The sequence below is a fragment of the Rattus norvegicus genome, chromosome 12, assembly GCF_036323735.1.
Source record: "Rattus norvegicus strain BN/NHsdMcwi chromosome 12, GRCr8, whole genome shotgun sequence".
Classification (NCBI taxonomy): domain Eukaryota; kingdom Metazoa; phylum Chordata; class Mammalia; order Rodentia; family Muridae; genus Rattus; species Rattus norvegicus.
In genome coordinates, this window is record NC_086030.1 from 28,853,250 (window position 1) to 28,997,428 (window position 144,179).

At 42.6% G+C, this 144,179-nt stretch overlaps 1 long non-coding RNA gene across 4 annotated transcripts; it reads left to right on the plus strand.

Annotated features, from left to right (window-relative positions):
* The first annotated feature begins 4,629 nt into the window (after positions 1-4,629).
* Positions 4,630-99,881, plus strand: LOC120095926 (uncharacterized). 4 transcript variants are annotated; one of them, XR_005491902.2, is made up of 5 exons: positions 4,630-4,821; positions 8,500-8,587; positions 22,985-23,109; positions 87,613-87,719; positions 93,567-99,881. It is a non-coding gene; the product is annotated as an uncharacterized LOC120095926 (long non-coding RNA). The 4 variants fall into 4 exon arrangements; XR_005491903.2 differs by having other exon boundaries at positions 98,376-99,881; XR_005491901.2 differs by having other exon boundaries at positions 87,613-99,881.
* Positions 99,882-144,179: the final 44,298 nt, after the last annotated feature.

A 144,179-nucleotide genomic window follows, 5' to 3' on the forward strand; every position in this document is an offset into this window, starting at 1 on the left:
CAGGACCAGTTTTGCTGCTATAACAAATAGCTCTCCAATCTCAGCCGTTTATGCAAGTATTTCTTACTCATTTATACTATATGCGCAATTACCCTCTAGCTGACAGCCCAGTCTCTCAGTTTTCTCACTCCAAAACTCAGGAGTCAGAGCAGCCATTGTTGCCAGTCACAGGGGGATAGATAGCTAAAGATAGAGATGGTATGTAGAATAGAAATAGGAAGAAGTAGAGAGATAAGAAACAGAGACAGAAGTAGATACAGATGAGAGAGACAGAGAGAGACAGAGAGAGAGAGAGAGAGAGAGAGAGAGAGAGAACAAGATAGAGAAACAGATGGAGATAGAGAGGTCAGAAGAAAGGAAAGGAGGAGGGGTCTAGCTAAGGAGAGCATGAGATAAAGATAGAGGTAGAGGGAGATAGATAGATAGATAGATAGATAGATAGATAGATAGATAGATATAGAGAAACAAGGAAGTGAAGAGAAAGAGGTAGAGTGAGAAAGAAGGAACAGAAAGAAGGAAAAAGAGACAGACACAAGAATGATAAGAAGGGAAAGAGAGAGCTGGACAGATAAAGCTATAGATGGGGTAAAAGGAAGGGAAGAAGAGAAAGCTAGAGAGAGAACTAGGAAAAGGAAAGTAGAGAGCTTGAGAAAAGAGCTGGAGCACTAGGGAGCACCAGAGATGGAGGTAAAGAGAAACAGATACACATGAAGGAAAGGGAGAGAAAGGGGGAAAGCAATAGATAGATAGATAGATAATAGATAGATAGATAGATAGATAGATAGATAGATAGATAGATAGATAGATAGATAGATAGATAGAACTGTTAGCTTCCATCTCCAAGTAACATGGGTTAAAAGCAGTTTGTATTTATTGGCCAAATATGTCAGCTGGTCATGTTTAAAGCCAAAAGGCACAAGATGAGGTATGTGTTCCTGTCTGAAGGCCGGAAGAGTAGTTGGATTTCTGTGAACAGTCCTTTCTTTCTCCCAAGAGTACTGACCCTCTCCTACCTCAGCTAGGTGTGAAGGATTATAAACTTTGTCTATGTGACTCCTTGGGCTGCCTGTTTCTACCATCTTCATGGGATCAAAATGTTTGGTTTCTGAAGGAGATCTGATTTTCTCTGTGTTTGGATAAAACCAATTGCTGGTTCTTATAAACATCAAACTCCAGCATGAGCTGAGTCGTGGGCCAGAAAGATCTCTGCGGAGCCACAGGATTTCCTGCCTGGTGAGAGTCAGAGTAACACTAAGACACTGGCTTTGCTATTGTGAAGTGGCACAGATGCTCATGCTGCCTGAATCCTGGTGCCAAGTGATGTCTGGATTCATTGCGGTCACGATGTTTCATAATCCAAGCGGGCACTCTTGTTGGTGATTCAAATCCCAGGCTGCCTTTCCAAACATGCCCCACTGACCTAGCTTCCCAAGCAACCATGGCCCCACATAAATGAAATGCAATCCAGTAATGGGGGGGTCCAATTTTAGACTCATTATAAATATTTGGCTGAAGAGGTAACTCAGTTGGTAAAGTCCTTGCCAGCCTATCCGAATTGGTGAATTCCGAGGTAGTAAGACATTTTGTCTCAAATACACAAGATGGATGGCACCTGAGGAACAATGCCCATGGGCGTTCCTCACAAGGTTGGCTTCAATATGTTTGCACACACACAGGCATATACACAAATACACACATGCATATACACACTTTCTAGACACATATGAACATGCATGTATACATTCATAAATAGCCCTTAAAATATATATGTATGCTTACCCCTAAACAGCAGTATTGTATAATCAACTCTACATTAAAGTTTTGTTTCTGATTTCATTTAATCCTCAAAGCAGGAGTTGGTTAGCAAATAATTTCTGGAAATGACCACCTAGTAACACATTTAGCCTCTGCAGACCACATGGTTTGCCACAACCACAGAAGGTTTACGTTTGTATCATTATAACCATATACAGAGCTGAAGAGATGGCTTAGTGGTTAAGAGCACTTCCTGTTCTTCCAGCGGATCCAAGTTCAATTCTCAACACCTATGTCAGGGGGTTCAAAAAGACTGGGGGGCTGGAGAGATGGCTCAGAGGTTAAGAGCTCTGGCTGCTCTTCCAGAGGTCCCGAGTTTAATTCCTAGCAACCACATGGTGGCTCACGACCATCTGTAATGGGATCTGATGCCCTCTTCTGGTGTGTCTGAAGACAGCTACAGTGTATTCATATAAAATAAATAAATAAATAAATAAATAAATAAATAAATAAACTCTTTTAAAAATCACCTATATTTCTAGCTGCATGGATACACCATCCTTTTCTGGCCTCCATGGGCATTGTGCGCGCACACACACACACACACACACACACACACACACACACACACCAATATGCTTTGTTATTCAGAGTTCTCAAGAGAAACAGACCATATGGCATGAGAGAGAACACATATATGTATATGTATATATATATATACTATTATATATATATATTATTAAATCAGTTCACCTTAAAATAGTAGCAATAGTCATCTCACACCAGAAAGATTAGAAACTTGGAAATTGGTCACCCATGAAGCTGGTGCCTCATCAGCCCCAATTCGGGACAGAAGACTTGGAAGTTTTCTGCAGAGCCACCAGTCCTCACTTCACAAGAGGGTGAACTTGCCCACAGGTTATAGTTTATTAACTCCTGCTCCATAGACCTCCGTGAAGGAAGCAGGTTGTTCTCAACTACAGATGAGAGAGCAAAGTAGAGAAAAGAGGCTTCACAACTTTGGGGCAACAGCAAATAGATGTTATAAAGGGACCTTGGGGTCCATCTGATTCCAGTGCTGTCCTGTAGCAATTTCCAAAAATGGAAACATTCTATCTGCAGGGCTGCTGTTAAGTCTAAAGAAGTAAAACAATGTATAAGTTTCAGGAAGTCCCTGAAACTGACAAGAGTCTCAAGGTTATATAAATTCCCTCTCCAAGGTTATATAATCAGTAAGGGTTGCTGGGGAGAGGAGACCCTTGTACTTTTGTACCCTTGTACAAAGTTGTGGAGCTTTGTGAAAGTCAGGCAGAGAGCTCCTGGGTTCCAGCTTTCATGAGCTGTCACCCAAGATGTGATGGGCTTTGGAACATACATTTACTGCTGCCTTTGAGATGCCTTTGCTCTTATAAGTTACCCTTCCTCATATTCCAGTAAGTAACCCCAATAAATTCATTGGGTCATGAAGTTGAACATTGGTGTTCCTGTCACTTTAGCCTGTTGTTGGTTCCCTGTTTGGGGTGAGTAGAGGTTTGTTGGTTGTTTCCACAGATAAAGTATCACACAGCAAGGCTCTATGCGTGCATTTGGGTAATGCTTGTACATGAGGACTTGGGCCTTGGTAAGTCTAAGGGAGTAGAGAAGAGATTTACCCAGAAGACCTTCTAATAGTTACAACTAAGGAGTTCTCCTAGAGAGTCAACTATCTCCATGATCATGAGGATTTACTAATATCAGGCAGAGGAGTAATTGTATTGTTTGTTTTACTATATTAGAACATGATATTGCTTGAATCCCAGCTGCTGACATTATTGGTGAAGGTCATGAAACTCTTATGAGATGTGCTTTCCTGGAAGAAGTTGGTGACTAGGTGGCATTTTACAGAGCAGAACATCTCTTCCCAAGGAGCCCAAGGAGGTCAGAAGACAGCCTCTGGAGTAGCTTCTCCCATTTTGTTGATTCAGTTCTTGCCTTCTGTCCTTTGAAACTGTGTACACAGGCTAGCTAGCCATGAAATTCCAGAGGTTCTCCTTTGTTCTCCGCTGCTCACTGTAGGAACTCTGCATCACATCCCTACACCTGACTTTACAGGACTGCTGGGTATTCAAATGCAGATTCTCATACTTCTGTGGAAAGCCCTTCAACCGCTTAGCCCTCTCCCCAGTCCCTTCCCTACCTCTGACCCATGGTTTTCAGATCTTCCCTCGAACTTGAGGTGAGCATTATTCATCCGACTGGAAAGGTGAATTCTCAGGCTGGAAGCTTTGCAGAGTTAGAGAAGGTCTCTCAGTGACAACCTCTGTGGCCTTGCTGCCCTTGTCTCACTACCCCTGCCCCCTTGGTTCCATTCATCTTCCTGCAGTACCTTGCTGATCTGTCATTCCAGAGCCATCTCCTGTGCCCTTTTCCGTCATCACCTCTAGCTAACAGCCTCTTCCCCTGAACTTTATATAAGCTGGCTCCTTCCCAAGGCCCCCTGGCAGCTTTCCCAGTTGCTATTTCCTATCTGCCCAGCATCTCCCAGGTTCTCTTCTTTAAGCTCTTATCTCTTTTTTGGCAGCCAAACACCCTCTGTTTTATTTTCTCCCTTGGGCACACTCATACGGTGGAACAAAGCCGAGAGATTGTTCACTTTCTTAACAGAAGCTGTTTTGAATTCAGCCCCAGCTGCTACACCTTTCAGAAGTGAGATGGTTCCCAGAGCAGATGGCTCAGCAGTGGCTATTTTAAGCCCCAGAGTCACAAGAACACTCCCGAAAATAACTCAGTCCAGCAGGGGTCAAACGCAGAGCAGAACTGCTAGCTTCAGAGAAAGCATGACCTCTAGCTCTCTGGAGTCATTGGTTAAGTCAGTACTTGGGGTTTCTGGTTAACGTGACTTTGCAGTTGCAGTTTGTCAGCTGAGGTTTCCACTTGACCACATGCTCAGCTTCACTTGGGGGGAAAAGGTCCTCTGGCTATGATGATCCCAGAGCTTACATTCCAGTCTCTGTAGCTGCTACCAGCCTGGCCTCGAGAGGATTCCTCTTTGCCCCTCTGTATCACTCGTCTTATTGTAGCTCTGAGGTAAGAAAATGCTTTAGCGTTGGGAAGATGGCTCAGTTAGTTGAGTGCCCGAGTCTGACCCCCGGAACACCATGTAAAGAACCAGTCTCTTATTTATATTTCCATTGCTGTGATAAAACACTCTGACATAAAGCAACTTAGGAAAGGAAAGGGTTCATTTGGTTTATACTTCCAGGTCCAGCATTGAGGGAAGTCGGAGCAGGGAGTAAACCAGGAACTTGAAGCAGAAACCATGGAGGAATGACGCTTACTAGCTTATGTTTAGGTAGTGATTTTTTTTTTGTATAGTCCAGGACCATTTGCCCAGGGAATGGTGCCACCCATAGTGGCTTAGGCCATCTTACATCACATTTAACAATCAAGTTAATCTCTGATAGACTTGTCAGATTTGGTCAGTCCCTCAGTTGACACTCCTACTTCAGAAATCTCTAAGCTGTATCCAGTTACAGCTAACTAGACCAGTCAAGTATGGTGGCATATGCTTGTAGGCTCAGCTCTTGGGGGGGAGCAAAGACAAGTGGATTCCTATGGCTCAGTCATCAGACAACTCAGCTGAGTCAATAAACTCTAGCCCAGTAGAGAACCCATCTCAAAAAGGAAGGTGGATGACTCTTACAGAAAAAAACACCCATAGTGGACTGTATATACACATTCTCTCTGTCTCTCTGTCTCTCTGTCTTTCTGTCTCTCTGTCTGTCTGTCTCTCTGTCTGTTTGTCTGTCTGTCTGTCTCTCTCTCTCTCACTCTCTCTCTCTCTCGTGTATGTGTGTGTGTGTGTGTGTGTGTGTGTGTGTGTGTGTGATATCTCCATTTCTCAGAGAAAGAAAGAAAGGGGGACAACTACCTTGAAATTCAGTGGACTGAATAATCAGTTATCTATTTCATTTCATGACCCTGAACTTGGCTAAAGAACAGATAACCTGAGCTCAGTCTGGTTGATCTTGGCTCCAAGTTTCACATTTGTTTCTCCTGCTTGAGTAGCTCTCATCTCATTGGGCCAAGGGTATCTCTTAAGATCATGGGCTATCAGCAGCCACGGGGATGCAATAGCAAACATTTGATCACATCTGCACAGGCAGACTTGATTTGTAGAATTCTACTAAACTGTCAGTAGACAGAACAGTTTATGAAGAAAGCCTGTCATCAATGGGGAGGAGAATCACACCACACAGATTATGGTAGGATTGTGCGCAGAGTTGGGATTAGCGTTACTAATCTCATCTGGGCTGCAGAGGACTGGTCATGGAAGCTAAGTGGAGGAGGAGTGGTCAAAATGACACCTTGTTTTCCCTTTTTGGAATGAACATAGATTATCCTTCATGTATTTGTAGATGGATTCCCACTTCAGTTCATGGACTGAGCTGTTTAGTGTTGTTGAATTATTCAAATGTATTTCTAAGACTTTTGTATTATTCTGTTCTGTTCTATTCTGTTCTACTCTGTTCTATTCTGTTCTATTCTGTTCTATTCTATTCTATTCTATTCTATTCTATTCTATTCTATTCTATTCTATTCTATTCTATTCTATTCTATTCTATTCTATCCATGATTTTATATTTGGGAATCTGCAAGTGAAAACAGGACAAATGGAGCCCATTTAAATAAAATGAAACTTTTTATTTGCCCGTCTCCATCCCTGCATGTAGGGGTATCTCTGGTTTCAACAAGACCAAACAAATATGTTTCTTTCATTTTCAAGAAGACAACAGCAAGTAAGATGAATGTGGTTCTATTTGAGAGCCAAACAATGGCTCTGTGTGCTTGCGATAGGGATAGGGGGTGTGTGAACTACATATGAGATTTTGTGTATAAAGACTGTGTCACAATAGCCATGTGGCTGTTATATCTCTTTAAGTCGCATACTGAGTCTTGGGGATAGGGGGCTCTTCTTCAAGTTTACAGTAAAGATACAACTGCTTCTGCCTCTCAGCACTCTCTATCCTGCCTCCATCACTGACTTCCATAATTTATTCAGTGCACTGGTCATCATATGGAATACTTTTTGTGTGTTCTTAAATCAGTTACAGACAGCATTATCTGGATAGATCTGAATGTTGAAAAAATATGTCTTTGGCTAGAGAGATGGCTCAACAGTTTAGAGTACATCCTACCATTCCAAAGGAGTGGCTTTGGTTTCCAGCATCCATACTGGTGGCTCCATGATGTCCCAATATCTTGCAACTCTAACTGCAGGGGATCTAATGCTCTCCTCTTAAACCTCTTCACCTGTTACAATTCAACAAGTCTCAGTGGTGTAAACTCTCTTCTTTGTCGAAGTACCAGAAATAGATTATTGTTTCTTTTAATTTTCATTAATTCTTTGAGAATTTTGTACATGGAGTTTTGGTCATATTTACTCTTCCCAGATCTAACTCCCTTCTCTATTTATCCTACTTTGTGTCCTATTTCTTTAAAAACATTTGAAGTCAAGTCCACTTAATGTTGTCTATATATTCTTGAATGGGAGGCCTTCCTCTGGACCCTGGTTATATTACTGGGGGAGGCTGCACTCTTAAAGAACATGGATTACTCATGTCCTAGCAGCTATTAGTTGGCAGGGGTGAGACTTAAAGATCACTTCCCCTTTCTATGACAGAATTTGGTCTAGCTTAAGTTTGAATAGATCTTCTGCATGCTGCTTTCTATGACAGAATTTGGTCTATCTTAAGCTTGCATAGATCTTTTGCATGCTGTTGGGACCCAATAGGACCACTACACATATGAACACACAGAAATAGACTTCTAAGGTTGAGCTGTCTCAACTAAGTCTACATAGTATTAAACCATTAATTTGTACACGACTGTAATCTAAGCATTTATATAGCTGAAGCAGGAGGATCTTGACTTAAGGTGAAGCTGGGTTCCATAGTGACTTGGGGGCTAGTCTGGGCTACATATAGAAATCCTGTTCCACTCAAGAACAAGCACATTAACCCCAGCCTACTTTGGATTCCACAATGTAAAATTGGCCACAATACACTATGGTATGTTATGGTATGTTATGTTATGGTATGGTATGCTATGCTATGGTATGCTATGCTATGCTATGGTATTGGTATAATATGGTGTAGTATGATATTGCATAGTATGTTGAGATTTGGTCTGTTGCTATGTATTGTAATGTGAAATACTGACTGTGGTTGCCCTCATGGATGAGAGAACCCTCTCTCTCTCTCTCACACACACACCAAGTAAAGCGATATGACCTTGCTTCTTAATTTAATACTACTGGTTGAATAAAGATGCCAATGACCTATAGTTGGGAAGATGAGAGTTAGGCAGAGTTTCAGTTCCCGAACTTGGGATCTGAGGAGGACCATGAGGAGAGGAGAAAGAGAGAAATGGGGATACTATGAGCTAGATTATGGAAACATGACCATGAGGGCTGGCCAATTGGAGTAAGAATGGTCCGGGTGGAGCATGAATAGTGACCTCTCAGGGTTATTGGCAGGGAAGTGGACATAATAGCATAGAGTATAGATTCTGCCCAGCTCTAGTGAATAAGGCTTATTATAAACATAAATGTTTGTTTCTTTTTATCTGGGTACTGAATGATCAAAGTTAAATATTTGCTACAACAAAAGTATAGTATAGAATATGTAGTATAGAATGGGGTTGAGTCCAATTCTCCCACTTTGGTCCTGAGGTAACCTGTTGGCTACGATCCTCACATTCCAGTGTTATACTCCAAGAGCTTCTTCTCCTTATGCTCCCTGGAGTCCTGTTACATCCATCCAAAGACCAGCTGATGGCAGCCTTCTGAGAGGTAAGGAGTACTTCTCAGTAGTTGTTGGCTGGCTAAGTACCAGCTCTATGAGTAGACCCATTGCTTGCCTACTGACCACATAGAAGTAGCCTCTAGCTGAACTCAAGCCCTGATTGTCCCTTCACATTCATTGTGTGTGATGTTGTGTGTGTGATCATGTGATTCTGTGATGCTGCCTGTGTGCGTGTGTACTGGCATGGATGCGTCACAGAGGCCATATGAGGTCAGAGAAGAACCTCAAATGTTGGCCTTTCTCTCCCATCTTGTTTGAGACAGGGTTCCTTATTCTCTACTGCAGATCGTTTGCTAACTGGCTTTTGAGCTTCCAAGGATTCACCTGTCTCCACCTCCCATCTCTCAGTTGAAGCACCGGGATCACATACGTGTGCTACCACACCCAGCCTTTCGGGGATTTGGGAGATCCGAGCTCAGTTACACATGCTTAGGCAGCGAGCACTTTACTTACTGAGCCTGGTCAATTAGCTATGAAGCATCAGCTGACTTACACATCCTGTCCCAGACTCAAGGACCCGGAAGACCCTGGACTGTGCTCAGTGAGATATTCTGAAAGGTGATAACTGGTTAATTTAAGTCCCACCTGGGTTTTTAGGGAGTAGTGCCATACCCAGGGCAAGGAGCATGTTGTGGAGGATGACTACAGTATAGCTCAGGTGGAAAAAGATTTGCAATTCAAATTTGCTTTATTTCACTAACAGACACTAACAACGCTGGCATTCAGGAACTTGTCTGTTTATACCAGCGTGGTAGTTGCCATGCTTGGAAAATCAACATGGCCTCAAATGTTGTCTTTCCTAATTGTTCCATGCTGGAAGGGATGTTTGACGTCTTGAAACACACGGACTGGATATCCTACTTGTAATTTTTTTTGTCAACATAAATAAATGCCACACACACCTTCCTATCCTCAGCCAGCACTCTTTAAGCAAGGAGACTGATGGCTCCCCATGGTGGATATTACTGGCAAATGAACAGGGGTGAGGTGGGGAGATTTTCTGAGATAGAGACCCCGGCTCTGTTCCTCTCTGTAGCTTCTACTGTTGTGGTTTCGTTTTTTGGAAATAGAACTCCCACTGACATCAAAAAGAATCTCTCTCAAAGTGCCTGGGAACCGCAGGGCGGGCAGTGTTGTCTCCCAGCAGCAGACAATCAGTCCCAGATGCATTCATTGGCGATCAAATTGGGTTAAATGCCCCCCTTCCAAGCTGGCCTGAAAAAAAAATGCCCAAACACAAGGTCTTTCATGCATTAGACCTCGAACGAAGGGCAAGCCTCAAAGCCTGGCCTAGTTCTAAATTTAGATAAGTAATTTTATCCGAGAGTGGAGCAGCGGACTGAGGGTTGCTGCTGTTCCCTCTCTGAGCCCCTGTGGAGGAGTATTAGGTCTACATTTCTGTCTTGACAAGGTTTTTTTTTCCTCACTCTTCTGAGGTGTCATGTGGATATTTCACTTCGAAAAGAGCAAAGGAATAGGAGGCCCGCTTAAAATGTCAAGTCACATGACTGGCAGGCGCCTGAAGTGATCTTTGTAACTCCCTTAGCTCCTAATTCCAGCAATAGTATATATGCTGTGACAACAGATTGGAGCAGACTGCTTGATGGCTAGGAGCTGGCTGAATGGCCCCATGGGCATGTCCTCATCTCAAAGGGGACTTGTTCTCTGGTGTCAGTTTTTATATGCTTAGGAACTATCAAAACAGATAGGGTGAAGTACTGTTGGTGTGCTCTCTCTCTCCCTCTCCCTCTCCCTCTCCCTCTCCCTCCCTCTCTCTGTCTCTCTCTCTCTGTCTCTCTGTCTCTCTCTGTCTCTCTGTCTCTCTCTCTCTCGTGTGTGTGTGTGTGTGTGTGTGTGTGTGTGTGTGTTTGTGTAAGCTGGGGGTGCCTCTAGTGTCATTCCTCAGGGGACTGCTACCATGTGCTTTGAGACAGGGGTTCTCACTGGGTTTCTCCAAGTAGACTAGGTTGATTGGCCAACAAGTCCCAGGCATCCCCCTGTGTCAATCACCACAGCACTTGGTTACTTCTTTTTTAGCATGGCAACTGGTGATCCTAGCTTGTGTTGAGTCAACAGGAAAACTAGCCAGCACACCGACCAATAGCACCGTGGTCTGGCAAGAACTGAACACTTGGACATCGAACTCCAATCCTGATGCTTATGAAGTGATTGCTTTACTTTATATCTTAGTTTCTATCAAACACTTGGACAAGTTGCATGAATGGATGAATATCTCATAGGTGCTTTAATTTGAATCATCAACCCATGTGTTCATGAGTTGTTGCCAGATCACGGTGCTATTGTGTGCTTGGCTAGTTGTATGCCAACTTGATACAAACCAGGGTCATCAAAGAGGAGAAAACATCAGCGACATCAATTGAGAATGCCTCCATCAGATTGGGCTGTATGTCGGCAAGCCTGCAGGGCATTGTGTTAACTAGGGATTGAGGGGGGAGGGCCCAGCCCATTGTGGGTGGGGCTAGTAGGCTGGTAGTCATGTGTTCTATAAGAATGCAGGCTGAGCAAGTCACAAGGAGAAAGCCATGTAGCACCTCTCCATGGCCTTGAATCAGCACCTGTTTCCAGTTTCCTGCTCTGTTTAGTTCCTGCCATGACTTCCTTTGACAGTGAACTAGTATATGGAATTGTGAGTAAAATAAACCTTTTCCTCCCCAAGTTGCATTTTGTCCTAGTGTTTCATCACATCAATAGTAACTCTAAGACTGTAGGTGACAGAACCTTATTTAAGATCTGGGGGCACAGTGATGGGAAGTCAGATTATTAGGAGGGTCTCCATGACGCTCATGGTGGAACTCTAGTACCTGTCCTCTTTCTTAACATCTTCTGTCCTCCCCACCTCTTTTTTTCCTTTGTTCCCAGCCACCAAGTGGCAAGCAGCTTTCTTTATCTCATACTATCCCCTACATGGTATACTGTTCTATCACAGGCCAAAATCAAGTGGACATTCATTGAGACCCTAAATTCATGAACTGAGACATAATATTCCCCCCCCCCCATTTTAAAATCACAGACTCAGGCATTTTTCTTAGTGATGTAAAGCTGATGTAAACACACACACACACACACACACACACACACACACAAATGCATGCATGTATATATGGACACACCTAGATACACATAGCAGATCAACATATACCCAAACACATATCCCATATCCGGCACATCTACAAAAACATACACATACAATGAGGTCAAACTTCTAAGTAAATATCTAGTATCTCTTGACTTATTGCTGCTGTAAGAAAGAAATGATTGGCATGTGTCCATGTATTTGCCTAAGTTAAAAAATACAACAAAGGTAATATCAGGGATACAAACTCAGTGTAATTTAGTACTCATTTCCTCCTGCCTTTCCCATGTTCCCCCGACTCCTTCAAATTTATGGCCCCTTTCTTTGAATATTTCAGTACAATCTGATGAGTCCGTTTAGTGTTGTTTGTGTGTATATGGTTTCAGTGCTGGTCACTTGGTGTGGATGACTATTTAGGATATCTATGTATATAGGTATATATATCCTAATTCTCCCTCTCCAGTTGTCTGTAGTTTTTTTGTCTAGGTGTTGGAGCCTGTAAGATCCTCCCTTCACACTAGCATATCTATCATTTTTGCCTTGTTTAGGTCTTCTTTAGGCAGCCACGTTGTTGAGGTATCATGGGTGTAGTTTCTTTCTCTTTTTCTAGGAGACACAATCTTTAAGCAGGCTCCCTGGTCCTCTAGATCTTACAATCTTTGCCCTCCCCCCTTCCACCCATGTTCCTGGAGCCTTGGATGCAGGAGTCGTGTTATATGTGTGTCTGTCGGAGCCGTGCACACCGTGATGAGTTGATCTCTGCGTTTTGACCAGTTGCGGTTTTCTATAATGGCCTCTGTCATAGCAAGCACTTTTGACCACTGATTCATCATCTCTCCAGCACCCTGAGTCACAGTTTTAGAGACTACAAGCTATCACTGTTGGAAAAGGACTGGCAGCTGTAAAAGCTTAGTCTCTAGCAGCAGGAGCAGGTAGCAAGGCTCACTCAGATCTCGATGGATCAAGAGGCAGAGCAAACCTACTCCCTTGTATTCTGTCTCCCAAGTCCTGAAACCTCCCAGAATCATGATGCCAGCTGGAGAAGACGTGGTGGTCAAATGTTGGAGCCCACAGTGATATTTCAGTTTCAAACCATCACACCCGGCTTGTCTGAGAAATAGTGAGTTAGTTATCTGTATCTTTCCCCACCCGTTTCTTTAGCCCTGCAATCTGGGTATCTCAGTTCACCGTAACCATGGAAGATGTATGTGCATGTTTACATGACGACGTTTTAGAGCCAGTCCTGTGTTCTTGAGGCAGATCTCAGACTCATCTGTCTTTCCTCTGACCCAAAGAGCAAGGCACAGAGTTTTGATTGAACCGCCTAGTAATTCTGCTGTAAGTGGCGCGGCTTTTTTCCCCTCCCTTGCACGCATTACAGATGGTAACAAGGGAGTTATTTTCAATCAAGGCATGCTACGACGGCAAAAATTTCTCCTAACACTGTGATCCCTTCCTCTGAAATCCATTTCAGATTGGCGGATAAAATGTGATTATATTTACACCTTCCTGACACAATTCAGGCAGCAAAATAACAGCCTGCCGGAGACATTTTTCTCTTCATATTTAGATATGTCAATGTTGCCGTGAGAGGGAACGGGGAGGAGGGGAGCGAGGCAGCTGGGATTGGTGATATGTTACAGGCTCACAAATAGAGATGTTCTGTGTGCCTGGTGTCTGTCTCTCTCTCTGTCTCTGAGTTCCTTGAATGGTGTGCGGAATGGCTTTTAGAACAGTGACGCAGCACAGTAATCGATAGTGCTGTGTGCAAATCGAATTTCTCATTTTTGCAGTGACACAGCCCATACATTATTTCAATATGAACCTTTAATTGGTCTGTGCTCATTATGGGATAGACAAGATTTGACTCATCATTACCTGCCTGAGACACGGTGGCTGTTTTGTATTAAAAATGGAAGTGTCAGAATGACAAGGCAAATGTTTGACAATGACAAACCGTGGGGCCGGGATGGTCATGGGTCTGATGTTGAAAGGAGAGAGAACTGGTTTTTCTCTGGTTCTGTATTTTATTAGCACAGAGTGTATTAATAGTTCTAACTATTCTCCAGCTCTACCTTCTTTGGGGAGATATGACAAAAACATCTATTCTGCCCAGGTAGGACAACGAGGACAGATTAAATAAATGAATCTACCCAAGTCTAGCTTAGTGAATCAAGGAAGGTTTGGGATTACTTACAGGAGTATGGGGGGGGGCACTTTTCTTGAGAAACATGGCTGACCAAAAAAGTAGTTGTATCACTGATAATACTCCTCCCCTGAGCATGGGTAATGACTCAGAAAAGATACATCGTTGGAGTCCCACCCCCACTCCTACATCCCATGTGCAGGCCCCTCCACTGAGGACAGTATCTTCCCCCCAGCAACTGCTCACTACTTTTACAAGCTGGGGCTGGGGGCTGTAAATCTTGGAACGCTCTCAGTTTCCTGAGCCCTGATCATTAACTTCTTGAGTCTCATAAGCCTCCTTCCTCGCGTCGGGGGAAATGGTTTCAGCTTGAAATAATCAACCACAGCACAGCCTACTTAGAATCATCTGTGTGCTAGTAGATAGTTCATCTCGCTTTGAGTTCATGTCGTCATTTATAAAATGAGTGGGTTAGTTGAGGCATAATCCGGGTTCTGTGTAGGGGACAACTCTGCCTGTTCTCCCAAGAGTGACAGGATCAAACTCTCATGTAGTCTGTGCACAGTTGTAGCCAACACCCAGGAAAGGATAGATGTGCTACCCTAGTAACACTAGAAAGATCCAGAACCATAAGCAAATGCAAAACTGTATTGTAAAAGTCACTTTTATTTGCCCGATATAATTGTGATCTCAGAGGCTTACTGCATCTGTCTGCTAACTTAGGACTAGTCTTGGAAGCTTCTAGACTCTGTGCAATCTAATTTAGGCATAGCTGCCCTTTCTAGTCCCTTCTGAACTCTTGACAGCTGGTTCAAATCACCTATTCTGGCTTAAATTCCTCTTCAAGCTGACTGATTCTATCTGGCTTCTCTCAGTTTCTCCAGAATTGCTTGGCCTCAAAGTAACTCTGGCAATCTGTTCCAACCTTCTGCATCCTTCTCATTCTCAGGCTTATTCTGTCTTCACCTGTGTCTAGCTTGTTCGTTCTTTACCCTGTCTCTGTAAAACTCTCCCAGTAAAACTGGCTCTTCTGTCTGTCTGCACTGTTCCTCAAGTAGCTTCCCTTTCTTCTCTCTTCTCTTGAGAGTTGGACATAGCTTATTTCATCAAATCTTTCTCTAATTCATCACTTTGTCTGCCACTCAATTAGATATCACTTTCAAACATGGCTGCTTCCTTGTACTTTACCTTCATTGTCTGGGATTGAAGGTGTGTACTAAGGATATGTCTGTATTCCATTCAGGGGGATGAAAGGTGTTTACTAAGGGCTGAGAAACACAATAACTAGAAACAGTTTTTTTGTTTGTTTTTAGAAATGACACAACCTCAGGCTTCTGAGTGTAGTCAAACATCTGCCAACACTTTGACTCCAAAGGAGAAAGGATCTCCTACTTTTCAAGTCTCTCCTCGAGCTCTTGATACATAGAGAATGTTGTGAGTAAGCCAGAAGCAAATGACTTACCGTCCCAGCTGCTGGGAGCAGTGCCAGCAGGCAGTCAGTGTCATCTTTCTATACTTGTAACAAAATAACTGAGGGAGCTAACATAAAAGATAAAAGGTTGGCTTTGGCTCAGAGTTCCAGGCATTCTTTTTAGGCTACTTGTTGCTGACGGCTAAGACAGGGAGCTTTTGGTGTAACAAATTGCTTACCTCATGGTGAAAAAGAAAAGGATAGAGAGAGGGGGGGAGAAAGAGAGAGAGAGAGAGAGAGAGAGAGAGAGAGAGAGAGAGAGAGTAAATGACTTGAGTTGTATAATCAGCTTCAAGGACATGACCCAAAATGATTCTTTTATTATGCCCCACTTTCTGAAATTCCTACCATGGCCTAATAGCAACAGACTGAAAAGCAAGTCTTTGAGCTATGAGGACTTTGAGGGACATTCGAGAACCAAACATTCTGGGAATGGTGGCACAGGCCTGGATTTAAGTCTGTCTGGCTTGGGGCTGGGGATTTAGCTCAGTGGTAGAGCGCTTACCTAGGAAGCGCAAGGCCCTGGGTTCGGTCCCCAGCTCCGAAAAAAAGAACCAAAAAAAAAAAAAAGTCTGTCTGGCTTTATTGTAAGACTGTATCAAAAGTAAAACATGTAAACTACAATATAGTCAGTTGAGGGACAACAGAGAACCACCTTACTCCAGAATGTATAAGCCACAGTTGTTGAATGGGGAGGTGTGAAAGTTTTGGTCTTCTTGCTCTGACTTAGGATGTCTCAAGTTTCATCCTGTAATGAGAGCGCTCTATTGGTTGTGCTGAGACATACATCAAATCTATATCATGGTTCCATTGGCAGGTTTGATGAGGACCTTCACAGCTAATCTTAGAGCCTGCTTCCTAGGCATGTCAATTAGCATCGTGACAAAAACCTCTCTCTTCTAGGAGGGGGGTTTAGTGTCTCTACTTCAGTCATGTGCTAGAGACGTCTGATGTGCGTTCAATAGTCAGCCCGAGAAAAGCAGTCCATATTGCAGTAGGTCTCCTTCTAGATGGATTAAATCTAATGTATAAATTTGAAAGAATATAGCTTTAGCACGTTAGCTTAAAATATTACCTAAATCCCTCAGACCTCCATTAAAACGTTAAAACTTAAATTAAGAAAAGAAAAATGGAGATGGAAATTATTACAGACATTCAACCTAGAAGCTTGTGGGGCTTTCTGAACAAAATAATGTGTTCCAATACTGAGACAAATATAATTAGCCGGTTCTCAATAGCTCTATGCCCTTGAGGCAGGACCCATTGGTCCTCTTGTGATTACCATGCTTTCCTTAATTACTTTTTTTAAACACTTTATTTCAGACAGGGTATTGTACAATTCAGGCTGGCCTTGAACTTCCTGTACAGCTAAGGATGACCTTAGAATTCTGACCCTTCAGATTTCTGAGTCCTGCCTACTAGGATTCTTACACTCTCATGTAAACCCAGTTCCGAAGAAATGTCACTGTATTTATAGAATTTGACTTATTTTGTACACTTGAGAGTTTGTTCATGGTTGGATTGGAGAAAAGTGGGCTTTTTAGAGAGGAGGACTAGGCAAGTGTCTGACTTCATTCTGCCTGTGTGGTCCTTCATGGAACCGAGTTTCAACATGTGTTCAGGAGGCTACAACCAACAGCCAACAACATTTAGCTCCTGTTCTTCATGCTACAAATACATGTCATTGCCCCAAGAGTAGGTAGAGGGAGCAGAAATAAAGGAGAGGAAAAAGAACGTGAGAAGATAAAAGAAAGCTAGGAGTTGGAAGAAGCACACATTCATAACATTATGACGCTTAAAATATACTGCTCTTTTCATTTTGATTGATGTTAAGATGGAACCCAGAACTTTTCATGTTAGATAAATGGACAGCACCTCGGTGGAAGATTCTAAGAAAGCATTTTACCACTAGGGGATTCTAGGCAGGGGCTCTACCACTGAGCCACGCCCCCAGCCTCTCATTGGGGATTTTAGGCAGGGGCTCTACCACTGAGCCACGCCCCCAGCCCCTCACTGGGGGATTCTAGGCAGGTGCTCTACCACTGAGCCACACCCCCAGCCCCTCATTGGGGATTTTAGGCAGGATCCTTTGCCAAGGATGCTGTGCTCTTGAGTATCTAGGACTGTGAGCTGCTGACCTCTTTTATTTATGAAGTGTCAGCCTCAGGTTTTGTCCTAGTTTTCTCTCTTTTGCTCTGATAAAGGTAACGGCCAAAAGGAACTCACGTAGGTAAAAGAGGGTTTATTTGGATTACGGGTCAGAGTCCATCTGTTGTGTGACACTATTATTGGGGAGACAAGAACACACATCTAATCACTCCTGGTATGCAACTGATGAGAGGGTGAAGTGCAGATTGAATCAAAGTCCAGCTTAGTGGATCAATGTGTTTTATTGGGGTTGCTTATGGAAATATGGGTGAGCAATTACAGAGGCAGAAATGACTCAGAGTCAGCTGCATCATCTAAGCCCACCCCAACATTTGGGGCAGCTCACAAAATCTACAAACCTGGAGCACCATTGCACAGCCCGCAGACAGCTCAACAGGTTGAAGCTACTTTTATAGTAGCTCAGTGTAGCGGAATTTTCCCCCAGTCAATTGATTGGATAATAAAGATGACAAGAAGCCAATCCCTGGGTGAGGAGGAGGTGGACCTTTTAGGTCTAAGAGAGGAAGAGGGAACGCATGTATGGGGATGCGGGAGCAAAAACAGCAAAATATAGACCGGGTACTGTTCGATCTGGTAGATTCCGCCACCAGAAGATTTCTAACATAGAATAGTTGATGATTTGGGATGATAGATTCTGTGCCCAGTGGTTGTGTGGGCTGAAGGGAAAGAATTTAGCCGGGGTGGAATTCGGCTAGGCTTTGGAACTGGAAGAGAGTGGTTTGGGAGCAGTTGGCCGCAGAGACAGATGAAGAGATCGTGGAGCTCTGGAGGGCAGAGCCAGTGTTTGTGGTAGAGGCATTGGTGAGGAGAAACATGCGGTCTCAGTCTCTCACCATATACCGGGAACAGACCAAGACTGTTGGTGTCTAGCTGGCATTAGCATGGTGGATTGCTTTTAAACCTCTTGCAATCTTTCTTATGTTTGTTTTTTATTTAATATGTGTGTGCTCTGCTGCATGTGCACCTGCATGCCAGAAGTGGGCATCAGATCCCTTTAGAGATGGTCATGAGTCACCCATGTGGGTGCTGGGATTTGAACTCAGGACCTCTGGAAGAATAACCAGTGCTCTTAACCACTGAGCCATCTCCCCAACGCCCTGGATTGCTTTTTTATAGTTACCTGCTACTTCTCAGTTGGCCTGAGCCTCTTCCAGGAAGCCAGTCTAGCCTTTGTTCATTCTAGGTAGTTTAGCCAGTCCCTGCTTCTTTCAGGGAGCTGGTCTATTCTGAGCCTCTTTTAAACATCTCAGTTTAACTAAAAGTAGCACTTCACTGCTTATATACTCTTGGGCAGGAGGGGTTCTAGTGAATCTGATCAGTTTCAGGGACTTCCTAAAGCTAATTTGAGTTGTACTGTCTTAATAATGAGCTTCCATAGGGCGGATTGTTTCACCTTCCCTTAAAATATTCTGTTGATTCATCTCTTTATAAACTTCCTAAAATATATTATTGATGTCTTATTTTCCTTTTATATACTGTTTCTGAAGAGGTTTCTCTCAAGATGGAAGGTTTTAATCTCAGACGAAACTGCTACTCAACACCATTATTGCATGAATTGAAGGCCATAGCATGAAGGCAGGAACTAAAGCTGAGATCACAGAGAAATGCTACTTACTGGCTTGTTCCCCATGGCTCGCACAGCCTGCTTTCTTATAAAATGTGAATCATCTTCCCACTCAAGTGTGGCACTGCTCACAGTAGGCTGGGTCCTCCCCACCAATCATTAATGAAAAAATGCCCTACAGACTTGCCTGTAGGTAATCTGATATAGGCATTGGGATTCCACTTCCAAGAGAACTCTAGCTTGTGTCAAGTTGTTGTTGTCAGTGGTGGTAGTGGTGGTGATGATGATGATGATGATGATGATGATATAGTGGTGGTAGTGGTGGTGGTGGTGGGTGGTAGTGGATGGTGGTGGTGGTGGTGGTGATGATGATGATGATGATGATGATGATATAGTGGTGGTAGTGGTGATGGTGATGGTGATAATGATGATAATAGTGGTGATGACAGTGATAAGATAATAACTATTATAATAAATGTATCATTTATTATTATTATTAATGCAAACAGGATAAGAATTATTATAGAGCACAGCACGGACTATTATTATTTCCTTTTATAAGGCCTTAATAGTCCCATCCAGGCCCTTAAATGGTCTCTCAGATCAGAAATTCCCACCACACCCAAACTTGGCCATCCACATCAGGTTACATGACACTGCTCCTAAGATTCTGTGTTTTTATGATCTGATTTAATTCATACATAATGTTTATTTGTTTTTTATGTTCATGTCTATATAGGTGTACCTATGTGTGTGTGGTGTGCATAATGTATATGTGTGCATGTGTGCCAGAGGTCAACTTCAAGTGTCTTTTTAAATCACTTTCCACCTTATATTTTGAGATGGGACCTTATAGGACTTGGCCAGTCTGGGTAGTGAGTCCCAGGGACCCTCCTTTCTCACCCTTTGAACTGTGTTCCCCAACTCCCACCAGCAGTGGGATTGCAGGCATACACTACCACTTGTGGTTTCTGAATATGGGCTCTGGTGTTTGAATTTGAGTCTTCATGCTGTGTGGTAAGCAGTTTATCAACTCAGCTATCTTTCCAACACTCTGAGTCTCTTGCTCTATCCTCATCCTCTTCTTCCTCTTGCTCCTCCTATCTTCCTCCCCCTCTTCCTCCTGATCCTCCTCCTCTTCTTCTTCCTCATCTTCTGTGTGTCTGTACCATGGCACGCACAGGCAGAAGTCAAAGGACAACTGTGTGGAGTTGAGTGACTTCTTTCACCTTGATAACCAGGATAGAACTTGGGCTACTGGGCTTCTGTTGCAAGTACCTTTACCTGCAGAGCCAGCACACAGGCCCGTAGCCTTTTCTTTATAGGATATTTCTAGCAATCCAATATGACTCATGAAGAGAGAGAGAGAGTGAGAGTGCTTGAGTGGCAGTGGGGGTAGGAGGAAGCAAGCCAGCTGTTGGAATTCATGTGTGCTTGTCTGGAGGAAATTTAAGATTTCAGAGGTGTGAGGGGAAATCGTGTCCATGTGCGATGCTTACGATAATAGATTTACGGCACTTCTATTCAGTGCCACACGTCTTGCTTATTAGATCTGTAAATTGTTACTTAAAGGTAAATGTTTCAGATGGATTTAGTTTACACACTCCCTCTGAGAATCACACACAATCCTAGAGGCCACAAAGCAGTCAGTATGACCTGAGTAAATTAAACTTGTTTAAAGTTATAAGTAAATGCATAGGTCTCTATCCACTCATGAACAAGTCAAACCCTGAAAGAAGCCATAGAGATGCATTGCTAGCATGCATTAAGGAGTATCTTTGTAGGGACAGGGTGCAGAGCAACCAGAGTATGCCTTGGAAATGATGAATTTACTGCCTACCAAAGGTTCAGGGCATGGCTTATGTGGGAAGGGATGGAGAGTTAGAATACAATGTTCAGGCTCATTTGTGTGAATTTATGCACACAGTTGATTATGTATGTGATTGATTATTCTATATAAGTTCAAACAAAAAGGGGTTAAACCCTTTGTTGACTACATTTTTGCAATCTCTACAATAATTAGATAGATGATAGAGATGGATAGATAGATAGATAGATAGATAGATAGATAGATAGATAGGATGGACAGATGATTGACAGATAGATAGATAGATAGATAGATAGATAGATAGATAGATAGATAGATAGATAGATAGATAGATAGGATGGACAGATGATTGACAGATAGATAGATAGATAGATAGATAGATAGATAGATAGATAGATAGATAGATACATAGATAGATACATAGATACATAGATACATAGATGAAGAAAAGGGAATGGAGAAGGTTGTGTTTGTGGGCAGGCTATCTGGATAGCTATCTAGAGAAAATGATAATGCCAACTTGAGAGTATCTAGACTCTTCATAGAAATAAGCCTCTGGCCATGTATTTGATTAGGTAGATTGAGGTAGGAAGATTCACCCATCAACGTGGGTAGCCCATTCCCTGAGTTGAGACCTGAGACTGAATAAAAAGGGGAAAGAGGGCCAGTAAGACAGATCAGCAGCATTTGCCATCAAACCTGGCACCCAAATTCAGTTCCTGAACTTTACATGGTCTGAAAGAATCAACGTGCACAGGATATCCTCTGGCCTCCATAAATACGTTATGGCAAACTTCCCCACACATGCATAACATACAAATCATCATATTTGTGGCTTTGAAAATAAAGAGGAAAAATATTCCTTTTCATTGAAATACCATTTTATTGAAAATGAAGACAGGAATATAAAATGCTAGAGGGAAAGGGGGAACTAGGAATGTATCTGGTAGAACGCTTGCCTAGAATGCACAAAGCTCTAGGTTTAAATCCCCAGTATAAGGGGGGGAATGCAGTTTTTAAAGAAGATTGTGATATTATTCATCAGTTCAGAGTGTGCACTGTTCCTGCAGAGGACCCATGTTTGGTTCCCAGTCCCCACTTCAGGCGTGTCACAGCAACCTGTAACTCCATCTCCAGAGGATTCCACATCCTCTTCAGGCCTCTGCATGTATCTGTAATCACGCGTGCATATGCACAGAGGGAGAGAGACTTGTATGTTACATAATGAAAAAATGTAAGCTTCAGAGTGAAAAGAGAGGGTGAAAACATTTAATGTTCCCTCACACTAAGCCAAAAAAATCTGAAGTGTATTGCTTTCTTAATATGTGTTTAATTAATCCATCACTTATTTGACATAAAGACTAAGCTGCCTGGAGTTTAATTAGAGCAAAGGGCACATTAACACAAAGTATCTAAAATGTTTAGATGTAAGAAAGTGAAAGAAAACTAAATACTGAATAACTTAGTGAGATTTAGATTAATGGGTGGGTAGAGAATGTCCCTTGCTTTTCCTACATGAGCTTATTTAATGTACATATGGATAAAGGTATAGATACACACACATAAATAATGTACACACAAATACACTTTCAATAGTTATGTTTCTCTAGGCAACTCTAACTAGAGTATTGGGATTCTCTTCTTATGTTCAAAAGCATATGCAATTCAAAATTCTAGCAGATTATTTAAGCATTTCACTATTGCTTAAAGCTAATTTTAATATTCTGGATCATTTGGAAAAATGTGTCCATTCCAAGAGCTGCAAATGGATACTTTCAGTATTAAATTCATAATTGCCTAAAAGTGTAAGGAATCAGGTACTCTTCTATACGTAAGTAGATTACATTTTTTTTGGGGGGGGGTATACTATCCAAATAAAATACATTAAATATTAAAAGGAACACGCTTTCAATCCACAAAAAGGTACTTAGGAACCCTAAATGCATGCTGCACCCAAATGCAGTGAAATTCCATCTGGACACGTGCATGCCGTAAGACTTCACTGACAGATTTTTTCCATAAAAAAGATCAAACCTATAGTGATTGTTAGACTGGTGGTTGGTAGTTACTTGGGGGGATTCCAATGTCTTCCTTTTTATCTTTTATAAACAGGCTGTGAGGTGAACAGATATACTTCTTTCTGAACTTCGACCGTATATTCTGCCTTCAAACACCAGATGCTCCAAAAGTAACAGATCAGTTGTCTACGGACTGAAGTCTTCAAACAGTAAACCAACGTAAAGCCTTTGTGGTATTTGTTATAGTGATAGATGGTGGTGTTTCCTTTTTCTTTAGGGGGTGTGTGTGTGTGTGTGTGTGCGTGTGTGTGTGTGTGCGCGCGCGCGTGTGCGCATGTGCACGCATGCGCGTGCTTATGGAGACTTTTAAGTCAATGTCACGGGTCTTCATGAATCATACCTCCACCCGATTTTTGGTCAGCATCACTCACTGAACCTTGAGCTCAGGAGTTCACTTATTTGCCTATATAGGCTGGCTCACTCCTTTTATCTTTGCCTTTCTAACTCTGGGATTACACATGGCACCACTCCTGACTTTTTATGTAGGATCTGGCAAATCTGTACTGAGTTCCTCGTGTTTGCGCACCAAACAGCTTGCCCACGAAGCCATTTCTCTAGCCTCCACCCCTTTTTCCTATCGAAATTGAAAAAATTGGGGGCAGTAGTAAAGAGGAAGTGAGAAGGGAAAAGAAGCACTGACTTCCACAAATGTCTATCCCAAAGCCTCCTTTGTCAAAGTCTTGCTCCCTAGATGATGGCATTCTTGAGAAGTGATGGATTACAAGAATAATAATTCCAGCCACTGATGAAGTCATAGCTGAATGAGCTACGAAAACACGAGACTTGATGACCTTGTGAGAGAAATTAAGGCCCTCAGTTTCTGTGTCTCATACAGGCTTTCTGTATCTCCCCCTTCTCTTTCTCTCCCACATATATGTGTGTGTATGTATATACATATACATATACATATACATATACATATACATATACATATACATATACATATACATATACACATACACATACACATACACATACACATACACATACACATACACATACACATACACATACACATACACATATACATATACATATGTCTTCATCTTAATGTATACATGCACACACATATGTGTATATACATGTACATCATAAACATCATATAATCTCCATCTACATCATCTACACCTGTACCTACATTACACGTGCATTTGCATATACATATAATTATATACATGTATATGTACATATACACATAAATGTATACATATCCTTCTTTCTTTGGATCCATAAAGTGAGTAGCTTCCTCCATAGTGCCTAATTTTTTTTTTCATTTCATCACAAGCCCACAGCAATGGAGCTGGCTAAAACGTGTAAAATCCTGAATTTATGTAAATCTTTTCTTCTTTAAGTTATTTACCTAAGGGATTTTGTCACAGGGATGAAAGCTGACACATGGATTGGGTAAATTTTTGCTAACTGTTTTCATCTACCTAAATTGTGCCTCATCAAAAAGGTGACTTTTCTAATTAATTAAACTTTAGGGTCCTGCCAGTCTCTAGAAGGGGGTATCTGGATGCTTTTAAACATCCCTGGAATTGGGGTGGGATGGGAAGCCAATACGAATAGAAGGTAGACAGCAGCTCGACAGGCTGACTTTTAACTCTTATTCCCTCTGCTAGCTGATGAAACACACAGTTAATTTCCAGGATCGTGGCTACTGGGGTGGCAGCTGAGGGAAATCAAAGGCTCAGCAGGTCCCCATAATTCATACTCATTTTGTGTAGCCAGAGTGGATGATGGGATGGCAGGGTATAAAAAGTCCCCAGTTCTTGTGAGCACACCGCTGTGTTGAGGCCCATCCCACAGCTCTGTCTCCATCTGCATGCATGCCCAGGGCCAGCCAAAATCTGGATTCGTGCAGGGAAAGTAAATGGAAATACCCACTCTTCACTTGTTCAGGCTGCTGAGGCAGCTGGCGTAGACAAGTGACCCAGTTCTAGCATCTAATCGGTATTGTCTGCACTTCGGGGGCATCCTTCTCTGAGGGACGTTCATTGTGATCCGTTCTATTTACCCACAAATGCCAGAATTTACTTCCGAGGAGCTACACATGATAACACTCTCCCTGTGTCAAAGACTTTTATTTGAGATGAAAGACCCAACAGTGCCTGGCTTGTCTGATTAGAGCTGTAAGTTCTGTGATTATCCTCGGAATACAGACAGGGCTTCAATTGTGGCTTTGTTCTTTCCCTCCCCTCAAGGCTGGTAAGCTGAGAACTAAGCTTATTCCCAAAGACAGCCTTGTGCTGGCTAGTTGCTCAATTACTCAGTGTCACACAGGTTCACAAATATGTATTTCTTCCTGTTTGTGTGTGTGTGTGTGTGTGTGTGTGTGTGTGTGTGTGTGTGTGTTGTGTCTGCATATGTGGTGGGTGTGTATGTATACACACATGCATAGTTGGATAGATGAATAGATAAGCAGATAGATTTAGTATTGGCTATTCTTCTCACTGTAGGGTCTGATATATCAGCCATCTATGAAAACTACTATCTTCCTTAACCTTTGTGGGTAGGAGTGTAAACAATTCTTATAACTGTGACTTTGAAACTGAATAGAGAGTAGGGTACCAATTCAACTTCCCCCTTGGAGGAGGAATAGATATATATAGATCATATATATATATGTATATATATACATATATATAATAGATCATATTAGATATGATATTAGAGGAATAGGGATATTAGAAATGAGCTGGGGGGGTTGGGTATTTAGCTCAGTGGTAGAGCGCTTGCCTAGGAAGCACAAGGCCCTGGGTTCGGTCCCCAGCTCCAAAAAAAAGAACCAAAAAAAAAAAAAAAAGAAATGAGCTGGGGAGGGAGATGGGTCAGTCACTACAGTGCTTACTGTATACATGTGTGTTACAGTAAAAAAATAAAAAATTGTCAAGACTGGTTCCCGCACTTACCCTGGTAGTTGCTAGTTCTGGCTCCAACCAGCCATTGGAACTAGCACTAATTTATCTCAGATTAGTATCTCTCTCAGCAGCTCTCTGCTAGCTGCAGACTCTCTGGTTCCAGCTACCCAGTAAAATCATGGCTCTAGAAGTCCAGCAGCAGCTGGACTATCATGGCTTTCCACCATGAACTCTACCCACATTCCCAGCAACTGCCCCTGGTCGTTAAAGTATAAACTCCTAACTCTCCAGGAAAATCAAGACTCAACAAACTGTAACCCAACAATCAGATGTGTATGTTAAATTCGCAATCTACGATACATCCACACAACAAATTAACTGTCCACCTAGAAAGATAAAATTGACCCAGTCACCTCAATCTGGATCTTCCTGCTCTGTCATCTATCTCCATCTTGATTCCCTTGCTTCTCCTCCTTCTCTCTCCTTGCTAGACTTTTTCCTCTGCCTACACTTCCTTCTCATCCAATGATAGGCTTCGCCTTATCCTGGACCTGCCTTGCTGCATAATGACATCATCCTACGCATGTGAAAGCCTGAATTTGAATCCTAGAACCTATAACCTATGCTTAAAAAAAAACATAGTGGCGGTGTTGGGGATTTAGCTCAGTGGTAGAGCGCTTGCCTAGCAAGCGCAAGACCCTGGGTTCAGTCCCTTGCTCAAAAAAAAAAAAAAAAAAGAAAAGAAAAGAAAAAAGAAAAAAAAGAAAAAACATAGTGGCACATGCTTACTATTCCAGTGCTAGAGGGATAGAGAGAAACAGACCTCTGAGGCTCACTGGCTTGTGCTGGCTAGCCACAGGGCAGTTGCCAAGTACAATAAGAGGTGATATCTCAAAAAAAAATTAGATGACTTGTGAGGAATTAGTTGGCCTCTAACCTTCTTCACATACACATAGATCAGCACATATAACCACATAGAGATACATGCACACACCCCGCCCCACCCAGTATTAGTTACTTTTCAGTTGCTGTAATAAAATATTGTGACAAAATCAAGTCAAAGAAGAGAAGGTTTATTTGGCTCATGGTTCCAGGGTAGGGAGTCCATCATGGTGAAGAAAGCACAGACACCATTAGGGAGGGTATGGCAGCAGGATCTGGAAGCCAATCATAGTCTCATTCACATGTGATGGGGACGGGGAGAGAGGGGGGGAGGGAGGGAGGGGGAGAGGGAGAGAAGGGAGGGAGGGAGGGAGGGAGAAGGGGAGAGAGAGAGGAGAGAGAAGAGAGAGAGAAGGGAGGGAGGGAGGGAGGGAGAGAAGGGAGGGAGGGAGAGAGAAGGGAGGGAGAGAGAGGAGAGAGAAGAGAGAGAGGGAAGAGAGGGAGGGAGAGAGAAAGAGAGAAAGGAGGGAAGGAGGGAGGGAGAGAGAGACAGAGAGGAGAGAGAAGAGAGAGAGGGAAGGGAGGGAGGGAGGGAGAGAGAGAAAGGAGGGAGGGAGAGAGAGACAGAGAGGAGAGAGAAGAGAGAGAGGGAAGGGAGGGAGGGAGGGAGAGAGAAAGAGGAGAGAGAGGGAAGGGAGGGAGGGAGAAAGAAAGAGAGAGAGGGAAGGGAGGGAGGGAGGGAGGGAGAGAGAGAGAGAGAGAGAGAGAGAGAGAGAGAGAGAGAGAGAACGAACACAGGATATGGAGTGAGACTACAAACATTTAAACCTTACCTTCAGTGAAGTACTTTTTCCAGCAAAGTTCTACCTCCTAAAGTTTTCATAACTTTCTCAAAAAAACCAACTGAGGATTGGATATTCAAATACATGAGCCTACAAGGGACATTTCTCATATAAACAACCACACAAAGATACCAAACGGGACACTTAGATTTGAGATGAGGTTTGATTTTTTTTTTTTTTTTTTTTTTTTTTTTTTTTTTTTTTTAGCAAGGCAGAACCATGTCTAGGTGGCTGTCATATTGCTCATCTTGGAATCACTTCCTGGGGTGGTTGGCCCAAATTCCTAAAATAAATGACTGTAAGATACTGAAAAGTTCCTCGTGCTTTAAGAAACCATGTGAGGGCTGGAGAGGTGGTGCAGTGAGTCATATTACTTAGTGTATAAAACACAAAGACCTGAGTTTAAATGTCCAGCACCCATAAAAAGATGAATGTGGACACACACACACACACACACACACACACACACACACACACACACCTTCAAACCCAGTGTCTTAGGAGTTAGAGTGGGAATTAGAGACAGCAAGATCACAGGGGCTTGCTGGCTGCCAGGATAACTGGTTCAATGTTTCAGTGAGGGATACTGTCTCAAGAGAATGAGGTAGATAGTGGCAGAACAGGACATCTGGTTTCCTCCTCTGGGGTGTATCCATCTGTGCACATACACATGGTCATACACCACACATATCTACCCCCAAAACCCCTCACAGAAAGAAGCTGTGCGAGTAGAGCCACCCAACGAAGGAAATAAGCACAGTGGCTACTGAGTGGACCCTCTCTGACCCAGTGGCATCCCTCGTGGCAGGCCCAAGGTAACTATCCATTGACAGGAATGGGAGGAGAAAGGAAAGGGCATCATGGCCAGTCCCAAACTCTAGAACAGATGAAGAGGTAGGAGTGACTGTGGGCAGGCAGTGGGGTGGAGCACAGGAGAAGGGGAAGCAGCATCTGGAGATCGTCATGACCTCTGAGAGGAAGTGTGAGGTACTTCATGAAGATAGTAGCAGCTGGGAGTCAGGGGAAGTTTGGGAGATCAGAGGCTTTTCCTCTATGTGGTAACATCCTACTTAACCTTTAAAACCCAGTTCCAAGGATACTTCTCAAAAGGTTCTGTTTTTAGAAGTGGGTCATTCTCTTCCCAACTCCCCAAGCTCCCACAGCTCTTAACCTTATTGCGCGTATTATCTTCTATGTTATACTTTAGTTGCCTGTGGTCCGTTCAACTCAATTAGATTTTTTTTTAGACCACCATTACTGCAGTCCCATCTCTTCTTTATATTTGGTATCTTCTGGAATGTATAGGCATTGAAGGAAGAGTCCCTGTCTCTGAATCTTACCTATGACACAGCCAGGATGACTCTCTAATAACGAACATGGCAATCTTATAGGTATGTGAGTACATGCACATGCATGCACTAGCACATAGAGACATGTAGTTAATAACGGATGTTTCCGTCTAATATTTTGAATCTCTCACTCATCCTAGAGCTTATTGGTTCAGCTGGACCAGAGCTTCTCAACCTGTGGGTCACAAAATATGTGTTTTTTGATAGTCTCAGGAACACCTCTCTGTAGCAAAATTACAGTTATGAAGTAGCACTGAAACTAATTTTATGGTTGAGGGTCACCACAACATGAGGAACTGTATTAAGAGGTCACAGCGTTAAGAAAGTTGAGAACCACTGAGCTACAGGGCCCGCCCAAAGATCCCTGAGATTTAATTGCTTTCATCTCCAGGGCATTGGAATTATAAGCATTCATTGGCACATCCAGGATTTTTAATGTGAGCGCTGGGGGATTGAACTCTGATCCTCACACTTGTCTGTGTGAGACATGAACTTTATAAACTCTATCTCCGCAGCTCTGATTTCGTCTCTTTTTTTTTTTTTTTTCCCCCGGAGCTGAGGACCGAACCCAGGGCCTTGCACTTGCTAGGCAAGCGCTCTACCACTGAGCTAAATCCCCAACCCCTTCTGATTTCGTCTCTTAAGGAATGGCTATCTGCTTAATGATAAAGGCGAGGATCAGACAGAGTGGAGGGGGAGGTAATGTTCCTTGAGGGGGAAAAAAATCATGGCTTTGGAGTTCAACACACTGATTCTGCCGTGAGAGGTCAAGCCTTGCTCATAATGTGTGAGCTAATGCTGGAGGGAGGAAGATGGTCAGTGGATGTGAATCACTTCAGGCAATACCCTTGTCAGGATCAGCTGTGTCCTCTGTCTGCTTTGCCTTACCTGCCTTCCTGGGAGCCAGAAGCCAGCAGATAAGACAAGAGGCAAGAGGCCCCGCTGAGAGGCTAGTAGGTGAAGGGGAGGGGATGAGGCCTCTAGGGGAGGAAACAGCACCTCCCCAGACTAATTAAACACTTTGGTCGATGGACCCCGCCAGCCCCAGAGTATTAGCATTGCTGAATCAGCTCCCCGCCAAGGCCAAGCTGCTGCTCTCTTTTTCCTGCTTGATTTGCCTAATGGAAGCTGACAGTGAAGTTCAACCCTGATTGTCAGATTTCAGTAGGAACCATAACGGGGGAGGGGGCCGGGGGGGGGGGAGACAGACATTTGATGAATAAAAATAGCTCACATAATGAGATCCTGTATTTAGCTGAACCATTTCTTTAATGACTCCACCCCCCCACACACATGTTGGGCAGACAAACATCTGATTTTCTAGAGTCCTTGACAATGTCCTGTGAAAAAGGTAGGAAGTCATTTACTCCTGGGGGCGGGAAATTCTCCCAACATTCCTCTATCTAGTCCTCCACGTTCCCTATGCCTTTCAATATGTCCAAGCACAATGATTGAGATCAGGAAGAGTTACATAACTTGCTTCATGTTATCATAGCCATTCATAATAAGATATTTATATTTTTATTTTTCAAGAATTTTATCAATATACCTATTTATATGTATGTAAGGGCCTGAGTGCGACATTACATATAGGAACATGTCCACTTTACCAAGCAACGTGCCACTGAAGAGAAGAGTTCTTCCTCCTTCGTCAGCCATTAACTAACTATAGATTCCTGGGGAACTGGGGAAGCTCTCCCGAGCCCTTTCCTAGTAGTTGTTACCAATTGCCCAGAATTCTTCCTGGAACCTTCTGATCTCCCCACTGTTTCCCTCTGAAATAGAATGTCGATGAGGTCAGTCTTGTTCAGGTCCCATAAAGGCAATCCCAGCTGCTGTGAGTTCAAGAGAGCAAGCCCTGCACATTAAATTAGACATCTAATTAAGAAGAACTTGGCAGTGTGCATGTGTATGTGCATGTGCATGTGCGTGCGTGCGTGCGTGCGTGCGTGCGTGCGTGTGCCTGGTGTATGTGTGTGTGAAGAACTTAGCAGAAGCTCCAAGAAGTATTCCATTTAGCCTTTCCATAAATTTTGGACCTTATAGAGTAGAAATCCAAGAACTTTCAGGATAGAACCTAGGTGACAACTGACTGGAGACTAAAATAAGAATTTTGGGGAGTTCCAAGAAGTTTGTTTTCACTAAATAAATGAATAAATAGATAAAAAGTAAAATGTAGGTAAGTAGAGGAAATCTTTAACAGATCGGGAACTTCTGAGACTATCACCAATATATGTAAGCATTAATTAAAGAGGGAGAGAGATGAAGGGAGGGATTGAGGAGGAGAGGAGAAAGGAGAAATGAAGAGAGAAAGGAAGGAGGGAGAGAGGAAAGGGAGTAATGAAGAAGAGAAGGATGAGAAGGGGGAATGAAGGGAGAGAAGAGAAATGGGGTAAAGACGGAATAGTGGAGTGAAGAAAGGAAGGATAAAAGAAAGAGGGAAGGAGGAATAGATGGGTAGAAGAGATAGGAAGGAAAGAGGAACAGAGTCCAGAAGAGTAGAAGAAAAGAAAGAGAAGGAATGGAAGGGAGAACAGAGGTATAGAGGGAGAGAGAAAACAGGGCGGGAGCAAGAAAGAGAAGGAAGATAGGAGGCATAAAGAGAGAGGAATATCCGGGAAAGGAGGATGAGACATAACAGCCAAGGTCCAGCTATGAAGCAACACCACACGGGAGTGTTTCTGAGCCAGGAGTTATGTTCCCTGTAACGCAGAGAGAAATCTCTTTGGTCTCCATGCTAAAGAATTATTCTCTTGATAGGCATTACTTCCAAGGATGAACTGTGATCCCAGAATACCATCCCGATCTACACATTTAGAAATGTATGCAGCCGCAATGAATGAATGAATGCTTTTCATTTTTTTTTCTTTTTGCTGGTTGACTCACGTTCCAGTCTGAGAATGGGACCTATAGATAAAGCGAGGACATCCTCATTCAGGTTTTGAGAAAGAATGTTTACACTTCAATCTCGTTCATGGAAAAGCATTGCTATAGTTTACAGAAGGTGGGTAGAGAAGAGGGCATTGTGGGATAGGGAAGATGTCTCTATGGTAAGGAATCAGAATATCTGCCATAGTGTGTCCCCGCCAGCGGGGACCCAGTTATTCAGGGTCCCGAAGAGGCTTTCTACCTGTGGGCCAAAATGGGGGTGAAGAGAAGAAGGAGACCAAGCAAAAGTTCTGTTGCCAAGGTCTCGTTTATTGGGGTGAATGTTACAGCTTTTAAGGCTTTCAGGTAGGGGGAGTGTCCTTTGTGAAACACAGAGGAGGGGGAGGTGCGGATATAGGTAGTGATAGCTGGAGGCAAAGAGGTCAGGCGGTGGAGACACTGGGTGTTGAGTCAGGAGGTAACAGGTATCTGTTAAGGGAGCTGAGACATCCCTTGAATGTTATCTTCCGTGCTGTAAATTCATGGGAGAGGCTTTCATTCAACAATCTTAAGACTTAATGTAGTCATCTTAGGGGTGAGTCTCTGTGGCCAAACAGCCCAGAGTTACCTAGTCACTTTGAACCATGCAGTTCCAAAAGCGGCTAGGCCCAAATCCAATATGGCTCCGTGCAATAGTGCACAGAGGAAAAGCAGATTTAAATGTATCATTTAAAATCATATGCATACATAGGAAAGACCCTACAAAATTTAATATAAACAACACTGGTAATAATGATGTTGGGGAATACTTGTAATCATAGGCCCTGAACAGCAAAGGCAGAAAGAGGACTACAAGCTCTACAAGGTCCCAAGAAAAAAGAGTAATGATATTAGGGCTCAGGCTAGAACTCAATTGGTAGACTGCTTGACTAGCATGCAGGAGGTCATGGGCTTCATACTTGACTATACACGTAAGGTCATGCATTCCATATCCAGCAACACACGAAATGGAAAGGTGACATACACCTATAATCCCAGAACTCAGGAGGAGGAGTCAGGAGGATCAGGAGCTCAAGATCATTCTTGGATATGTAACATGTGTGAGTCAAGTCTGGGGTACGTGAGACACTCTTAAAGAGCTACCATGCTAAAATAATATGGAAGAAAAACCTAGCACATTAGTTTCTCATCACTGCTTGGAAAGTTGGTCTTATTTTATTCTGTATGGAGTAAACTTTGGGACCCTGGAAGGAGTTGATGAAGAAAAACCAAGTGACCAGCATTGCATCTTTGTTATCAACCATGCAAAAGCTTTGTAGCTGATAAGCCATGGAATATTGTTACAAGCGTGTTATGTAAAATAGAAAGTGATGCCATCTATGATTTGAGATAAAATTCAGAGGAAGTGGTGATTAGCTTCAGTTGTCAACTTGTAATTACCTGAAAAGAGTCTCTCAACGAGAGATTGTCAGTATCCGTTTGGCCTGTGGCCATGTCTATGAGGGAGTGTCTTGATTGTGTTAATTGAGGTAGGATGACCCACTCATTTAGGGCAGCCCTGTTTCCTGGGACTGAGTGCTGGGATTTTCTATAAGTATAGAGGGAAGGTTGAACATGAGTGTAGGCATTTACCCTCTGTCTTAACTGGCAATGGGATGCGATGAGTTGCTTCAGATTCACCAAATAAACCCATCCCCCCATATTGCTTTTGTTGGCATATTTTATCAGTAAGATTGAGAGGATGTCTCATCCTGGGTTGCTAAAGACTTTGTCAAGCTATTTGATTTTATTGACATGCACATCACACCCAATATTTTGATTAAAATTTAAAGGATCATTCTAGCAAATAGAAAAACAACTTGATTTGAGAGTTGCAACCTCTCTGTGGAAATTGTGGTTGAAATTAAGTGAATATATATGTATTTGCTTAGGACCAAATATGAGAATCTTACCTTGTATACTCATAACCTGAATCTTCATACATTATTAAGAATGTGGTGATGCATGCACATTATTTTTAACATATGTCTCTTACTATACAGAATCTTTACCTTAATGAAATGATCTCAGGAACCAGGTTGTTGACCTACATTATTCTTCTCAATCTTGTTCCCCTCACAAATAAGACCCAAAGTCTCATGAGTAAGAAATTTATACTTTTGCTTTTCTTTTTCTGTGTATGCTGCTGACTTTAGTAGCACATGGTCTCACCTCATACATTAACTTCCCATCCAACTTTTACTAAATTTTATTTTTTAAAATTTATCAATTTTAGTATTTGAAACCAAGTTTCATGTAGACTAGACTGGCTTCAAGCTCAGGATGTAATTGAAGATGTTTTAAAACTTAATTTTTATTTTAGTTCTACATGCTGAATTCTTAGATTACAAGCATGTATGATCATGTACTATTTAGACAATGCTGGGATTCAGTCTAGGGCTAGATTCATGCTAGACAAGCATTTGAATAACTTAGCCATATCCCAAGCACTTTCATCTGCTTTCTAACCTTTTTGCCCTTCTCCTCTATGCATTTATCCCCTGCTGCCAAATCTACCTGCTGGAGCAGATACATCTCCCATTCTCTGGTCCTGCTTTCTGTCCCAATTCATGGCTGATCATGAGCATCTTTCAAAGCTGTGCTGGTCACATCAAAAGAAAGAGAGAAAAGCTGAGAAATCAGGTGACCATTTTTCTCGGCCAGTGATTGGTACTGGGAAAGATGAGGCATCAGAGCTACTGACTTTTACTGAACATTCCAGACATCACTTCACATGCTTCACCGGAATGATTATCTCAACTCCATAGCAGCCCAAAGTGCAGGTTTTATTCTTGTTGTGTAGGACTTGCCTACAAATTAAAACATTCTCTCTTGGAGGGAAACCCATTAAAACTCAGAAGGTCTAAAAGAATGATCATTAAGGTTAAATAAATAAACAACTCATAGGTCATAGGAAGTACCTGAAACTTACCAGATAGATTCACAGGGCTTCTCCATCGTTGGCTGTTATATGAGCAGTCTTTACTTCTGACAAGAAGATACTATTTGACCTGTTGTGTGGAGAGATAAATTTTCCTGTGTTGAGGAGCTGTTATCCATAGTGGGTTGGGCTTTCGGTAATTCAGCATCCTTTGGGTTGCCTCTATTCTTGTAAGTAGCCCTTCCTCATATTCCTGTAAATAACCTTTCCCCATATTCTTGCAAGTAACCCCTACTCAAACCTATAACCAACCCCAGTAAATCCATTGAGTCAGCAAGATTTTTACTTCATCTTACATCTGTTCTTGGTCTCTTTCTTGAGTGAGTGGACCTTTGTTCATGCTACAAAGAATAGTAAAACACAATAGCCTACTTTTGTTATAGTCAAGAAACTGAAATTAATAAATTATATTCCTACCTGAACATGTCACTATGGTGGGGCTGCTAAATTAGCCGGTCCAAAATTTAAATTTGCAGTGGGTGCTATGGCATATGTGTATAGTTTTAATATATAAGATATATAGTGGTAGGAGGATGAAGAGTTCAAAGCTATCCTCAACTACATAGTGAGTTACATTGCAGCCTGATCTATATAAGTTCCTATCTCGAAAATCAAAAACTGGTCAAACAAAAATTATTTTATTTCTACTAAATTGTGTGTGTGTGTGTGTGTGTGTGTGTGTGAGAGAGAGAGAGAGAGAGAGAGAGAGAGAGAGTATAGAGAAGAGAGAGGAGAGAGAGGAGAGAGAGGAGAGAGAGAGAGGAGAGAGAGAGGAGAGAGAGAATTATGTAAGTAGGCTAGCCTCAAATTCATGTATCTGAGGATGACATTGAACTCCTGATCCCTTCTGCTTCTCCTACCCAAGTGCTGGAATTTCAGGCCCACACCACCATGCGTAGCTCTCTCTTTCAGTTCTTTAAAAGGCATCAATTACAGTGCAATTACTTAGTGGATGGCGTACATTGGATGGCAGCATACACTGCATAACAAAACAGAGATGACTAAAGCTGTATGCTAATGAGAAGGATAGAGAGGAATCAGAGAATATGCAGAAATAAACATAAAACTGGCCTTGAACAACCCATGGTAGGATGCCCATGCATCTGGACTTCAATCTTGATAGTATAATAAATTTTCTCTTGTGTTGACTCTGTAGAATAAAATGGCTTAGCAAATGATCATCACATTCTCTCCCAACCCCGAAGAATCTATATACTATAAAGAAACAAAGCACATTAAGTCTGTTTTCCAATTTTGATGTTTTTCAAATTACTGAGGTGAATGAGGCAGAAGTATAGATTTCATGCTAAATAGTACGACAATAATTGAACTAAAAATAAAGAGTTCACATATCAAAACTTAGCCTGTTACTGTCCAGCTTAGGATGTGTTTGTCTGTGCTATTGTAATGCTCTATCACAGACTGGGTGGCTTAAACAGCAAAAATTCATTTCTACTAGTTCTAAAGGTTGAAGAAATTCAAATTCAAGGTCTTTCTGGATTTTTTTCTCTTGGCTTATCCTCAGCTTTCTGTTCACAGACCTTGTCTTTTATGTCTGTATGAGAGGGAAAAGTACAATCTTTGATGTATTTTCTTATAAGGGCACTAAACCTGAAAGATCACAGCATTGCTCTTGTGAGTTCTCTTAACTGTTATGAACAGTTAAGGCCTAGTTTTCAGTCACTGACCCCACTGCCTTCTAGGGTACTTAGGGCTTGTTGTGTAACTATTTCCTCCAAACAAAACTCACAAGTCTCAGGAAGTTCCTGAAACTTACAAGACTTAGAAGGGCCCTCTACAAAGATACATATACAGCAATGATTGTTCAGAAGTGGAGACTGTAGTTAGATGAACCACTGCAAGTTGTGTTGGGGGTTTTAGGGATGGCCCTTGAGAGCTACTACCCATACAAGGTTGGGCATTTTAGTCATCCATGCTCCTGTAAACTTGTAAACAATTTCTATAAACTTGCTGCTTTATGAAACAATACTTGTGTGCAATTTTTGATTTGATATGTTGTTCCTATATTAGTTAAACATATTTTTCATGTTTCATGAGGAAAAAAATCATACAAAAAGGTTTTATCATGAATTTTGAGACACAGAAATACTTAGCCTATTTTTTCTTAGCATCCATTGGATGAGAACATGAGATCTGAACTGACAAATCTCTCCTATGAAAAGAGAAGAAAATGCCCTAGTAACATTGGAAAGTCAAAGAATAGAGCAACTTCAGTACTCCCAGGAATCACCTGGTGAGACTCATTAAACATAGAATTGAAGAATAAAATTAGCTCCCAGATCACTTGTGACCAGAGCTAAAAAAGAGAACATTCTGGTCATATACTTTCCACTGCCCATAAAGTTCTATAGAAATCCCTTAAGGGAACTATTTTTTTCATCAATTACTCTGAAATAAATTTATCATTTCAGTGACAAGGAGACACAAGTGGTTGGTGTTCTCAGCTGAATCCTGTCTGCAAGCAAGAGGCTCTTCCTCCAATCTCTCTCAAGACAAATTGATGCTATGATGTTAAAAAAAATTAGTAAAATTGTTATTTGAGGATTATGGATTATAGAGCATTTCAAAATAAAGATATGTTTGTTTCTTTTGAGATGTGCTGAGGAATTAAAACTGGGTCAACAAAACATAGCCCAACCTGGATCCTTAGGGGATCTGCTTTGATAGGGATTAGACATTTGTGATAAGTATGTCTTATCCTTCTTAAAGAAAGGGCACTTCTCCAAAGCTTGGAAATGAGATGTTTTTGTCTTAAGTAGTTTAATCATTCTCCCAGGGCTTGTGTTTAGACAATTAATGTGCTCAAAAACTCTATTAGTTTTTGTAGGCCAATAGGTTTTATCTAAAAATAGGGATATAATGAGAGCAGAAGGGCTGGATCTGATTTGAAAATTCTGAGTTGGTGAGGTATCTCAGTGGTTAGAGGTGCTCCCTGCCAACCCTGGCCATTCTCAGGACCCACATGGTAGGGGGAGGGACTCAGATATGACTTCCACATATGTGCCATGATTTGCACACACATACTCTAAATAGATGTAGAAAACATGATTTGGATAAGGGCAAAACTATACTGTATTTTGTTTCTAGATTCATGTTACATAGAGAATCTTAAAGAAGCTCTTTCTGTTAAGTCCCTAACTGCTCAGGCAATAAGCAACCATGATAGGGAATCTATACTGTGATAGTTAAAATTGACTGTCATCTTGTCAATTACTTACCTTGTCAAGGATTTAGAATTACTTGGGAAACACATTTTTGGGCATTTCCAGAGATGTCTATCTAAGGGGGAAAGCCTCATCTTGAACAAGGACAGCACCGTTCCATGGAATGGGGTCCTAGACTGGATATGAACCAGAAAGCAACTGAGTACCAGTATCCATCTCTCTTATCTTCCAACTACAGTTGCCTCAGACCCCTTCAGCCATGTCTTTCCCGATATGGTGGGCTATACCTTTAAACTCTGAGTCAAGTAAACCTTTCATTTCTTAAAGTTTTCTTTGTCAGATATTTTGTCATAGCAATGAAAAAAGTAACTAATACAGGTGGTGAGCTTAGGTATTTTTTTTGAAGGAAACTAATGGTGTTTTTGTGTGCTGTCCCGGTGTGTTAGCTTCATAGACTCTAGATTCACTCCCTCCTGTAGTAAATTCCTTCATGCTGTCATTGGAATTGAGCCTATCAGCTAAGGGCTCCATCCCATTGGGAGGTAATGGGACCTGTAAAGAGCAGACTTAGTGGAAGGGAGAGGTTAGACTACTGGGGATGAGCCCTTAATGGGTAGAATGAGACCATGGTCCCTTTGATTGTCAATACCCATTAGTCGAAGTCTTTTTTGATGCTCCAACCTGACCCCTGACTCAGTGTTACAGAGTCAACTGACGATCGCCTGAAACCTCTGAAACATCAGCCAACACAAACCTTTCCCCCCTTTAAGTTAATTATTGTGGGCATTTTGTTACGGTGATCAAAAGTGTCATTAACACATTTATGTACTAAGAGCTAAGATGGAGGGCCAGCAAAATGAATTGGAATAATGATTGTGCTTAGAAATTATGTGAGCGCATCATATTTCTTACTTTTAGTCAGTCAAGCAAGGTATATGCTGCTGCTACCTTCCCAGGAGGGACACTTGTATTCCTAAAGTTCTATTATTGGACTGAATGGAATCATTGAAACTAAAATATGTTCATTGTTTATGCTTGTCTCCCATTAATGGAGATTGGCCACCCAGACTGGTGATGTTTTACAGAAGCCTACACTGAACCCCGTTGTCTATTGTTACATCCGAACTGTCATATTAGATCACATCAATGGAAATACAGCTCGGAATCCAGAACATGTCAATCACCTCTAATGCTATCCGGCATCCCACAGACACATTCATATATTTGATTTGGGCTACAATATTTCCCATGCAAGGCATATTTTCATCCATCTATTCATTTATTCAAAGGCTCTTTGGTTCTACACTGAGTGAAATGTAAAACCAGCCATCATTTTAAGTAGGCCAGCCCTTTATCCCTCGTATTATATTAGAAGGGAAGGCAAAATATAGAAATAACTAGTGAGAAGTCAGGTGCACAGTCCCAGCAGCTTTGTTTATATTGACAAGAATTTCTGGAGGATTGAATCATGTTTCCTTTGAATTTAGGGGTTGGGGGGGGGGGACAGGTTTTGTCACATCCTATAGCAACATAGTCAACTGATCATTGTCTGAAATCCCTAAGCTCTTAGCCAACATAGACCTTTCCTCCTTGTAAACTTAATTGCCTCAGATACTTTCTTACAGTGATTGAAAACTGATTCATGCACTTAGCTCATTACGGATTGTCCATCTAATTCTGCTTTATTTCTTTTCCCTGAAAGACATGTGAACCACAGATATGCGGCTGGCAGGAAATCATTAAGGGCCAGTGTTGCTTAAAGTCTAAGAAACCTGGGATCAAAGAACCCCCAATCCTCCAATGACTTCCTTCCTCACTCTTCTATCCTTGTCTACAACCAAGCCAAAGGGTCTGCAAACATCCTCATGTATACCTATGTCTATTGTATTCACTGGGTCATTAGGATCCTGTCTCTGCTACCCCACTGGAAATACTATACAACGGCACTGCATTAGCATGCATGTTAAAGATGCAACTCCAGGTAAAGATCTTTCTTTGTGACTCTGCCACTTTCTCTGGTGTTTCCAAATTAAAAAAAAATAAAAATAAAGATAAGCAATAATATTTGACACAAATGAATGTGTTAGGTGATGGTTCTTCTAGCTGCTATTTTCTCTCTAAGAAATCAGGCCACACCTCCCCACACAGTCTCTTTCCCTCCGGGAGTTGTGTCCTTGAAGGCTTCACAGAGTCCATCCTCTTGTAGCTGTGAGCAACATCAGCTTTTCTCTAATACCTGGGCCTGAATTAGGATTTTTTTTCTCTTTTGCTCTTGTTTATGGTCTTCTACCATGTCTGGGGCCACACAGGCCAGGTCACATGACCTCCTTTGAAAAGCTGTGAAAACTAGGAACCTCCCTTTGACCTTGGAATTTGAAGATTCTCCTTTAAAGACCCCATTATACTGCCTGTGAATACAATGCTCTCACCACTTCTGGCCTCCTATCTCAGGGTCCCACCATGGTTGGCTATGAGTCTGCATGTCACCTAACCAAGCTCTCGTAAAAGTTAATTTCATGTCGGCTCCTTCCTGCAAAACCGGAGGCATTCCTTTCAGAGTGTACATGGGATTCCAATAGCAATCAAAGTATCAAGTAACAGGGGGAGTTATGGATGTGACCATATCTGTGGTTGAGCATTTGCCTGGCATATACTAGGCCCTGGGCTCTACCCTTAGTATTTTGAAAAGCATGGAAGGATTATAGGAAAAGAGGGAAGGAAGGAAGGCAAAGGAAGGGAGGGAAAAGGAAATAGTAGTTGATAACCTTTTAATCAAACAGGCATAGATCACGAATGACGAGCTAGATTACTTGAATCATGACTGAAAGAAGCCCAATCATTTGGGAACTGAGAGAAATATTGGGATGTGTCAGGAGACAGTGTGCGCTACCAAAGAACGAACAGACAAGACATGGGCTAGGAGAAAATACTGACCAATGGTATCAAATACCTCTGACCCTAACATTCTGGAGCTTCAGGGGGCTGTGAATTCAGGGCCAGCCTGGGCTACATAGTGAACCCCTCATTTCAAAACAGAAAAACCCTTAGATAAAAAAGAAACATCAAACACAATATCACTGTAAGATTGGCATGTGAAACTTCCATAGTTGATATTCTGATTGGCTTTCCTAAAGTCCAACTGCACAAGCCTAGGGTCCTTATCCACCTAGCCCTCTCCTTATAGGTGAAAGATGTGTCAGTGCATGATTAAATAATCAAATCCTATGAGTAGAATGAAGGGTCAGATCAGAGGAAATTCAACAAAAGGCCCCAATGAGTATAGTACCAGTTTCTTTTTGCGGTAATATTCTTTATACTTCAAAATTTTTACATATAATGTATATTAATCATATTCTCTCATTTTATCTCCCTCTTGACTTCATAAATACTCTCTCCTTTAAAATTGTTTTTGGTAACCTCCTGAAACCAATTAGTTCTGTCCATATGCAGATGTGTGTGGCTATCCACCCAAAGGAGAGTGATTCCACCTCTCTCATCACCCAGAAATTACCAATAGGCTCTTGGAGGGGGGAGTGACCTTGTATGCCCTCTCCTTCTCAGAAAGGGTATGACCTTGTATGTCCTCTCCTTCTCAGAGGGTGTTTGTGGCCTTGTATGTCTTCTCCGAGAAGGGGTATGGCATTATATGCCCTCCCTTCTCAGAAGTGGGTGTGACCTTGCATGCCCTCCTCTTCACAGAGGGAGCTGTGCCCTTGTATGCCCTCTCCTCAGAGGGGGTGTGGCCTTGTATGCCCTCTCCTCAGAGGGGGATGTGCCCTTGTATGCCCTCTCCTTAGAGGGGTATGTGGCCTTGTATGCCCTCTCCTGAGAGGAGGTGTGTGGCCTTGTATGTCCTCCCTTCTCAGAAGGGGGTGTGGCCTTGCATGCTCTCCTCTAGCCATGGTGAAAGATTTACTCCCTCAATCCAGTGTAGGTCTTGTACAAAGAAACCACAGGTGCTGTAAGAAATCACCACGTTATAGCTCCTCTCCCCATCCACGGGCTCTTAAACTGCTTCTGCCTCCTCTTGTACAAAGTTCCTAGTGCCTTGGATAGTGTGTGTGGAGGGGGTGCTGAAGGAGGTGACTCACCCACAAGTGAGCACTCAGGCTTGCTAACATGTCCTTGACACTACACAGTAAATTGAAGCCTCATATACAGCAAGTTGGATTCTCTGCCACTATCCCACCCTCCTCAGGACTGGCCGGCCAGGTTCCATTCTGAGTGAATCTAAGTCTTATAAAACAATCCTGTTTGTATTCATTTGGAAGGCCATTCATTCTGCTCTGGCCCTGTAAACCAATGGGACAAATCTATGTCATAGCTACTCCCTTGGGGATGCTATAAACATCTTTGTGACTGTGGTCATGTTTTTACTTTGGTGACCTTCACTCTCAAATCTTACCTGTATCCATTTCCATCTGGGTTCCAGAACTGCTTTGTCTCTCCCTCTCCCCCTCCCTCCCCCGCTCTTTCCCCTTCTCCTTCTCCTTCTCCCTCCCACTCCCTCTCCCCCCTCTCTTCCTATCCCTCTCTCCCCCTCCCCTCCCTGTCTGTCTCTCTCCCTCTCCTTCTCCCTCTCTGTCTCTCCCTCTCCTTCTCCCTCTCTGTCTTTCTCTCTCTCCCTTACCCCTCTCTCCCCCCTCCCTACCCCTCCCCCCTCTCTGTATGTGATATGCATGTGTTGGGTAAATATGCACAGACTACAGCAGCAAGCACACACACGTACATGTGCAGATAGAGGCCACAGGTCAACATCCTCCATCACTTTCCACCTTATCTTTTTAACTTTTTATTGATTGTAAGTTTTACATTATACATCCAGGTCTCACCTATCTCCCCTCCCCCTCATATCCAACATTGGCAACCCTTGTGACTTCCCCATAATAACACACAACAAACAAACAAATAACAAAGCATAGAAAACATCTCATCACAGAAGTTGTATGAAGTCACAGTGCGTCCACAGCATATCCCTCCATCCAGACATCTCCACTCTCAAATGCTCATCACAATGAGCCATTCCTCCGGTTTGAGGTTTCTGGCTTCTGTGACAGGATCAATGTCATATCCTCACTGGGACTCCTCTCGGATATCTTATTGTTTCCCTGTGTTACAAAGACCCTGAAGCTTTGGAACAGCAGTTCTAACCCTTTCACACAACCCAGTTCACAGATGATGTAGTTTCGGGTTGCACCAACTCAAAGCTACGGTCATAGCTGAGCTGGTCAGCCTACCAGTTCTCCCCAATCTGTACCACCAAGGAGAGCTCTCCAGCACTGGTCTGGCTAGACGCCCAATGCCACCATTGGTGGAAGACAGGGACAGTGCTCCTGCTCTCATGCTCTTGGGGGCTGTCTCACTTGTATCCACACCTCCAGAACCAGCTCCACTGTGCTGCCCAGTCAGTCAAGGCGTGAGGCCAATTCTCCCAAGTACTGCAGCTGGTGAGGGACTGGAACTGTGCTGAGGTTCTCAGGGCCAGCTCATTCATGCTCCCTCCACCAGGGCCAGCTCTGCTGTGCTTCCCAGATAAGGTACAGTGCTGCGCTCCCATCAGTGAGGGGCAGGGCCAGCTTCCCCAACTACTGCATGTCATGAGAGGCCAGGGAGGAGAGGGTATCACACATCCCCAAACCTCACCTCACCACAGACAAGCAGCATGGCCAGCTCTCCCCAGCCCTCACCCTGAATGCTTACTCTCCTATGCCCCCTCTACCAGAGCCAGCTGTACTGTGTTGCCTAGGCAAGATGCAGGGCCCGCTCTCATGGCCCCATGACTAGTTTTTCAGACTGCCTCAGGTGGTGAGGTTCCAGGAGACAGGAGGGCATCACCTCCATGCCCTGTATAGTCAGACAAGTGGTGGAATCAGCTCTCCCACAGTCAGACCTTCAGGTCAGGCTCACCCACATCCCTGTACCAGTGCCAACTCCACCGTGCTGGCCTCAGTGAGGGGCGTGGCCCATTCTCCTGAGTGCTGCCACTAGTGAGAGGTGGGGTCAGCTGTTCAGAGTTCCACAACTATGGAGGGCATGTTTCTAGTTCTATATAGCCCCTGGACATTCATGTGGTCCTAGGTAGCTGCTCAGAAAAGAGTCATCCCTGTGGTCTCCAGTGGTAATGGGAGCCATTGACAGCTACACTGACCCCTGCCACTGCATAGCCATGGACTTAGACATGCCTCTCAGTAGCAGCACTTCTAGGACTTCCCCGTGGCCTCAGGCAGCTGGGATGGCTACTCACAGCAGGCTATTTCTCTTCCCTCATGTTTCCAGTTCCACCTCCCTTCATGAGGCTCAAGCTATTTTGCTTCTCTTTTCCTTTCCCATCTGTCCACCACTTGCACATGAAGGGGCTCTATAGGTGGGCCAAACGGCCGGCTAGGCTCCAGGAGACCTCTTGTCATGGCAGGAAGTGTGTCTCTAGTTGCCTACAGCCTGCCTATGTGGCACAGCAGCAGGCTAATCTGTGGACTTCTTCCCCTTATTGTACCAAGTGGTGGGGGGGGAGGGGTGCGGGGGGGGGTGGCAGCAGGGGTGGGCAGGACTCTGGGCATTTGGGAGTCTTGCCCTGTCAGCACAGTGTGGCATGGGAATAGACAGGTCTCTGGATGTCTCCCTCCTCCTGCACTGCTGGGTTTTATAGCAGGCCAGGCTCTGTGTGTCTAAGGCCCGCCCAAACTGTGGGACATAGGGAATGGTATCTTTCCTGCCTGCACAGCCTGACATGGCAGTCAGCAGGTTTCTGGATGTCTCCTGCCTTCCCTTGTATCCTACACTGTCATCAACACAGCCCTGGGATACTGTGATGACTCCTTGTCACTGACCTCAGCACAGTGGCCAGAGGTCAAATCCCAAGTAAGTCCCTTTCCTTTTGAACAGGTCTCACTGAACTTGGAACTCCCCAGTTCAGCTGCACTGGCTGGCTAATGGGGTACAGTGGCTCACTTGTCTCTGCTACCCCACTGACAACGCTCAGAATACTGGTGTGTGTCACTATAGTTGGCTTTTCATGTAGATTCCGAGGACTTCACTTTTAAGTGTGTGTTTGGCCCTGGTTTGCGCCCAACTGACTCTCGGGTGATTTGCTCTCACTTTTTTTGGGGTAGGAGAAGCATTTGAGACAGGGTCTCTTGTTTTGTAGCTCAGTTCAGACACAGACAGACAGACAGACAGACACACGCATATATATATATATATATAACACATACACACACACATATATATATAACACATACACACATATGCGTGTGTGTGTGTGTGTGTGTGTGTATGTGTGTGTGTGTGTCAGAATCCTGAGAGCTAACATTACAAGTGTGTATACCAACACATTAGCTTTTTGTTTGGCTTCGAAGCAAGGTCATCCCAAACTCTCAAGAGCTGGGAGTACAGGCACGTGTCTCCCCAGCACACCTAAGTTTGTCTATCTTAACACTGGCTTCCTGGTTCTGATTCCTTGTGTAATACTTAATTCAATTTTATGTTGTGGTTAGGTATTTTTCCCTGCATGTATTGGTGTGCACCAACTGTGTACCTGTAGAACCAGAGTCATGACTTAGGTGTCAAGACCTGGAGCCACAGACAGTTAATTGTCTACCACCATGTAGATAATGGAAATTGAATCTGGTCCTCTGGAAAAGCAGCCAGCACTCCTAACCCCTAGGCTGTCTGTCTATTCCCTTGAGTCCTTTTTTAAAAGATGTTTTCATTTTTTATTACATTATGTATTTATTGTGCATGGAGTCAGGGATGAACCCAGGACAGGAGGTTTATGGATGGGTCAGAGAAAGTCTGGTAGGACTCAATTCTTTCCTTCTATCATGTAGGTCCCGGGATTGAGCTCAGGGCATTGGACTTTGTAGTAAGTGCCTTCCAACTGCTGACCACCTCACCAGCCTCCTGGCTTTGCTAAAACAAAAATCCAGGAGGACTGTCAATGCTGGGCCCCTACAATGCAAGTATTAGCTAATTAATTGGAAGCATGTACTTTACATCAAAGTTGGTATTGTATATTGGTTTAAGTAATCTCTCTCTCTCTCTTTCTGTGTGTGTGCAAGCAACGTGCACACGCATGTGCATGTGTGTGTATCCATTTTTATCCCTATTTAACACAAAAAAAAAATCCCTGCCTCAGGACCTAATGTGCCATTTTCTTAATAGCTTTTCTATCATGTGCAGATCAGCACATCCCAATGCTCACAGCTTTGCTCTTCTCTTCTCCAGGGAGTCCCGCCTCTGAGGTAGTTATCTGGCAACAGAGCTCATTAATATGGGGAGGCATTTTGGTTTTAAACAGCTCCTCGGAACTAAACATGCCATCATTGAATGGAAGCTTCAGTGTGTGTGTGTGTGTGTGTGTGTGTGTGTGTGTGTGTGTGTTTCCCTGCAAACAATCAGGCTATAGAACAAGGGCACAGCAGACAAAGCCTGCCCCCACTCCAACTTGGAAATGAAAGGCATGTACTCTCTTCCATTAATAGACAGAAATGTCACCGGATCTCAGGAAGGCTGACTCAGGCCTCTGTAAGAAGGGAAACCCATTGAATCCCCACTGCTGCCCCACTTCAAGCTGGCAGACAGTTTAGCCCCTGTGGCTCTCTCTTTGGCTGTCATTCCTGTTGATTTGCCTTCAAGGTGGTCATTCAGAGAGAGCTAGAAGAAAAGGCCACTGTTGTCATTTCAGACAGGGACTCTGCGGTGGCTCTCCCCAGCTCCTGCTTCTTCTCTTCTTAGCCCAGGGGTTCCACGAAGATGATTGTATTGTATGCGCTGTGATGGTGTGTCAATGGTCTTTTTTGTTTGTTTGTTTGTTTCCATTAAGAAGGACTCTCTTGAAGACAGATAATAACCTCTGTAATAAATGACAAGCAGAGGCTCAGTTCAATGGAGCTGTGGCAGGCCCTGCATCACAAAATTCCATTTTCCTCCCTGCATTGACTCTGTCAATCATGTGTTTAACCTTATTGACAGCCTGTGCCCGACTTTACCCTCTCTTCCACTGTCTGACTCCAGTCTTCCTCTCTGTTGGCACGTAATTCCAAGCTATTTGCATTCTGGCTGGAAAATCTGTAAAACCAGCAACATCCCCACTTCCCCTCTAGATTCTTGGACAATGAGATACCCATGTCTCTCAACCGTATGCAAAAGGTTGAGTTTATTACCATTTAGGAAGACTTAGAATCACAGAGGCTTATATCGCTTTGGGGAAATAGAGGTCCTGAGTGTGGGGGGAGAGGGCATCGAGAAAAACATCAGAATCAATGCGAGGCAGGCCAGCTGGCAACATGACTGGGGCTCTCTCACCACCAGAGTTGTATGTGAGGGACAGTATGTACAACTGTCTCCATGTGTGGCAGGAGGCAGCTGTTGTATAAACGACTTGTCAAGTGTCAGGATTGTTGAGGCTCAGGGCTTTGAACATTAGACATTTTTCAGATCCCTGAGCCACTTCTACACTTTGGGTTGTCTTTCCTTTCCTTCTGAGCCTCTATTTTTACTTCTCTCTATGTGTCCCTGGCTCATTTTTTTGTTCTAGGATAGAAGAAGCTGGAACCCATCCGCAGGTGCCCTCTGAACTCTGACAGACACTGATAGCAAGGAGCAGGGAGCAGAGTGTAGGCATGGATGTGCTGATAGGTTTTAGACCAGTGAGGTGGCTCAGTGAGTAAGGGCCCTTGTTGCCCAACTTGACTACTTGAGTTCAATCTCTAGAACACAGACGTTGGAAGGAGACAATCAACCCAAGCACGTTGCTCTCTGAACCCCACACTCCTACTGTGGTATAAGCACATCACATGCCCGCATAACATATACATGCTGTTTGCATGTGCACATGCGCATGCACGTACACACACACACACACACACACACACACACACACATACACACCATAATAAACCAATCAACCCATAAGAATAGGCATTTTAAATGAAATGTCTCAGATTTTGTAATGAATAGTCCCCAAACTCTAGTCCATCAGGACCATTAATAAAAAAACAAGACAATTTTTACTGTAACATGATCAACATTGTTAGATACTCACCAAAGCTGGTGTCATGTGCATGACTTTGCTTCAGTATTAACTTGGACCACAGACAGGTGCATACCCGTGACCCCTCAGTCTTCTTTTCAAGCCAAACTACTGCTACATGGCTGTCATCCCTGTACGTCAGAGAAAGAAGCAGGAGGATCAGGATGAGGAGTGCAAAGCTTTGTTTGTGTGTGTGTGTGTGTGTGTGTGTGTGTGTGTGTGTGTGTGTGTGTGTGGTATTCTGCTGTAAACACTATGCCCAGCAGAGGGTCAACCCACATAAGACAAGAAGGAAATGTGCTTCAATAGGACTCAGTAGCCAGTGTTGATTCAAATTTTTAGAATCTGACACCAGGCAGTTTATTTTAGGTATATTTAAGTACAGTACAATCTGGAAAAAAATGTTTACAGGGGTTGCACAATCCCAGTGCACTACAAAGCTTAAGGCATAATTAGATCAAAACTCTTTCAAAGTTAATAGCACTTCTCCCATGAAGATTGGCTTTATAGATAGACATCATCTTAAGGGCCTGCAATAGAATCTGGTGTGGTTCTGGTCATACAGATAGCACAGAGGTCACCAGGCTGGTAACCGCCTCCATCCCTGATTTTAAGAGTCTGGGGGAGCCAGATGTAGCCTCAATCATACCGAAAGTGCAGAAGTCACCAGGTCATTAACTACATCCATTCCCAGACTTATGAGCAGATAACAGATATTTCATTTTTTTCCTTTGAAGAGCAACCCTGTGTCTTCAACATTCCTGGTATCTCTAGAGCTTATTTGCGAACACAAGAACTTCGTGCCTTCTGCAGTTTTAAGCCATCTGCACAATGTCTTGACTCAAAGACCTCCAAACAAACTAAACCAGAAAGGTCCCCACTGCCTCTTGTTCTCATCCCCGTAGCACTCCAGTTACCTGTAACTTGCCTGGAAGAAATGGCGATAGTTGTAATGGGTTAGCCTGACGCTGTTTGTATTCTAATGCTAACACTGGTTCCTCAAGACCTGGTTGCCCCAGAGACGAGAGAGTTTGAATGTAGACCCAAGTGATGCTATGTGACCTTGCTTACTCCCAAGTTATTTCTAATTGATGAATAAAGATGCTGACAGACAATAGCTGGGCAGAAGAGACATAGGCAGGTTTTAGGGTTCCCATGCCTCTGGGATTGGAAAAGAACCACAAGGGAGAGAAGAAGTTGAGGAGGCAGAGAAAGTGGCCATGGGTTAGGAGTCAAGAAAACATGGCCCCTGAGGGATGGCACAACTGGAGTAAAGAGCATCCCAGATGAAACCTAGTTAAGTAATAACTCAGGGTTATTGATAGAATAGTAGAGCATTAACAGCATAGAGGGTAGATGACTGCCCAACTGTAGTGCTGAGTAAAGCTTGGTGTAAATATAAAGATTGTGTGCGTCTTTTATCCGGGAGCTAAATGGTCAAAGGTGGGTAGAAACCCTGGATTGGAATTTAAAATTTCGACAAGGGTTAGTCTAAAGAGACACTTGTGCTTCTCAAGTGGCTCACATCATCATCTGTCCCTCCAATGGCAGAGGACCCAGCTTTTAGTTCCTTTAGATACCAGGCACACACATGGTGCACACTCATGGCATATGTGGTACATTATATATATACATATATATATACATATATATACATATATATACATATATACATATATATACATACACACATGTGTGCATAAATAAATAAGTAAATAAATAAATCTAACAATTCTGATTAGAAACAGAACAGAATAAAAAGAAACTGAAAGCCACAGAAATAATGTCGAGGAAAGCCTAATCACTAAATTAAGTTGGATTTTCTTATTCTAAATTCCTCATTTCCTCACATCAATGCTACTCAAAAAACACAACAGAACAACTTGGACTGGTGGTTGATCCTAAGCTCAAGGCCTTCCTGAGCTATGGGGTGAGTTCAGGCTAGACTACACAACGTAGTGAAGCAATACCTTAAAAATAAAATGCCAAAACAGGGGAGCAAGGGTTTGGTTTGGTGGTGGCTTGTTTGCCTACCATACACAGTCTTGCTCTCTATTAACAAAGACCGAAAGAAAAAAATGATAAATAAGCAACTTAATCCCTCAGTCACACTGGTGACCCAGAATTATGAAAAAAAAATCATGCTCCCCCCTCCAAGGCATGTTATAATCAAAGTCTCTGCTGATTTCACTGAGGAAATCTCTATTCCAGACACCAATATTTTCTATTTAATTTGCTTTCTTATCCATTTATAGAGGTTTATTCTCCCCAGACATTCTATTTCCTTATTTTACAAAGTGACAGCATGAGTGGATTCAAATATATTAGAACTTCCTTACTTGATAAATAGATTACAGAGCTGGAAACGTGGCTCTGCAAGAGAGTCCTTTCCTAGAATTCACAAGTGAGGATCTAAGGGCATGGCTTGTTGCTAGAGCACTTTCCTAGAATCCTCCAGTGAGGGGCTGGGACATGGCTCTGTGGTATACTTGTCTATCACTCACAAGGTCCTGGGTTCAAGTCTTAGCACAAAAACAAACAAAACAGAACAAGTAGAGATTAAAGGATTTTAAAAAAGAACCACTGAGAATGTCAATTTGTAATTAAAGAGTTCAAGTTATTATGAAGTACTTTACACTTTAATTAAACCTCATGCAAATAATAAAAACTTACGTGGGGACAAAAATTAAAGATCAGCCTTTCTGACGGCACCTGGGAACAATCCAAAGCTGGCAGATATTGCATTTACTCCAAGTTATCCAACTCACGCGTTAAAGAACCTGCAGCTGGTAAGATTTGTGCATGTATAACATTTCCCCTGAGGCTCACCATTGCTTAAAAATCCAACAAAAACATTCAACCTTGTTAGTGTAAGGCATCAGAATTTGAGATTTAGCAGATAGCTCGAAATGTGAGAAGATGACACCAAAAAAAGGAAGGCTGCATAGGAAGTGGAGTTGTCAAATCTTTATATGTTTAGAGTTTTATTTGGTTGATGTGGCAGATGCCATGACCAAAATGCAAAGTAGAGGAGAGGTTATTGGTTTCTTCTTCCAGGTCACCGTTCTTCACCAAGGGAAGTCAGAGCATGGTGGCATGAACCATGGAAGATCAGTGTTTGCTGGTTCATTTACTGACTCATTCTGAGCTAATTTCTTCTTATTCAAGCAGGACTACCTGCCTGGGGAATGGTGCCACTCACAGTAGGCCAGGCCCACCTTCATCAGTTATGGATCAGGATGGTCCCTCATTAAATAGTCCACAGGCCAATCTGACCTGGGCAGTCACTCAGTTGAGACTGCCTTCTCTGATGACTTGAGGTTGTAACAAGTTGACAGTTAAAGCTAATGGAGGTACTGGATAAGTTTCCTACAAGTTCTTGGCTGTTGTATACATTATGCTTTTGTTGAGAAAATAGGAAGACACTCAGGAGAAAGTAGCAGTCAGTAAGTTGTCAAAAAAAAAAAAAGAAAAGAAAAGAAAAGAAAAGATCATCATCTCAGTTGCAGGACTAGAGACATGGCCTCAGCTCTTGCAAACACTTGTTGCTCTTCCAGAGGACGCGAATTCAATTCCCAGCACCCATGTGAGTCAGTTCACCATCACCTATAACTCCAGCTCCAGAACAACTCATGACATTTTCTGGCCTCTGTGAGCACCTGTACACACATGGCATACAAGTACACAGATGTATATCCATACACATAGATAAATGTATAGTTTTAAAAAAACAAAAAACAAAAATCACAGTTGTGACTTGGCTGGAGAAGATGGAGACTTTATTTTTCCAATTACTAAGGTTTGATCTATGTCCTTTTTAGCTCTAACTGTCAACTTGACATCTCTTAGAATTACCTGGGAGAATATGAGAAGTATTTCCTAGATTAGATTGCCCTGCTAGCATGTCTATAGATGAGTTTTCTTGGTTGTTAATGGTGTAGGAGGGCCTAGCCCACTGTGGAGGCATCATTCCCTAGGCAGATGACCTTGAACTGCATAGGAAAGCAAGACAAGTATAAATCTGATAGCTGGCAAGCAGCATCCTCCATGGTTTCTGCCATACTACGTTGGCTATGAAGTGAGTTCCTTGGGAAGAGGTAATACTGTGTGCAATAGCTGGCCAGTCTTCAAGGTTCTGACTTGATTCCCCTCAGTTATTGACTGTGACCTGGAATTGTTTGCCAAGTCAACCCTTTCTCCCTCAAAGGGTATTTTATAACAGCATAGAAATGGAACTAGAATGTTCTGAGACTAAAATAGAAATTAAACGGGCATACCCTGCTAAAGGATAAAATAAAACATTGATATGCTCAAAGTAATTAGCCGGCAATTAAATCATTCATTAGACAGAAAAAGCAACTCATCAATGAAAGCAACAGAATTTTGTTTCTGCCTTGTAATATCCACAATGTTTAGTCAGCACACAATAAACAATTACCGGACATGGAGAGAACAATGAAAGGCAATCTAGAGTTGAGAGAAAAATCAGTCAATAGATGAAGACCAAAGATAGCCTCAGTGTTGTGATCAACAAACAAGAGCTTTCAAGATGTAAGCATATAATCGATGACATAAAGTAAAAGATGAATGGAACTGAGCAGAACTGGAGCATTTATAGAGAAAAGAAAGTAACAGAATTAAAATTTAAGTCCTAGAACTTTAAAATTCCCTAGTATTTGAAATATCAGTTTTACTGAAAGAGCTGAATAACATAGCAGACACAGTGAAAGGAAGTTATCATGACTTTGAGAGGGCATGTAAGATTGGAAGAAGCTTGAAGAAAATTCTTCAGTATTATGACATACATAACTAAGGTCCTAGAAGAGAATAGAGATTAAAGGCTTGAAAATATATTGGAAGAAAGTACTGGTTATAGAGGATTGTCATGAATTCAAGATCAACTCAGGGCCACATTGTGAGACACAGTACCAAAACAAACAAACATACAAACAAAACAAAAAAACCCAACAAATACTTTAATAAAAATTAAATGGAAAGAAACTCATGAATGTATTGTCATGGTTATGCTGTGGAAACCAAAGATAAACAAGATGGTTCCAAAGAAGCCAAAGAGAAGCAACATGAATACAGGGGACAATGAAGGTCAAGAGACGAGGAAACTGTCTACCTGAAGTTCTATACTTATTAAAATTATTCTATAAATAGGAAAACAAAACAAAGACATTCCACATTAAGAAAAAATTAAATCATGGTCAGCAGACTTGACTGAGCCAAAATTTTTGTTCCAGTTGAGTTAACCAACCTCATATTGTGTCTTCTTTTAGCTCATGGTTTTGGAGGGATTTGAGTCCATCCGTGCAAAGTTATATTTGGACCCTGCTACATCTATAGGAGTAATAGTACATTATAACAGGTATTTTCATGATGAGAAACCAGGAAACAGAGAAAGTAGGCTGAAGTCAGTATTAGGTATACCCTTCAAATTCCCCGCAGTGAGCTATTCCCACCACTCAGATATCCACTTCCTAAGGTGTCTGTAAGTCCTCCAGATAGTACAACAAAGTAGGGATTGGGAATACAAGCCTTTGTAGGCATCTCAGATACACATTATACCAGGTTGGAAGTAAAAGAAGCCAGACACAGTCCCAGAACTGTGTAAAGGAATTAAAAAGTACCCTACCTGACAAATATAGTTAGTTTTTGGCCATTATGTATTTGAGAATTCTTTTGCCCCTTAACGCTTACCTGAAACTGTACAGTCTCTGTAAAAACCAGTTGTGGAAAATGTTTTAGCTGCATGATGCACACATACCTAAGTGAATTAGCCACTTTTATTGTTGTTGTTGTTGCTACTACTGCTGCTATTGTTGTTGTTGTTTCTGAAACAAAATACCTGACAGATGCAAGGAAAGAGTTTAAGTAAGGGTTTGCTTTGTCTCACAGTTCAAGAGTTCAGTCCATCATGATGGAGACGGACCAGACAGCAGGGGCATGAGGAAGCTGGCCACATTTCATTCATAGTCAGGATGCAAAGAGATAGATGCTGGCCCTCAGCTCCCTATCTCTTTCATACACATCCAGGACTCCAGCCTGTGGAATGTTCCCACTCATATTCAGGGTATATCTTCCTACCTCAACTAGCCTAATCTAGAACCTCCCTTACAGACGTTCTAAGAAGTTTGACTCTCAGGTAACTTTTAGATGCTGTCAAGTTGATGATGTCAACAATCATGTTAAGTGAGACAGAAGAAGTCAGCATTGCCTGATTTGTTTGAGATTTTGTAGTGTAAACAAATCATAAGATTGTACCAGAAAGCTGGGAACGGAGAGTGAACAGAAGTAGGGCTAGCCTACTTGAATGGAAAATCTCCAAGCTTTTTCTTAGTGACATCACACACACACACACACACACACACACACACACACACACACACACACACATTGCTCAAACACATGAGCCTGTGGGAGATAGTTCACATTCAAAACTCAGAAAATAATGGGAGACCTGGTGGGAGAGGGGATGGGGAGGGGAAAAGGGGTCAGGATTGGGTAGAGGGGAGACAGAAGAGAAGCTTAGAGGGCCAACAGAAGAAATGGAAAGATGCAGCGGCAGGGGTAGAGTGGGGGTGGGGGGTAACCTCTAGAAAGCCCCAGAGACCTCAGATGTGAGAGGCTCCCAGTACTCAGTGGGGATGACCTCAGTTGAAATGCCCAACAGAGAAGAGATGGACCCAGAAGAGACCACCTCCAGTGAATAGATAGTGCCCCCATTAGAAGGATGAGTCTACCTACCTTTAAAATTGTTGACCCAGAATTGTTCCTGTCTAAAGGAAATGCAGGGACAAAAATGGAGCAGAGACTGAAGAAAGGCCATTTAGTGAATGGCCCAACATGGGATCCATCCTATGGGCAGGCACCAAAGCCCTACACCATTACTGATGCCATGTTGTGCTTGCAGACAGCAGCCTAGCATTGCTGTCCTTTGAGAGGCTCTACCAGCAGATGACTGAGACAGATGCAGACAGTTACAGCCAACCACTAGACTGAGGCCAGGGACCCCTGTGGAAGAATTGGGGGAAGGATTGAAGGAGCTGAGGTGGATTGCAACCCCGTGGAAAGAACAACAATATCAACTAACTGGACCCCTCAGAGACCCCAGGGACTAAGCCACCAATCAAAGAGTATACATGGGGTGGTTCATGGCCCCCAACACAAATGTAGCAGCCTTGTCTGATCTCAGTGGGAGAGGATGTACCCGATCCCATAGAGACTTGATACCCCAAGGAAGGGGGATGCTGGGGGAGTGAGGGAGGTGGGTGGCTGATGGGGGTGGGTAGGTGGGCAACCTCTCAGAGAGAAAGGTGAAGGTGATGAGATGAAAAACTCTGAGAGGGAGGCCCAGGAAAAGGAGCAACATTTTGAATGTAAATAACCAAAATAATTTAATTTAAAAAACCCTCAATATGCCTGTATTAGTGTAACTTATCTGGGATGGGGTATACCCACTATGAGAGCTTCACTCAACTATGACGTATAGTATATTTGCCATGAGTTTTGCTTGTGTATCAACAGTACATGCTCACAGAAATGTGTTTAGATATAAATACACCTGAAACAAGATTATATTTTGGAAATGTTGTGATTAAAGGCCTATAGAAAGATAACCTTGTATTTTCTTCAGGAGTAGAATTTAATATCAGTCAATGATTCGGTCTCTGTAAAGACTTTATAGAGAGAGTATTATTGTGGATGATAAGAGATTGCTGTTTGGTGTTCTAGTTTCATTTCTCTCACTATCAAATAATAAATAAAATGATAAAATAAAAATGACAAAAATCAAATCAAGGGAGATGGGTTTTGTTTTCAGCTCACAATTCCAGGTTAAAAGTCCATTACTGCAGGGAAATCACAGCACTAAGAGCTTAAGATGCGGATTCCATCAACAGTAAGATATCTTTGAGAAGATAATTGCATCACACCCATAGTCAAGAGCGAAGAGAAATGAGCGTATGCATACTCAGCTGCTTGTTTATAGTTGGCTTGATTTCTCTACTTGTATACAGTTCAGGACCAGCTGAATAGGTAATGGTGCCACCCACTGTGGGCTGGATCTTCCCATATCAATTAACTTCATTGAGACAAATTCCTATAGGCCTGCCAACAGGCTGACACAGTTTGAGACAATCCTGTGTTGAGGCTTCTGCCCCAGTTCATTCTGGGTTCTGTCAAGTTGAAAATTAAAGCTAACTATCACATTTGGCAAAATGGACATGTCTAATTATTCTCTTTAGATTTCGTAAGGACTCATGATTATTAGGAGCTTAAAATGTGAATATTGCTTTATAAAGTATATAGATGTAAAATATATAACAGCAACAAAAACCAAGTGATGGGGCAGTGATGTAGTAGGTGTATAATTTTAATGCTTTGTATGAAGACAGGCAAGAGAAAACATAAGTATATGTGATGGTGCATATTATAATTCTTAGAACCCACACTGTACAGAGTATATCATGAATACGCCAGATGGGTTAATATCTTAGGGTTTTTAACTATTGTGAAAAAAGCACCAGGACCAAATGTTACTTGGGGAGGAAAGGGTTTACTTCATCTTAAACTTCCTGGTCACAGTCTGTCATGAAGGAAAGTTGGGGTAGAATTTAAGACAGGACATAGAAAGCAGAAACCTGATTACTGGTTTACTCCTCATGGCTATCTCTGCCTATTTTTTAGACAACTTAAGGCTGCCTACTTTGGGGTCACACAATCCTCCATTATGGGATAAGCCTACCCATGCCAATCACTAATGAAGTTAGTGCACCAAAGGTTTGCCTACCAGCCAGTCTTATAGAAACTGATTTTCTATAATTTTCTCAATTGTGATTTTCTCTTCTCAGCTAACTCTAGCTTCTGTCCAGGTGACAAAATAAAAAATAAACAAATAACTAAAACAAAATAAAAATAAAAACCAAGCCAGTTTTGATAGTACATACCTTTAATCCTAACATTTGGGATGGAAAAAGGACAGGTGGGTCTGTGTGAGTTTGAGGCCAGCCTGACCTACATAGAGAGTTTTGGAACAGCCATGTTACATAGTGAGATCCTATCTCAAAACAAAATAAAAAATTCAGGACAATTAAAAGTACAATATTAAAGGCATTTTGGCTAATTACAAATAAGTTCAGAAAGAAGAAATAGAGACACAAAGAACATCTCAATAAAGCTGGAAAGCCAGCGATCATTGCACAATTTGTAGGCAGTTCAACAGGTTGGAGAGAATCCTCTTCCAGACCAGTCAGCTGGCCTGAGCCCTTTCTAGGCAGGTCACCTTTTCTGAGAGTCTCTTGGGAGGTTTTACTGTTTCTATGTGCTTGGGAATGAGATGCTTAGCAAATCTGGTCAGTTTCAGGAACTTCCTGAAACTATTTCAATTGTTTCTTAAGCTTAATGAGCTTTCCTGAATGGAATGTTTCACCTCCCTTTGGAATAACCTATTGTTTTATTCATCTGTAAAAATCCTGTCTTAAAATATCCTTTTGTCTCCTTTAATATCTTGTGTGGGAAGAAGATTCCCTCTAAGAGAGAAGATTTTAATTTCAAAGGAAACTACTATAACATTCACTCACTGGTTCACACTGAGGTATTCTTACACAGCCCTAGACCACCTTCTTAGAGAATGGTCCAGCCTACAGTGGGCTGGACCATGCTATATCAGTTAAAAATTAAGACAGTCCATCAGAGATATGCACACAGCTTAATCTGATCTGGACAATTTCTCAATGGAAACTCCATTTGCAGATTATTCTAGTCTGTTTTAGGCTGACGATTAAAGCTAACTAGGAGAGAAAGAAAGATTTATTTTGGCTCATTGTTTCAGGAGACTATGATCCATCACAGTGAGAAAACCAGGGTAGAATAACCTTGCCCATGATGACAGGAGCCTAAGGCCACAGTTGCTTACACAGTACAGCATCATGAAGCAGAAAATAGACAGAACTGGGATTGAGTATATTCTTCAAGTGCTTACCTCTACTGCTAACTTCTGCCATCTAAGACATTCTTATAAGGGTTCCCACGGTCTTCCAAATAATTCTACAAGATGATAAATGGGTGTTTGGAATATGAACCCATGGGAGTCAGTTCATATTCAAACTATAAGTGAATTAGCAACAACAAAAGGCTGAGTAAGTAAGTAAATGAATTAGCTATTTCAGAAAAAAATGGTCTAGTGTAAGGTGGAGATGTGGCTCAACTGTTATAGTGTTTGCATCCTATATACAAGGTTATAAGTTCTGTCTTCAGCACCGCAGATACAGTGTTCCACACAAAAATTCCAACACTCAGAAGATAAGGCAGAAGAATCAAAAGCCTCTGTCATCTTTGGGTACCTAGTGAGTTTGAGGCCTATTGGGGCTACATAAGAGCCTATTTAAAAAAATTATGCAATGAGTTAAATAAAGTTTTTGTCATTACTAGAAACACATAAGAAATCATCCCTCCCATTTTCAACTCAAATTGTGTATTGATCAGTCTAATCTCACTCTTGGCTTTTCGGATGAGAAGGTCAATCAGGTGTGGTATTTGAAATGGTTTCCCTTGGTATACAATGACTGTGTAAAATACAGCCATGTTACCTAAATATGCTAGTGTCTGTACTTTCACTAAGTTTTGTTTTTTTTTTTAAGGGAAAACCGACTTGTTTCTTACATGTTTCAAAGTGATCAAATATAAACATGGATTCGCTGGTAGCATTCAGCGCCTGTTTAATGGATAAGAATATAAAAAAGGCAGAACTGAAAAATGGGCTTTTCAAAAATTTCAAAACATTTCCCACTTATTTATTTCTCTTGTGTGTGTGTGTGTGTGTGTGTGTGTGTGTGTGTGTGTGTGTGTGTGTGTAAACTTATAAGAGCTGCTTTCCTCTTTCCACCATGTAGGTCCCAGTGATCAAAATCAAATTTTCTGACTCGGTGGCTAGTATCTTTTTGTACAGAGGCAACTAGCTGTGTCACCCAAATGTGAGCTTGATACCATGATTTTTTAGCCATTGGATCCAAGCATGCTTGATATTTTATGAGGTGTCTTTCTAGTTATTCAAGCAGGAAGACATCTCTATCTATCAACATCCATAATATATATATCTCTGTTTTGTTTCTATTATTTGTAGCTGGTAAATACACAGCAAACAAATCATTTTCCAAATGATCAAAATCAATTGAAATCCAACACAGCCATTGAGTGAGCTTGTTTATAAATTCGAGCTCACTTCATTCATCCGTGAGAAATCCTTGCAAACTCATAAACTGCAAATTATTACAGAGAACTGCCTTCAGTGTTTGCAGTTGATGGATATCCCTCATAAAACTCTGTGCCCTCCGGTTTTCACATAACATATTATGAAGCCCCCAGAGAATATGCTCAAAACCAGCCAAGTCTCCTTCTAGCTGTTGTCCTTAGCAGCATTTCTTAAATTAGCATGAATCATGTATATATGTATGTGGATGTATCCACGTGAGTGCAGGTACCCACAGAGGTCTGGAGAAGGCATTGGTTCCCCTGGAGCTGGTGTTATAGGTGTTTTTGAGTCACCCAGCATGGACTCAGGAAACAACCTCTGGTCCTCTTCAAGAATGGTAACATTTTTAATCACTGAGCCATCCCTTTACCCACTGCTACTGACCTTAGAAAGAATCTTTGCTTCTGTCTTAGACTGGGCAATGTCTATCTCTTTGGGTCTATGTGCAGTGATCTTTACTGTGTTCTCCATCATTTCTTGGGAACCATAACTACTTATGTACATAGGAACTAAAGCAAGGTTGGTTTGAAATAGATCCTCATTTGCTTGTCATTGATATTTTGAGAAATTTAACAAAATTAAGAATTTATATAGCAATAATAAAAATAATCTTTTAAGCTTTAAATGCTGTTTCTAAGAAAATGGATTTTTCTATTTGTCTTATTTTTAATGATATATATATATATATACATACATATATATGGACTACAAAATGAGCTTGCCTATGCTTTATATTCTTCTGTGGAACTCATACTTTTGTGTAATGGAAAAGTATGACTTCTGCAACTGTTCATTATTATAGAGACAGATAAAACATGTAAAGTACACTGATTAATAAGATAATACCAATGAAGGTATGTTTCTTTTTTTTAATCTTTATTAACGAGTATTTCTTATTTACATTTCGATTATTACTCCCCTTCCCAGTTTCCAGGCCAACATCCCCCTAACCCCTCCCCCTCCCCTTCTATGTGGTCTTCCCCTCCTCATCCTCCCCCCATTACCGCCCTTCCCCCAACAATCACGTTCACTGGGGGTTCAGTCTTGGCAGGACCAAGGGCTTCCCCTTCCACTGGTACTCTTACTAGGCTATTCATTGCTACCTATGAGGTTGGAGCCCAGGGTCAATCCATGCTCCACACATGCGCCACTATGTTCATAGCAGCCTTATTTATAATAGCCAGAAGCTGGAAAGAAGCCAGATGCCCTTCAACAGAGGAATGGATACAGAAAATGTGGTACATCTACACAATGGAATATTATTCAGCTATCAAAAACAATGACTTTATGAAATTCATAGGCAAATGGATGGAACTGGAAAATATCATCCTGAGTGAGGTAACCCAATCACAGAAAAACACACATGGTATGCACTCATTGATAAGTGGCTATTAGCTTAAATGCTTGAATTACCCTAGATGCATAGAACACAAGAAACTCAAGAAGGATGACCAAAATGCGAATGCTTCACTCCTTCTTTAAAAGGGGAACAAGAAAACCCTTGACTGGGAATAGGGAGGCAAAGTTTAGAACAGAGGTAGAAGGAACACCCATTCAGAGCCTGCCCGACATGTGGCCCATACATATACAGCCACCAAACTAGATAAGATGGATGAAGCAAAGAAGTGCAGGCTGACAGGAACCGGATGTAGATCTCTCCTGAGAGACTCAGCTAAATACATAGGCGAATGCCAGCAGCAAACCACTGAACTGAGATGGGGACCCCCATTGAAGGAATCAGACAAAGGAGTGGAAGAGCTTGAAGGGGCTCAAGACCTCATTATGAACAACAATGCCAACCAACCAGAGCTTCCAGGGACTAAGCCACTACCCAAAGACTATACATGGACTGACCCTGGACTCCAACCTCATAGGTAGCAATGAATAGCCTAGTAAGAACACCAGTGGAAGGGGAAGCCCTGGGTCCTGCTAAGACTGAACCCCCAGTGAACGTGATTATTGGGGGGAGGGTGGTAATGGGGGGGAGGATGGGGAGGGGCCCATATAGAAGAGGAGGGGGGTTAGGGGGATGTTGGCCCGGAAACGGGGAATGGGAATAATAATCAAAATGTAAATAAATACTCAAGTTAATAAAGATTAAAAAAAAAAAAAAGATCCCAGTGACAAGGCAAGTAGAGTTTCACCACCATTCATCCTGGAGAACTAAGGTGTTTATTGAGCTTTACTTACAGAACACGGGTCAAGGGTTACCAACAAGTGTGAGGGATTCCATAGCAGCCATACTGGAAAGTTTTCACCCAGCATGGTTCGTGGGTTTCCTATAGCCACACAGATGAGGCCCCTCGTAATTAACTTTCCCGGCCTCTCTAGCACTTCTTGAGACCTAAGGCTACCTGCAGTTGTGGCAGAATTGCATACAAATGGCTAGAATGGATCCCTAAAATCTTAGTTGAGGTTCCAATGACTCTGCTCAATGCATCCTTCTGATAGAGAAAGATAACACTCAGCAATCCTTGTGACATGCTCTACGAGCAGTCACAGCTAATCTGACGAAGATGAAGGTCGCTTTGCTCAGAGGACCACATTCAACAACAGTGCCTTATGTTGGCTCAGTCCTGGTCCTGAGTGTGGCGTACGCACTGAAGAGAAAGAAGGGGGGCTGGGGATTTGGCTCAGTGGTAGAGCGCTTACCTAGGAAGCGCAAGGCCCTGGGTTCGGTCCCCAGCTCCGAAAAAAAAAGAACCAAAAAAAAAAAAAAAAAAAAAAAAAAAAGAGAAAGAAGGAACATACTTTAGCCAGCAACGTGGAAACGGGTCTCAAAGTGAGGAGAAAGTCAATCCTTTTAAGATTACAGCAAAGAATGAGAAATGTGGGTGAGGATGTAGAAGATGAGATGAGATGAGCTGCTGTCAGGATGAAAAGGGACTAATATGCTTTACGGAAGATCTTTGACTAATCTTGGACTAGATATAACGGGCAAAGGGCAAAAAGAGAACATTCAAGGTCAATGCTGTTTTGAAAGGGTCACTGTGATAAATCACTGTGGAAAAATGGCTTGTAAGGGATGCCTGAAGCCAGAATTATCCCTAGCAGCTGCACAGGATAATGGATAGAAATGAAAATTTTTATCTTAAGCAAATTGTCTTAGAGCCATGCCACAGTTTTCACGCTCTCCCTCCCTCCCTCCCTCCCTCCCTCTCTCTCTCTCTCTCTCTCTCTCTCTCTCTCTCTCTCTCTCTGTATGTGTGTGTGTGTGTGTGTGTGTGTGTGTGTGTGTGTGTGTGTGTATGCTTGGAGCAAGTATAAAGAAACAAAGAAAGTGAAATAAGTAGGCTCACAGAATATAAGTGAGATGGGAGTAGAGTAAAAGGACATCAGCAAGGGGATGGGATGGGAGCCGGGAAGATCATTGAACTCAAGGCCAGATGATTTCACACATATCAGTGCGCTAAACTAAAGTCCGATTAAACAAGAGGGAGGAGTAACGGGTCTGGAGATATGGCTCAATAGATAATGGCACTTACCGATCTCATAGAAGTCCTGAGTTCGGTTCCCAGCACTCAAGGAAGCTCACAGCTGTGCTGCCTGTTACTCTCTGCACCAGGGAATCTGATGCTCTACTGACCTTCAGAGGCCCTCATGGGCACATATCTACCTCTCCCAAGATACATATACACATAGTTGAAATAGAAAAAGGAATCGTAATAAAAGACGCCTTTCTTTCAAAGGAAAGAATACAAGGAGGAAATCAACAAGTCAAGAGAGGTTTTAAAGTATCACAGCACATGAGTTCAGGTAGCCTTGCTCTTTTATTTGTATGAATATAGTTGACCAGTTCTTCAGCATTCTGGTAGTACGGCATTCAGAGCTGGCATTAATCTCTTTTTCACATTTTCACAGGTGGCCACTAGGACTATAGAGGGGGAATTATGATCTCATCAGGGAGTTGAACCACTTTAGATCAGGAAATACACACACACACACACACGCACACACACACACAGAGCTCTCTCTCTTTCTCTCTCTCTCTCTCTCTCTCTCTCTGTGTGTGTGTGTGTGTGTGTGTGTGTGTGTGTGTATCTAATCTGCCTTTTCCCAGTTTTGCTTTAGAACAAAAGGCAAACTTGTCTCTGTGAACCTAGTGCCAATATGGGCCCAAGATGACAATTGCCTGGTTTTGAAAATTCATGTAAAGCATCCCCAGGGCCTTACCATTTTTTACAACCTTTATTTGAAAAATCGAGCATTTGTGTCTAATCTCCTAGGGCTATGCTAAAGAAAATGTGGTATATCTTAGAACAACAGCTAAGATGCACACTATAAACCACCTGACCAGGACAATCAAATGTCACCCTTGTTGCTTGCCCTCAAGATTATGTTTTTATTCACCAGTGCCTATCTAAATGCCTATCTCCCTTTGTATAAATATTCACATTCATTTCTTAATTTTCTTTTTAAGATTATAATTTAATTACATTTTCCACTTGCCTTTTTTCCCTCCAAACTCTTCCCAAGTCTCCTTCATTCAGGCACTCTCTTTTTAATTTTTACTAATTGTATTTGCATGCATATGTGTCTATGCACATTTGTATATATTCCAAAATATACTCTGTTCAATCTGTACAATGCTACCAGTATGTTTATCTTCAGGATTGACTCTTTGACACTGGAGGACCAACTGATGTGCTCTTTTCTTGGGATGGCCTCCTTCCCTGTCCCCAGCTTTCTTTGGTTGCCTGTAGTTCTTTCTGTAGGGGTTGAGGTCTCATGGACTTTTTAAAATCCAATATTGCATGTTGGCTATTGTGTGTATGTGTACATGTATACAGCAACATCCCACTATAGAGATAGCTACATATTCATATTTACTACTCCTATGTTTGCAACAGCAAGGAAATGGAACCAGCCTAGAGGAGTAGATAATGAAATTGTGGTGTAAATAAACAATGGGATTTTAATCACCCATAATGAAAAGTAAAATTATGAAATTCTTAGAAAAACAGACAGAATGGGAGATTATTTTATTGAGGTTACTTGGGCTTGGAAGGATGTAGTGTTCTCTTTCTCATATGCAGATTCTAGTTTCTAATTTTAAAATATAGATATGTTTACTTTTATGTTATGAGAATTTTGCCTCCGTGTATGCACGTGTGCTGCATGCATGCAATGCTTGCAAAAGTTAGAGAAGAGCATCCAAGTTCCTGAAACTAGAGTTACCTTGTAAGTGCTGGGAACTAAACTTGGATCTTATGTAAGAGCAGCAAATGTCCTTGACAATTTGTAATTTTTATATGTGGGAGTTTATATAACATTGGATGTGGGTAGAGGTCAGGGACTAAAGAGGGGGCATGAAAAGAAGAGGCTTTAAGATTTGCGGTGAGATGGGGCTGGAGAGATGGCTCAGTGGTTAAGAGCACTGGCTGCTCTTCCAGAGGTCTGAGTTCAATTCTCAGCAACCACATGGCGGCTCACAACCATCTATAATGGGATCTGATGCCCTTTTCTGCTGTGTTTGAAGATAGCAATGCTGTATTCATATACATAAAATAAATAAATAAACAAATAAATCTTTTTAAAAAAGTGTTGGGGTGAGGAGGATCATGGAACATGTGTGACATGAATGTGGGAAGGGTTTGAGCTGAAATGTGGAGAAAGGGAAGTAGAGGAGAGGAGAGGGTATGGGAAAGGATCAATGGAAATGCATTATGTAGGAAAATACCATAAGGAAATCACTTATTTCATATGCCAATTATATGCCATATAGTTGCCAATTAAAATAAAATAAATAAATAAAATAAAATTAAAATAAAATGGAATTAAATTATATATACTAGTATGGTGTGTGTGTGTGTGTGTGTGTGTGTGTGTGTGTGTGTGTGTGTGTGTGTAATTATATACCTAATTACATCCAAAGTTAGGTGACATGGCTCAACATTGGTATCAGAATTAATGCATTGAAATCTGAATAATTTTATTCTCCACTTCACTTCTTAGACTGTGCATTCTGAAATTGCATTCTCAGTTGTGAGCATTAACAAAATCAGTTTCTTTTTATTTCCTTAAAACTCCCCCTCTGGGAATTCTTCCTGCCCTCACATCAGGATAGAGCCAGTGATCATTGACAGTCCCTTAGGAGAGTTACAGCATTGAGCATAATCTGCCATAAGCACACCCTGCCATAATTACAGGCTTCCACCAAGCTTAGTAGCATGCTTATGTCAGCATTGAAGGTGTGACAGCAGAATCACAAGTTAAAGGCTAGCCTGGGCTATATTAAGACTTAGTTACAAAATAAACTAACAAATGTGCATCTGTTTAGTCTCCTAAACTTCCTATGAGTATGGGATCTATGTGAGGGCAGAGATTTGAGCTGTTTCACAGTACCAGACATAGGTATATGCCCCATGAATGCTAGATGAATGAACCCCTAAGAGACTGAATGAAGCCTCTTGTCTCTGAAGAAACGTATTACTGTAAATCTCCTTGTATCATATGGCTGGAGAGATGGTTCAGTTGGTGAGGTGCCTGAGGGTCTGAGTTCAATTTGCAACATTCATGTAAGAGCCAGGCATAGTGAAGTGTGTTTGTAAATTCCATCACTGCGGAATCAGAGGCGAAGCAGTACAGCCCACTGACCTGTAAATTTACTGTAATTGGCAAGTCCAAGATCCCACTGAGAAAGCCAGTCTCAGAAAATAATATGGACAACTTTGGAGGAGTAACACCAAAGGATGACCTCTTGTTATTTGACTTAATACCAAGAAGCCAAGTTTGACCTCTCATCCTTATGAAACCAATTAAAAGAGCCAAGTCAATAGTGAAAGAGGGGGAAAATATTCGCTCAATGTGGCCACATGGGGAAGAGGACAGAGCAATACCTGTAGTCTGTCTTCAGGGTCCTGACATGAAGTTAAGGTTTAAGTTGAGGATGAGGGGTATACATGTCTAAGCAGGCATTATTTGTTTTAGCTCTACTCTCCTGCAAGGTGGTCTGACAAATTGCAAATCTCTTTTGGGAGACCGGTTCCTTTATAAAGCCTCTCTTATACCAGCATGAGGTTCCTGGGGAATTTCAATGTCCTGAGGTTCATTCTTTTAATAGTCTGAGAGCCCAAGCTGGGGATGCAAGTGACTGCATTCTGGCAGTCCAGTTGCCCTCTGGTGTACCCATATGCAGATATGCACCCACAGATACATGAATGTGCATGGACCCTCCCATGCCAAGATCTAATCTTCTCTGTGGCTCTTATGGAAGTACAATGTGGTCCGTGTCCTCTTGGTCCACATGTTCTACCATGTTGATAGGCTTGCAGGATGCTAAATGGAGAGAGTGGCTGCTTTTGAAACAGGCAGGTAGCTTCCTGTAGAAGAAACCTTAGTAGCCTCAGTACTGTGGACGAATTGCAATAGTCATACTTTGCCCAGGTAATGGCTCTCTTTGTAGGTCACTGAGTGCATCCTGGGAGACCCTCAAAAGTCTGGGAGAGAAGCAATGAGAAGGGCAGTCTGTCTCCATCACCTTAACAGTACTGACTTGGAAGTTTGAAACTTCCAGCATTATAATTTCCAATTCAGTAGCTGATTCTGTATGAACTGTGGGTACACTGTTTTGTGAAAGATGTGCTTTCTAAATGCATTAGAGCATGCTGTTTTTTTCCCTCTGATACATCTGACTCCCCACTGTTCTGGGTGATAGACATATATAGAATCCTGGGCAACCATTCACCATTCATAAATATATATTTATCGGACAAATTCAGCCAATTCTCTATTGAGAAATTGGTTTACTTCATACTTAACTTCCTTTATTGAAATTTTCCCTGATTTATCAATCTAATTAATGACTTTACTGTGAGAGAGAGCTATCAAGACTTAGTCTGCTCATTCCAGGTATATTACGAGGTTGACCAGTTGTCTGTCTTCTTAATTACATTTTCATTGGATACTAATTTCTCTCTCTCTCTCTCTCTCTCTCCCTCCCTCCCTCCCTCCCTCCCCTCCTTCTTTCTCCCTCTCTTTTTGGTCCTCTCCCATTTTTTAATTCTCAAAAAAAAATAAATTAAAATTGATCAGAGTCAAAACCTAGACCCTGTCTTAGGTGCCTGTCTTTAACAGGTCTATTAAACAAACAAACAATAGTGTGAAGCAGAAGTGGTATATTTATTTAATGTGTATAGATTGAGAACAGTGACATTAAGTCCTTCTTAATTGGGACTTAAATGGTCTTAATTTGAGGCTTAGGTTTAAATAGAGGGCAAGAGTTTTACAAGGCTCAGCAGTCTGGGTCAGGGTGAAGCTTAGCTATCATCATCTTAGTTCCACTCTCTTCTTTATGGTTGGTTGACAAGTTGTCAACACTGTGTAAAAATCTCTTTCCAGGAAAGATAATTTACCCCTCTGGTTGTTAGCAGGCTCTAGCCATTTTATTCTCCCAGCATGAGATGTCTGGCTAAATTTCAATTTTTCAGAGTCCATTGTTTTAATAATCTGATGGCCAAAGGAAGGATTCAAGAATATCTTCAGAGTATTTTTATTCCTTCTTGGACAGGATGGTTACAAGCCAAGAAACAACTTCAGCTCTGAGAAGTAGCCTGGCCTCCTTGGAGAATTCAGGGACATGTGAAAATGTGAGTCATCAGGTGACCCCATGAGTGTATACCCACTCAGCTGAGATGAACACACACTTTTTCCTACTGAGCTCATTAGAGAACCAGTTACATAGACTATATTAATACCCATGAGAGGCTTCTTGCCTTCACTTCACACAGTAAGAAAAATGTCTTGCTTCTCCCAACATGTGTCACTGTTCAGGAGGGGAGGAGGGAGGAAAAGTCTTTTTACTTTACTTCACAACAAAAAGAAAAGGATGCTTCCTAGAACCTATTTGGTTACAGAAAATATGTACCAGGGTCGTGCACATTGTACATATTCAAGGTCACATAGACCTTTCAGAAGCTCAGGATGCACCATTACAAGATCACAAGATAGGCATATAAGGATTTAGGAAGATGATAGCCAAAAGGGAGCTGACTGTCCTTTTGTGTCTATCTCTTAAATCTTGGAATTATAGGCATGTACCACCATGCACAGCTGGATGCTAGATCTTGTTAAATTCTTCCTTTGATGCTTTGAGAAGCTCACTACCCTTTTTTTATTGGATATTTTTTATTTACATTTCAAATGTTATTCCCTTTCCCAGTTTCCTGGCTATAAGCCCCCTATCCCATCTCCTTTTCCTTCTTCTATAAGGGTGTTCCCCCTCCCCAACCCACCCCCCATTCCTGCCCCCTGACATTTCCCTACACTGGGGGTGTGTCCAGCCTTGGCAGGACCAAGGGCTTCTCCTTCCGTTGGTGCCCAACAGGGCCATCCTCTGCTACATATGCAGCTGGAGTCATGGGTTTATCCATGTATAGTCTTTGGGAGCTCTGGTTGGTTGGCATTGTTGTTATGGGGTTGCAGGCCCCTTCAGCTCCTTCAATCCTTTTTCTAATTCCTCCAAAGGGGACCCCATTCTCAGTTCAATGGTTTGCTGCTAGCATTCGCTTCTGTATTTGACACACTCTGGCTAAGCCTCTCAGGAGACAGCTATATCAGGCTGCATTTCTTGGCTTCATCAATATTATCTAGTTTTGGTGGATGTATGTATATAGGCTGTGTACTCAGGTGGCACAGTCTCTGAATAGCCATTCCCTCAGTCTCTGCTCCAAACTTTGTCTCTATATCCCCTCCTATGAATACTTTTATCCCCCCTTTTAAGAAGGAGTGAAGCATCCACACTTTGGTTGTCCTTCTTTTTGAGTTTCATGTGGTCTATGGATTGTATCTTGGGTAATTCCAGCTTTTGGGATAATACCCACTTATCAGTGAGTGCATACCATGTGTGTATTTTTGTGATTGGGTTACCTCACTCAGGATGATATTTTCTAGTCCCATCCATTTGCCTATGAATTTCATGAAGTCATTGTTTTTGATAGTTGAATAGTACTCTATTGTGTAGATGTACCACATTTTCTATATCCATTCCTCTCTTGAAGGGCATCTGGTTTCTTTCCAGCTCTGGCTCACTGGCTTTTTAATTTTTTCTTTTCTTTCTTTCCTTTTACCATCCCTCCCTTTCTTCCTTCCTTCTTTCCTTTGTTTCTCTCTCTCTCTCTCCATATCTACCTTTCTCCCTCTCTCTCTTTCTTTCATCTTTAGTGTGCATTGTGTGTGTGTGTTTGTGTGTGTGTGTCCATGCACATATGCACATATTATCACCTGTGACGGCACATGTGTGGAGGTCATAGGATAACTTGAAGAAGCTTGTTCTCTCTTTTCACAATGTGGGTTCTGCAGATTGACCTTTGGTGGCCAGGCTTTGTGGAAAGTGCCTATTCCCAATGAGCCTTCTCACTAGCCCCTTTAATATTCACTTTTAACCCAGAAGTGATATGATTTTGAAAACCACGTGCCGAATCGCTGCTTAAGATTTATGTCTCTCCTCCAAATTCTCTAATTGCTTTTCCATGACAACCCTCTCTGTTCCCCTTCAAACTTCTCCCCAAATAATACACTTTAAATACAAATATCGAGCCTTGAGAGAGATGGCTCAACAATTAAGAGCACTTGCTTCTCTTAGAAGGGAACTGAGTTCAATTCTAAGAATCCATGTAGGGCAGCTGGAAACTGTCTGTAACTCTAGCCTTAGGTGACCCAATGCCCTCTTCTGAACTCTCTCTCTCTCTCTCTCTCTCTCTCTCTCTCTCTCTCTCTCTCTCTCACACACACACACACACACACACACACACACACACACAATTAGGCATAAAATCACTCCAAAATATAAGTATGGTCTGGTTATAGTCTACTCTGTCAACTCAACTGTCTACTGCTTGCAGAAAAAGTCATCTGTAACTTTAGTTGGATTTATAATACAAGGTTCATTGAGTTCTTTATCCAATCTACTGCCCTACCAGACCTCCCATTACTTTCTTAAACACCCAACATAACAGAAGAATGAACAGCTATGAACATCTGATATTAAGGAAATCATTAATTCCCAGTCTTAGTGCCTTTTCCTACACTATCTTGGCCCATTTGTGTCTCCCCCACTTTACAGTCTAGGTTTAGCGTCAATGCTTCTCTCAGTTTCTGTTCATTGTATGCTATCATCTGCTCAGAGTTGCTTCCAACCCAGCATAATCTCCCACGATGATACTCTGAGATGCATGACAGTTTCCCTGGGGAAAGACACCCAGGATCCAAATGCTGGGCAGAAAGCACGGACAAAACCAACTCAATCAAATATTGACAGATTGCTTTCCAGAACCACATTCTCTCATCTCAGACACATTTGGCACTGCTTAGCGTTCTAAATTTCCCAGCGTGATAGAAATGAATTACCATGATTTTGAACGTGCTGTCATATGCTCCTTGGCTTTGAAATTCCACTCCATTCATTTCTGGTTTCTATCCTTTGCTCTTACCTTCTTTACTTAACATTCTTGTATGCATTCTTCTTTTAAACGTTGATTTTTTTTACTCTAGTTGTGTGCATGTGTGTACATGTACTTATGTGTGTACATGTGTCTATGTACATGAATGCAGGTTTTTCTGGAGGCCACAAAAGGTTGTCAGATCTCTTGGAGCTGGAATTACAGATGGCTGGACATCCAGCCTGATGTAGATGATGGAAAGAGAACTTGGGTCCCTTGGAAGAGCAGCAAGTGCTCTTAACTGCCAAGGCATCATTTCAACTCCTCCCATGTATATTCATCATGTGGACTCAATTTAGATGATATCATTTCTCTGAAGAGTTTTGGGATTAACCCTAGTTAACTTAAGACCCCTATTTTCTGAATGTCCTTAGCATCATTTTTACTCTATACACATATACGTGTGCACACAAAATACATGCATATGTGTGCAGTTATATGTAGAGATACACATGCATATGTATCAGAATGCAATGTCATTCTCTTATGAGATAGCTTTTCTATCTCTCTTACTAGAAAATTAAACTGAAATAGACAGTTAAAAAACATAATTATGGAAGAATATAGCATAGTGTCAAACACTTAGTCTTTTGTAGCTGCAACTAGCCAAGCTTTGTGGATTGTCTGATCTGTACTCATATGCATTTGCAGTATTTGTTGAACATGGGCCAAAACGTACAACAATGCATTCAGGTGATTGTAAAGAGAGACCTGTAAGCACAGAACCTCAAGTGGACTGTCAGATGCATTCACATCAGTTTGCAAAATCCACCATTCCAATTAGAGGTGCCATCTTGAATAGCCTGCATTCAGAGTTCCAGAATTGCTCAAAGACAAAATGAACTCACCTAAAAGACTCAGTATTACAGACTGAGGGGTCCAATGGATTTCCTTTGGTAAAGAAGAAAGTTTTTATTCGCGAAGCCTAGCGAGCACATTCAGGGCTGGCTATTGTGCTCTAAAGTTAGAGAATAACTCTCACTCTGCCCAGTGTTAACTCATAAACTCACCGCAGCTGTGGTTACCTGCATAAGAGCTGGTGCAAGATTGATCCCTCAACATTTCATCATGGATGGTGGGAGGAACCATGAGGCCCAACCCCTCCCTGAGAAATGATTGACAGTTAATGGTTGCAGGGGAGGGGTTTCATTTTCCTCAATGGTGGAGCCACTGGTAAAGTTGCCCTTGCTCCAGTAAATAACCCCCTACCCATGCTTGAGCAAGACACTCTAAGTAAACTCAGTGGATCATACATAGAAAGAAGATGTGAAAATAAGAAGTGGCTTGCTGAGAAAGAAGGCTTCCTGCAGGGGAGGATAGAGCATGTGAAAAGTGTTCCCCTTTTAACAGTGTTTCCACTGTGATTGAAAATGACTAAACCTCATTATATAAATGTCGGTAGGTATCAAACAATAAAAGATTTTTTAAAAAAATAGTAGGTTGTGTACAGATATTCAAATTCTTCAGTGCACCACAGAACATTGATAGCTACAAATCTATGAAGCCATTATGTGTTGATAATAGATATTAAAATGAAAAATAAAATTCTGCTCCATATGGTGGCACATGCATTTAATCCCAGCACTTGGGAGGCAGAAGCAGGTGGATCTCTATGAGTTTAAGGCCAGCCTGGTTTACATATCAAGTTCCAGGCCAGTGGGAGCTACACAGTGAGACCCTGTCACAATAAAATAAAATGAAATAAAATAAAATAAAATAATGAGTGTACCTTAACATTCCAATGGCTAGACCAGTCTAGTAAAAGGGATTAAACTCAGACTTCAGCTTGCAGATCTCTAAGTTCAATCATTTGCCCATGTCTTGTCAGGGTATATCAGAGGGGTGACCAGCATGTTAGGAGTAGGTCAGGAGGTTTAAATCAGCTAGTTCTCAAGAACAGCCTGTGTTGTAAGTGAAAAGGATGAGCTACAACCAATGACTTAAAGCATACCAGGCTTCTTAGTGTACTATTCCTGCTGGCAAAATGCATGCCAGGAATCACACTTAGGAGGTTGAGGCAGGAGAATCACCAGTTTAAGGTCAGCTTGAGATACCCAGCAAGCCTAAGTCCTGCCTGAGTCTTACCTGTTTTACATGGTAAGACCCTGACTCCAAGGGGAGAAAAACCCTAGCATCTGTTGTAGACACAAACACCCAGAAACTTAGGGTGAGAATACCCTCCATTTGATAATGGAATATAAATAAAGGCTACAGGTTGGGTCTTACCTGGCAAAGGTAACCTCTGTCTCCATAGAGAGAGACCAAAACAGCTCTCACTGGAGTTTGCAGATGCAAAATGAACTATAGAAACAAGAGATGGAAGATACCCAGGTGAAAACGGATGAAGTAAAGTTATTTCCATTTGTTTTGACACTCCAGAGAATGATCTATGCTAGCCATGCTTTTCAATGAGTGAAATTTATTAAATACAAAGAAAGCCAAAGTAAAAGAATGGATGACAAGCAGACAGACTGCCTGATAGAAAAGAAGGGAGGAAGGAAAGCAAAGCATCAAATTAGGCATCCTAAATTGACTGAGAAAACCCCTTTAAAACAACCAACTAGCATTCCCAATAGAGTCCCAGGCAGTGTCCCCTAAGGTGAAGCTTCCAAGTAAAAGAGGAAATAGTAATATAGAGAGATGACAATGTCAAATTGTGTGCTCACATATTCAGCAGAAATGACTGGGGAGCCTGAGGCAGTTGGATGGACTTTCCCATTGAACTTTGTCTCCATGGCTGAACTTCCAGGTTCTCTCTCCCACTGTAGGCACTTTTCTATCACAGGGTTAACACTCGTGGTCTTTGTTGGGAATGGTCTCCCTTCCAGCTGTTCTCAAGCATATGATGATTTTTACTCTTGACTTGTTTTGTTGTTCTTTTCCATTCCAGCTACAGAATTATTGCATTTGGGTGGGAGTAGAATGAGATAGGGGGTGGCGGCTAAAAACCAGGCAAGGGACATTGGAGGACACTTTGAGACCATTATGCACAGGTCTGAAATAAACCCTGCATCTAGAGCTAACATCTCAGTAAGCTCAAACAGCACAGGAAGGGTTGCCGGTATAGGGTACATTACACTATTACAAATTATATGATATAATTTTATGTATTGCTAATATATAAAATAGAGTCAAATATTCCCCACACCTAACAGTTAGCAAGTGAGTTTGGCATGGTTGCAGGAAATAAAACAAACATATAAAAATCAGTCCTGATGTTAGGCACTCTAAAAGAATAATATAAACTTAAATTTTTTAAAAAATTATTTTAAGTGTGTGTGTGTGTGTGTGTGTGTGTGTGTGTGTGTGTGTGTATACCTATGAAGGCCAGAAGATGGCATCATGGCCCCTTGATCTGCACTTGAAAGTGGTTGGGAGTAGCCTGATGTGGGTGCTAAAATTTACACTCAGGTCCTCTGGAAGAACAAGCAGTATGCATTCAACCCAGGCTGCTCTTCAACCTCAAAAACTTAAATTTTATAAAACATTTTAGCAACTATAAAATATGTGAACTACTTAAAGGAAATATGACAAAATACGACAAAGGAAAGATCTGTATTTGAAAGGCTAAAAAAATACTGAAATGAATTAAAGACTTAAATAAATGAAATACACTGTGTTCACATGTCACACGACTAGATATAATTAAGCTGTCAACTCTCTCTAAATTGATCTATACATTCAATACAATCCTAATTGAATCCCTGTGATTTTTTTTCCCTTAGAAATTGACTCATTATGAAATTCACATGGAAATGCAAAATAGGTAGAATTGCCAAATCACTCTGGAAAAGAGAAACAGAACTGGAGGACTAACATTATTTTATTTAAAACTTAAAGTTACAGTAATCAAGATATGGGGAATTAATGTAAAATAGGCAATTAGATTAAAGAAACAGTGGAAAATGACATTTTTGTCAACAGTAACCCTAGAAGGGCTGCAGAGTGGGCTCAGTGCTTATGAGTGTGCACTGTTCTTGCAGAGAACTCAAGCCCAGTTCTCAGTAGGCACTTGACAGCTCACAGCTGCCTATTACTCCAGAGCTAAGGGATCTGATGCCATCTTTTGGCATCCATACATACCTGAATACGTATGGCATACATAAACACAGTGATGTCTGCCTGCCTGCCTGCCTGCCTGCCTGTCTGTCTGTCTGTCTGTCTGTCTGTCTGTGTCTGTCTCTCTGTCTCTGTCTATCTCCATATATCATAACATATAGAAAATATATCTAAGTGGATTTTGCAACAGTGTCAAGTCTAAATCCACAAGACATTAAAAAAAACATAGAAATTCATTTGTGAACATAGGTTAACACACAGACATACACATACCACACACACACACACACACACACACACACACACACACACACACACGAGCATTTAGCTATGAGCTATGATACCAAAGATACAGCCTTTAAAAATATCTAAAAATTGTTCTCCCAAAGAATCATGTCTTCTGCTCTTTAAAAGTTACTATTAAAATGAGTTGACAAACACAATAAAAATGGGTCTCAAAATTGCTCTACTGAGTGAGAAGAGATGGATAGGATTGAGTATATACTAAACTGGGTATGGTTCTATCACTCTGGAGGAAGATGGATCTTTCTTAAGAATTCAAGGCCAACATGGTCCCCAACACACACACACACACACACACACACACACACACACACACACACACACAGACACACCCCACTATTTTCTGCTCTGTGTGTGTGTGTGTGTGTGTGTGTGTGAGAGAGAGAGGGGGGGGGGGAGAGAGAGAGAGAGAGAGAGAGAGAGGAAATACAAGAACAGAGAACACACACACACACCCCACTATTTTCTGCTGTGAGAGAGGAAATACAAGAACAGAGAACACACACACACACACACACACACACACACACACACACGCGAGCGCGCGCAAACACACACACACACCCCACTATTTTCTGCTGAGAGAGGAAATACAAGAACAGAGAACAGACACACACACACACACACACACACACACACCCCACTATTTTCTGCTCTGTGTGTGTGTGTGTGTGTGTGTGAGAGAGAGAGAGAGAGAGAGAGAGGGAGAGAGAGAGTGAGAGAGAGAGAGAGAGGAAATACAAGAACAGAGAACACACACACACACCCCACTATTTTCTGCTGTGAGAGAGGAAATACAAGAACAGAGAACACACACACACACACACACACACACACGAGCGCGCGCAAACACACACACACACCCCACTATTTTCTGCTGAGAGAGGAAATACAAGAACAGAGAACAGACACACACACACACACACACACACACACACACACCCCACTATTTTCTGCTCTGTGTGTGTGTGTGTGTGTGTGTGTGAGAGAGAGAGAGAGAGAGAGGAAATACAAGAACAGAGAACACACACACACACACCCCACTATTTTCTGCTGTGAGAGAGGAAATACAAGAACAGAGAACACACACACACACACACACACACACACACGCGAGTGCGCGCAAACACACACACACACCCCACTATTTTCTGCTGAGAGAGGAAATACAAGAACAGAGAACACACACACACACACACCCCACTATTTTCTGCTCTGTGTGTGTGTGTGTGTGTGTGTGAGAGAGAGAGAGAGAGAGGGAGAGAGGGAGAGAGAGAGGAAATACAAGAACAGAGAACACACACACACACACACACACACACGAGCGCGCGCAAACACACACACACACCCCTTGTAGAGATGACAAATATAGTATCAACTTGACACAAGCTAGATTCCCTTGGGAAGAAAGTCACAGTGAGGTATTGGGTTAGCCTGCAGACTTGCCTGCAGACACAGTCCACTACGGGTGTCACCATTGCCTGTAGAAGGGATTTGAAGCACCAAAAAAAAAAAAAAAAAAAAAAAGTGGGTATGGAGAGCTGAGGACTATCATGCATGTATTCATTGGTCTCCATTTCTGATAATGGATGTGATACGACCAACTTTCTCAAGTTCCTGCTGCTTTGAATCCTTCCTCCCTCCTTCTTCCCTTTCTTCTCTGGTCAAGCATAATGTTAACTTCCTCTCCACCATGCCTTCCTTTCATGATGGACTCAGTCTCCTGAAGGTATGAGACCAAATAAATCCATGAGGCCAAACATGAAAATTATAGTTTTCATATCCCCCCTTTCAATTGAGTTATTTTTGTATGTGTATGATAGTGTGTGTGTGTGTGTGTGTGTGTGTGTGTGTAGTTATATGTATTCAGATCACTTCCATGTGCTTGTCCATGGTGAAGAGTAACTTGTAATGGTGGGCCAAATAAACCCTTTCTCCCACAAGTTGTTTTGTTAAGGTGTTTGTATCACATCAACAGAAAACAATAGAGTTGCTCACAACCAATTAAGTATCTTAAATAATAAAGAGTTGAGATAAAAACAAATAATATCAGAAACAGGAGATTCTGGGTAGTAGAAACCAAAGGGAAGCCAGCATCACAGTAAAGACAAGTCCAGAACTATAGGGGTGACTTGAAGTTCAGACACTGCACAGATTGTCCTGAGCTGTATAAGAAGACTAGCTGAGGGTGAACCTGTGAAGAGTGCTTTTCCAAGTTTCTGTTTCAAGTTTCTGCTTGAATTCCTGCTCTAACTTCTGTCAGTGGTATAATCTGCAAGCAAGCTAAATGCTTTCCTCTCTTAAGTCACTTTGCTCTGAGTTTTACCACAGCAGCAGAAAGAAAACTCGAGTAGCATCACCCTTATTCAACATCTGCTAGACATAGACACATTATTGTTGACTGTGGAATCCCCCTCACAGGCTCCTATGCTATATGCTTGTTCTCGGTAGGTGGTGCTGTTTTGAGCGGCTGTGAACCATTTAGGAGGTTGGGCACAGCTGGAGGAAGTAGGTCAATGAGGGAGGTTCTGTAGGGTATATTATCATTATCTTTAGCTGGTACTTTCTTTTCTCCACTCTCTTTGCCCTCCCCTCTTCCTCCCCCTTTTCCTTTGTCATCTTCTTCTCCCTTCTCTCTTCCCTCTGACTCTCTCTGGATCTCCCCACCACTTCCCTCCCTCCTTCTTCCCTCTCTTCCCTGGTCAGGCATAATGTAAACTGCCCTACCTGCCATGCCTTCTTTTCATGATGGACTGAGTCTCCTGAAGGCATGAGACCAAATAAATCCTTGAGGCCGAACATGAAAATTACATTTCTATATCCTCCCTTTCAATTGAATTATTTTCTGTATGTGTTATGATTGTGTGTGTGTGTGTGTGTGTGTGTGTGTGTGTGTGTGTGAAGTTATATGTGTTCAGATCACTTCCATGTGCTTGTCCTTATAGAGGCCAATGGACAGCCCTTGGATGCCATTCCTCAGGAACCACAAACATTCCTAAAATCATCTATCAAGTAATGTGGTCAAGTAAGAAAAAAGCTAATAAAAATAGTTATTAGCATTTTGAATACTGGAGGTAGGAGGATCAAAAGTTCAAGGCCAGACTACATATACAATGAACTCAAGGCCAGTTTGGGCCATATGGGACCCTGAATCAGAAAAAGAAACATGATTATTAAAATTTGAATTGGCTTAAATTGTATACCATTCTTCACGTGTTCACAAGTGTCCCAGACAGCACTTCCCCACAGGAGTTTTAGAGTTACAAAGAAATGCTAGTAAGGAGGTGGGTTTGCAAGTGTAAAACATTTCTATTTAGAAAGCATAAGGTAATGGTTGGCTATTTGTCTCAGTATTCTCTATATATTCAGGGCCTTCTTTGCTTTGCATCTCTCTGAAACATGAAAATTACATATTTTATATCCTCCCTTTCAATTGAATTATTTTATTATGTATATGATTGTGTGTGTGTGTGTGTGTGTGTGTGTGTGTGTTTATATGTGTTCAGATCACTCCCATGTGTTTGTCCATATGGATGCCAATAGACAGCTCTGGATGCCCTTATTCATTTGAGACAGTATCTCTTGCTGGTCTGGAGCTCACCAAGTAGACTAGACCGGCTAGCCAAGGAGCCACAGGGATCCAACTGTGTCTACTTCCACATTGCTGGGATTACAAATGCACATTGATACACCCAGCTTTTTATGCGTGGGTTCTAAGGCTCAAATACAGTTCCTCATACTTTACGGACTAAGCTTGCAAGAGTTAACAGATAGTATTTTCTCTCAACAGATAAACAGATACTCTCTTCATCAGAACAGATTGGGAAGGTAAGGGGAAATGGGAGTGATTATGGATGGATTATGGCTTATGGACAAGAGTGGGTGAGCATAAGGGCTCTATCTATGCTACAGATACTAAATTCGATGCTTTTCTGAATTCATCCATGATGCACTTTGCTTGTACCGTATCCTTCATAGCCACGCTCAGAAGCATCTCATTCCCTGAATGAGAGGCTGGAGAGATAGCTCGGCAGAGTGCTTTTGCATTTGCTACTCTTGCAGAGGACCCGAGTTTGATTCAAGCATCCATGTTGGGTCATCCGTAGGGTCTCTAAGTGTAACTCAAGGAGGTCTGAGACCAGTTCTTGCATATAGATCATTTTTGAAAATTAGAAATCTTTATGATTTCTTCTGTGAAAGTCCCTCTGGCTGGCAATATCTATGACAGTTTCTGAGTCTCTGGCTAAAACTCACAAGAGCAAACCTGCAGCTAACCATATCGCCAAGATAGATTGAAAGTTACTGATTTATTTCAAAATAATACATTTGGGGACCACTGTTCCAACTGATCTGCTTACGAACAAATTGCCCTCTCAGCATCCCAATTTGTATCCCCCAGATGGTCATGTTCTACAAAGTATGCCAAATGATTTGTGTTATTACATATTCAGAGAGAACTAATATTTATACGTGGCTTATTACATTTCAGGCATGGTGCTAGGTGCTGGAGTTAAAAAAAAAAAAAAAAAAAGGTCTGATAGGATCCTTACCACAGCCCAGTGGGGAAGACATTATTAACTTTCACCAAATGAATCGTGCACAACTTTAATTCCTCGACTGGGGTCGTGAAAGTAATAAATGGTGGCTCAGCCATCCAGTGTAAAATTCCCTTCAATAACCCCCGCTGCTGCCTCCTACAGCTGAATCCTTCTAGATAATTCTATATCTCTTCATCGCCTCCCACCCTCTCAGTCTTTCATTAGTCTCTAGTGATTTGCAGAAGGTGCAGGGGGTGTTCTGAACGGAGCCAGGTTTGGCTTCTAGGGAAGGATATTTTGTGTATTTTACATTTTTATTTGATGCTGGCAATTAGCGACAGAGGGCTCATTTTGCCAATCACCCACGCAATTGGAAAATCAACGCACACGAGAGGCAGCCATGCAGCTTTCAGCATCTCACCTCCGTCAGTCAGAAAGAGATTGCCCTTGTTTCAAACTTCCAAAGTGCAGGTGGAGATGAGTACCTCTCCATGACATCAGTCTTCGCAGGGTGTATAATTTGAGACACTTGTCTATTGAATCCCCAGACTCTAGAAACTCCAAGGCCACACCAGCTTGGGGTACTTGAGTTCATTCACTCTTTCAGCCCAGCCTTCACTGTCTGAGAAATGTTATGGGCTGTGTGCCACATATTTGTTACATACATATTTATGAGCATCTACTTTGTGACAGACACAATGATATAACTAGATATTCTCTTAATTGGGAGAAAAGCTCTTTTCTTGGGCAGGCATGAATGCCTCCTCTATGCCACCTGACATGTACTTTATTCAAGAGACTAATGAATGAGATGATCAATGGTGCCTTAATCTCTTGGAAGAAATTGTTATGAGGTCTCCCTCTCTCCCTCCCTCTCTTTCTGTGTGTTTCTATCTCTGTTCTGTCTCTGTTTCTGTCTGTGTCTCTCTGTCTCTCTGTCTCTCTCTCTCTCTCTGTTCTGTCTCTGTTTCTGTCTCTGTCTCTCTGTCTCTCTGTCTCTCTGTCTCTCTGTCTCTCTGTCTCTCTCTCTCTCTCTCTCTGTGTGTGTGTGTGTGTGTGTGTGTGTGTGTGTGTGTGTGTGTGCAAAGCCTATTCACATAGAGAGGCTAGAAGAAGACGGTAGACATCCTGCTCTCTCATTATCTATCTTATTCCCTTGAAACAGGACTCTCACTAAACCTGAAACCTACCAGGTTTTGGTGAGACCAGCTGTCTAGCAAACCTGGTGATCTTCCTGTCTCTGCCCCACATGGCCCTGAGTTTCAGACATGCACACTATGCATTTAGCCATTCAGGAATGGGATTTCTTATCTAGCTGGCTTCCTTGGGCATGCCAACTTGGAACCTTTTCCTTTCCTCCTCCTGTTTCTTCCCTACCCCTCCCTTCCTTCCCCCTGTTCCTCCCTTCCTCCCTCCCTCCCTTCCCTCAATCAATTTCCCCATTATAGAGATGGAAATCAGGGCCTTTAGCATGCTAGTCAAGTACTCCACCCCAGTCCACACCACAACTCTGGCCTTTCAATTTTGAAAGGTAGGAAAGCACAGGCAGTTGTGAACTTGACAATATCTTCATCTGTGTAGAGTTGTCTATTGAGCCGCAGGCCAGCTGGATGGCAAATGAATGCAAGAGAATATAATTGTGTGGGTTAGTTCTTGTCAAGTTGACACAAACTATAGTCACCCAAGAAGAGGTAACCTCAACTGAGGAATTATCGCTGTCATATTGACCTGTGGGCGTGTCTGTGGAGGTATCTTCTCAACTAATAATTGGTGTGGAAATGCCTAGCCCACTGTGGGTGGCACTATCCCTGGGCAGATGGGACTGGGCTGTATTGAAAAAGGTAGCTGAGTAAGCCAGAGAGAGCAAGCAAGTAAGCAGTGTTCCTCTGTGGTCTCTGCTCCAATTCCTGCCTCCGGGTTGCTAGCCAGGCTTCAGTCAATGAAACTGTTCCCATGTTGGAATGTGCAGTTTACACTAACCTCAATCCGTGTTTCTGGGCCTCAGGTCTTCATATTTCTATTCAAGAATAAAATACCTCTTATGCCTTGTGATATAAGACTTATGGATTGCACGAACGTCCATATGCTATGAAATACTGGTATGCCGCAGACAAGCTATCCGTAGTAATATGTGGTGGACAGATTGAGTAATCACACACGTCTGACATGTTTGGAAGGAATACAAAGGGCATGGAGGGCGGGTAGTTTTACTTATCTACTTTATTGATTACTCTCTTGGTGTCTTAGGGTTTCTATTGCTGTGATTAGACATTTTGACCAAAGTAACTTGGGGAAGATTGGGTTTATCAGACTTACACTCCAACATCACTGCTCATCATGAAAGGTGGGCAGGGCAGGATCCTGGAGGTAAGAGCTGTTACAAAAGCCATGAAGGAGTGCTGCTTACTGGCTTGCTCCTCGAAGTCACTCTGCCTGCTTTCTTATAGTACCAAGGGTGGTGGCCAGGATGGGCTGGGCTCTCTCCCATCAATCAACAAATAAAATAGTATATCCTACAGGCTTGCCTATAGGACCTTATGGAGACATTTTCTCAATTGAGGCTCCTTCCTATAGCTTGTGTCAAGTTCACAGAAAACCAGCTGCACAGCTAGTTTGCCTTCTATTGCTGTGGTAAAACACTGAGGAAAAGCAACTTAGGGAGGAAAGGTCTTGTTTCAGCTTACAGGTTAGAGGCTATCATGGTTAGAAGCCAAGGCTGGAATCAGGAGGCTGGAACTGAAGCAGAGACCATGGAGGGACACAGCTTACTGTCTTGCTTTCTACGGCCTGCTCAGCTGTCTGTAGTTCCAGTCTAGGAAGGCGGAAACAGAACATCTCCAGAGCAAGCTAGCTAGGACTTATTGATATCATATCATAGCATATTATATCATATAATATATTATGTTCATTATGTATATATTATAAATTACATATTAAAATTATTAAATTCAACATGCTATTATTATTATATTATACAATATACATTGTAGCATATCTATACCTACATCAATCTCTCTCTCTCTATATATATATATATATATACATGTATATATATATAATATATTAATTCTCATTAGCTAGGACAGTAGCCATATTGGTTGTGTCCTAGTTTTCTATACATAGCACCATCAGAAAACAACTTAGGAAAGAATGCTGCTCTCTCTCCCCTGGCTGGCTGAGCCACCATTCTTGTATAGTCCAGCCCCATCTGCCCAAGAATGGCCCCACCCATAGTGGTCTTTGTCCTCCCCCCCACATCAATTATTAATCAAGGAAACACCCACAGACTAGTCTGATGGGGACAATTCCTCTGTTGGGCTTCCTTCTCCTCAGGTAACTCTATTGTGTGTCAAGTTGAGAAGAAATGGCCAGTAGAGGTGAGCTCTGGGTTTGACTGGCAGTCCCTGCCACACTGAGTAAGTTAGGAAAGCAAATAAGGGTGATTCCAGGTATCGACCTCCAGTCTCCATGTGTACAGTCACACAGGTGCATAGCATCCCCACATACATGTGCCTACCCACATGAAAATGTGTGCATATCACAAACATATACCAAAATCGCGGGAGAGGTGAGAACTCCCCTTCAAATTGCAATGTGTGATTTCTCACACATATCTCAGGAGAAAAGCAAGGAGAAAGCCACTCAAATAAGTCATCACTAGCGTACAGAGCCACCTACAACACTCAGAGGGGTTCAGTTAACACTAGGCACTCAGAAGTGCTTGCTGAGTGAGTGATTAGATGGAAACATGAATGGGTAAATGAACCATTCATCTTTATACCTGCCCCTCTGAGGCACTTAGCTCAGGGCCCGGCATGCAGCAGTACGTGATAAATACTTGTTGAATTAAATGGGAACACCAGAAGTTATCGCTTAGCACACGCAGAAGTAATGCCAGATAAGAACTTGAGAGCCTCCAGTACCCAAGCAGTGCTCCCATTTAGGAAGCCAAAACCGACACTATTCATCCTTCACATCTCCTAGCAGAGTACAAATTAGTGGCTTGGAAAATTCCTCCCGGCTCCAGGGTGACGCCGACATTAACCTAAATAGGAAAAGCCCTTGTGGTCTTGCTGAGCCTTGCCTCTCATGGAGAGTTTGCTCAGGCTTGACAAAGTCCAGAAACAATCACAGGGTGCCTGCTTTTAAACAGTCACCACGAGGGGTCAGCTAAGCCAGAAATGCTCAGTGACAGAACCATTCTCAGGGCTGACACAGGGGGCTCACTATGGCAGGTCCTCAGCTGCCAGCACAGAACATGCAGGACCTCCGAATGAGAGAGAGCCTTGTGATGCCTTCCCCAGTCACTGTCTCCATGTTCTGCAGATCTAGCACCACCCATGGTCTACTGTGTCCCCCCAGGGACCAGTAAAGAGGAGAGAAGCAGCACAGGGCCGATTACTGCACATGAATTATTTATTCTTATTAGCATATGAAAATGCTGTCAACAGCAAGCCAGCCTGCAATATTGCTAGTGGCAGCTAGACCCATGTGTATGGGGCCAGAGACTCCTGTGCAATGAAAGCAACCATATGTTCAACTAGAACAGCCAGCAGTGGTTAGCGGGGCTGCTGTGCCTCAGACCCGGTTTGGATTCTCCACGTCGTGGGGCAAAGTGGAGAGGCACAGTAAGTGGAAATGCACACATATCTAGACCAGCAAACATCAATGCACAAGAGAGAACAGTGGTCCTGCACTGTTGGTAATAACTGAACTTACAGTGTGTCCCTGGAACCCCCAGCACCATGGGGAGGAGACAGGAGACCACTGGAGCTTGCTGGAGGCCAGCCCAGTAAGAGATTCAGTCTCAAGGTAGAAAGTGGTGGAGTAAGATACCTACCAGACATCCTGGTCTGGCCTCAACATGTGTGAGTATCTGTGCAGACATGCATGTGCAGAGAGCATACAAATGCATGTGCATACACCACATATGTAAATTAAAATGAACAAGAATTGTTGTCACGTTGGAGCTTTAAATGCTTTTCTCCTCCAGAACACTCATCACTGAAAGCTTGGTCTTTAGTGAAGCAGTGTACGGAGGTGGGGGCTTTCAGGAGGTGATTGGCTCATGAGAGCTCCAATGTCATCAGTAGGTTAATTAAATGACAATGGATTTATAGCTAAGTGGACTATATGGAGACAGAAGAACCTTCTGGAGGTGGGGCCCAGTTTAAGGAAGTAGGTCATTGGGAACATGCCCTTTAAGGATATATTTTGAGTGCCGTGTGTGTGTGTGTGTGTGTGTGTGTGTGTGTGTGTGTGTGTGTGTGTGTGTTGTTATGTATATCGCTTATGCGTATTGTGTATTGTATGTATGAGTGCCGTGTGTGTGTGTGTGTGTTTGTGTGTTGTGATGTATATCGCTTATGTGTATTGTGCATTGTATGTATGCTGTGTGGTGTGTGTTTTGTGTGTGTGATGTACATTGTATATGTGGTATGTCTGGTGTGTGTGTGTGTGTTTGTGTTTGTGTGTTGTGATGTATATCGCTTATGTGTATTGTGTATTGTATGTATGCTGTGTGGTGTGTGCTTTGTGTGTGATGTACATTGTGTGTGTGTGTGTGTATGTGTTTGTGTGTGTGTGTGTGTGTGTGTGGTACATGCAGGTGAGTATTCATATACTCTCTTCCACAGAAGCTATTTGGAGTCATTCTAGATCTTTCTACAATTAATCAATGCCACTTCTTTGTTCCCAGCTCAAGCCTTGAGTTCTGATTCTGATATGTGAAACCAAGAATTATTGGTGTTCCGCTGGGGATGCTCAGGGCTAAGGAGCTGGTTGCGCCCAGATCAAGTGGAAATTAAAAAGGCCCTCCGGGATTGCAGACCCAGGCTTCATTAAGACCTAATGAAAACCTGCCACGGGCTGAGCACAGGCATTTATGAGCTTTTTCCTTTTTTTCCTGTTCGTGGCAGCCTTCAATATGATTCTACTATGTCTGGAAATTCAATAACTTGAGGCAGAAGCTGCAGCAGGGGGATGGCAGATTTCCTTCCAATCAAAAATTGGGTTTCTGGGATCTAAGGTAATGCTGTTATTAGGAAGGTCCTTAAAGAGGGCAGCAGGGATGAGGAGGTGTCTTGGTAAGAAAGATTGCTGTTCAAGCATCAGGATCTGAGTTCAAATCCCCAACACTTACACCAAATTCCAAGTGTGCCCCTGTGTGTGCTTGTGACTCCATTATTGTAGTGGACAGACACAGGAGCATTGCTGGGACTTGCTGACTTCAGCCAGCCTGACTCCAGTTTCTTGAGAGATTTTATCTCAAAGGAATAAGGCAGAAAGCTAAAGAGCAGAAAACCTACCATTGTCTCCTGATCTCTATACGTGTGCCAACAGGTGCATATTTATGTACACATGAGTGTTTCTCACACCTATTCAAAGTAGCTTTGTCTGGGACCAAGCATTGACCACAGGAGCCAATGGGAAACACTCCATCCTCAAGCCGTAGCAATGGTGAATGGTGCAGTCACTGTGGGTCAGCCAGACTGCTGAGTACACAGATACTTCAAAGGCAAGATCTGCAACAATGGCCTAGTGTGACATCAGTGGAAAGGGTATGGGAAAAGCAAGAAGTAGGTATTGATAGTAAGTAGGTTGCATGTATAGAGGTTAGAGGACAATGTACTGGAGTAAGAAAGTCATGAGGAAGGATTCAAGTTGTCAGGCTTGGTGGAAAGAGCCTATACCTGTTGAACCTTCTTGCCAGCAAATGCCCCTCCCAAAACCAGGTTGGTTTGTGAATATTTGCCTCCAGTATAAATGCTCATAGTTGAGGAATGTCTTAATGGGTGGACAGAATAATCTCAGTGTCATTACCCTCAAACTCCACGTATCTAAGTCCATGTAAAGTTGTGCAGTAGAAGGTAAGGGCAGTCTCAGAGGTATGGACTTCTCATACCTCTGTCTCCTGATGTCACTCTACATCACTGGCTGTCAACTATGCTTTGACCCCCAATGGGGGCATGACCTACAGGTTGAACCACTGCTCTAGAGTGAGCAGTGCACTGACATCGCTATTCAGCCTACATCTATGGAAGCACCAATTATAAGACAGCCTTCCTCCGGGGGTTCATGCAGGATGTTTTAAGAACTCCTTCCCTCGGGAGATGTAAACACCATTACCTCCATACAGAGCCCCAGTGACAAGTCAACGCATGATTCCCCTACAGTTCATCTTGGGGAGCCAAAAGTGTATTGGACTTTCTTACAGAACACGAATGAGGAACATGGCGGACCTCAAGGAGGCTACAATAACTCTTTGCCTGGCACGTATTGTGACTTCCCCATAGTCCCATAGATGGAGCCCTCTTGAAGTCAACTCCCGAGACTACATTATATATTCTAGCCCTTCCTAGACCCAGAGGCCCCTTGCAATTATGGCAGAACTACACACAAACCCACTGGGAAGAATGGCTAGAAACTCAGGTGAGGGTTGAATGACCTTTCCCATCTGCTTCTCCCTTGAGGGAATGTTAACAGTCTACAAACCTGCTTGACCAAGATAGTGTCTTGCAAGAAGGCACAGCTTATTTGACAGAGGCGGTGGCTGTTTTGTTTGGAGGGCCATGTTCGACACAATAAAGGGGCAGAGAAGTAGATGAAACACTTGATCTGCAGTCCTGGGAGTGTCAGCTCAGTCCCCCAGAACCAATGCTAAACTTCTGAGTGTGAAGGCGCATACCTGTAATTTCAGTACTGGGGCATGGGGACAGGTGAATCTCCAGGGCTCACTGGACACCCTGTCTAGCCAAATGGGAATTTGCTAGCTCTACTGAGAGACTCAGCTTCAAAACACAAGATGCACAGCAATGGGGAAAGATATACAGCATTGATCTTTGGCACCTATGGGCACTCTTGCACACACACACACACACACACACACACACACACACACACACACACGTGCATGCACACATGCGCACACACACGAACCACAGAAGGAATTCATGCAGACACCTGGAGGTAGCTTGATGACACTGGTCCATTCCTGTTAACAGGCCTCTGCCATTTATTCTCACTGGAACAGACCGTTGTTTTGAGTATGATTTTCACTTTTGCTTCCAGGCCCCGGGCTCAACCGGCACTGTCATCTGTCAAGCGAATGCATTATTCACTGTCTCATACGACATTGCTTCTGACCAAAGGATGCATTCCCCAGGCAGAGAAGAAAGGTAAGCTGGTGCCTGGGCAGTCCACTCTTACCACAGATCTTGTCGTCCGGCAGCATCTGACGTTACAGATTGGTGGAATCGCTCTGGGATGACTCAATTACAGTGCCAGCTAGAAGACAAACTGTCAGAGTTAGTGCTGCCTCTCAGGAAGCTGTGCCCTAGCAACCAAGACCTGTCTATGTTCCCACAGCTGACCATACGCATCCAATACCAAGGATGTGGTATCTGGAAAGGTACTTACCCAGTGCCTTCCTCACAAATGCCTAACTTGCTACCTCCCTAATTCTGTTACGTTTGGTACAAGAGGGCAGGCATAAATGAAGCTGAGATTGATACCAAGGTAATTTCACTTTACTCAAACAAGAGTGGGGAGGGCAGTTGGCATGAATCTGCATAGAATACATTGTTGTATATGACTCAATATGTAATAAGGAGTTTTTTTTTTCGCACAATTTTTTTTGCATAATACTTAAATATCCAGGAACCAAACAAATAAACTCATGTTCTTTGAGGGAATTTGGTTTATTGCAATGATCCCCCCAAATAAGGATCAGGGTGAGTAGAGATGTTAGGTGAAAAAACACAGACCAGTAAAGAAACAGGCTGGACACATAGATGGCCTGACAATTGAAAAAAAAAATTCTAGGCCTGTCATAATAGGAAAGTGAGCCTGAGATATGGGTATCAGGAGTCAAACGACTCATCAGAGCTAAAAGATTTGGGGAGAATGGTCCCCTGGATAGTGGCATTAGAAGACACTGAGGGTGCCCATTCAGTATACAAGCTAATCAGTAGCAGAAGCAGGGAGGTATTTGTTGTGGTTTGCGTGCGAAATATCTCCCACAGCTTTATGCATTTGTAGACCCAGTTCCTGGCTGGCGATGTCGCTTTAGCTAGTTGCAGAACCTTTGGGTGCAGAATCTTTGGGCTTCTCTGGTTGAAGAATTACCTTGGGTTATATCATTGTTACATCTAGTAGTTCCCAACCTTCACCTGTAGCTTGCAATAGCATGCACATATTTCTTTTGCATGATGCTGTGTTACAGTGAGTACTGGCCTACAAGTGACCGTCGGGCTGTGGGCTGAACCCTCACATGAGGAAGTGGGTCACTGGAGGTAGGCACTGGGGTTTTATATAAGTCCTCACTTGCTCTCTTCTCCGCCTCCTCCTTAATGCAATGTGACCAGCCACTTCCAAGTCCTGCCATGCCTTCCCTCATCCCCCAATGTGGTGGCCTGTAACACCTCTTAAATAATTAGCAAAAAGGAACCCCTCCTTCTTTAAGGTGTGTTAGTCAGGCATTTTTGTCCTAGCCATGAAACGGCAATGAATACGGTCTTATTTATAACAATACCGTATATTATACGGCAGCTTATTCTTCACTTGAAAGTATCATCTCATATATAGGGCCAGCTCGGTGGGTAAAGGAGCTTGCTGCCAAGCCTGAGAACTTGAGATTGATCCCCCTGAACCCACATAAGGCTAGAAGAAGAAAACTAACTTCACAAAGTTATTCTCTGACCTCTACATATATGCCATGACAGGCACATATATACATGTGCACACACCATACACACAGTGAAATAATACCTAAGTAAAATAAAGTTTAAAAAGGAAAATGCAATGCTTAGCGGAGGCTAGGAAACTGTATGTGTACCCCCTGCTCACACGTCACAAGGGCAGATTCCTGGACCGCAATTCCCACGTTCTTTGTAAATGAAGCTTTAGGATCTTGGATCCAGTTGCTGAAGGGACTTCTGTCCCAGTGATATCCTTGCCCCAGTTCAGTGGTATTTTCATACCCCCTGCCCCCGAAATGAACCATCTCTGTCAATTTCCTGTCCAGAGTGACTTTCAGAGATGTGGCCAAGAAGCAATTTATTGAAGTTGGGAAATTGGAAAAGCCTCTCCATTTCTCCTGCAACAAGTTCTTATGATTTCCTTTGAAGTGAGCTTTTCAAATACGCCAGACAACCTACACTCAAATGGAAGTCGGAAAATGCATGTCGAAAAGCAAAAAAAGAAGAGGTTGCCCTTGCCTCCCATTTTATCTTCTTCATCGCCTGCTTGTCTGCCTTGAATTTGTTAATGGGAAAAACACTTTTCTGTAGCCACAGATGACCAAATAGCACCAGAGTTGTAGGGGAAAATCTGGAAGAGGAAACACTTAGCCTCGAAGAGAACTTGAAGTCCCAGGGTCAGTGGATAGCAGGGGGTGGGCGTGGGTATTCCACCCACTCAGAGAAGGGGAGGGGGAATGCAGAAAGGATTGTGGGAAGGGGTGACCTGGAGATGGGCAGTGAGTGGGATGTGAATACGTTAAAAAATTAATTAAAAAAAGAAAAAGGAAATAAAGTTGTGTGTGTGTGTGTGTGTGTGTGTGTGAGAGAGAGAGAGAGAGAGAGAGAGAGAGAGAGAGAGATGGAGAGAGAGAGGTGGAGAGAGAGGTGGAGAGAGAGAGGTGGAGAGAGAGAGGTGGAGAGAGAGAGAGAGAGATGGAGAGAGAGATGGAGAGAGAGAGGTGGAGAGAGAGGTGGAGAGAGAGAGATGGAGAGAGAGAGATGGAGAGAGAGAGGTGGAGAGAGAGGTGGAGAGAGAGAGAGAGAGAGAGAGAGAGAGAGAGAGAGAGAGAGATATTTACATGGAAGTCAAACCTAGCTTTACTGTTCAGACACCCTCTCTCTTGTCTTTTGAGACGACGGCTCTCATTTTTCTTGGGACCCACTAAGTAAGTACCAAGTGTTCCACTGACTGCCTCATCAAAAGCAGGATTACATGCACACAGCACCCCACTGTGGGTGTGGAACTGAAGCCTTTAAAAACTGAGCCATTTATCTAGCCACCTAGTGTGAGGTTTTTTTGTTTTTTTGTGTTTTTAATTGTGCTATTTCGTGTATTCACCCTAGCTATTTATAGTTTGGAGAATGTTTATTTCAGCAAATACAGTTCCACCTGTTCTATGGATGGTAAGCATGTGGTGCATGTGTAATCAAATCATGAGCTATTTTAATAACATCCCATAGATGTAAGTTTTATGAATGAATTGTTTGTTCATTTAGAGGGGAGAGATACAGAGACAGAGAGATACAGAGACAGAGAGAAATATGCTCTCTTCTTTTACCATGTGGTTCCTGGGATTTGAACTCATGTCACCACGCTTAGCAGCAAGAGCCTTTATCCACCAAGCCCCATGTTGGCTGTCTCTGGAATTTTTGTATGTGATCTTGATCTTAGAAGTAACATTATAGGTTGCCCAAGGATACCATCTAACCAAAAATCTTCCTGTAGTGCCTCTGGGGGCTTAATGAGAAAAACTCCAGGGTCATGGCATCGAAATCTCTCTATTCCTGTACCAGGCAGTTGAATGTAACTGGAAAACTCTTCTTGTGTGGATTTACCCACAGGAACTCCCCACACTGTTCTTGCCTAGTCCTCTAATGTTCGGTGAATTGAGGGAACCATAGAGGAAATGAAGTGGGGCCAAGTATCCTCAAGAGAATGACCGGTGGTGTGTAATGATACAGACCAGTCATGCCAGCCCTTGAGAGACCTAGGCTAGAGAACCAGGGCTTCAAAGCCAGTATGGAATCCATAGTGAGTTCTAGGCTATACTGTGGTATATAGAAACAAGAAGGGAAAAGAAAAGAAAGGAAGGGAAGAGAAAGAGAGGAGAGAACAGGAGAGGAGAATAGATGAGAAGAGGAAGTTATATTTTATTAAAGGAGAATTAGAAACTCGGGGAGAACCTTTGTATATCATGCATGAAAACCCTGGAATTGATCCATAACACTGAGGGATGGAGGGAGGAAGAACAGGAAAGACACACACACACACACACACACACACACACACACACACAGAGAGAGAGAGAGAGAGAGAGAGAGAGAGAGAGAGAGAGAGAGAGAGAGTTTATCTGTTAGTTGAGTTAGTATACCAGCTTGAAATGTCAGATTGGCCAAGATACCCCTATTGAACTACCCCTGTGTAGTCAGGAGGTCATCAGGATGTATTTCAGGGAAGGGAAGCCTTTGAGTTCTGGCCTCACTGAGTTTCTTGCTGTGTATGTATCTGCATGAGCTCTCAATTAAAATTAGCCATTATCTTAAAAGCTGAATGCCTTTGAAGGAAACAGGTCATATTTTCATGTCCATCTTACCTATCAGGGTCTCTATTGGCAATGAAATCACAGAGTTTATTTGTCTCTAATGGGCTCCCTTTATTATTATCAGCAGCGGTTTGATTTAATGGGGGAGGTAGTGAAAAAGTAGATGGAATGACCAGATAGCAACATCCACTCTTAAACGTAATAGTGCCAGTTGCTCTCTCCAGGAAAAAGATCAGACTACAGGGCTAGCATTTGCCATGCTCCATGATCTGATGGCCCACATTTCAAGTCACTCGGCATGACATGGACTTTTTCTTTTTTCTTTTTCTTTACTTTGGATAAATAAGAGTTTTTTCTTTTATTTGATATTTTCTTTATTTACATTGCAAATGTTATCCCCCTTCCTGGTTGGTTTTCCCTCCAGCAACCTCCTATCCTATCCCCCCATCCCTCTGCTTCTATGAGGATGCTCCCTACCCACTCACCTACTGCCTCCCTCCTCCAAGAGCTTCTCCTCCCACTGATGTCTGACAAAGCCATCCTCTGTTACATATGCAGCTAAAGCTATAAGTATCTTCATGTGTTGGTGGTTTAGTCCCTGGGAGCTCTGGGGGGGGGTCTGGTTGGTTGATATTGTTGTTCTTTCTATGGGGTTGCAAACCCCTTCAGCTCCTTCAGTCCTTTCTCTAACTCCTCCATTGGGGACCCCGTTCTCAGTCCAATGGTTGGCTATGAGCATCTACCTCTGTATTTGTCAGGCTCTGGCAGAGCCTCTCAGATGACAGCTATATCAGGCTTCTATCAGCATGCACTTCTTGGCATCTGCAATAGTGTCTGGGTTTGGTGTCTGTATATGGGATGAATCCCCAGGTGGGGCAGTCTCTGGATGGCTTTCCCTTCAGTTTCTGCTCCACATTTTGCCTCTGTGTTTCATCCTGTGAGTATTTTGTCCCCCCTTCTAAGAAGAACTGAAACATCCACAGGCTGGTCTTCCTTCTTCTTGAGCTTCTTGACATGAACTTTGAAACGACTTTTATTTCATTGACCCATCCTCTTCTTGCTTTCTTCTTGGAAATAGGCTGTTTTATTTTGTAATCCCTCTGTCTTCCTGGGAATGTCTATTGCAGAACAATTTCCTCCAAACTGAAATATTCCCCCTTGGAAGGGGGAAAGGCTGCAGCTAATGAGATTCAAGAAGTAAACAAACATCACATATCTGGGGGAAGCTGAAACATTCATGAAGACATGTAAACAGCTGATGGACAAAGAAACTGACCAGACCAAGCTTCTGAGAGTATGTTCTTAGACCTGTTGCATTGTCCTCAAGTGGTGTAGAAAGATCAGGGATGCAGCTTTCCTGAGTCATCGTAGGGGGAAGGGCTTCTCAGTGATGCAGCTGCTGTGTTTGGGTCACACAAGCTCTTGTAAGTAGCCCATCACCTATACTCATGTTATTGACCCTAATTAAAAACTCCATTATTTACTAAATTAGATTTTGGTGCAATTGTTATCTTGGTCTATCCTAGGTTCACTATTTGGGGTGAGTATATGGGGATTTATAGTTTCCTAGGAGAAATCTCACATAGCAATGTCCTTTCTGCAAGCTTAGATCAGTGACTACAGATGTAACATGCATCCACATGTTTCTGCCCCATGTTTTGACATGTTCTTTTGCTCATGGAGCAACTGGTCTATGGGCTTTCCACTTGAACAGGATTAAACTTTTGTTTTGATTTTGCAGTGCTGGAGATCAGACTCAGTGCCGTTCGCATGCAAAGGCAAGGATGGTTCACTCCGCTATTCCCCCAACTCATTGAAATGGGCCCGAATACCAACCAAATCCTTAATTAAAGTAGTGGTCAACTCTTTATCATAAGGTGTTTTGTGTTTGATGATTTTGCCCTGCTGTAGGTTCCTGGCAGTGCTATAAGCATCTTGAAGGCAGACTAGGTCCAGTTATGAATTGAAAGTTAGATGGATTTCAGCTTTAATATTTGTTGTATCTGATGGATTTACTGGTATGTGAGTTGAAGACCTTTGAAATGTGAAATCAACGAATTAATTACTTCTAAGAGCAGACATTAAATAATCATTTGTTTGCTACTTCCCATAATATCTAGCATTTAAACAGTCATTTACAAACACTCATTCATATTTATCTTGAGTGTTCTAAATGTTAGAAACAAAGTTCTTGAAGTATTTGACTTTCCTAATCAAACCACCTCCTGCATTCAATGCTGTGTTCTGAACATGAATTTCAAATTTCGCTTGGGACTGGAGAGTTGGCCCTTTGCCTGCCGAAAAGTCTGACTAAGAACTGAAATTGAATAGGTAGAAAGATGGCTCACCAGTAAAGATCCATCTCCTCCAAATTGAAACATATTCTGCGGGAAGTCTCATGTATGCATAGGTACTGGGTTTCAATTACCAGCATCTATATCAGGTATACTACTCCTCTTGACTTACAACTACCAGCATCTGTATCAGGAAATTCACAACTTCCTGTAATTCTAGCCCAGGGCATCAGAAATCCTTTTCTGGTCTCCTCAAGGTGCCCATACACTCATGCACGCACAGACCCGCGCACACATACACACACACATACAGAGAGAGAGAGAGAGAGAGAGAGAGAGAGAGAGAGAGAGAGAGAGAGAGAGACAGAGAGACAGAGAGACAGAGAGACAGAGAGACAGAGAGACAGAGAGACAGACAGATATCCCCACACATAAATAAAAGAAAGAGAAGTGCTCTGAAGAGTGGAGGTGTAGTTCAGTGGGTAAAGCACTTGCTGTTAAAGTATTATAACCTAGTTTGAATTTTCAGAACTGATGTAAAAAGCTAAACTCAGCAACACACCTGTATGACAGCGTTTCTCCTATCGTGAGATGGGGAGTGAAGACAGGAAATCTCTGGAGGTTCACAAGTCAGCTTGTTTATTGTATACATTAGCAAGAAAGAGAGGGAGAGAGACTTTGTTTCAAACAAGGAAGGCAAGGATGAAGACTGAAAGCCAAGATGGTCTTCTGACTACACCGATATCATGGTGTGCCCGTATCCATACCAACGCACATGAATACATAGACACAGAACTGCCTTTCATGCTCTTCTAAATTCTGTGTTTGCACTCCCCACCCTATCTCTGCCCATGCCTGCTGGTACCCAGAAGGGCACTGATTTAGGCTCTGTATTATTCCAGCACAGTACCAGTATGAAAGTTTCTCTTTGGTGGAATCCCAAAAGCAGTGATAACAGCAAAGTGAGTTTCTGATTTTTATCAGGGAAGATAGTATTCTGGGAATAAAAAATAGAAAACTAGAAGAATAGAAGGGTCTGCGGAGCAGCAACAGCTGTGGAGACCTCCTCTTACTTTGAGCCTATGAAATCAGAGAAGCCATGTTTCTAGAGGACTGCCTAAATGGTTTTAGTTTTATCAGCATAGCATAGAGAGGCTAACAAAACGAGCTTCTAGAAATTGCCATACTGTGTTGCCCAAGGTGAGAGAGAGAGAGAGAGAGAGAGAGAGAGAGAGAGAGAGATAGATAGATATCAGGGGATTGAAGGGCCTATGGAGATAGCTCAGCAGTAGCTAGAGTGCTTGCCAATTCAAACATAAGAACCAAATTTTGCATCCCATGACCCATGTGAATGATGGAATGGAATGGCTGCCCATCTGTAATTCCAGCCCTGGAAAGTGGAGGCAGGAAATTTCTGTACCAAGCTGGTTAGCAAGACAAGCCACGTCTTCCACCCTTGGGTTTGCATCTAGGAGTAAGTTTCAAGAGTGATTCCCAACATCAACCTCAGGCCTCCACATGCATGTACTCATGCAGCTACACACATATGCCACCATAGCATGCGACAACAAAATAACCTATGCAAATTCATACAAAAGTAGAAAAAAATGTAGAAGGCTGAAGAACTTGGAGTCTTTTGTCAGAAGGATGGCAGCAGCAGCAGCAGCAGCAGCAGCAGGTAGATGTACTTGCCAGCAAGAAATGAAAGGCAATGAGGCAAACAATATTTCCCTTAGATCCCTTCTTATCTGGCCACCTGTCAAAATGGACCATGCATTCTGAGTGAAAAGCCTCTCTCAGTTAATCCCTTCTCAAAATAACCTCAAGGTCACATCTTTGAGCTGATTCCAGATCCAATCAACTTGACAATCAAGATTAACCATCATTGGGCCTGGAGAGATTGCTCAGCAGTTAATAGTGCTCCGTTCTCTTTCAGGTTTAGCTTTCAGAACCCAAATCCAGTGGTTCACAACCATTCATAAGTTCAGCTCCCAGAGATCTGACTCCCTCTTCTGGCCTCTACTAGTATACACTCATGTGCAAATACCCAAATATATAAATAAATAGTAAAATAAATCCCTGAAAAGATTTATCATCACAAAGGCATTCTTAAAATCAAAGACTCCTTTTACTGTACCTTCTGTCCTGAGTCTCTCTAGTTTGCTTGTTTGGCTTCCCTCTTGTTGATTTCCTCAGAGTACGAATTGCTGAAATCTTCTTGACCAAAGCATACACTGGACCTACTCTTCAGGATGCTCTACTGCCCAGCAAGGCATCTTGTAAGATTAGCTGTTCAGTCAATATTTGTAGCTGACATTATTCCATAATTAGATAACGGCAAGAGAAAATATTGATCTTCTTGTCTGTACCCAGTCTTCTCTTATGACAGTCTGAAAGAGGAAGTCATAACGTCACATGACACTTTGAACAGCAATGCTTGTTTAGTGAGAATGGATAGGTTTTGTCTGGTTGGTTTTGTATGTGGTGTATGTGCATTATATAGACTGTTTCCTGTCCCTAGGTATGTGCACACAAAAGCCAGAGGAAATACTGAGTCACTTGCTCTATCAAGCGCAACCTTATTATATTTAGATAGGGTTATTCACTGAACCTGGAGCTAGGCAAGCAGTTAGGAAGCCCTAGGGATCCCCCCCCCCTTTGGCCATAGTACTGAAGTTATATGTATGCATTTTCATGCCCAGAATTCTGTATGTGGGTGCAAGAGATTCAAACTCAGGTCTTTTTATTTGGGCAGCAAAAACTCTTCCTCATAGAATCATCTCCCCAGGTCTGTATTAATTGCTTCTTTGGATTAGGGTAATCAATGCAACAGGTGCTTCATAAATGATGGAGTAAGAGTTGGGGAGATGGCGCTGTGTGTGCATGTGCATGCATATCTGGACCCCAGAGGACGACTTACGATGTTACACCTCACCTTCTAATGTGTTTGAGACAAGCTTTCTTCTTGTTTGCTGACATGTTCTCCAGACTCGGTGGCCTCTGATCTCCCAGAGAGTCTCTTGCCTCTGCCCCCACCATTCAGTAGGAACACCGGCATTTTGTGCATTCTTGCTAGTGCCTCACTTTTATGTGGTTTCTGGAGAATCCATGCTTACATTCTCACAGCGAGTTCTTTACCCACCATACCATCTCCCAGGCTGCCCCCAAACCTGCAGACATTTTTATGTGCTATTAAATACGTCTTGTTTCTGAATGCATGAAGACTGGGAAGGCGAACCATCAGATGCTAAAGCCAGTCTCATCTACTCTGTAAGCCTCAGTTTCCTCACCCTTAAAACGAGTAGAACAATTCCATTCAGATGAAAATTGAAGTATGGGTGTATTGGACACCCCATACTTACAGTTATCCCATGAAGTTTGTTCTTTCCTTCGATGTCATGAAAATATTTTACTGTCTCTTTGGATGTATCATGTTTTTCCATTCCCATTCAGTTCCTTCCTATCTTGCAAAGAACTCAGTGCTTTCCTGTTGAGAGCAATGCCATAGCCCAAGGGATAATCTGAAGACGTGTGGACAGGGCCATGCAATGGAAGAGGCAGTTAAAATATAAAATAATAGCCAGGGACTAAAATTGCCCCTGACTGCCCATCGTGGCTCCAGTTTTTATCGTCCATTAAAACCCACAATCACTCTAATGTTTATGCATTATTGGGGAGATAAATTGCATAATTTTCATTTTGCAATTTAAATGTAATTATGATCTTACTAATGACTAAAACCTGAATTTGCTAGACTATCAGTTTTTCTAACCCTTACCAAAATTATAGGTAATTACTTAAGGCTTACAATAATTATAAGTCCATCTTTTAAATAATTAATGTGCACTTTCATGATACAAAACAGCTAGTCATCAAACGACCTCCGCTTAGACTGCAAACCCATGCAATTAAGCCTATTGTGTAGGTCTGGGAAAATATACCCATTTGCAAGAGTCTCTTTAGTTTGCAAGTGGGAACACAGAATCTCTGTGTTTTATAGTATCAAATAAGGCAGAATTCCCCAGCTGCCAAAAGGCCAGGGAAAAGAAAAGCAATCCACAAAGTAGTTCAGAACTCTATATTAATCTATACAACACAATTGTAGTTGGTGGGGGTCAGCTGGAGAAACATCCAGAAGCTTCTAGCTATGGTCCCAAGAGAAAAGGGAAATAGATCTAGTTTTCACAAAGGAACAAAGTAAGGGATGTGCATAGAATATATCACTTATGTTTGGTTCTTTTTCCTTCTTTCTTTAGGGGATATGCCAATTCCAGCACAAGGCTCTAGGTATCTAAAGTATGATGATCCAGAAGGCAGAGGTTGGCACTAGAGAGGACTTGGTAAAATTTTAATTATTGACTCAACACAATCTAGAATCACCTGGGCAGTCTCCATGAAGGATTTTCCAGACTAGGTTATCCGGTAGGCATAACTGTGAGGTTTTATCTTAATTAGTGGGAAAATATGAAAACACGCCAAATGGAGTGGCACTATTCACTAGGCTGGGGCATCTGGAGTAGATGAGAAGGGAGAAAGGGAGCTGAACAGTAACATGCATGCATCAATTCGCTGCTTTCTGCTCTTGACTGTAGAAGTAATATGGCTAGCTGTTTCAAGATTCTATCTTTGTGACTCCCTAGCAATGATGGAGTATAGCCCAGAGTTGTGATTTGGCTATACATCTATATTTTGTCTGTCTGTCTGTCTGTCTAATTATCTATCTATCTATCTATCTATCCATCCATCCATCTATCTATCTATCTATCTATCTATCTATCTATCTATCTATCTATCTATCTATCTATCTATCTATCCAAATAAACCCTTTCTCCCTTAAGTTGCATTTGCCAGAGTATTTTATCACAGCAACAGCCAACAAGACTAAGAAACATATTTATGTCTGTGTTCCTCTCCTACATGAGTGCTACTGCCTTCCTGCTTGATGGCTAATGGGTAATAGAAGCATTCTGTCAGTTAGAGGTAATGAAATCAACTTGTACTCACGAGCCAGACTTCTCACTCATGACTGGGACTATGTGTTTTTTCATTGTGATTGACATCTTGATACTATATATGTATCACACTGTGGGATAAGCCTTGGGGAACGCCTGTGAGGGGGCTCTTAGATTAGGTCCCTTGGAGTAGGAAGAATTGTGGGTCATACTACTCTAAGGGCTGAGATTCTGGAAATTAAATAAGTATGTCAATTAATTAATTATTTAATTAATTAAGCTAGCTGGTCTTCAGAATTCATCTCCTTCAGATTCCTGATTGCTAATGCAGTGGAAACAGCTGCCTCAAACTCCTATCACTGACTTCTCTGACATGATGTGCTGTACCCTCAAACTGTGAGCAAAAATAAGTCCTTTCTTCCACAAGTTGCTTTTATCTGGGTATTTTAAACAGGTACGTAAAAAGTAACTAAGATATAAGTCTTTATGTTTAAGAAAGTTTAAGTATCCATCAGTGAATCTATTCCTATTATGTTCTGGGGAGTGGCAGGGAACAGTATGTACAGAGAGGGATAATATGCCTGGCGGAGTTGAGGATGCACAAAGTGCCTAGCATAGCATAAACTGAGCATAGTTATCTACTCTTGTAATCACAGCGCTTGGGAGATAGAGACAGAAGGGTCAGAAATTCAAGGTAATCCTTAACTGCATTGCCAGTTCAAGGCTACAAGAGACTGTATCAGGAAAACAAAGCAGCCACCACCACCACCACCACCACCACCACCACCACCACCACCACAACAACAACAAAATGAAAACCAATAGGAAGAAGAACAAAAACAAAGACCTTGTGTGTACACCATAGAGCAAACATGGGCCAGATTCTCAGATGCTCACTTCTATTATAGCATGGAAAAGTCATCTGTTTCAGGGCTGGATACTCAGAGCATCATTAGCTGAAAAGATGTAGCAGCAGGGCTTCGTGTGAGAAGGGCTGGGGAGACTTGTGATAGAAAGGCTGATGGTCCTCATCCTTAACCAGGAAGAGAACAGTGCATTCCATTTCATCCCATTAAACCCAACTCTTCACTCAGCTTCTAAATTGTGACATTTAAAGATCTTAACTAGATGTAAAACATTTTCATTTTGTCAAGAAAAAGGATCAGTCTTTATAAGAAATGGAAACATTCTTTCCCTCTCCCCTAGAACTCTGTAACTGTCCCTTTAATTAGGCACTCATTAATAAATCTCTCTTGCTCTCAAATCCCCATGTACTTGGTACAGTAGTTCATTAGCACAGGAAGAGGCAATTTAGATTTCCTCAGATAATAGCATCTGTCGCTAATCAAATTAAGGCAGGATGTGTAAATGTATCTAAGGCCAGACAAGCTTGTGCTGCATGAGATAAGGGGTGAGGGGTCAGGCCACGATCAACTTAAAAGCCCAATTCTCATATATGGAGGCTGTCTTTAAGAATCTTCTTTTAGTTTTCCTCACGAGAAGACTGCTCTCCCATTGGTCAGAACACTTATTTTTGAGGTAGAGTTGATCAAATATTCTTACTGCACCTCAACGTACTAGAGTTATGACTAATAGGCTCTGAAATTCATTAACTCATGTATGCATGCATGCACTTGTACATACATGTGTGCATGTAATTAATATTCACTATGATGGTTTGAATCAGAAATAACCTCCAAACACTCATGTTTTGAATGGTTGCTTTCATTGCTCTATTTGAAAGGGCTCTCTTATGTCAATTAACAATCAAGACACTCCTTCAAAGACATGCCCACAGGCCAATATGATCTACACATTTCCTTAATTGGGGCTTTCCTCTCATACAGTTCTAGGCTGTGTCAGGTTCGTAGTTAATGTTAACTAGAGTGTGAGTAAGGGAGGTCTTTTAAGGCTATAGTCCTACCTAATTCTGACCACATCTCTCTGTATTTACTCTATCAGTATGCAGTGAACAAGCCTCCTCCTCATTATCCCACTGCCATTCATTTTTCCACCATGATGAACTGTAAACATGAAACCAAATAAGCCTGTTCTATCTTGATCCTATGAGCTATTTTGTCATGGAAAAAGGAAGAGTAATTCAAACACTAACTGAGCTCCTACTCAATTTGCTTGTGCTGGGCTCTGGAGAAATAGAAGCAGAAAAACAAGACACAGAGAGGGCATCCTCAATGTTATGTTTCCCAACACGATAGGAGGTGGGACCACACATGCGTCTGCTTCTAGATGCTCCCAGAGCTGGTGCCTCACACTCATTCAGTTACATATTCTTTAAGTAGTGCTCAGTGCCAGAAACTCTGCCACATGGTAAACATGAAGGAATCGTCAACCATTCTGGAGGGAGACGAGCGCCACAGCAGCAGGCAGCAAGTTTCCTTTTAAGACAATCAGCAGGATGATGAAAAGGTAGGAAGAACTGTAGGTCAGCCAGAGCCTGTTTAACACTTAAGCTGGTGACCTTGAAAAAGAGACAAAACTCAAAGAAGGGGTTGAGCTAAGAGCCAGGTTCTGGTGCAAAAAATCAGCAGAAATACCCTGAAACTTGAGGAGAGCAAAGGCAATCTGTCCTCAGACACTAGGATTGTATCTAATGATACTATCAGGGAGCTGCATGGCGGTCAGTTTTGCTAGTTATATATCTCAAAAGATAATGAAGGAGGATGAGGAGGAGGAGGAGGAGGAGGAGGAGGAGGAGGAGGAGGAGGAGGAGGAAGAAGAAGAAGAAGAAGAAGAAGAAGAAGAAGAAGAAGAAGAAGAAGAAGAAGAAGAAGAAGAAGAAGAAGAAGAAGAATTGTTTTAGCTCATGGTTTCAGAGATCTCAGCCAATTATGGAGGACAGAGCATAATTAGGAAGAGATGCTCACATCACAAAATCCAGGAAAAGGTAAGAGAAGCAGGGGAGAGGGGATAGAAAGTGAAGGGAAAGAAGAGAGAAGGGAAGGGAGGTAGGGGAGAAGAACTAAGAGGAGGGAGAAATGGGGAGAGGGAAACTCAAGGGGCAAATAGGATGGGGAGAAGAAGAGGGAAGAAGAGGGGAAGAAGGACATGAGAAAGGGGAGGGGGACAGAAAACACACCATTTTAGTAGACTTTGTTCTTTCTCCCCTTTTTAGGGAGCCCTCAACCTATTGGAGGTGCCATTCATATTTAGGGCATGTCTACCTTTTTAGTTTATCCTTTTAGTGACACCAACACAGGCACACTGGAAGTGTGCCAAACATCCTAAATAAATTTAATATCCTAAATAACTGTCAGTTCAACCAAGTTGACAGTCAAGACTAACTACCACATCACTGGGCAACATAAAGGGAACGTAAAGACCAGAACCTATGACAAGGAAAGAGTAACTGTCATATATGATGCTGGACCTCAAGGTCCAATGAGCAAAGAGAACTGATCCTTGGACTTGGCAGAAAGAAGAATATGACCCTATTTAATAAAGAGCAGTCTTCACAGTCAACAAAACCTGCATGTTGTAGTTTGAAGAAAAGCTGTGGCACATGTAGAGTCAGAAAATGCATTGACTCTAGAGGAATTTAATTATGAGGGAGGGAGAGAGAGAGGGAGAGAGGGAGAGAGAGAGAGAGAGAGAGAGAGAGAGAGAGAGAGAGAGGGAGGGAGGGGCAGAGAGAGAGAGGGAGGGAGGGAGGGAGGGAGAGAGAGAGAGAGAGAGAGAGAGAGAGAGAGAGAGAGAGAGAGAGAATGAATACGTGGACATAACAGTCAGCCAATGAAGGAGAGGACAGGTCACAGGAAAGGCATTTTCTAGTGGGTTCTCTATGACAGCATTGATGATAGGGTTGACCCTTAAAGGAGAGAGAAAGCCAGTGGAGTAGCCGCAAGGATCCTGGGAGAGAGCATTGCCAAATTAGTTTGTTCACTCTGTGAGGAGGAAAGGTAGAGACGAGAGACTGTGTGCACAATATAGCCAGGCAGATAGGCTGGAAGTTGGCAAGATGTGATGATGAGATTCTATTCCAATTTTCTCAGAAAAAAATAGCAATAAAGTCTGCAAAGTCTGGAGAGATAAGAAGATCAGAAGTTGGAAGATGGTAGAGAATTGAGTGTGGGCACAAAATAGAGCACCACAGTGCTAAGGTTCCACTTGCTAAAGACAATCTAGCCTGAGCCCGTTGACACTGTGGGATGGCCACCAAAAGCTGTGTTTGGATAGTGCGTCTGAAAGTTGAGTTCTTTTTGAGACATGCATGGTGGAAGATAGAAGAAATGGGGTTCTTAAGCATGGATGCAAGGCAATAATGGCAAGAAGAAAATGCAAAATCTAGCCGTGACCAGGACAGAGCAGCACATGACGAAGAGATCTGACAGAAAAAATGGACGAGTCAGCAGACTGGCAGACCCAACGGCGCCAAAATAGGGGTATGAAAGGAAACAAACTGCGAGCAACATGGTGACAGTTACCACAGTGATTGTTTCCATGGTGATGGTTGCTACGGTGATGGCTGCCTTCTGTAGGAAATCTTGGCATCTGGGTGGCAAACACCAAGGCCTGTCTTTGTCTTTCCCATGTCTCCTGGCTCGGCTGAAGACAAGGCATGAAAGAGGACCCACGAAATCTTAACACATTAGTGGACAGAGTAGGAAACATGGCTGACATTAGTTTGGAAGGTTTCCTCAGAATGGGGAATAGGAACAAAAGTAGGTTGAACCAGAAACTGCTCGAAATGGCAATTAAAAATGGATCTGTAGAAGTGAGTATGAAGTTGAAAAAAAAGGGGGGGAGGGGTTAGAAATGTGGAAGCAATAGACAATTGACACAAGTTCAATAGAGTCTTCTTGGGTTTATAAAGCAAGTCTTTGTGCTTAGGTCTCTGGCCCCACGATATACACTCAACAGTGATTAGATGTTAAAGTTCCGTTGATGGCAAACAATATTGTGGGTATTCTAGTTTCCTTTCTGTTGCTGTGATAAAAATACATTGACAAAAGCAACGGAAAGGGGGAAGTGTTTATTTTAGCTTACACGGGTGATCTTAAGGCAGCAAGAGCTTGAAACAACTAGTCATATCATGTCACAGCTATAAGCAGAAACAAAGAAGGATTAATGCATGCATGGTACTCAGGCTCTCTTTCTCCGTTTACACACACAAGCCTATGGGATGGTGCCACCAACAGTGGGAAGGTCTTTCCACCAAGTAATAAAATGGACCCTCAGGTGGTCCATTTCCTAGGTGATTGTAGATCACCTAGTCAATTAGCCATTTCGGTGACGATCGAAGGTACTAGGTCAATATGTATCAATGCCCCCTTGGACATGTAGTTTATAGGATACTAAAATTGTGTGACGGTTCCAATTAGAAGCAGACCTATGTTCGCTTCTCCATGAACTCAACACTTGACAGACTTGAGATAGCCCACAATATTAAACAAATGGAAGAAAAAAATGCTTAGATTGTATACCTTGCTCTCTTGCAAAATAATGAATCAACAATTTAAGCTTGGCACATGAAATAACTTCAGAAGAATGTTGCATTATGCTCTACACAATAATTTTCAAACGTGACTATACATAAGAATGGCCTAACAAAATAGAATGGAAACTCTTGCCTAATCATTGAGACTTCATATGGGAGAAATGCCATTCATGACTTTGATTAAACAAGTCTCAGCCGCTGCTAAGCATGCTTAGCCGCATGCTAAGCTCTTGTTTGTATTAGTTGATTGGTTAATTGATTAGTTGGTTGATTCACAAACCCTGTAATTTTGGAGATCAAATCCAGGATTTTGCAATGCCTAGACAAGGGTTTTACCATATAACTATAATTCTAGCAATGAATCATATTTTGAGTAGCTGTTACTGTCCTCTGTCTTCCACACATGGCATGCCCATTGTCTTTTTGAATTGTACCTGTGATTACCCACAAAGACCTACACAAAATTGGCCCCATTAGGGTTATTTTTGGAAAGGAGAAAGATTCCTGAGACCTTGCACAACCTTGAGGCTACATAAACAGTTAACAGCTTTTAGGGTGAAAGGTGTGCCCATGAGGCCCCATCTCTTCCTAGAATTAGAGATTTATAAACCTCAATTCATCTCCAAGAGCCTATAGGCAGTTAACAGTTTCTGGAGAAGCTGATGATATTTCATCCTCCTAAAGGATTTATAAGCAGTTAACAGTTACCAAGAGAGACATTTTCTTCAGTGGTGAAGCCTCTGGTATGTTGTCCATGTTCTTAAATAACCCTTCACACATGCTCCTGAAAGTCACCATAATTAACCTCATTAGTTTCCCATGTCGGAATTGAGTTGGAATAGTTTCTTTGGTTGGTCTTTTTATGTTCTGCCCATGAAAGATCAGATACTTTGTCTTTCTAGGAAAAATTCACCCAACAGTAGCACTAGTACAAGAGAATGGCTGAAAAAAAAAAAGGAATCAGAAATTGTGATGATCAGTTTTAATTATTAACTAGACAAAACCTAGAATCACCTGGGAATGAGTCTCAGTGAGGGTTCACATTGGGTTATACTGTGGGCATATATGTGTAGGTGGATATCTTAATTAAATTAATTGATGTATAAAGGTCCAGCTCACGAAGAGTATTATTCTCTAGGCAGGGGTTCTGAACTGTATACTAGAGGAGAAATCCAGTTCAGCATGGTCAAGAGATCATGCATTCATTTCTCTCTGCTTTTAATGGTGGATGAGTTGTGACTAGTTGTTTTAGGTTCCTGCCTAGACTTTCCAACAAGGGTGGACTATGACTTGGAACTGTAATCAGAAATAAACACTTTCCTTCCATACATTGCCTTTTGTCAAGATAATCTATCGCAGCAACAGAAATGGAACTAGAACGGACGCAAGATCAGTGGAAAGACACAAGAAGAAAAGAGAGAGGCTAGAGATACTGTGAGCCTCACTATTAATTTCCCCTATTGGTCTGCATGGGTTCTGTGTGTTTGCTTGCTTGCTTTGTTTCATTTGTTTGCTTTTGCAAACTAAGGCCATCTTGGATCAGAAAGGTATTGTCTGCTAAGGTAGTTTTACTGGCAATTCTTTTCTAGAGGACCTAAAAGGTTGATGTTTTAGGAGTATTATTTGACAGCGGTTCATTATAAAGACTATATGGAGTTATCAGAAGACAGACTACGTATTACTTACTTCTCTGTACCATGCTCCAAAGCAAGTTGAGAAAAAAGGGTTTACTTGGGCTAACATTCCAGAGGGGATTAAAGTCTATGTTGGCAAGGATTGTTCAGAGCAGGGGCATGAGGCCAACCTACCTGGCAGCCAGGAAGCCAAGAGGCATCCACATATAAGAGGCAGTGAGATTGAACATGAAGTGGGGCCAATCTATAAATCTTCGCTGCCAGTGTCATACTTCCCCCAGCAAGGCTTCGCCTCCTAAATGGTTCATAACCTCTCCAACCCACACTACTACTAACTGGTAACAGGGGACCAAGCATTTGAATGCAGGAGACAGTGGAAGACAGTTCTTAACCAATAGACTATAGTGTTAGGTTATTGGTCATTGGGAAGTTATAGAGACATGAATAGGGAGAGGAAAGAGAAAATATGGTTGAATCTGGAGAACAGTGAAAGAAAAAAGAGGGTTTATTGAAAGACAGCTGTGAGGACAGAAGGAAGGGACGAACCTCCAGTAATTCAGAGACCTTTGGCTTTCTGGATTTTTTTTTTTTCTTTAGGGAAGAATTAAAGAAAACTGTCACTATATACCTGTCCTCTATCTAATCATGAAATGAACTTAAATGGACTTACACTCTGGAAGGAGGGATGAAGAAAAGACTTTGATTCGTAGAAGTACTTCTATCTTTTCGAGCAAGAACATAATTTATTCGAAGACAAAGCCTATAAATGAACAATTTAAAAGTCTGTTAATTTCTTACAGAATTCTCATCATTTCATCATCACAGTGTCTTAGACATATACTGTGAAAATCAGCAATGAACTTGTAACATGGGGGGTCTGGAATAATCTAGAAGTGGTCAAGAGTGACCTTGGCTTCTATTCTCTTGTATTGCAAAACTGGGATTGATTTATGCTTAGTTTTATTGTTAGGTGTGTGTGTGGGGGGCAGGGCATCAGGTCTGAAATATTCTAAAAGAGATCAATAGTGACCTTCCTGTATTCTGTTGTGTTGCAAAACCAGATTTGGTTTATGTTTAGTTTTGAGGTGTGTGTGTGTGTGTGTGTGTGTGTGTGTGTGTGTGTGTGTGTGTGTGTGTGTTGATTCTTGTATACATGTGGGCCCAAGATTGGTGTCATATTTTTTGAGGCAAGTTCTCTTCTCTGAATTAAGGGATCACCAATGGACTAGATTGACTGGCCAATGAGCTTCAGAGATCCACCTGCATTTTTTAGCTCGGAATCAGGGTTACAGGTACAGTGCTACCATATCCAGATTTGGGGGGAGTGTTGGAAATCCAAACTCAGGTCTCCACTGCTTGTGTATCAAGCATGTTTTCTACTCAGCCTTCTCTCCAGTCTCAGGTTTTGGTTTCCATTGAGGATCGGGCATGATTTGGATAACTCAGATGCTTCAGTAGCAGAAGGACCTGAGTTCAATCCCAAGCAGCCACATCAAAATCTGGGTGTGGTACTGAGTGTCTATAATCCATACATTAGAAAATCAGAGAAAAATATATTCTTGGAGTTCATTATCCAGACGTTCTAGCTTAGTTTGTAAGGTCCAGATTCAGTGAGGAGATGACTCATTGGTTAAGAGTACTTAATGGTCTTGCCAGTGACTGCGGTTCTGTTCTCTACACACATATCAGGAGCTCACAACAACCTCTAACCACACGTGACCTGTGCATACATACTACATAAATAGAAATAAATCCCTTAAAAATTAAAAGTTAGTAAACAATTGAGGGAGGCTTCTGCACTTCACATGTACATGCACACAAGTAAACATGCATCTGCATGCACACATGGATCACACACACATACATACTAACAACATACACACCCACACATACGCCCTGTTTAAAACAGAATGTTTGGAGAAGGCTTCTAGTCCTGGCATCACAGTAGGGAAGCCTTGACAAATGTTTGTGGAGTTTCAAACCCTGGCACTAGTGACCAATCTGTAGTGATTACTGTCATTTCTTAGGTTGCAGTGAACAGATGCCAGGCTCCTTCCTGACAGGGATCGACATCATATTCTGTCTTGTCATTGGTCACTGGACAGACATGTTCCCTCCTCCTCACTCTAAAGAATTCTTTTCCCCAGTAGGACGATGATTTCCTCATCTCGGCTCTGCAAGTCCTCTATTTTATGGGATCTTGGGGGCTCCAAGCAGCTATCTACCATCCAAATCAGCCTGCACTTTTGTCTTCAGTGGAAGATCCCCAACCCCCTTTCAAACAAGCATTATTACAACCATTTTATAAAACTCAGACAGAAAGAGCTCCCTGGTGTCTCTTTGGAGTAGCCTGGTGTGGCAATCTTGTCACCAGGCCACATAGAAGTACCTCTTGTTCTCTTCCCTACTGATTGCCATCTTGTGAAAGGAGTCAGGGTATTAGAAATACGAAGACTCCAGTGCTTATGAACTATAACCAGAGGAAGGTTTGAGATGGTGAGCTACAATCACAGAAAAACACACATGGTATGCACTCATTGATAAGTGGCTATTAGCCCAAATGCTTGAATTACCCTAGATGCACAGAACACATGAAACTCAAGAAGGATGACCAAAATGTGAATTCATCACTCCTTCTTTAAAAGGGGAACAAGAATACCCTTGGCAGGGAATAGGGAGACAAAGTTTAGAACAGAGGCAGAAGGAACACCCATTCAGAGCCTGCCCCACATGTGGCCCATATATATACAGCCACCCGATTAGATAAGATGGATGAAGCAAAGAAGTGCAGGCCGACAGGAACCAGATGTAGATCTCTCCTGAGAGACACAGCCAGAATGCAGCAAATACATAGGCAAATGCCAGCAGCAAAACACTGAACTGAGATCGGGAACCCCGTTGAAGGAATCAGAGAAAGGACTGGAAGAGCTTGAAGGGGCTCGAGACCCCATATGAACAACAATGCCAAGCAACCAGAGCTTCCAGGGACCAAGCCACTACCCAAAGACTATACATGGACTGACCCTGGACTCTGACCTCATAGGTAGCAATGAATAGCCTAGTAAGAGCACCAGTGGAAAGGGAAGCCCTTGGTCCTGCCAAGACTGAACACCTAGTGAACGTGATTGTTGTGGGGAGGGTGGTAATGGGGGGAGGATAGGGAGAGGTATACCCATATAGGAGGGGAGGGGAAGGGGTTAGGGGGATGTTGGCCTGGAAACCAGGAAGGGGAATAACAATCGAAATGTAAATAAGAAATACTCAAGTTAATAAAGATAAAAAAAGATGGTGGGCTAATAAATGATTATCTGAGATATAAGTAGTAATTCATAGCTGTTTCCTTGCATGGCATGAAGGTATAGACATGACTAAGCTAAGAGTCTTGGTATGGGAGATGGTGCACGGATAATCATGTGGAACTGATTACACAGTCACACTTATTATTAAAAGAGAAAAACAGCAATAATTCCAACATAGTGAGAGGAAGGTCACAGAAGGCACCAAGCCTTACAGAAGACCTCTTGATAGTGGGTAGCTCCTGAGGGCAGGAGAATCATCCTTTGAAAGTGGGGTAGCTAGTATGTTACCCATGCTCCAGTGGATGGTCCCATGCCCATTTTCATATGGGCCACACTAGTTGGACTTAGTGAATATGCTGGTTAATTTTAAATGTTAATTTGTCCTAACCTAGAATTACCCATGAAGAACATTTCATTTGAGAACTTATTTGGATCAGGTTGACCTGTCTGTGGGAAATCATCTTTACTGTTAATTGATATAGGAAGACCTACCCCATTGTGGGCAGCACCATACCCTAGGCAGGGTTATCTTGATCAGTATAAAAAGAGGAGAGAGCAAACTTAGGGAAGGTAAGCAAGCAAGCATTCATGAATTGGTTTTCTCTTTGCATTTGACTATGGATGTGATAAGCCTGGCTGCTTGAGTTCCTCCCTCAACTTCCCCACAATAATAGACTATAATCTGGAGTTCTGAGCCAGAAGCTGCTGTTGATCTGGATGTTTTAATCACAGCAATAGAAGTGAAACTAGAAAACTGAGCTACTTTTTTTAATATAGAGGTGTAAATCTGGGAGGGAAAATGTGGGAATAGATGTTTTATTATATATATATATATACATATATATATATTTGTCAAAGTAAATAAAATTTTGAGTGTGTGTATATGTGTGTGACTGAAAAGTAAATAATGTTATTACTGAGAGAGAGACTGAAGTGAGGCGGTCACAGACCCAGGAATGATCCTGGTTCCCATAAGCTAGGCTAACCAAGGAGCAAATTCTCCTGTTTAACAGTAGGGGGTGTTCAGCCCTGCTAGATTTCACAGTGCTGCTCAAGGTAGAATCACAGGGCCCAAACTGTTAAGCATTTGTTGTTCTAAATCCCCTAGTCTGTGGCTATTTGTCACAACGGTAATAGGATTGTTTCAGTATTAACCATCAACTGGACGCAAACTAGAATGACCTGATAAAAGGAGTCTCAGTTGAGTGATACTAAATGTGGTTGGTTTGTGGATATTTCTGTGAAGCATTGTCTTGACTATAATTAATGGAGTAGGTCCTACTCAGCCCACTGAGGACGGCACCATTCCCTAGGTAGGTGACCCAGAGCTGTTTAAGGAAGCTAGTTAAGCATAATTCAGCGAGCCAGTGAGCCAGTCTCCATGGTATCTGCCCCTGGGTTCCTGCTTGAATTCTTGCTTTAACTTCCTTCATTGATGTACTGTTACCTAAAAGTATAAGCTAAAATAAATCTTGCTCCCCAAATTTCTTTGCGAGAGTGTGGGGTTTTTTTTGTATGGTATTTTGTATAATATTTTGTTAAATTTTTAAGACTTTCATAAATATATTTGATCATATTGACTCATTCTTCTCCCTAACTCTTTCAAGATTCATCACCATATTCCTATTCTTCCAAACTATTATGGGCTATCTTTTAATAGCCCATTGTTTCTAAGTTGTACTCTTATATGGTCCTGAGTGATGGACCACTCTCTGGAGTGAAGTCAATCTACCCTCAAGAAAACTGACTTTCCCTCCCTTAGAAGCCATCAACTGTCAATAGCCTCTTAGCTAGGGGTGAGTATTCATGACTTCTATATCCCTCTATGATAGAATGTTGACTGCATTGATCGTGTACAGATCGTGTACAGATAACCATAGCTGCTGTAGGTTCGTGACTACAACTGTCCTGGCATGACCTCAACCTCTGGCTTTTTACAAGCTTTCTGTTCCTTCTACCAAAATGCTTCCTGAGCCTTGTGATGGGAAAAACATGAGACATAGTTGTCCCCTTTCTGGCTGAGTATTTGACTGATACACTTTGACCAGTTGTGGGTTTCTGTGCTTACTGCTATCCATGAGGGCAGGGAGCTGTATTCACTTGCTGTGCCAGACAGACTGGCTTCCAAGATTTCCAAGCTGATACCTGGCTTTGCTAGCCCATGCCATGCTAGGCATGTCTTAGCCTGAGTCCCAGATCTTTGAAACATCCAAGGTTGCCACGAGAAGCCTAGGATTTAATATAGTGAAAACCATCTAACATATAACAAGCAATTATTGTTAATGAGCACCTAGGTACATAAGTTAACCACCACAGTTTCCCTGCATTTTGAAGATATTCTCAAAGAAAACCCAGTTAAGAAAAATTATTTTGTTTACAGTGTGGCCAAAGTGACATTGGAGAGGACTAATTTCCTTCCCACTGAGCCAGTAGCAGTAATTTATAGAAAGCCATGGGACAAGGGTGTATATAAGAACATTTGTTTGTGAGTCAGAGTTACCAATCTTCTGGAGGAAGGAGTCCTAAACCCCAGGTCTCCTTTATTGTCTCTGTAACAAAGACCTTAACAAGAAAGCCCTTTAGCTTTAAAACATTTATTTCTTTAGAAGAAAAGGTCAGAGGACAAATTTTAGGAGTCTGTTCTTCCCCTTTAGAAGTGGCTGCTCAGAGGAATGCTTTAACCTCTCTTTGGGATGTCACAAAGAATGTCATCTCCTTTTCTCTTCCACCACCCCCTTCTCTGCTTCCGTCACGGCGTCACACAGTGCATGAACTTGAACATCAAGATGAGCATGAGGAAGGAGCCAGTGTGCAGAGGAAGTCTGGAAGCTCCTCCTTATCTGGGCATCATACGCAGAACGTAGTGGGGGATTGGTTTGGGGGTAGGGGAGGCTTTAAAGGGCCATACAGCTCTAGCCCATAGCCAGAGACATTGGAGACTCTTTCCTCAGATCAATAGCTCACTTCCACCTTGAGGACTGACTTTCCTTTCTTAATAATTTTCCCTTATTCTAATCATGCACCTCTGGTGCAACCTTTTGCCATAGCACATGAGAGCGTAGAACCAGTTGCTCTTTGAACATAGACTTAAGGCACCTTCTCCTCCTCCTCCTCCTCCTCCTCTTCCTCCTCCTCCTCTTCCTCCTCCTCCCCTTCTTCCTCCCCTTCTTCCTCCTCCTCCTTCTCCTCTTCCTCCTCCCCCTTCTTCCTCCCCTTCTTCCTCCTCCTCTTCCTCCTCCTCTTCCTCCTCCTCCCCTTCTTCCTCCCCTTCTTCCTCCTCCTCTTCTTCCTCCTCCTCTCCCTCCTCCTCCTCCTTCTCTCTCTGTCTCTCTCTCCCTTCCTTTCTTTTTTCTTCCTCTTCTCCTCTTCCCCTCCTCCTTCTCTTCTTTTCCTCCTCTTTCTCCTCCTCTTCGTCTTCCTCCCTCTCTTCTTTTTCCTCCTCCTCCTCCCCATCCTTCTTGTTTTTTCAAGACAGGGTTTCTCTGTGTAGTCCTGGTTGTCCTGGAACTTCCGTTGTAGACCAGGCTGGCCACAAACTTGGAGATCTACCTGCTTCTGCCTCTCAGATGCTGGGATTAAAAGGTCACAGTACCACCACCACTGCCCAAGGTTCTTGACAAATACTAGTGAGCATGCTTTCTTTGTCATTTAGCTTTCTCTGTATGTCTCTGACCTCTATGCCTAACTCAAATGCCATGACATTTTCTCCATCTCTCCTGGTGGTTGCCAGGATTTTCACTTGCTTGTAGGGTTGTTTTCTCTCAAACTCTGGCAAATAATGAAACTAAGAGCTGGAAAAGAGAACGCCAGTCTCCCCAGTTACACCATATAATATTCTATATGAGTCCAAGGGATTAGAGTAAAACAAGAGAAAGGAACTTCTCAATCCCTAAGAAAGCCAGAGTTTGTCGAAACTGAGGCAATGTTTTGGATTTAGTGTCCTACATATTTATGCAAGTCCTTAACTTTAGGAGCTGTGATTATGACCCTCATTGGACATAGTCATTTTATAAAATAATAAATATGATGTCTATCATTGTACATAATTTTATAAAGGCAATTTCCTTCAAATGTGAATATTTAGCCTGTTCCTACCACTGCTTTATGGATGCTAGAAATAGCTTCTTCCAGCTTTTAATGTAGAATGAAGATCAGGTCGTTCCCTAAGACTCCCCCCAAGGCCATCAGTACCTGATTGGGACCTCTGAGACATCTACCACCTTGATGGGCTGAACAACTCTAGGATTTTCTGCTTCTCTGGTGTGAGATATGTATTGTTGGACTACCCAGACCATATCATGTAAGGTAATTTAATAAATAGCTCTTTGATATATATATTCTCATTATGGTTTTCAACCTGTGGGTCACAACCCCTTTGTCAGTCACATATCAGATATTCTGCATATCAAATATTTATGATTCATAACTAGCAAAAATACAGTTATGAAGTAGCAATAAAATAATTTTATGGTTGTGGAGGGGGTCACCACAATGGAAAGTATCACATTGTATCACACAAACTTGTACTGTTTATTATGTGTTAAGCAAAAATTAGGCATGCACATGTGTATTGAAAGAGAAATTATGGAGCAGTCTGGTTGGTCTGGCTTTGTAAATAGAGCTCTCTGGAGCTGAAGAGCAACTGTGCTCACACAGGGACACCAGCTTCTATGTGCCCTTCATGGAAATCCCCCAGAAACATTCACATGCCTGGTGCCTGACCTTGGCGGTGCTCGGGAGAATGAGAGATCAAAGGAAGGAGAGTGCTCCTTTCTGGTACTTCAATCAGGGAGAGAAGCAATTAAAATATGAATTAATCTAAGTGAGATGAAAATGCAGACGCTGAACAAGAGCATCCCTCTCACCTTGAACCTGCACGGAGTGCAGCGCAGCTCCCGTGATTAAAGACATTTTCATGCCATTAAGAGCCTTCTCTTCTAACGTTAAAAACAAGGTGTCAGTCAAATGCTCTGAGCTGCCTCAGTGAGGACTTCTCCCTCTCTGGAGAGTTAAAGACCTTGATCTTTTCAGCGTTCTGAGGTGGCAGGGTGTTTTAGGAGGGGACACTGGAGGACTGCAGGAGTGTGGAGTCCTGAGCTAAATGGAAGGGGCAACTGCCTGCATCACCTTTCAGATCAAGCTTTTCAACCTCCTTAATTTCACAGTGCAGCCGGAATTATGGCTGCCGGGTGATCCTAGGATGCGACCAGACTAGGGGCCCATTCTCTGTGCTCCATCTGCCTTTTGTTCCCATTCTTTCTTTGAAAAGAGAGACAATTGGTGTGTTTACCTCCTTCATTTTGCTTCTGCTTCCCTTTGATCTCAAGGGCACACTGCTAGCTCTCTGCTAAGAGGGTTGAGACCTCAGAGGAAGATAGTCAAATGAGGGGGTGTCTACAACCCTCCCAGGCATGTCCAAACTGTCAGCCATTGGCTGGCATGAATGCCAGGAGATTATGAATTTGGCAAAACAGTTTTAGATGGCAGTGTTGAAATACCAGCGTCATGTCATAGTGTCAAAGGTTGGACATCCCTGGAAGGCATGGGAGGAGGGAGTTGGGGGGGTCAATATGATCAAGATGCATTGTTTTCTTATATGAAATTGTCAGAGAATAAATACAAGGGAATCTATTTAAAACAAAAAGGATACCCTGTAAGCAATTGACACATCTGACCTCGGCTTTTTTTCTGTTTCAGGCTACCCCTTATTGTTGTTTGGCTTGTTTGTTTTTTGTTTATTTTGGCTTGTTTGGTTGGTTGGTTTTTGGCCTGGATGTTGTCAACATCATTTGCTCATCTCAAGTTCAAGAGGTTGGAATCATATTTGGTTGTTGTTGTTCTGGTTTGTCTCTGTTGCTGTAATAAAGCATTCTGGCCAGAAGGAGCTGGAAGGGGAAAGGGTTCAATGGTTTACCCCTCTAGTCACACATAGTCCATCACTAAGAGAAGCCAGGATGGGACTTAAGGGAGGAACCTGAAGAAAACACTGTGGAAGAATTACTTGTTGGCTTTACTCGCTAACTCTTGATCAGCTAGCATTCTGATATAGCCCAGGACAACATTCCCAGTGCATGGTGCCATTCATGGTGAAGTGGATTCTTCTCCATCAAGTACCAGTCAAGATAATGCCCCCACAGACGGGTCTACAGGCTAAGGCTATTCTGATCTAGGAAATACCTTCATTAAGGTTCCCTGTTCACAGGTGATTCTTAGTCTGTGTCAAGCTGACAAATAACTTGTAACCAGCACACTTATCATTGATGTTTTCGTTTTTATAGTGCTGACCTTGTTGGTGTGTGCTAAACAAGCTTGCTGGATAGTTCTGTCAACTTCATACATGTTTGGGTCATATTGAGATGGAAGAATCTCAATAGAGAAAGGTCCTTTGTGGGGTTGTCCTGTTGACAAGCCTGTGGTGCAGTTTCTTGATTGGTGATTGATTTGGGAGTGCCCTCCTCTATGTGCCATCCCTGGTCTGGTGGTCCTGGGTTCTATAAGAGAGTAGGCTGAGCAAGCCATAGGGAGCAAGCCAGTAAGCAGCACTCTTTCATAGCCTCTACATTGACTCCCTCTTCCAGTTTCCTGCCTTGAGTTCCTGCCCTAAGTTTGTTCAATGACTGTAAAAGTATAAGCAAAATAAACCCTTCTCTTCTCATGTTGTTTTTGGTCATGGCACTTAACATAGCAATAGAAACTCTAACTCAGGCAACAAGCATTCTATGATTGACCCATCTTTCCAGGCTTCAGCTTGGAATTTGAGAAAAACCATTCGAAATCCCTGTGACTTGCCAAACTGAACAAATTTAGGACCCTGGAAACCACTAGACTATCCTAGTCTTTATTTAAGAAGGGCTTTAACTTCCCCTTTCTTTACATTTCCTCCAGACCTCTGAATTTGATTGGACCCAGTGGGAAATCAGAGCCCATAGTCACGACAGCTGTAAGAATAAGCGACGAAGATCGCTCCCTGGAGGTTGAGAGGTCTGCTCAGGGATGGGGTAGTGGCCCTGAGGCTGACCATTAGCCTAGCTTTGGCTCTGGCTTTAGCATCTCCAGATTTTCCTGCTTAAATCATGATCACTTGGAACCTGAAAGCACCAGGGATTTATCAAATAATAGTCTCTCACTGTGGGATCTCTTAAGAAAGGGCCAGAAGCATAACATTCACACAATCTTAAGTTGTGAAAGGACAGTACTTCTGTCTACAAGATGTGCCATTCACGAAGTATAAAAGACTCCAGCATTTCCAAATGTCACCCTAATTCACCTTAGCATTACTAAGATAGCCGAAGTACAAGATGTCTGTCTCTTGTCCTATGTGCTTTCTCTACCTTCCCAAATATGGGAAATGTACTATCATGTGTGTTTACGGTTGTGATGTCATACTGACTGAGCCACTTCCCCTGAGACGGACGACCCATATTTAGAAAGATGACTAAAGGTTCGCCTTACTTCTCCAAGTTAAAACCCTGAAGACCTCTGAACAGCCAGCCCACTTCCTGTCTCCATCTGAACACTCACCCTATAAGATGCTTGATTTTGACAGACAACTTGATTGAATTAAAAGACACCTAGAAGGTATGTCCGGTTGTGTTTATGAGAAAGCTTCTAGGGCTTACTAGACCATGACGGCTGTGAGGAACTAATCTTTTCTTCCATCAGTGAATTGAAAAGGGGGGCATTAAAATGAAACCCACTTGTGTTGAAGCTACAAGTTAACAGAAAAAAAAGCCCTAGAACCCTCAAAATACCTGTTAGTCTAGCTAGTTCCTTCCTACACACACCCAAGCTCTGCTAACCTATACCATGCCCCGCATACACACAAAATTTAAAGTAAAATATTATGCACACCCAAGCTTGCCTGCAAGATTATGAATATGATAAGCTCATAATACTCAGGATGTAAAATATAGAGATGAACCCACACCCTGTTTTTGTGGAGAAAGAGTCAAACGTAGAGGAAAAGATAAGACATAAGCAATATCTTATCATGTGTTTTTGGTTACTCAAAGAAAAGGAGAACAGGTCTTACATTTGGTGCTCATACACTGTTCTTCGCACTCGAGTCGGTGTACTGCCATTCTAGGCTGGTGCCCGAACTCTGTAACATCCTTAACAAAACAGCATTGCTTCTACATCTCCAACTCTCTGGAACTCTTACTGCAAAATGAGAGTACTCTTATTATGAAGCGAAGAACACTGTTTCTCACATAAGAGAAACCAAAGTGGAAAAGAGATCTGGACAGAAATAATATTTCATCCAAATGCAAATCGTTCCCCTTACTCACGGTTTCACTTCCTGTATTTGCAGCAACCAGTGGCCAACCATGATCCTAAGATATTCAATAGAAATGTTTTTGAATAGAAATGGTATTGTTTTTCCAGGCAAAAACAAGTCACACATTTGAAAGAACCAAAGCAAGCAGCTCCCTCTTTTTAAATATAAAGTTCTCATTTTTTTCTTTCAGAATTTTATATATTCAGGCAATGTATTTTGATCATACTTTCCACATTTCCCCTTCAATTCTCTCAGGATTTTTTCCTTTCTAATTTCCCTGCCACATAGTGCAACTATGGAAGGTGCATCTTGTTTGGAAAACCTTAGAAATATGTCATGGCAGTGAGGGTGATGTCTTTCCTTCTCCTTTCCTGTTCCTACTTTACCTGCAGTCAACCATGCTATGGGCTACTCTGGTCCACCATGTTTTTTTCCTGCCATGATGAATTGAAACCCCAGGAAGCATGGTCTAAGCAAGCCTTTCTTCCTGGAACCATAATACTAGTGCTTAGGCTACAAGTTAATAATCAGGGAAAAGACTTGCATTTGTAAATTGTGCTTTATGGTGCTGGCAATGTGAGAAGACAGCAGACCAACATGATTGGGATTTGCTTTTCATCCCATCTCTAGCCAGAAAATTACATATACAGAGGAAACCAAGACAGTCCATTATCCCAAATCTACCCATCCTGCCCAAGACACCAGGTAGTCAGATCTACCTTGGAGATTCCTTATATTAATGTCCCCTTATCTCCTCCTGTAACCTCAGTATTTTATTTTGGCTTGCAGTTCAATGATACTCTTTACTGCACAAGGAAAGGATGGGAGCAGGAGTGAGATGCTTGGTCACAGGGCATCTCCAACCAGGAAGAAGAGAAATGATGCTGGTGCTCACCTCACCATCTCCTTTTTCAGGCTGGCATTTCAAGCCACAGGATAATGCTGTCTCTTTAAGATGAATCTTCCCTCCTTAGTCACGCATTTTGAGAAGCAACTGAATAGACACGCCCAGGGATGTGTTTTCATGATGATTCTAAGTCCTATCAAGGTGACAAAAGATTAACCATAACAGTTCCCAAGCAGAATGTCCCCTATCACTGGCCCCTGAACAGACTCCCTGGAGCAGGTCACAATCTCGGCAGCTGTTGTGTACCACACTCTATGACTTCATAGATGTTTAGTGTCTTCTTTAGAGCTCTCTACATTAGGAAGTTTTGGGAGCCCTGCCTTTGTGTCGTCTACAACCCACTCTTGGCCTTCTGCCACGTCTCTCAGGCCTTGCCATTAACATTATAAAACCAACAGTGAGGTTTTCATTGACATGTATGAGACAGCTGGTCGAATGGCATCCAGAGTCAGGAAGCATAAGAGATCACGTTCTCCCTTTTATTTAGGTATAGGTTTTACACCACGGGATGAAACTTTCCACATTCAGAATGGTTATTCTCTCCCTAGTCAAACCTTTTCTATCGTTAGAGAGTGTGTCATGTTTTAACATTTATCTGATTCCTACAGTGTCACATTCAAGTCACTGCACCCCCAATGGGCTTCTATGTACATAACTTTGACTATGCACACATACGGCTTGAAATTGAGAACTCTTGAGTCCTCTGTGAGGTGGGTTGGTCTATAATTGATTTTCCATAGACAAATGTTTTACATTTTGGTATACTCTTCGTAACATCTTAGTCAAATTTAAACTGAGCCCTTCTGAGTCAGATTTATAGTCCATAGGATTCCATTTAATGGAGACAAGCAATGCAATTTCAGGGCAATTTAAATGGTATTTCATTTAGACACAGAACCAATGCTTGTTAAGGCCCCCGGAGGTAACAAGAAATCTTCCTCTTCTCATTTGCTTAGAAACAGCTGTAGCTCATTTTGGTAGGGGCTAAACAGCCCAGTGCAGCCAGGCAAGTGCCTCAGCATGGGAGATTTTATGGCCCGTGTGCACTGAAAGGACAAGGGACAAAAAGGAAGGGGAAGAAAAGAAAGCAGGACCATATATATTGTACACACAGGCCTTTGCAGAATGAAGAAAAGGTGTCGGCTCTGAGTATATAAATTACTATAGGTTATTTCACGGTCTTGGTTGCAGCTCCCTGGCTAGCACAGACTTAGAATTTGATCACTGGCCCATGGCCTTTGGACACGGTACAACTTGAACAATTATACAGTGTAGCCTTGAGACTTCACACACACACACACACACACACACACACACACACACACACACACCCTCTTTGTGTGTGCTAGAGGAAATGATATATGCTTGTGGGAATTATAAATTCAGGTATATGCTGGCAGAGGTCAGAGGATACTGCAGTATAGCTGTATGGTCTGGCCTTCCACTTTCTTTGAAATGACTTCCTCCTGTCACTCACGATTGCACACACCAGGTTAGTCTAAAGCTACTGGAGATTCTCCTGTCTCCACCTCCCTTGCCCATAAAGGAGATTTTTCTCTCCAGCATGTGTTTGTAGAAAAATGCTGTAACAGTGAATACTTCCGATCTCAGTACTGGGAGGGGAGATACAATACAACACCGCGCTGTGACCTCAGCAATCATACGCCTTTGCCCAACTTGTAACATCCACCCTACCGTATGGTAACTGCATTATTTTTGTTGTCCCGAGACAAAGTCTCACTGTGCAACCCAGTTTCAAGCTTGAAATCCATCATCTCCCCAAAGGCTGGGATGGCAAGTGTTTGTCACCATGCCTGGCCCAACAGTGCAGTTTCTAAACCGTATTCTTGGTTTTTAACACATATACTACTAGAGATTTGACCATGGGGACAATTGATTTGTATGTACCCATCATTATTCTTTAAAGAGTAACATATCTGTGGACAGTACATCTTATATATTTTATGTAAAATAAGTCAACATTAAATATATATATATGTGTGTGTGTGTGTATATATATATATATATATATATATATATATATATATGAGTTGTTAATGAATATCTACAATCCTAGAATTCAGAATGCCAAGATGGAAGAAAAGAAATGGAAGAATAGAAATTCCTAGATCAGGAAGACATTGTCCAAAAATGTTATGTATAAGTACAAGAAGGGAGGTCTTCCACTAGACCATTCCCTAGATCAAACCTGTGGGTCATGGTCCCTTGGGCAAACCTCTATCTCCAAAAATATTTACATTGTGATTCCTAACAGTAGCAAAATTACAGTTACAAGGTAGCAATGAAAATAATTTTATGGTTGGGGGGCGTCTGCACAACAAGAGGAACTGTATGTATTAAAGGGTCACAACATTAGAAAAGTTGCCAACCACTGCCCTAGATAGACATGATCTTTATCTCATTCCAGAGGCACTAGCTCTTTGGGACCTCCAGCATTAAACTATAGTCTCTGAAAGGACTTGGCTCTTCTGTATTTGTTTCACTAGGGTAGCTGTGGCTTTTCCTTGTAGCAGAGCTTTGTAAATGAGAGGCCACCTGAGAAGCAATTAAACTAAACCAGAAAATCTTTCCTGTTCATTTCATCTTGTCTTTAAATAGTTTACACATCCATTGAACTGGGGAGAGCTCACAGTGGTTTATGGTGATTGCGCTGGTAAGGGGTCAGTGCCTAATGAGCTGAGTACTTATCTGTGACCCTGGTGAGGTGACTGTGAATGAGCAGAAGAAGACCGGTGGGAATACTTCACAAAGCTGCTCACGGAGTGGGAATACTTCACAAAGCTGCTCACGGAGTGGAGCTAACAGAAGCTGATGTGGTAAGAGAGCCAGGAAAAGCAGAGCCTTGGGCCATCAGGCAGACTGTAATTCCCAGGGTATTGGAGGCTAAAACGATGTTCAACTATCTCACTTAACACAATGATCTCTAGCTTCTCTGATTCATCAAGAGTTCATACTTTCGTTCTTCTTCATGGTGAAGAACGCTATCATGTCTGCAAATATTTGAAATTGAGTCACCTGTTGCTGGACAGTTAAGCTGGTTCCATTTCCTAGGTCTTGTGAATGTTACAGCAATGAACATGAATGTTCAAGTGTCTGTGTGGAATGTTGACCTAACCTTTGGGCATATATACCCAAGAGTGGAACTCCTGAAGCATACGGTTGCTTCTTGAAGAACTTCCATGCTGATTTCTGAAAGTAGAAAGCAGACAATGAGTGACTAGAAAGAGCTCTTGGGGGCTGGAGAGATGGCTCAGTGGTTAGAGCACTGACTGCTCTTCCACAGGTCCTGAGTTCAATTCCCGGCAACCACATGGTGGCTCACAACCATCTGTAACGGGATCTGATGCCCTCTTCTGTTGTGTCTGAGGACAGCAACAGTGTAGTCATATACATAATAAATCACTCTTTAAAAAAAAAAAAAGAAAGAGCTCTTGGGGAGGCAGAGAAAATTATTTGGGGAGAAGAAAAATGCATGCAAAGGAGTAAGAGATGTAGGGTAAGGGGTACATAAGAATAATGTGTGCCCCTAGCTTTGTTTCTGTTGCTGTCCTTGCACAGCATCTAGTCAGGAAGCAGAGAGAGAGGAACACTGATGCTTGGCTGGCTTCTCCATTTCTGTTTTTTTCTTTGAAATTTAGGCTGGAGCCTAGACAATGGGCTAGTACCACCCACATTCCCAATGTGTCTTCTTCCTACCTCCATTAATTCTATCTCAGTTAAACTCCTTCACAGACAAGCTCAGAGATGTACGTCCCGGGTGATTCTCAATCCAGTCATGTTGGCAATGAGTTTGAACCACCACGTTGAGCACTGGTGGGAACTGAACACTAACTCAGGGGAATGGAGGGAGAAGGAAGGGGAGGAGAAGGGAAAGAATGAAGGAAGGTCATAGTTGCCTTCAAAGCAACTGGGTGACTGAGACAAACTAACCAAAACCATCTCAAGCCGAGAACTCCAATGGACCATCCCATCTGTGATCCCACAGTGGAGGTGACAAGCTTTCCTCCCTGGCAGAACACCGAGTATAGGAAAGAACCAGATCCTCATACCCCATCATTTTCTAGTAAGGGAAAAATCCATATGCAATTATAAATATATAAAAATGTGACTGCGTGCTTTAAAAAACATTCATGGCTGAGTTCTTATTCACTCCTTCCAATTACCCATGCTATTACTCCCAAGAGGGGGCATCAGAGTTTAGTGATGCATTAGCTCAGTAAAGAGAATGAGCATGTGTGTTATGGAATGTCCACTCTGCTTCTGCACTGTAGGAAGTAGGGCATTAATTGTAGAAGTGCATGCAGGTCCCCAATGAGACACACTCAGGTGTGGTGAGAGATGTCCCTCCTGCTCTCCTTTCCCCCTCCTCCTCCTTCTCCCTCTACTCTTCCTCCTCTTCACATCATCATTCTTTCCTTCCTTCGATTGTTTTTTTCTCTCTTCTCCTTCCCCTCTTCTTCTTTCTTCCTCTTCCTCTATTTACTTCCTCCATTTTTATTATTCTGAAACGTGATCTAACTCAACAGCCCAGGCTGGTGTCAAACTTACTATTGTACCATAGGCTAACCTAGAACTCCAGATCTTCCTGTGCCAGCTTTCTTATTGCAGGGATTATGGAGCTGAACAGCCAGGCCTAGCTTCAATGTGTACTCTTTACTATAGGAACAGGAAGGTACAGTGCACATGGCAGGCCCAGTTCCTATCTTGTTTGTACCTTCAGGTATATGTCCTTGCAAAAAGGGCCCATGATGATTATATACTCAAAGTTTGTGTGTATGTTGTGTGTATGCATGAGTGTGTGTGTGTGTGTGTGTGTGTGTGTGTGTGTGTGTGTGAATTAATGTCTGGAGCCTCTTAGATATTGGATTTTAAAAATAACATTTCTGTTCCTTGGTTTCATCATATAGACTGGAGAATAATAATGGTTCTCAAATACCATTGATATGGTAAAAGTGAAATAATACTTATTCAGAACTTAAAACAAAGTCTGGTAGTTACTTTTTTCTATAGATAAGTGGCATATATACGTGTGTGTATATGTGTATAGATATGATAGAGACAGATACATATATGTATGTATATATATACACACACATAGGTGATAGATAGGTAGGGAGGTAGGATGGATAGATGGATAGATAGATAGATAGATAGATAGATAGATAGATAGATAGACAGATAGACAGACAGACAGACAGGCAGGCAGGCAGGCAGGTAGATGATTAGATAGAGGAATAGATGATAAACAGATACAGAGTTACATGAGTAAATGAGTGGATGATAGATAACAGAATAATAGATTAAACAGAAGAATCCTAGATGGATACAGGCATGAATGGGTCAATGAATGGATGATGGGTTAGACTCAATTAGGTAGATGATGACTGATAGGTTGATACACAGATATGCATCCATGCGTTTTTAAATACTTGGTAGAAGTGAGGGGTGGAAGCAATCTATGATCATTTTAATGTTTCCTCCATGCTATATTTTACATAAATAGAAATGTTCTATATTTGGAGACTTACTCCTTCAGCTCAGTCCTTTCTTGCAGTTGGGAGAATAAATTCTTTGCTTTAAGTGAAAACTCTTTTCTAGCCTGGCTCATGTGCAGGCTTGATGAGAATATTGGCATCTCCATGGCTTCAAGCTTGTGTGTCCAGATGCTATTGCTATTAGATTTTCCTACTTTCTACCAGTGAATGATAGAAGCTAAACTCAGGACAGACTTCTTCAACAGAATTATTTTAAAGAGAAGAGGGTTGAGGGAATAATGGCTCTACAGTTAAGAGCACTTATTGCTCTTTCACAGACGACCCACATTTGGTTTCCAAAACCTATGTTAGGGGTATTAAAATTGCCTATAACCCCAGGGAATCTGTTATCTTGGTCTCTGTAGGCAATCACACAAATGCAAGCATATATGCAGGTATGCACACATGCACATGTACACACACATAAACAAGTCTTTAAGAAAAATATTTGCAAAATTTGAATAGATTATTGTCAGGGAGTGGAACTCTGAAAGATGGGCCCTGGCTATAAGAAATAGGACTCTGGAGTCCTAGCCTTGAAAGGTCCATTCTCACCTTTTATGCTTCTGGGGCATCATGAGGTGAATACCCTGGTCTCCCAGGATACTCTACTTTTTGCCACAGGTCAGCAAACAAGACAGCCAGAGGATGGTGGACTGAAACTTCTGAAGGGGTGAGACACAATAAGCCTTTTCTGCTCTAATAAAATTCTCAGGTGTCTGGTCCCAGTGACAAAGTCTAACTAACACAGGAGTCACAGGAAGGAACACTGGGCCTTACCTCAAAAATGCAAACATTGAATCGGACCGGAACTTTGAGCCAAAGGTGAGCCATCTGTTCAAACGTCTCCTCCACTTATTTTTTTATTGTCTCTCTGGATATAAATATCTTTGTTTCTCTGGATTTAAACATCTTACATAAACACACAGGTAGGTGTGTGCACGTGCACACACACACACACACACACACACACACACACACACAGAACCCCAAAGTCACCACCATTTCTACCCTATCCTACTCATAGTCATGGGGAAGACAGACAAGCCAGAAGACAGCTCCAACCAATAGCAGCAGAGATGACCGTAGTGTGTGAGCCTTTCTGCAAATTGAACCAGTACAGAGTTATTTTCCCGATTCCAAGAAGCCATGTCTCTGCCAGTATTTTCTTGGACCCCAAGGAGCACTTGTTTCCACAGCAACCACAACTTGAGCAGAAAGCTGCCTTCAACTTAACTATCCCAGGAATGTATTTAGTCTGGGCTATCAATTTCCGATGGGCACAAAGAACTGACTATGAATCACAGGTCCCGTGGTTTAGGGAGGCTGGCAGAAATTAGTTCTGTGGTTAGAAGCAGCTGTCAGCACCATTTTTCTCCTGATGATACCTGACTGAGTCACTGCCAGGTCCTGTAATGATGAGGACAATGACCATGAGGCTGCTGCTGCTGATGGTGGTGGTGATGGTGGTGATGGTGCTGCTGCTGCTGCTGCTGCTGGTGGTGATGGTGGTGGTGATGGTGGTGGCGGCGGCGGTGGTGATGATGATGAAGGAAACTTATGATTGACAGGCTTGATAGCAACAAAGACAGTGGTAGTAACAACACTGCTAATTGCTCTGATGGCAGTGATGATGGTGAAGCCAACAATGAGACACCAATTAGAATAATGACCACAGCAGTTGTGACAATAATAATAATGGTGATGAAGTGGAAACGTATAGCTCTTTGGAAAGTCCGTTATGCCAAATGATGTTTTGCTGGGGGACACAGGTGAAAGGATGTCTTGCTAAAGCAGATCCATGAAAGGACACTTGATAAAAGACCCCACAGACAGTGGGAAAGGACCACCTAGTTTTGGTTTGGCTTACTGTGCCCTGCTATTCTTCACTAGAGACATATGTGTATTGGTTCACTTTATATAGCTTGTTGATCTCAACTTGTGCTAACTTCAAGATTGAGGGAAGCTCACCCAAGAGCTGCTCACAAGGTTCCTGCAGCCTTGCAAGCTTCTGCTGCCTTGCCTCAGGCCAGTTGTTGAGTTGTGCAGTTTCTTCAGGATTGTACTGCAGTCGCCTGGTGTCTGCCTGCAGGAAGGACTGGTCTGCAGCTGCTAAGTTATATTTGGTGTTTACTACAGGACTGAACTGCTGCCCATGATGATCAAGCTCAACTGCAAAGAACTATTGCTGAACAGGTCCACTTCCCCCAGATGGTAATAACTTTTCTCTTCCACTCCCTCTTCTGGGTGGTGGGGTAGAGGAGAAATTGAACCCATATTAAAAATAGGTTGCAAAAAAAAGTATGCCTATAATGAATGGCAGCAAGGACAATAGTGAGGATGGTGAGAATGGAGATTGCAGCAACAGCAGTAACATTGGTCATGATACTGTTGTTGCTGCTGATAAAGACAACAGTGGTATTGATGATTGACTGCAACGATGATGATGACAGCAAGGACATGATCATACTGGAGAGATGGTGAAAATTGTGCTGTCATTAGCAAGTGCATCAACAATGACATTGATGGTAGTGGTGATGTTGGCCATCCTGGGACACAGCAATGTCTGTCTTAGGTAACAATGGCACTGATGGACATGACAATGATGAGGTTGATGCTGACAATGTGATATGGTGACAACCATGATGGTGGTGACGGTGATGGTGACAATAACAGCGTCAAGAAAAGCATTTGTGACAGAAGGGAATCTGACTGCTAAGTGGCTCACATGAGTTTTCAATTTTTGTCATCAAAGTCCAATGACGTGGATGATATTCTTCACCTACTTTATTAATGAGAAAATAGAAACTCTGAGAGGCTAAATAGCCCATCTAGTGGCATACAGCCACCAAGGGGAACATGGCACCCAGCTCTGCGTATGACCAGAGCTATTTCTTTCTAGAGAAGTGAAAGGAAAGAAAGAAGGAAAGAAAGAAAGAAAGAAAGAAAGAAAGAAAGAAAGAAAGAAAGAGAAAAAAGAAAGAGAGAGAAGAAAGGAAGATTAAAATGGAGCATACAGCTTGACTATACCAACCTGTGCCTAAAATATCATCTACAATATGGATATCAATAGTACCTGCTCCCAGACACACACACTCTCTCTCTCTCTCTCTCTCTCTCTCTCTCTCTCTCTCTCTCTCCCTCTGTGGGTGGATGTATGTGTGTGTGTGTGCAGGCATGCAGGGTGTATGCATACATGTGGGCATATGCATGTGACAGTGCACATGCATGTGTATGTGTGTCCATGTGGAGGGCAGAGGTCAATGTTGGCTGTTGCTCTCCACCGTAGATTTCAGGCAGGGTCTCTCACTGAATCTGAAGCTCACCAACTCAGCTAAGCTGGCTGACTAATGAGCTGCAGCTGCCTGTCTGCTGTTTCCTCCAGCACTGGGGTCTACAGACGCCTGCTTCTGTGTCTAGCATTTACATTGATGCTGGGGATCCAAACTCAGGTTGTCATGCTTGTGGGGCAAGTGTTTTGCAGACTATGTATCCCCGCAGCCTCTGGGGTCACTTTTTTTAATCTTCTAGGGACCTGAGAGATCAGAGAAATGTCATGATTCAAAAGCTTAGACAAGAGCTTTATTAAAGGTCAGAGACAGCACAGCTCGACCTATTTTTATTGTGTTGGTCTCATCAACTGGAAATACCAAGATAGGAAGGGCAGCCTTCCACAAACACTTGGCAGGGAAAAAGACAGCCAGAGAACAGTGTTGCGAAAGACTGACCCTCTCAATGCTGATTACCAAGAGAAAGAGAAGATGTTGCCAGTTCACTGCACCAGGCAACGGGCTTGGGTGAGCTAGAGAGCCAAACAGCATGGAGAGTTTACAGCTCTTGCAGAGGAATGGAGTTAGTATCCCAGCACCCGTGTCAAGTGGCTCACAACCACTTGAAACTCCAGCTCCAGGGGATCTGCTCTTCTGGCTTCTTTAGGCACCTGTACACATTTGTACACTTTCACCCTTCCCCCAACTCTAACCCCAACCCCCTCATACACACAAATAAAATTAAAAATAACCTCAGTACTAGAGCTAGAGTCTCTCCAGTCTCTTTTGTAAGATCTGCTCCCTCCCTTCCCTGCTGTGTATGTGGGAGGGGAGGTGTTTCAGTGGGTGTGGATTTGTTTGTATGGTTCCGTGCTTGTGAGTGTAGGGAACTAAAGAGGCCAGAAGACAGTGGCAGAACCCCCAAGCTGCCCATGGAGACCAGAAGGAGTCAGATCTCCCAGAACAATACTTACCTGCAGTGTGATGCCTGATCCTCTGCAAAAGCAGCAAGCCCTCTTTACCACTGAGCCAAACCTCTAACTCCACTCCAGGCTCGCCCCACCCCCGATTCCCAGCTCTGTTAACACTAACCCTCTCTTACTTGAAATATATGTTCCAAGAACTCTGAATCCAGAGATATCATGGAGCCCCATAAATACTATTTTTCTTCCTGTATCACGCACCTACAAATAAAGTTTTATTAACAAACTAGCTGTGGTACACTGAGTGTGGTGTTGCATGTCTCTGATTCCGGGTAGGAGGAGGCAGGAAGATCACCAATTCAAGGCCATCCTCCAATACATAGCAAGCTTAGGGCCAGCCTGGGCTACATGATATCCTATCTCACGGAACAAAAAGAAGTTAACATATTGACACAATAACTGGTGATAAATAAGAATAATCAGAACGACATATGCATATCAGAAAATAAAAAGCTATTTTACATTTTTGGAATTTCCATATAATATTTTTGCAGTTTTCATAGATAGCAATCCCACCATAAACCCAGGGATTAGGAAAGGCAGCTCATGACTTTAATCCCTTCGGTGTCACTTTGTTTAGTTTTGAAATTGGAGCTCAGCTGTGCGACGGTACAGTCATCAAGGTTCTGGCTCCCGACTTCCTTGGCTATGCTTCCCAAGAGCTGTAGTGTTTACACAAGTTTTCTTGACTTGTTCATTTTTGTACAATTTATCTCATAACAAAGAAATAGGAACCTGTGAACTCACTCCCAAGTCAAACCCCTGTCATAGGAACTTATATACTTATTCTCTATTTTCAAACATCTTGAAGACGATGATTTTTCTAAGTGGCCCTGGGACTGCTTGTGAACAGCTATAGTCCTAGCTAAAGGGGGGAAGGGGTGTATGAGACAGGGGGTTCATTAGAGGTCAGGAATTCAAGGTCAGCCTATGTAGCATAGTATGAACTAAGTTTTAAAAATCTGGGCTTCTTTATCCAAAGCTGTGAGCTCAACACTTGGAAGGTAGAGGCAGGAGGCTCACGATGAGTTCAAAGTCATTCTTGGCTACTAGGTTTGTGACACAACTGGGTCATATAACATTACATCAATAGTTTTAAAAGTCTCCAAGATACAAACTAATGGCCTGGAGAGCTGGCTTAGTCCCAGACTTCTTGCTATGCAAGCCCATGGACTTGAGTAAGGATCCTCAAAACCCAGATGATAAAGCTAGATGCAGTAATATGCGATTTTAATACCAGCGCTGATGATGTATAAACAGGGGATCCCTGAGGATGACTAGCCAGTGAGTCTAGCCCACTTCATGATTATAGGCTGGTAAGAAAGCCTGCTCAAGAAACAAAAGCAAAGGCAGCATTAGGCAGAAGAGACAGGTGAGCAACTAAAGCCAAGGACAGCTCTTACAGAGGGCCCAAGTTCAGCTCTCGGCATCCACGGTTGCGAACCTCACGACTGCCTCTAACCCCAACTCCAGGAAGTTTGATGACTTCTTCTGGCCTCCTTGGGCACTTGCTGATACATCACACACACACACACACACACACACACACACACACACACACACACACACACTCATGAATAAGTTAGTGGATGATAGATAAATAGATAGATAGATAGATAGATAGATAGATAGATTGATTGATAGATGATAGACATCAGATACATGATAGATAGATAGATAGATAGATAGATAGATAGATAGATAGATAGAAATAAAAGATTAACAACACAAAGCAACTTACAGAGGAAAGGGCTTATTTGGCTTACACTTCCATATCACTGTTCATCATCCAAAGGAAGTCAGGACAGGAGCTCATTCAGGGCAGAAACCCAGAAGCAGAAGAGGATGCAGAGGCCATGGAGGGGCTTACTGGCTTGCTCCTCATTCTGCTTTCTTACAGAACCCAGACCAGCCCAAGGACAGCAAAACCCACCATGGCCTGGGTCATCCCCCATCAATCACTAATTAAGAACATTTCCTACAGGCTTGTTTGCTTATAGACTGATCTTTTGGGATGTATTTTCTCAACTGAGGCCTCCCTCCTCTCAGGTGATTATAGCTTGTGTCAAGTTGACATAAAACTAGTTAGCCCAACACGCAAGATTGGCTGTCTCCTGGACTCCACATGCATGTATATACATGTTCTCATATAGGTACTTGCACACATGAACACACACAAACATACAGTGCAGGCTACTATCAGACTGTGACTTGTAATGCATACCCTCCTCATTACCCGCCGTACCAACATAAGCTGATATCCAATTCTGCAATACTCATAGTTAAATATTTTGTACTGTTTCAAGTTACAGCATATGGCAGGTTTCACATACTCTGTTTTTGAACTTGTCATTATGTATTAAACAGTTTGCTTAAATATTTCACTTGACACGGTATATTCGGTTCTTACTTTTGACACTGAACATCATAAGCCATCTTTTGTTGGCACAAGAAGCGGTTCAGAAATTGACTTATTGTTAAACATTTAGGCCACGTGTGTTTTTAGGGAAGGTGGAGGGGCATGTGAGAAATGACAGTAACAAAGTATGCTTCCCACAAGTGTTACTTCATATTTTAGATGTTTTTGTCTTTAAACATTTAAGCCTCACATTTGTTTATTTATTTAGTGGGAATGTGTGTGCTCACATACATCCTGGCCATAGTATGTGTGGAGGTCAGAACGACCTGTAGGAGCAAATTCTCTCCCTCTCGAGGGTCCTGGGGGTCAAACTTGGGCCATCAGGCCTCATAGCATGGAGCCTTTACTCGCTACATCATCCCACTGTAGCTCCTTAGATGGCTTTTCTCCAAATAGTTATAATTCTTGGAGATTAAGTAAATGGTTGGGTTGTAGTACTAGTTGACATTTAACCACATTTATTTATTTGATGTGTGTGCATGTGTGTACTTTTAATCAGAGCTGGCCGTTAGCCATGCACAGCAAGCATGTGGAGCTCAGAGGACAAGTTGCCAGAGTTGGCTCTCTCCTTCCTTCTGGGTAGCAAAGCCAGGGCATCAGGCTTGGTGGGAAGTACCTTTTCTCAATGAATTAGCATTTAAAATCCACAGCATAATATCAATCTCTTTTTCTGAATGAGATCGCTTCTCTGATTGACAATTTGACAAGTACCTTGCCTGGGCCCTATATTTTGCTGTACCTATCTGGCTTCCTAAAATCAATGATTAAAGGGATAGCCCACAGGTGTGTGAAGGGGGCCAGGGCTATCTCTACTTCATTTCCGTTTCTTCCATTTCTGAAGGGTTGAGCTCTCCTGCAGTGCACACAGCCATGGGTCTAGCTGTGGCTTAGGTGGGCATTTAAACACTGTCAGCGGGATGTCCCTGCAAAACTCCTTCATAATTCCAGTAGAGCTCAGCTTCCCTAAGGTGAGGGTAACCACCTCAGGGTTTACTTTCCCCAGACTATCACAGCAGGACTGGAAGTCTGGTGCTCACAGAATACATCTAAACTACCGGCACTCAGGAGACTGAGGGAAGATCATCAAAGGCTTAGGGCTAGACTGGACTACACAGTGAGACTTCAGAAAGAGAAATGGGTAGAGGATATATGGGAGGAGACATGGTGAAGGTGGTCTTCATAGTAGGCAAGTGCTCTAGCCACGTCCCCAGCCCCTCACTGGGGGATTCTAGGCAAGGGCTCTACCACTGAGCCACGCCCCCAGCCCCTCACTGGGGGATTCTAGGCAGGGGCTCTACCACTGAGCCACGCCCCCAGCCCCTCCCTGTGGGATTCTAGGCAGGGGCTCTACCACTGAGCCACGCCCCCAGTCCCTCACTGGGGGATTCTAGGCAGGGGCTCTACCACTGAGCCACGCCCCCAGCCCCTCACTGGGGGATTCTAGGCAGGGGCTCTAATACTGAGCCACGCCCCCAGCCCCTCACTGGGGGATTCTAGGCAGGGGCTCTAATACTGAGCCACGCCCCTAGCCCCTCACTGGGGGATTCCAGGCAGGTGCTCTACCTCTGAGCCAAGCTGGTGGCTCCCCACTGGAGGATTCAAGAAAGATGCTCTCCTGCTCCATCACACCCCAGCCCCTCACTAGAGGCTTCTGCTGTAAGCAGTGTGCCAATGAACTACATCCCTAGTCCCTCCTTTACATTTCATTTTGCGACAGGGTCTCAATAAGTTGCTTAGACTGGCTTTGAATTTGCCATTGTTCTGCCTCAGCTTCTTGCAGTAGCTCTTAGTGGCTGGATTAGAAAAGTGTGCTACCAGGCTGGGCTAGAATAGAATGCTTGAACTAATCCAAAATCTCACCTGAATGTTTCAAAGCAGTGTCAACTTATCCACTGAAATCACCTCCACTCAACAAGGAGTGGAATCAGTTAAACCACAAACACCCAAGTCACTTCCTCAGGGCCCTCCAACCCATTATCTTCTACAAACACTAGGCTGAATCCTTTCATTTCTTTGGGATAGTCAGCCAACAAATGCTTTAATTACAAGTTGAAAAGGATAAAATAAAATCATCTGGCGGAATGGTTTTAATAAGAATTTAGTGAGTCAGGCGAGCAATTAATGCATCTAAGAATAAAGGTTATATTCACATATTTGTCTCCATTGCACATCTCTGATTTACATGAACAGACTCAGACTCCTCAAGCTAAACAAAGGCCATCATGATGATGGTGATCATGGAGACTTATCTAAGAGGAAATGAAATGGCTAGGGTCTTCATTTGTGTGCCCCCTCCCCAATCCTGATAGTTGGAATTTGGGCATGTACAACAGACATAAACCCACACAAGAATGCAAATTGAACAATTCTTAATGCCTTGTACAATGCTCAAGTCCAAGTGGATCAAGAACCTTCACGTGAAACCAAATACACTGAAACTAATAGAAGAGAAAGTGGAGAAGAGCCTCAAACTCATAGGCACAAGGGAAAATTTCCTGAAAAGAATACCAATGGCTTATGCTCTAAGATCAAGACTCAACAAATGGGACCTCATAAAATTGCAAAGCTTCTGTAAGGCAAAGGACACTGTTGTTAGGACAAAACGGCAACCAACAGATTGGGAAAAGATCTTTACCAATCCTACATTCTATAGACAGCAAATATCCAATATATACAAAGAACTCAAGAAGTTAGAATCCAGAGAATCAAATAACTATATTTTAAAATGAGGTACAGAGCTAAACAAGACATTCTCAGCTAAGGAATATCGAATGGCCAAAAAGCACCTAAAGAAATGCTCGACGTCCTTATTCATGAGGGAAATGTAAATCAAAAACAACCCTGAGATTCCAGCTCACAACAGTGAGAATGGCTAAGATCAAAAACTCAGGTGACAGCAGATGCTGGCAAGGATGAGGAGAAAGAGGAACACTCCTCCATTGTTGGTGGGGTTGCAAGCTGGTACAACCACTCTGGAAATCAGTGTGGTGGTTCCTCAGAAAGTTAAACATAGTACTAATTGAGGACCCAGCTATACCACTCCTTGGCATATACCAAAAAGATGCTTCAACATATAACAAGGACACATGCTCCACTATGTTCATAGCAGCCTTATTTATAATAGCCAGAAGCTGGAAAGAACCCAGATGTCCTTCAATAGAGGAATGGATACAGAAAATATGGTACATCTACACAATGGAATACTACTCAGCTATTAAAAACAACGACTTCGTTAAATTCTTAGGCAAATGGATGGAACTAGAAAATATCCTGAGTGAGGTAACCCAATCACAAAAGAACACACGTGGTATGCCTTCAATGATAAGTGGATTTAGCCCAAAAGCTTGGAATACCCAAGATACAATTCACAGACCACATGAAGCTCAAGAAGAAGGAAGGCCAAAGTGTGGATGCTTCAGTCCTTCTCAAAAGGGGGAACAAAAATACAGAAGGAATATGGAGACAAGAGTGTGGAGCAGAGACTGAAGGAAAGGCCATCCAGAGACAGCTCCACGTGGGGATGCATCCCATATACAGCTACCAAACACAGACAATATTGTGGATGCCAAGAAGTGCATGCTGCTGGAGCCTGATATAGCTGCCTCTGAGAGGCTGTGCCAGAGCCTGACAAATACAGAGGTGGATGCTCATAGCCAACCATTGAACTGAGAACAGGATTCCCAATGGTGGAATTAGAAAAAGGACTGAAGGAGCTGAAGGAGTTTGTATCCCCATAGGAAGAGCAACAATATCAAACACCCAGACTCCTAGAGCTTCCAGGGACTAAACAACCATCCCAAGAGTACACAGGGATGGACCTATGGCTCCAGCTGCATAGGTAGCAGATAGTCTTGTCAGTCGTCAATGGGAGGAGGAGAAGCCCTTGGTCCTGTCAAGGCTAGATGCCCCAGTGTAGGGGAATGTCAGAGTGCGGAGGTGGGACAGAGTGGGTGGGTGGGTGGAGCACCTTATAGAAGCAGGGGGAGGGGAGATGGGATAGTGGGTTTCTGGAGGGCAAACCAAAAGGATAACATTTGAAATGTAAGTTTTAAAAATTCAATGAAAGAATTTTTTTAAAAAGAAAAGTACTATCAGGGGAGTAATGGATAAGAGAGAGAGAGAGAGAGAGAGAGAGAGAGAGAGAGAGAGAGAGCACCAGGCTCACCAACTGGCCTGGGACAAGGCCACTGAAGTGGCAATTGCTGCAGGAACCTCTTGAGCGAGCTTCTCTCAATGGAGGCATTATCACAAGTTGAGCTCAAAGCAAACCAAACCAACGTTCAGTGCTTGTCTCCCACTGTCTGTGGGGTCATATTTATACTCCTTCATCAAGCATCCTTTCATATCGAAACATCCTTTTCACCTGTATCTGCTTCGGGAAAACAGCTTTTCATGTGTTTGCTTTTAGTAAGCCATCCTTTCACCTGTGTGCCCCAGAAAAAAAACATCATTTGACAGAAATAACTTTCTAAAGAACTAGAAGTTTCCACTTCAGGGGAGGGTTTGAGATTTTATAGACTGATCATACTCTCTGTTCTCAATCTCTGTTTCCTGTGTTCCAGTGACTGTGTGATCAGCTAGCTTCCTGATCCTGTTGCCAGCCATGATGGACTCTATCCCTCTGACACTGTAAACCTGAACAAACCTGTTCCTATTCTAAGTTTCTTTTGGTTATGGCATTTTATTGCAATTGAAAAGCAGCTGATACAGTTTTTGAGTGCCTGCTGTATGCTACACATTACTCAAGAAATTCATATACCTAGGCTATTCAGATCTTTTTCGTGGCTTGGCTGACACAAATACACAAGAGAAAAAGAAAAAATATTTGATTAAGGAATGATGGGGGCCTGGGCATCAGGAATTGTAAAGTTTCCATGGTTACCTGGATTTATTGCTTTTTAGGCTTATGGGAAATGCAGGAGCATTATTGAAGAAGAGAATGGTGGTAAAATGTTACTTATTTCATGATAGCCAGGCAACAGGGGAAAACCAAAATGTGACTAGGGACAAGAAATAGCTCTCATGCAGCCAAGGGCAAACTTGAACTCTGACCTTCTGTATCTACCACCGAAGTAGATAGAATCACAGGTGTGCACCATGATGCTGTGACTGATGCGAGGACTGGAACCCAGGGCTTTGAGCATGATATACAAGCTCTCCCTCTTTCCCCACTGAACTATATCCCCAACCTCTGCCTTTTCTTCCTTTAAAATCCATAATAGACTTTCAGAACATGGTTGCTAACCTGAATTGAAGTATATGCCTTGAGATGTCAGAAAGGGTGTTCAGAGAAACCAAACAAAATAGGGCATCAAATCTCCCAGAACTAGAGTTATAGGCAGTTTTGGGCTGTTCAATACTGGGCATGGAACTCAGAGCCTCTGGAAAAGCAGCCAGTACTCTTAACTGCTGAGCTATCTCTCCAACCCCAAGTTTGATCCATTCAAATGTTGCTCCTCTGCCCACGAGCCACCTCCTTTCCCTTTCTTCCCACTCACATGGTTCTGGGTTTAACACTTTGTCACTTTATACATAATTAGCCACACACAGTTCCCTTGGCCTAGGATGACAGCTAAGCCTTTCCTTGGAGGAGCCTGTAAACATTAGATGCAAATGCTACTTATTAGCTTGCACCGGGGAGTCTTTCTAAGAGAGGTGAGCCCAGCCGGCATCTTTCAAAACACTGCTGGTTCACTTGTGCAGGTGCTTGACCAAATCCAGGATTCCACCAGGATCTAGAAATAAACATTCCTCTTGACATAGAGGATGACTGGCTTCTATAGAAACCATAATTGTTGGGTCTGGTTCCCACACTCTCCATTTTGCTCTAGTCCCCAAGACACGTAACTGGGGGTCCATCTCACCTGAAGTTACTTGCACTGGGAGACTGTGGTACCCTGGTTCTTGGGACACTAAGTGAGGTCCTGCCTTCATTTCTTTTTTTTTTTTCCGGAGCTGGGGACCGAACCCAGGGCCTTGTGCTTGCTAGGCAAGCGCTCTACCACTGAGCTAAATCCCCAACCCCGAGGTCCTGCCTTCAAATGGCTGACACATGAACTTTCATAGGATGTTCCAGCATCGTTTCCTGCATCCGTTTGCATATGGTGGTAGAACTGTTCCAGTTGCGTGATAGGAACATGGAGGAACATGAGGCTGCTTTCCACTTTTTTTTTTGTAGTGATAAAGGAAACAGACTATATGCGCCCAGGATAATATTCCCAGTGACCCACTTCTAAAGGTTTGATGGCATCACAAAACAGCTCTGCAGTCGGAGACCACCAAGCATTCAAAACATGAGCTTTAAGGAACATTCAATATTCAAACAATAAGCCTGAGTGGGTCTGAAGGAGTGTTTCAATGGGAGAGAGCTCTTCACTAAGTAAAGAAGATCCATTTTGCGTTGTGCTGGAGAGGTGGTGCAGGCTTAGGAGAGTTCACTGCCTTTGCAGGGGACATAATCTCTGTTCCTAGCACCGTCTGGCTCCCGTGAAACTGACGCTCTCTTGAGGTTGGGGCCTCTATAGTCATTCCACTCATGTGTACTTGTGTACATGAAAACACATTTAAAAAAAAATCAAACTTTTAAACAAAAAAAATGAAGTTTCAGTCTCATCAGTGTAGGTGAGCATTAACTAGCACAGTGGGGTCCTGAAATAAAGCAAGTAGTTAGGAAGAATTAAATCTTGTTGGATCAAGGTCAGCCATTGACAATGTGTTATTGATTCTTCGGCCTTTGGACTTGGACTGAATTATACCACTGGTCTTCCTCGTTCTGCTTGGGGGAGGACAATAGGAATTCTTAGCCTTCATTATCAAGTGAGCTAATTCCTGTTATATACACACATATGCACATGCATACACAGAAAGCATATAGCACGCACGCACACACACACACACACACACACACACACACACATTTATATACCATATTGTGATGTAGCAATTTCCTCTGAGATCAAACATCTCATATGTTTGAAGAAGGAAGGGAAGCCCTTTTAAGATATAGGCTGTTTTAAAGGAAGGATAAACATTCCATCCTCCAAGGAAGCTCATTAAACTCATGAAGTAAACAACTCAAAAGTTTCAGGAAGTTCCTGAAACTGACCAGATTCACATAGCCCCTTATTCCCAAGCTTATGTAAGCAATAAGGACTTCTGAGGGACATGCTCTAAGAAGCCATGCTACATAGAAGAGGCTGAGAGAAGACAAGCTACCTAGAAGGCAGACTAGCTGAGTTTTCTAGAAGATACCATCTACTGGAATAACCTGGAGGAGGCCCAGACCATCTTAATTATTTACAAGACATTCTAAACTGTTGAGCCTTCTGTAAGTTGTTAGCTTGAGCTCCATGTTCAAAGCTTTTGTAAATTTCTAGCTATTCTGGGGTGGGTTTTGGTGAATCTGCTGCCTTTGAGCCATTTCTGCTCCTGTGAGTAACCCCTCAAGTCATAATCCTGTTAGTCATCACAGTAACTCACTAGTTCACCCAGTTGCAGTTGGGTGAGATATTTACTTTGTTCTGTTGTTATTTCCCTATCTGGGGTGAATTGACATGTGTTCACATCTCCCCATGAACAGTGTCAATACACACACACACACACACATACACACACACACACACACACACACACACACACACTCACATATACTGCAAACTCAAAGAATCAAAGAGCCAAAGTTTAGAATATAGTGTTTTGTCAAACCACCTAACACAAGAGTCCGTACCATCAGGTTGGGGATTTAGCTTACTGGTAGAGCACTTGCCTAGCAAGAGCAAGGCCCTGGGTTTGGTCCCCAGCTCCGAAAAAAAGAAAAGAAAAAAAAAAGAGTCCATACCATGAACTGTATATTAGAGCAATACCCAGCTGCCAGGTGCAGTTATTGGAAAGGTCAGAAAAAGGTGTGTGCATCCCTCCTGGCCTGATGATATACAGCTTGTATCTGGTGTTATCATATTTTAGTGGAGGCCTTGGTATTGCTATGAGGCCAAGATCTTCTGCCACCATTCCAAAAAGCCTCCAGCCTTCCCAGAGGCAGTGTCATTATGATCTTCTCTGGGGTCCCTGCTCAGGCTTGTCATTCAGTGCAGTGACCTCACAAAGTCATCCCAGAGAGATGGGAATCACCCCCATACTTCTCCTTAGCCACTGTATGCTATGAGAGCACCAAATGAAACCATCTCTAGTAGAGTAATGCATCCTCAAAGCAGGTAATTGTGGAGCATGTCCCATGAGGTGGAAGATTCTGGAAGGTAGCTGTATGTTCTGCCTCCATGTGCGGTGGTCTCTGGGCTGAGCCCAGATGAGGGATGTGGAAGCCTTGTCTCAGAGTTTATATAACCCGAGCTGATCCTGAAGCAATCATTGTGAGAGTTAGCTAATGGCAGGGTAGGAGGGCCTCCCACTGAGATTCCATTACCTAGTAATTTTCAGCTTGTTCACTGTTGCAATAAAGCCCTTCTGTCTTCTAATCCCCCAGCATTCACGTCTCATCTTCTCAAGAACTGAAGTATGTAAGATGCTTTCTGCTGGGGATTCGCTGAGATAAGTTATTGAAGTCAAGCAGAGAGGCAGGCTTCCTGTGCTCTGCTTATTCATCTCCAAATTTATGTTCACGCTTGCTTTTGAAGGTCTAATGTAATCTCAAACAAAGTGCTTTCTTTATGTCTAAACTTCATACATTTTCTACGTCATGGGGGTGAGGCAGAGGAGCAAGGAGCTCCCACACTTGGGGATCATTAGCAATAGGATTAGAGCAAATGACTTGTTTTTATGTAATTTCTATAGAACCGGAGATGCAGAGTTCACAGCCATTCAACTGGGAGGAGTTACCAATGTCTACACAAACTCATTAATCTGGCCCTGGCGTCAGACTGTGTGATCTGTCTTTTGTTCGTTCATTCATTTGTTTGTTTTCTGTCTCCCCTCCTTGAGAACTGCTGTCTCCCACATCTTGTTTGCTGTTACTGAGATATCAATTCTTTCCCTCTATGCATACAGCTCTCCAACCTCAACCCTGTCCAGTCCTAAGACTTGTCTCTTGTGTTAGACAATCTTCTTTCCCTGGTGACAAGATTTAAGTTACGAGGAGGGTAAGATTTGCTTTTGGTCTGGGTCAGAGGATTCAGTACATGGTTGGTGTGGTAGCTTTGGAACCTATGGTGCAGCAGGTAATCATGGAGGCAGGAAGCATGTGATAGGCATGGCTGTCTACATCATGGTGGCCAGGAAGCAAAAATGAAAAGAGGAGGGTCCAGGGATAAGATATACCCTTAGAACTAGTCACTTTGTTCATTGCTGAGATGAAATGTCTGATAAAACAATGTAAGGAGAGAAAGCTTTAGTTTAACTCACAGTTTGAATGGCCACAGTCCATCATAGCAGGGAAGGCAAGGCAGCAGGAACATGAGGCAGTTAATCACATGGCATCCATAGTCAGAAAGCAGGGAGAGATGAGTGCTGGCACCCAGCTTGCTCTCTCCATCTTATTCAATACAGGAGCCAACCCAGGGAAGAGAGACAGCCACATTTAGTATTAGCCTTCCTGTATCATTTAAACCAATCCAAGAACTCCCTCATAGACACACTTGGATGTTTGTCTCCTAGGTGATCCTAGTTGCTATCAGACCAATCAATGCATGAATGCCACCAGTTATCTGTTTCTTCCAACTAGACACCTCCTCAGAAAGCCTCCTTTGCTTCTCAATAATTATAAATTCGAAAGCTAGGCTATGGTAGTGCAGCGCTTTAATCCCAGCCTCTGGGAAGTTGAGGCAGGAGGATCATGGGTTAGAGGATAGTCAGTGCTCTAATAGTTCATTCAAAGTCAGCTAGGACCACACCATCCCTCAAATGCTTGTCCCTATTTGGCTTCTAGGTACAGTGTACCTGAACATTCTAGAAGCTTTGATTTCAACTGTTTATTCATTTATTTGGTTGATTAAATAACAACTTTATTTTTATGTTACACACACACACACACAAACACACACACACACACACACACACACACACACACACACAGTGCTAAGACATTGAGTGCAGATACCCACAAGGACCATAGGTATTGAAACCCTCTGGAGTTGGAGTTACTAGAGGCTGGGAGCTGCTTGATCTGTGTACTTTGGAAACAAATTTGGGTTCTCTGCAAGAGTTTTAAGCATTCTAAATCACTGGGCCATCTCTCCAGCCCAAGGTGATCGGTAGTTTGTTTTGTTCGGTTTTGTTTTGTTTTGTTGTTTTGAGATTGGGTCTGGTTCTAAAGATCATGTTGACCACCGTATAGCTTGAATTCTGTGGAGTAGAGGCTGGCCTTTTTACCTCAGCTTCTCAAGCACTGGGTTTCACAATGCCAGGCTTCATTTATATGTAGTACCACTCACCTACCATCTGCTAAACTGAAAGTGGGACATAGAAGAGATTCACAATGCTGAGGAAGCCCTTGCTGTCTTGGCTATCCTGTCCCATCATTGGCTATTCAGAATTCTATTCAGAATCTCCGTTAAGTCATACCCACAAGACAAATGTAAGCAGGTATATAGAATTGCTTTGAAAGAAGAGGTGACATTCCCCCCCATCATCTTTTGCTAGTGGTGGTGGTGGTGCTGTGTGTGTGTGTGTGTGTGTGTGTGTGTGTGTGTGTGTGTGTGTGTTCATATTCACCTATATGCACAAATGTGTGTGCTCGTTGGGGCAGAAGATAATCTCTGATGCATTGCTCATGTTTTTCCCCTAATGGGGTCTCTCACTAGCCTGGAACCTACAGACAGGCTTGACTAGCTGGTTAACGAGCTTCAGAGCCAATCCTCTCTGTATCTCCCAAACACTAGGATTACAAGTATGTACAACCACAACTAGTAATTTTTATGTGGGTGTTGGGAATCGAACTCAGGTCCTTGGGCTCTTATGGCAAGCACCTTGCCTAGGGAGCCTTCTCCTTAGCCTGCTCTTTCTAGGGAGCTCAGAAGACAGCAGAGGGGTTCTAAGCATAAATGCCTGTGCTCAAAGGGCAGCCTCAGCAGCCCTCTCTGTCCAATCCCAGCTTTTTGCCAGCTGGCTACGGAGAAGAGGAGAAGAGCCTAGGAAAGCCTCATTAAGCCACACAAAGCCCGCCTAAGAAGCTACAAAGTGGACTGCAGCTGCCTTGCCAGCCTGCTGCAGCTGATTGCCTGTGATTCCCCAGCAGCCTGCGGCCATGCTGCCTGCTGACACAGCCTGTTGTGTTGGAGACCTTATTACTGTAAATCCCATTTTCACATTTCAGATTTCCTCAGAAATTGCAAACATGTCTACCTGTGGCCAGCCTGCCCAGAAAGGTCATTATAGCAGCCTCTGGGTCCTGATGCTGTTGTCTCTGTCACTCACATGTATACAGGTCTTAAGTCCTCAAGGTCAAAGCATCAGGAGCAGCCCTTCAAACATGAGGCTGCTTAATCCTAGCCAGACTCAGGTTGGGCTCCCATACAGAGGCCCAGGAGCTGTCTGTGAGTACTGTTTATTCCTGGGGATGCTAATTACAATGATCTGATGTGATCCTCCTGGAAGCTTCATTATTCAAAGCTATCTAGCAGGGCTAATGCACTGTAGAGCTAAGAAGTGATTCATTCATATCTAGTGGCATAGGGTCTGGGGATATGGCTCAGTTGTATGGCTTGCCATACAAGCAGGAGGGCCTGAGTTTGATCCCCCGAGGATCCATATAAGATTTTGATGTGATGGTAGGTGTTTCGAATCCCATCCCAGTATTTAGGGTCATAGAAACAGGGGGATCCCTGGAGTTCATGGCAAATCAGTCCAACATACCTGGTAATTTCTAGGTCAGCAAAAGACTGCCTTAAATAAACAAGGTAGCTGGCACTGAGAAACTTCCCTGGAGTTGATCTGTTTTCTATATATACATACATGTGCACTTACACACATACACAGAGAGAGAGAGAGAGAGAGAGAGAGAGAGAGAGAGAGAGAGAGAAAGGGAGAGAGAGAGAGAGAGAGAGAGAGAGAGAGAGAGAGAGAGAATGAGAATGTTAACTGAACAAATGTCTGCTGTGGTTTGGACCTGAAACATCTCAGAATGCATATTTTGAAGGCTCGAGTCTCATTACTGCAGGGCTCAGGAGTGAGGCATGGAAATCACAGGGCTTCAATCTCATCAATTGGCCCAATGATGGGTTTGTAATCGAATGGAAGGTGGGAGCTATGCTAAAATAATACAATTTTTAAATCTGTTTTTTCCTCTTCAACCTCAGCTCCCAGCATGATGAGGACTCCAAGACCAATTATTAAATGTTCAGGCCATAAGCTTTGGCTCATTTCCTGACTAGCTCTTAACTTACTTAACTATTTAAACTAGTCCACCATGTAGTTAGTCATCTTTCCTTCAGTCTGGACCCACTTCTTCCTGAGTGTCTCCTTGGCATCTCCCTGCTGGTTTATAGCGGCCTTCTTGGTCTGTCTCTCCTCTTGGCTCTCTCAGCTCTCTCTGAGCCCTCTCTCTCTCTCTCTCTCTCTCTCTCTCTCTCTCTCTCTCATCCTCTCTCATTTCTACATTCTCTTTCTGTCTCGCTCTCTTCTCTCCTTCTCTGGATCTCTCCCCCACCCCAATCATCTCTCCCCTCTTATTCCCTCTTCCCTCCCTCGGCCTCCCCTCACTATCTCCTCAGATTCATTTGTTTGTTTACTGGTTGGTTGGTTTTTGGTGAGATATGGTTTCACTGAGTATGTTATCTTCCCATTTCCAGGCTAGAGCAGGATGGCCTTGAATTCATATTCCTGCTTCAACATCTTGAGTACTTGAATTGAGTATTACAGATTAATGTGTGTCAAGCAGGGAACTCTGTGGGTTGTGGATGCTGGGAAAGGACTATGCCAGCAGAACTGTATTCCTAGCTTTGTTTGTGGGAGTTTGAGACACTTTTACTACAGCCAGGCTGGTCTTGAACTCGTGATGCTCCAGTATCCAGTTCCTGAGCACTATGATAACGGGCCTGTGGCATCTCTTATGTGACATTGTTCATAGAGAGATGTGACGAAACGTCTGCTCACACTCGATTGTAAATCAACAGCAGCAGACCAAAGCAAGTTACCATCAAAATACAACTTGGTGAACCAATAGGTTTTATTGTGGTTACTCACAGGAATAAAGGTGAGGGGTTACTTATGGGAGCAGAAATGACTCAACCAAGGCTACCTCAGCCTGGGTGAGACATCACAAACCTGGGAACCTGGAACCCACTGCACAGCACATAGGCTGCTTGATACAAGCCTTCTCTTATCACCTCATTTATTCTGAGCCTCTTCTAGACAGCTTGTC